The sequence below is a fragment of the Phascolarctos cinereus genome, unplaced genomic scaffold (genome assembly GCF_003287225.1).
Source record: "Phascolarctos cinereus isolate Bilbo 61053 unplaced genomic scaffold, phaCin_HiC Scaffold_3;HRSCAF=262, whole genome shotgun sequence".
Classification (NCBI taxonomy): domain Eukaryota; kingdom Metazoa; phylum Chordata; class Mammalia; order Diprotodontia; family Phascolarctidae; genus Phascolarctos; species Phascolarctos cinereus.
The window spans coordinates 144,895,059-145,000,765 of record NW_027555736.1 but is presented as its reverse complement, the minus strand read 5'-3'; the positions used below and the strand labels follow the sequence as shown (position 1 = coordinate 145,000,765).

Sequence of the window (105,707 nt, the reverse complement as noted above, 5' to 3'; positions counted from 1 at the left end):
TGAGGGCAGAGACTGGTTTTCAGTTTTCTGTCATTCCCAGGCCCTAACACAGTGCCTTGCATGCTGTAAGCACTTAAAAAATGCTTGTTGAATTGAATTGCATTTGTTATACCTCCTGTTCTCCAGCAATTCATCTTAACCAGAATCAAAAGAACAAAAATGTACAGTGACTTACCAGACTAGAACTTTCCGGAAGAATGGGCCGGCAAGGATTATTTTCCTTTCTGTATGTAGGAACATTAACAGGCCTTTGACAGTGACACATCAGATAGCTCTTCCACCAGGCCTTCTGTTTGCAGTATTACACTGTTAAGTCTTTGAGATTCCTATTCAAATCCCAATGGAGCCCCATATTTGATGTGTGACTGTGAACAAGTTATTTAACCTCTCAAAGCCTTAGTTTCCTCATCTGTAAAAAGGGCATAATACGTATTTTGCACCTACTTCTCAGGGCTGTCATGCAATATATATGTGTTATTAATTGTAGACCTGACCTAACAACACGGGTTCGGAGATCCAGGACGATATATCTAATGGAAGATACAGACACAGGCAAAACAGAGCTTTTGCAAATTAACATAGTGTAGGGCACTGAGCCAGGTGAGGTGATGGAACCAAGGATAAAGAGAGACAATGTAGCAATAGTGCATAAAAGTTCTTGGCTCTTGACTCAGAGAACCTGGTGTCAAATCCAGGGGTGATCATTCTCCTTGTGTTGTACATGTTGCACATCTTTCTACATTCACCCTTGATCTATCCCTTCTCATATTTTGCAACAGATTGCCCCCTCTATCACCCCCACTTTCTAATCTTCAGTATCTCCCTATCAACTGGCACCTTCAACTACTGTATACAAATGTGACCATCCTTTTAAAAAAATGTGAAAATGATATAGGACACATGCTAAACAACATTGAACTTGCAAGCTCATGTAGCCTTGGGCACTGGACTAAGTGCCTCTTTCACATGACCCCACAGTCCTAGCTAACTATCATCCTATGTGTTGCCTCCCTTTCTCTGCTAAATTCCTCCAGAAAGTCATTCACATTTAGTGCCTCTACCTCCTGTCCTCTTCCTGTCTTCTAAACATTTTGCAATCTGGCTTCTGATCTCATCATTCAACTGAAATTGCCCTCTTCAAATTTACTTATGATCTCTTAATTGTCAAATCCAGTGGCCTTTTGGCAACACTGTTTCTTCTTGATTTCTCTGCAGTATTTTTCGTTGTGGACCATTGTCTCATTCTAGAAACCCTCTTCTCTCTAGGTTTTTACAATATTGCTCTCTCCTGGTTCTACTTGTATCAGTCCTTTGCTGGTTCTTCATCTGTGTCACACTCACTAAAGGTCATTATCCCCCAAGGTTCTGTCCTGGATCCTCTCCTCATTTCTCTCTATACTGTCCCATGTGGTAATCTCATCAGCCCCAATTCTTATCTCTATGCAGTTGATTCCCATATCTATATATCCAGCCTTCACCTCTCTCCTGAACTAAAGTTACAGATCTCTCACTGCCTCTTGGATGCATTAAACTTGATGCCCTATAGGCATCTCAAACTCAACAAGTCCAAAATACAACCCATTATCTTCTTCCTCTACCCTAACTTCAAGGTCATTATCAAGAACATCACTATCCTCCTAATCACCTAGGCTTGAAACTTCAATGTCATCCCCCCTACCACACACCCACCACCTTGATATTTCTACCAAGGATACCATCTATGGGGAAAGTGTTAGACTTGGAGTGAGAAAGGTCTGTTGTTGAAATCACACCTATCAAAAACATACTAGAGGCTGGAGCCAAGATGGTGGAATAAAAGCAGTGACTTGCTTGAGCTCTCCCCCAAACCCCTCCAAATACCTGTAAAAAATGGCTCTAAACAAATTCTAGACAACTCTGAGATACCACATCACACCTATCAGATTGGCCAACATGACAAAACAGCAAAATGATAAATGTTGGAGAGGATGTGGAAAAATTGGAACACTAATACATTGTTGGTGGAGCTGCGAAATGATCCAACCATTTTGGAGAACAATTTGGAACTATGCCCAAAGGGCTACAAAAATGTGCATACCCTTTGATCCAGCAATAGCACTTCTAGGGCTATATCCCAAAGAGATCAAACAAATGGGAAAAGGACCCACATGTACAAAAATATTCATAGCACCTCTTTTTGTGGTGGCAAAGAATTGGAAATTGAGAGGATGCCCATCAATTGGGGAATGGCTGAGCAAGTTGTGGTATATGAATGTAATGGAATACTATTGTGCTATAAGAAATGATGAACAGGCTGACTTCAGAAAAACCTGGAAAGACTTATATGGTCTGGTGCTGAGTAAAGTAAGCAGAACCAAGAGGACTCTGTACACAATAACAGCCACATTACTCAATGACTAAGAATGTTAAACTGAACCCTTCTCAGCATTACGAGGATCTAAGACATCTCCAGAGGCCTCGGGATGGAAAATGCTGTCCACATCCAAAGAAAGAACTATGGAAGTCGAATCGGTATCACTTATTTTTACCTTCTGTTGAGTTTTGTTTCATCTTTCTGATGGTTCCTTGTATTGGTTTTAATTTCTACTTACAACTTCACTAATGTGAAAATATGTTTAATGGGTATGTAAATGTAAAGCCTATGTCAGATTGTGTGCCGTCTTGGGGAGGGGGGGGGGGAGGAAAAGGGAGAAAAATTTTCAACTCAAAAGCATATGGAAAAAAATTTTAAAAATAAAAATTTTAAAAAAAATTCTAGAGTAGAAGAACCCACAAAAAGACAGAAAGAAACAAATTTCCAGCCCAAGATGGTTGATTGGAAAGATCTATTGTGCTGGGCTGGGAGAGGAACACAGTTAAGCATGGGCTATGTAGGCAAAGAGGAGGCCTCAGCAAACCTGAAGCAGGCCTCAGGAGACTGAATCACGGGAAGCTGTGGCAATTTCCAGACTTCTCAATCCACAAACACCAAAGATAACTTAGAAGATCAGTAGGAAAAGTCTGTGACTACAATGAGAGAGAAGCTAGGTACCAGCCCCAGTTCTGGCAAAGCCCTGGGGTGGCAGCTACTTTGGAGCTTCCAGCCCACAGACCAAGGGGGAATCAAGTGGCTGATCAGAGGGGGATTGCAGGGATCTCTTTGCTGGTGCTAAGGCAGGATTCTCTTGCTTTGCCCATGCTTGGAACTGAGTCAAAGTCCTGGGTGGTGATCCTGGGGCAAGAAGGGGTGCTGGCGTGGTGGCGCTTGTGATGGCAGCGGAGAGAGAATCCCCCTCACAGTTCCAAGGCAGAAAAGAATGCTTGTGGTCAATCATAGACCAAAGCCTAGGCCAGGAGAGGAGTAAACACCTTGCCTCTGATCATACCACCTTGGAAAAACTGAAAACTTATAGGTCCCTAGAAGTATCTCTAAAATAGCTGCACAAAACCCCCAAAAACTCCCATTCTCCACTTTGGAAGCAGACCCCTACCTTAACAAAGAGTTTAAAACTCGAGTAATTGGCTGGGATTGTGAGCAAACTGTGCAAAAAAAAAGGCAGACCATAGAATCTTTCTTTGGTGACAAAGAAGATCAAAACATACAACCAGAAGAAGACAACAAAGTCAAAGCTCCTACATACAAAGCCTCCAAGGCCATGGAAAAGCTAAAAAAGGATTTTTAGAAGCAAGTAAGAGAAGTAGAGCAAAAACTGGGAAGAGAAATGAGAGTGACGCAAGAAAATCAGGAAAAACTAGTCAACAGTTTGTTAAAGGAGACCCAAAAAAATATTGAAGAAAACACACCTTAAAAAAAATAGCCTAACCCAAATGGCAAAAGAGGTCCAAAAAGCCAATGAGGAGAAAAAAGCCTTCAAAAGTAGAATTGGCCAAATGGAAAAGGAAGTCCAAAAGTTCACTGAAGAAAATACTTACTTAAAAATTAGAATGGAGCAAATGGAAGCTAGTGACTTTATGAGAAATCAAGACATTGTAAAAACAAAACCAAAAGAATGAAAAAATAGAAGAAAATGTAAAATATCTCATTGGAAAAACAACTGACCTGGAAAATAGATACAGGAGGGATAGTTTAAAAATTATTGGACTATCTGAAAGCTATAATTAAAAAAAAAGATCCTAGATATCATCTTTCAAGAAATTATCAAGGAAAACTGCCCTGATATTCTAGAACCAGAGAGCAAAATAGAAATTGAAAGAATCCACTGATCATCTCCTGAAAGAGATCCCCAAAGGAAAACTCCTAGGAATATTGTAGCCAAGTTCCAGAGTTTCCAGGTCAAGGAGAAAATAATGCAAGCAGCCAGAAAGAAATAACTCAAGTATTGTGGAAACACAATCAGGATAACACAGGATTTAGCAGCTTCTACATTAAGGGACCAGAGGGATTTGATACTCTGGAGGGCAAAGGAGAAAGGATTACAACCAAGAATCACCTACCCAGCAAAACTGAGTATAATCCTTCAGGGGGAAAAATGGATATTCAGTGAAATAGAGGACTTTCAAGCATTCTTGATGAAAAGACCAGAGCTGAATAGAAAATTCGACTTTCAAATACAAGACTGAAGAGAAGCATGAAGAGGTAAACAAGGAAGAGATATCATAAGGGACTTATTAAAGTTGAACTGTTTACACAACTGTTAACTCTCTTCACACATGCTCATATTTCATTCTTAGAAGGATAGTGGGGGCACGTGATAATGACTTTATAAAGAAGACCAAGAAGAATGTGTCAGATAAAAGTAGAAAGAGAGCTTAGAAGTACCCATGGACAAAAGAGAAGACAGAACAAGTGAATGGTTAATGGTGTCAAATACTGCCAAGAGATCAAGAACAGGGACTGAACAAAACAAAGGATTTAGCAATAAAGAGACCATTGGTTACCTTGCAGATAGCAATTTCAGTCTAGTGGTAGGGACAGAAGTCAGATTGCAAAGGGCTGAATAGTGGCAGATGAGAAAGTAGAGATGGAGGGTACATAGCTTTATTTGAGCAGTGTGGCTAGGAAAGGGAGGAGAAATACAGAGTGATAGTCGAAGGGATAGCAGAAAAAAATTAGAGCTTCTAAGAATGAAATATGAGCATGTGTGAAGAGAGTTAGAAAAGACTTCTTTCCTGTGGCTGTACTTTTTACATAGTTGCAATCTGTGTATCTTATCATTCCAAGTTTTACTTTTTAATTGTATTGCTTTGTAAAACTTTTGATACTGTCCATGAACATATTATTTCAATGGCAATAGAAGACACTGTTTCATTCTTACCAGTCAATTTACCATTTCCCAACTTGGTTGGGAAACCCTCTTAAGTTTCACTCTTTTTCTAGGTAGGAACTAATTTTCACTAGGATAGCCACACGTTTATAAAGTTTCCCATATGACAAAGACATGGATATGCAAGGGAGCTTTCAGAAGCAACTAGTTTGTAGTGGTCCACAAAGTTTGTCTGAAGTCAGACTGAAACAGTGAAAAGAGAACTGTAGTAGGACTCATGGGATCAAGTCCTGGCTCCTGGCTCTTCCACTATTTAGCTGTGTGACCATAAGAAAATCATTTAATATTTCTGGCCCTCAAGTTTCCTATCTGTCAAATGGGGATAATAAACCACTATACAAATCATTATCACTAATATGCACATTATACATATGACAATAGCTTATATTTACATATGACTTTAAGATTTACAAATCATTTTATTAGCATGTCTATAAACATATCCATAAAGATCTCAAAGTGAATAATTACATACCAAGGGAGGGAAACATGGGAACCCTAAGAGGGCCTGTAATTAATGTTATTATAAATTCTGCCCCATGTCCTGAGCTGTTCCAGCTCAGGCACCATAGGTTGGTTTTTGTTTCTTTTTGGTTTTTGATTGGAACTAGATAGGTGACTATCTCCCGCTATTTCATTTTATTTTTCAAAAAACAAGTATTTATTTTCTCTTCCTCCTTACTTTGATGTTTCCTTCCCCAATTTCCACTTTTCCTTCAGGTTCTGCCTCACCCTCACTTTCATTCTGGGCTCTTCCCCCAACCCTGCTTTCTGGTAGAGTAGGAGTTCCTTGTGGGCTGTTTTATTTTTGTGGTTTTATTCCCATAGTTGTAAGCGCTTTGTAAGTGCTCGGGCTATTTCCTTTAAAAAAAAAAAAGAAAGAAAGAAAGAAAAAATAATGTTTGTTGATTGCTTGATTTCTCCCCAGATTCTGCCCTGTCCTGGGATGTATCCTCTTCACTTCGGGGTCTCCCTACCCCCTACCAGCTGCTGCGCAGCGTACAGGGGTTCCCTCCTCCCGCCGCCCGGGGGCGCTGTCACTCTGGGCCGCGCGGGGCCAGGGCGCCGGGTGCCCTTCTTGGCCCGGCAGCGGCGGCAGTGTCTGCGGCGAGGCCGGCGGCGGGCGGGTCCGCGAGGAACCGGAAGTGCGGGAACCGCCACCGCCGGGAGCCGCGTTCGCCAGTGTTCCCCGCCCGCCCTCCGGCAGCTGAGGAGCCGCTCGGCGGTGGGACAGTCGCCGCAGCCGGGACTGAAGTCTAGGGAGGGCGGGGCGCGGCATGAAGCGGCGGCGGCCCACTCTGTAGGGCGCGTCGGGACCGGCCGGCCGGGCGGGGCTGAGGGGAAGGTGCAGTATCCGCCCCCACCCTCCAACTCCCGCGGGCTCGGGACGGGGCGCAGCGGCTGGGGGCCCACGACCCTCAACGCCTCCTCCCGAGCCTCCTTCCCTGTCCTCGGGCCTGCCCCTCCACGCTCCCTTCCCCTGCCCACCTTTCCCCACACCGGCCCTCCACCCCTCGATAACCTCTCACTCCGGAGCGCTAACAGTCACTCCCCCATTAACGTCCAGTCCCCTCCCCCCACTCCTCTTGGGTCACTCCTCTTCCCCGGCTCGGCCCTTCCTGTCCCACCTCCCGCCCAATGAGAGCGCTCCAATCGCCCGCCCCGGCTGCTCCACCGAGGGCTCTAGGGGCTGGTGCTGGGAGACACCCCTCAATCTCTCCCCCTCCCTGGCTTCCTAGGCCGTAGCTCCCTGCACCTCCCGACCTGCGCCTTCTCCTCGTTCCCTTCCACCTTCTCCCGTGGGGACTCTGGCGTGCATCCCCAAGTGAGTCCGAGATGAGGTTTGCTGTTGGTAGCCCCTTTAGAGATGTCAATTTGGTGGCCCATTCCTAAAAACTGAAGAAACTAGACAACAATGACTTTTTTCCCCTATAGACCGATCTGACGTCTTTGTGTGGGGCTGTTATGGTATTTTTAAGATCTTTGCCAGCCCCAGGGTCACTTATTAACCCCTGCATCTCTTCCTACCTCCGTTGTAACTTTCTTGCTAGTCTGCAGATATCCTGGTGTTAAATGCATGGACAAATTTAGAGTAATAGTTATTACTTTCCCGTCTCTCACGAACTCCAGAGTTTCAACACCAATCCTAACAAATGACTTTTCCAACAAATAACTAGAAGCAGAGGAGTCCTTAAACTGGTAGCACATTCCCCTCCCTCTATTGATCTTAACTCCTAAAACATATCACATTTTCCATGTCTAACAATACTGCTGTTTTCTGGCGTTCCTTTCTGCAGTCGTAGCCCCCCCAAAGGGGGCTTTATTATTGATTAGCCTGATGAACCTTATCCGTTTCTAAGTAACAGCTGATATCATTACCCAAAAGACAGGGAAATGGAAGCACAGAGAAATAACGTCTTATAGCCATCTTTTTCATTAGAGGATTAGTAATATATCACAGAATAATGATGCTGTCTTACATTTGTACATTTTTCTAGAAGTTTTAATGAACATCAATAAAAGTACTTTGAAATTGTGATATACAAATGTAAGGCATTTACATTACTTTCCTATAAATAGAATACCATTTAAACTACATTGTGAAATAGACATTTTATTTAATAAGAAAAGGAACAACTGCAGCTTGCTGCATCCTGGTGGATAAAAATTCTAGGAATAACACCAGGAGAAAAGAAGAGTGTTTTACATAAAGAACCTTCATACTGCTGGACTATAAGAGAAACTTTGTCTTGACCACATGTACGTTATTTACTTATTCAGTGACCAGGGCTGATAGGTGAAAGAAGGAAATATCCTGGTGAGAAGTGAGCAGTAGGATCAGGAGGAATATGTGTTTACAGTAACAGCTCTTCAAAGAGAGCCTTTTGAATGTGAAGATATGAAGAGATAAAATTAGGTACCTGGAAATGTCCTTAAGTGGTACAGTAGGTGGGCAGTGTGATTAGCTGTATGAGCTGTAGTATTGGCTTTTACGTTTTTAAAAATGTTGCTGACCTAAAGCAGTCTAGGAAGTAATGAAAGTATGTTAGAGAATTTATTTTAAGAATAAGATAACAGAGCTTGACAATTTCATTTGGGCAGAAGAAATGTTAATAAGAAGCTGGAAAATTGGAGAAAAGCTGATGACATCAGAAATGGTAAGATAGCCATGGGCTGTATGGATGATGCTCTTCTGCCACAGAGAATTTACTAGCTGTGAGGCTGTGAACAAGTCAATTAGCCTCAGAGCCTCAGTTTTCTCCTCTGTGAAATATAATACTTGCCTCACAGAGGTATGAGGAAAGGGCTTTGTAAATCTTAAGGCACCATATAAATGTGAGTTATTACTCTGCAAAGAGAGGCAGCATGGATAAAGAACTGGCTGGGAAACCAGATATGCTTAGATTCCAGTTTCACCTCTGACAAATCTGGCTGTGTGACCCTGGACAAGCACTCTCAGTGCTCTAAGCAATTCTTTAGGTTGCAGGGAAGGAGCTGATCTGTAATAGAAGGAGTTTATTCATCTGAGTTCTCTACCCTTGGAATCACCAGTCTGGTACCCATACATATTATTATAGAGCTGGGACAGTGCAATTACATTTACTTTGCCATGACATTATGCCTTATTCCCATATTTCATATCATTGCTTTGAGAATGAACATCCATATTGTTAGCTTTGATCTTTGGCTTTAGCTCAAGCCAAGAAGAAAGAGTTTGAGGGGTGAATTCTTCTTTACTTGTATCCTATTCCATTTAGAACTGAACTGAAGTTACTACCACAATTCACAGAAAGTAGGCCACCTCTGTTAGATGGATAAGCCACTTCTGTAATACATTTGTCAGTTACACTCCAGGGGTAGATTATAACTATGTTTACATTTATAGATCAAAAACCCCCAAACCCAAATACCTGCAACTAAGTGATAGTGCTAAATTAGCTTTGTATGTTGAGTTGCTGTTTATGTAGTTTCTTTTCTTTTTTTCTTTTTTTTTTTTTGTAAAAACAATATACATTTATGGCCACTATATATTATCAGTGAGTGCTAATTGTTTATGATGTTAATTCTTTTTTCTATTGGTATTACTCTGCAAATTTAATTTAGGATTAAGTATTAGAATTGGTAACTTTAGTTATGGATTTGTGAAAGAAGTAGAGAACTTTGCAGTTTACTATAAATAAGTTAGGGTGCTGTGGTGTGAAGTTCATTTTCAAATAGAAAAAAATGCCCTTCAGATTTATATAATGAATTTTTTTGTCATAAAATATTGTTTTGCATCTGTGTGATATTGTTTGAAGGAAGTGTGTTTCCTTTTAATTTGATGATGAGTATAACTTATGCAGTTGATGTTGGCCTTAGAGAAGTTCCCATAAAACACATTAAAAAATTCCAGTTGCTTCATTTCCTTCTTTCTTTTACTCTAGCATAAATGCTAAATGAGAACAGAATTCTACAGGTAAATTGTGAACTAGCCAGTTAAACTTTTTGTCACCAGGGTTTCTTCTGAAAATGTGAAAAAAAAAAATAATCTTTTCTAATGTATATGTTTTGTGGCAAATTACCAGTATTAAATTGATGTTAGCAAAGTGCTTGAGAACCTGGGATAAAAGCTCCATATAAGTAACAGCATTTTCTTCTGTCTCAGTTGGTGGTGGTGATTTGGCTTAATTCTAGTCGTTAAATTTGCCAAATGTATTCCTCCTCTTCCCCTTTAATGCCAAAGCACTTAACAGCCTTTGCACATTCAGCTTCACCACTGATTTGAAGCCAGCTCTGGGATGAAGACTAGCAGCCAATAGGCATGTGGCCCACTTTCTTCTGGTGTGAGAGAGGAGTTAGAATTTTAGCAGTGCATGTCAGGGAAACCCTTATAGAAAGTTCCCAACTTTCTCAAATGAATGTGTAGAACAGACCTTACTTTGATTTTTAAAATAAATATTAAATCTATCCTTTAAAGTGAACAAAGAGGAAGAGAAGCTATTCATCTTATTATTCATTTCAACTATGGTGAAAGTAGCATCTTTTTTTTTGACTGATTCCTTTTCATTCCTGTTAGATTCTCATTTTGACCAATACAACAGAAGGGAAGCCTCATAAACTACTACTTGTGGCTTTCTTTTCCAGGAAAATGCAACATGGCAGCAGCAATGGAAACTGAACAGCTGGGTGTTGAAATCTTTGAAACTGCAGAGTGTGAGGAGAATGTTGATTCACAAGAACAGCCTAAATTGGAGCCATTTTATGTTGAGAGATATTCCTGGAGTCAGCTTAAGAAACTGCTTGCAGATACCAGGAAATATCATGGCTACATGATGGCTAAGGCACCACATGACTTTATGTTTGTAAAGAAGAATGATCCAGATGGGCCTCATTCGGACAGGGTCTATTACCTTGGTGAGTTCAGTTACAGGTTTTCTAATTCAGCTGTAGAGAACTTTAAACCATATTTGTACTTCATGGTTCTCTCGAAAATGAAAAAAAAACTTTTTTAGATGAGACGAATTGTAACTTTAGTGGGTTTCCTCCCCTCCCCCTTTTCTCATGGCCCAAATTTGCTTTGAATTTGAAACTTTAAAATTACAAATAGACAAGGATGATCATTTCATATGAAAACTTTCATGTAGTTTTAAAATAAATGAAATGACCAGAAACTACTCCTTCCCAATGCTAAGCAAGTATTCATTTCCCTGGAGATGAATTGTTAGATTGTTCTCACTCCTTACCATTAGTTACTAATTTACCTTTTCCTAGCCTGACTCTCTTCTTGGTTTCATCTCCCTAAATTCACAAGAAGAAGACATTAAATTTAAGATCCACCCTGTGTAAACATTCAATTTTCAACTGTTTCTCCAAGGGAATAGTTATACAGAGAAACATAGATCATTAAAAGCAATCCCTTCATTAAAGAAAATTTGGTGGCATTTTAATCTTGATATATCTTACTAAGAGATTTAATATCATATCATATTTACATAAGCCCCCTTCATTTGAACAACAACGAAAAAGAAACATTTGAAACATACTCAGGTTTTGTCTTTGTATACATAATTTTGCTTTTAAACCTCTTATTAGAAAGCCAGCCCAGGAGTCAAGAAAAACTAGGATCAGGGCCTGTCTCTAACATACATGGCCATTTAACTCTGAATGAGTCTTTTAACCTGTCAGTTCCCCAGACAACTTTCTGTAGACTGTAAGTTGCAGAATAGTTACCAGTCTGTATTGGTAAAGGAGAGGAAATTCTTCTATTTGTGTTCCCAACACATTGAAATCACGGTAGAAAAAATTAGTCATTTTTGGCCCCACAAGTAGTATGGGACAGAGCCAGGTCCTTTGACCTATTCCAGTACTCGTTCCACTATACCATACTGCAACCTAATTAATTATTCTTGAAATTAGAGCCTAGCTCCATGGTCAGAATTGTCCCCTCTCTGTAGTCTTTGCTCACTAAGAAAGAAGAGTTCAGGCAAACAGATTTTCTGAACCTTTGATGGATTGGGTCAAAAGGCATCATGGAAAATTGAATTTTGAGCAGGTTTATAATTAAATTATGAAAGACTAAGTAAGATATGTGTGTGTATATATATGCATATGTATATACACACACACACACATACATACATACATATATACATGAAGTGATTCAAAAAAGTGTCCTCATTTGGCAAAATAATGAAGGATTAAAAGTTTTCCAAAATAGGCAAGAATATCAAGGAGCCTTGAACTACCAGACTTTAAAGCATATTACAAAGTGATTCTCATAAAAATATCTGATGCTGTGCAGAGAGAGAGAGAGACACATATATCACTGGAACACAGTAGAGATCCCAGACATTGAACCAAATATATATGAAAGATTAGTATTTGATAAGCCCAGGGAAATACAAATTGAGATAATCACTATTTAGTCCATATATTGGTAAAACTGTTAGGGAATAGATTTAAACAAATTTTTTCCCCAACTTTGTTTATTGTGAATTCAACAAATATCAAACAAGAACATTTCCATATACAAAGAGAATTTTTAAAAGTTTGTATGTGAAACTATAATTCTTAATTATATATATATAGCTTGTTTTTAAAATGTATGTTAAATTTAACAAAGTAGTCTGTTGCCATATTTTTCTCTAATGCCTACAGAATTTCCTTCTGCTTATTAATATATATATACTTTAAGGGTTTCATTAACACTGTTTTCTTTATTCTCTCTCTTTTTTTTTTTTCATTTCTCACTTCTCCCTGATTCCCTTCAATAACTACCCCCTTCCCTTATCTCCCACAATAAATGCCCTCTGTTGTAATAAATTAGAATAATCGAGCCAACCAGATTCACACATTGGTCATGTCTGGAAATATGTCTCATTCTACACCTACAGTCCATCACCTCTCTGCCGAGAGATGGGAAATGTGATGCTTCATCATTTATGTCTTTTGAATCATTGGTCATAGTTCTGAAGTTTTCTTAAGTTGTTTTACAAGAAACAATATAATAGAAAAATAATAGATTGGTGAAAACATTTATGATGAATGTAACTGATTAAAACTTGACATCTAAGTTTTCTAGGGAACTGCTAAAAATATCCAAAGACATTCAGCTCCCAAAACAAAAATAATTATGTGGTAAAGACTTTAAAAAAGAGGGAACTCAGATTGCTAATTATCGCTTGAAAAAATACTTAATCTTACTAATTATCAAATAGTTTCAAGTTAAAACAACTTTGAAGTACCAACTCACTTCCACCAAATTGAAAGGAAGGAAATAAGCATTTATTAAGCACTTCTATGTGCCATCTTCTTTTGTTGACAGTTGTTAGGCACTCCCATAAAAAGTGCTAGCAAGAGATTGTATATGTCTTATAGACAGCTGCCATTTTTAGTGATTGTTTCCTTGTATAAATAAACTTTATTGTTGTCTTTTTTATAGTTTCTCTGTTTGCAGGAAGAAGACTGTTTAATGAGAAATTCCTTTTTTTTCTTATAGCCATGTCTGGTGAGAACAGAGAAAACACACTGTTTTACTCAGAAATTCCCAAAACCATCAACAAAGCAGCAGTTTTAATGCTGTCTTGGAAGCCACTCTTAGATCTTTTTCAGGTAGGAATTTTAAAGTGTCTTTGATATGTGATGTTTATATCTCTTCACATACAGTAAATAAATTGTTTTGGATCAAGGGTTCTTAACTTAGTTTCCATGAACTTGGTTTTGTTGGGTTTTAATATTTTAATAACTGTATATTAACATAATTGGTTTCCTTTGTAATGTTACATATTTTATTTGAAAATTTATTCATCATTTAAAAGCACTATTCTGAGGGTTCCATCGGCTTCACCAGATTATCAAAGGTATAGACAAAAAAGTTAAGAACCCCTGATTTAAATATTGAAATTATAAAATTCCTTTGTTTGCAGCATATTATAAGGGTTTTAAAATTTTCATAGTTTCGTGTGGCTGGTCTTTTCATTCCTGTCAAATGTAATTATAGAAAAAGCCTTTTAATTAATAAGCATTTTATACTATGAAGTGGCTTTTCTTCTTAGTGCCTCATTTTTTTCCTAAAAATTTTCAGTCATATAGTGCTCAGTAATCTTTGTAGATTACCTCAAAGTTTTTAAAGGTCTTCCTTTGTAGACATGCTGTTGTTTTACACCTTAATTACACTGTATTTCTTCCCCAAAAGTTGGTATTCTTAGTAATGTTAGTGCCATTTTTGCTTCTAACTAGTATTGTGTGCCTTTAAATTTCTGCAAAATTGAAAGCATTGTTTGTCTTGGAGGGAGCAGGGACAAAGTGACAGTATGTTGTAATAAATAAAGAGCTAATAGCTGCTTCAGAGTCATGGGTTAAAGTCCTGACTCTGACACATACTAGCTGTGAGGCTCCGGAAGAGTCATTTAATATTTCAGTGTTCCCAGCAACTTCCCAGTAATATAATTGCAGGAGAAGTTGGTGATCTGTGTTAGTGGAGGGAATTTCCTTATTGGGAGTGTCCCATACTAATAAAATCACAGGTCCCCCAATTATTTTTATACATATACACACATACTTGAGGATGTCTGAAGGATATTCTCTGTGTGCCTGTGTGTGCCTGTTTTTAAGCATGCAACCATCTCTTTAAAGTTCTCATTTCTTTTCTTCTCCTAAAGTAAGTTGTTGTATGAATAGAAGGGAAAGCAAAAAGTAACACAAACAAGGAAAGAGCCTACCTGTCATTATATGTCAGTACCTGGTATTGAGAATTAGCTAAAATATAGTGATGTTTTGAAAAACTCATTTAAAATTTATTAATTAGGCTCTCTGCTTATATTCTTCCATTATTAAACATAATTTTTTGCTTTCACTGTAGCTGACAGCGAATGTCAGTAAATGATTATTGATCGTATGTTTAAATTTCCTATCTCTGAAAGTGTTCTTTCCCCCTAACGTTTTCCTGGAACACAGTGTGGACCTCTCCTTTGCCCCCACCATATTTTGCTTTGTGCATATGTGTAATTGACTTGATACATGTGATTTTCTTCGAAGTAACATGTAAGATCCTTAAGGACAAAAGATTTTTTTTTCATCTTTGTATCCCTAGTGCCCAGCACAGTGCCTCTCCTACATGTAATAGGCGCTGAATAAACAACTGCTAAATTTATTTTTTTGAAGATAATAGACTTGGTTTATTTTTATATGATGTTTAACCATTTTTTTCTTGGCAGTGGGGCTTATTCTTTCACATAAATGAGTACATGTTTTTGAAAAATAAATAGAAGAACTTGGATCATTGTCGCATATAGTAATTAACAAATTAAGTCAGAATTCTAGGTATAATTTTATTGTATAGGTAATTATTATTAGCTTTAAAAAAACTTTCGGTTATAAATTTAGATATGTAAATATTAACTGTTCAGCAAAGATTTATAAAGTGCCTACTTACGTATAAGCTATTTGCCAAGCTCTAGAAATATAAAGCAGATAAAAGATACAGTTCTGGATTCAAGGAGTTAACAATTCAATATCAAGAAAATTCATGAGGTTTGCAGTTCACACAAATGATCACATGCTTGCCAGTCAGTCCACTGATTACAACGAAGTTGGTGAGACAGCAAAAGATAAGATTTAAGAGTAAAGGTGTAAAAGACCCTCTTTATATGAACTTTGTTAGCCTCTTCCTTAGCATAATATCAGTTTGGAGTTTTTGTTTTTTTTAAATATTAAGCCCATGTATCCAGCATATGGTGGATATTCAATAAATAATTTACTGGGAAAATGTGCATATTTTAAAATTAGCATTAATACCTTGATGAATTTTTTTTACCCTGTTTTATATACGTACCTGTAAGTAGCATATGTGCCAAAATATTTCTGAGTATAGATAAAAACCTTGTATATCTTCATCATTATTAGCACATTTATTGAGTGACTAGTTTGTACAAGATATTGCATTAAACTCTGGGGCAGATACAAAAATAAAATTTAATCTTTACTACAAGGAGCTTACATTGGAATAGAGAAGATAAAATATGTATGTATATATATATATATATATATATATGTGTGTGTGTGTGAAAAACTGCATAGTAGTATGGTTAGTGCTAAATTATATAGACAAACACTACAGGAGTTAGTTCATGTAAGAAAGGTGACACTTTGAGCTAGAGGGATCACAGAAATTTTCATGGAAAAGGACAGACTTGAACTAAGCCTTAAGTGATGGGTAGGACTTGGCTAGAGAAGAAGGAGAGCATTTCTGGTGGGAACACTGGTGAAGGCAAAAACCTAGAGGTAGAAAGGAATAGGTTATATGCAAGGATAGTAAGATTAATGTGGGTGGAGCAGAATATTTCTTTTAAGGGAAGATGAGATAATAAGGTTTGGATTAGTAGGTTGGGACTAAATTGTGGAAGAGAATGAATGCCAGGCTAAGGAATTTGGACTTTATCTTTGCTCTATTACACAGATGTAACTGCCAAATGAGGAAGTATCCTTTACTACATATCCATTTAAGAGAGATCTTGGTAAAAGATAATTCTAAGGTAGGAATCTGTGTGTGTAGGGGCACTCAGATTTGTTCCTCACAAGTAAGAAATTTGGAGGTGCTAACACATCTTTATTTTTGAAATCCACATTGTTATAAGCATCAAGAAGAAAATTTAAAAGTAGGTAGTACTCCTATTTTTTTTTTCATTAGGCAACCCTGGACTATGGAATGTATTCTCGAGAAGAAGAGTTATTAAGAGAAAGAAAACGCATTGGAACAATTGGAATTGCTTCTTATGATTATCACCAGGAAAGTGGAACATTTTTGTTCCAAGCTGGTAGCGGAATTTACCATGTAAAAGATGGAGGCCCACATGGATTTACTGTAAGTTTAAATATGCTCATTATTAAAGCTTTGGGTTTTGTGGTTGTTGTTTTTAGCTCTGAGAGAATTAAGAAAGTAATTTCCTTATTCCTTTTTTATTATTTTTCTGAAATGTAATGAAATTTAATTTTTTAAAAACCCTCTTCTGCCTTGCCAACAAGAAATTCAGATTCTTAAGTACTTCAGTGAAGTACTTAAGTGCTTCATTGATTTCAAATCAATTAAAATAAACAAGAGGAAGAATATTGGTATTTTGTTTTTCAAGTTTATGAATTAACATAAGAAATCTTTCCTGCAAAAAATATAGTTATTCTGTTGAAAAAAAAAATTTGTTATCTCTCATGTACAATATGTCTATTTGAGGTATTCAGGGAAATACAAAAACAAATAAAACATAAAAGAGATACAACCTACTGGAAGAGATAAGAGATGTATATAGGAAAATAGAATACAAACTAGAATATGAGTGCATGTAACAGTAGTTAGAAAGCTTTGAAATCAGTTCCATTTGTTAAGCATCTAGAACAGGCAGGGTGCCATGTTAATTGCTGGGAATACAAAGTAAGTAAAACATTTCTTACCTTTTGCTGGAGAAATACAACATGTACTTGGATAAGTAAATACAAGTTAATTTGAAAAGGGAAGAACATTAACAACTGAGGAAATGAAGAAAGGAGGTAACATTTGTGCGTGTTACTATGTTGATTTGGCTAAAATTTTAATTTTACATATTTTTCATAACTAAATGGTTTAAATGTATACTTTCTTTCACCATAGTATCTATCTTTTAGATGTATAACATCGATCTTTAAAAATGAAAATTCTGTACTGTGAAAAATACATGTATTGTTAAATAAAAAGGAAGCATTTTGAAATCTAAATAATTATTTAAACATCAATAGAAAAAAATCTTACCTTTTCTTGGCACCCTTCTTCTCTTTCTACCTAATCTCCCCTAGCAATTTTCCTTGCTCCCATAGTTTCAACTATTATCTATAAACAAATCATTCCAAAATTTATATCTCCAATGCTGACCTTTCTTCCAAGCTTCAGACCTATCTGCTAATTGCCTGTGTCTCTGTATCCTCAGCACAGTGATTGGCACATAGTAGGCACTTAACAAATGCTTATTGATGACCTACCAAACATCATTCAGTCCCTGGGGAACTTGGAGGTTTTTGAAAGTTGAGGTGCCATAATCAGACCTGTATACCAGAAAGATTGGTGTGGTAATAATATGTGGGATGGATTAGAGGGGGAAAGAGATTTGAGATGTGGAGACCATTTAGTATTCTGTTGCAGTAATCCAGGCATGGGAAAAAAGGGATGAATATGAAGGAGATTGCAGGGATAGAATTACAGAGCTTGGCTGCTGGTTTGAAATAAAGAGAAAAGGGAAGATCAAAAGATAAATCTAATAAAAAATGCTAACCACCTCTAGAGAAAAAACTGATAGAGTCTGAATGCAGAGCAAAGAATAATTTTTTTGACTTTAATTATTTTTCTTAGGTTGGTTTTTTTTTTGGTCTGTGTTTTCTTTCACAACATGACTAATATGGAAATATGTTTAGCAAGACTACACATGTAAAATTTATATCAAATTTCTTGCCTTCTCAAGGAGGAAGGAGGACAGGAGAGAATTTGGAACTCAGAATTTAAAAGAAGAATGTTAAAAATTATTTTTACATGTAACTGGGAAAATATTTAATTTTTAAAAATAAATCTAAAATTGTAAAACATGGGCATACCTCAGACTTTACAGTTTCATGGAAATGCGCCACCAGGCTGTTTTGAGGAAATCAAATACTTTGCAAACTTTAAAATGCTAAACATACATAAGTTATTATCTTAAAATTCTACTGTCTTTTCAGAATCTCTTATCCCTTTACATGTCATTCTTTATTATACATACTAAATCCTCTTTTTTCCTCTACTACAAATTTTTGTCATATAACCTTATCTAGGCCTTCACTGATACTCAGTAATCTACTCTGCTCATCAGTTCCCTATATTATTGTTCCTGGCTTTTCCTTTCTCTTCCTAGTTGTAACTCCTTCCTCCCCCCAGTTAGTGTGGATGACTTAGCTTCTTCACTGAGAAAACTGAGGCCATCCAGAGGGAGTGCCTTCAACTCTTCTTCCTTACCCAAAACTTATCAACAGCATCATCTTCATTACCTAATGTATCCTTCCTTCTGATCACATAAATTATCCTTTTAATCCCATCTCCTTCTACTTCTTTTTAGGACCTTACTCCAGCAACCATTGCCCTTCCAATGATTCCTTCCTAAATATCTACAATTGTGCTCAAATCTGTCCAGTCAAAAAACAAAAAGATAAAAAACTTTTCCTTATTTTTTTAAACTATCTAAATGGCACAGTTGATAGATTACTGGACTTACAGTCAGGAAGATCCCAGTTCACATCTGGCTTCAGACACTTACTAGTGCTATGACTTTGGACAAGTCACTTAACATCTCTCTTCCTCAGTTTCCTCAGCTATAAAATGGAGATAATAATAGCACCTAAATTCCCAGGACTGTTTTGAGGATAAAATGAGATATTTGCAGTGTTTTGCAAACCTTAAAGCACTATGTAAGTGCCAGCTGTTATTACATTACAGTTATGATCCCATTTCTCTCTTTCCCAGTATTGCCAGATTTTTGAAAAAATAAGTTGAAAAAAATAATCTCTTTGATATCTCTACATTCTTAACACCTATTCTCTCTTCAGCCCATTATAATCTGGCTACTTCCCTTCCCACTGTACTTGAACTGCCCCCAAATCTACCACAATTTCAGACTAGTAGTGGAATTTATCATGTAAAAGATAGAGAGATCTTTTATTCATTCTTCTTCCTTGGCAACTCTGTGGCATTTGAGACTACATCTTGATGCTTTGTCCTCCCTTAACTTCAGAGATGCCACATTCTCTTGATTCTCCTGAATTCTCTCTGAATTCCTTCACTGGCTTGTCTTCCCCATCGCTTAATGTAGATAGATGTTCTTTCCCCAAGGTTCTTTCTGTAGACTTTCACTTCTCTCTATGTACATTTTTGCCTGTGTCATTTACTCCCATAACTTTAACTACCATCACTATCCAGATGATACATATATTTATATTTTTAGCTCTGAGCTCCAGACCTAAATTTGCAACTGCATATGGGACTCCTCTGACTATCCCAGTAGCACTTCAAATTCAGCATATCCAAAATTGAGTTTTTTCTTTTTTCTAAAATGTAATCTTTCATCTGACTTCACTACTTTTCTGTGTGACTCCAGAATTCATTCAGTTTTCTAATAGGTTTTTCTACCTTCATCATTTCTGCCCTGCAGTCATTCCTTCATAATGCTTCTAGATGTATTATTTACTTTTGTTTATATGTGGTCATGCCCATCCTCTGCTCAGAAATTTTAAATGGCTCTTCATTATGTGTGAGGAAAGTTCAAGTTGTTTTGCCTGACATTTAAGGCATTTCACAATTTGGTTACACTCTTGCTTTCCAGCTTTATTTCATATTATTATATTATCCTCTAACCAAACTGAAGTAGTCTTGGTCTTCTGAAGATACTTCCTTGTTTTCCACCTCCAGTTCTTTACTCACACTATTCTTTAAGCTGATCTCACCTTCAACTGTTGAATTTTTGTCCGCTCCTTAAAGCCTACTTCAAATGCCACCACCCTCCAAGAAGCCTTCCCTGATTTTCCCTTTGGTAATAACACTTGATTCACATAGTACTTGTTTTATTTTCTTAACCTCTCTGATATACTTATCATGTATTATTTTCTACTATAGTTATATCTGTAAATTTTGTATCTCATTTTTAAACTGTTAGCTTCATAAGGGCAGAGGCTTATCTAAACTTATGTAGCTTCTCTTTTCCTTCGGTTTCTTATACTTAGAATAGCATTCTGCATGTGCTTAAGAAAAGGTTTGTTGAGTTGAGTTTTAGAGGTTGTGTAGAGGAGCAAATTTTGGGGTTCTGAATGAGGTCTGTTTCATATGTTTAATAGATAAATCTCAAGTGATTTTAAAAGATCCTGGTTTAGCCAAAATTAGAAGTACTTATCTTTCAAACTTCTTGAAGTCTTTATTATTCTTATCAAGTTATATCTGTGTAATCATTTTATTTAGTGATAGGGTTGATTCTTTTTATGTAATTATACGGTTAATCTATTTTAATGAATTTGCAGGAATTCTATTTTAGTCATGTATTAATGAACAAACTTTTTTGGTTGAATTTACTTTGTAATGTTGAATAAAAACTAATTAATGACTAGTCAAGTATACTTCATATGTAGCTTTACAGTTTACTTCATGTATCATTTTACTCTGCAGTAACAGAATTTATAGTATAGTATTGGTCTAAGAAGTCTTTCCTGTTTGGTGAAATGAAAACTAAGGGTTCTGTCAATACCTCTAGCTCTCTAGCTCAACAACCAATTTTTTTTCCTTGCAAGTTCAGGAATTAAAATAGGAGAATACAATAGGAGTCTATTTATCTGAGTTATCCCACTGAACATTTTAGATAGAGGTAGCCTTCATCTTATAGTTAGGGTAGAACCAAATGAAATGTCTATATATTGGCCTGCCTCTTGCCCACAAAGATTTAAGAATATTTTATGTTTGCTTTTCTAGCAACAACCCTTAAGACCCAATTTAGTGGAGACCAGTTGCCCTAACATAAGGATGGATCCAAAACTGTGCCCTGCTGATCCAAACTGGATTGCTTTCATCCATAGCAATGACATCTGGATAGCGAACATTGTAACTAGGGAAGAAAGGAGGCTCACCTATGTGCACAATGGTAATGCGCATCTAGTAGACTACATTGTTGGGAAGTATTTTAAAAATCCAGTTTGTTTTTATATTTTGAAGTGGGAATGTCCTTTTATATGAAGGAAAGCTGGGTGGTGCCATTGTGTAATAATGTTCATTATCACCTTTTCATGCATTCAGTAACAGCTCTGATAAGACGAGGCATTCAACCTGGCAAGGAACTGCCAAAATTGCTACAATACAAATTTCATTAAAATGATCATTTAAGTGACAAATTTTATTAAAGTAACAAATTCACTTTTTATATTTATTTTACTTTCCCTTTAGAAATCAGTTTTTAAAAAACTTACATTTCTAGATTCTGATCATTTTTATCCCATTTTGAGAAAGAACTGTTTTTGTTTTGAATATTTTAAAATGTTTATAGAAGGAAAATATACCTTTTGTTTTTAAAACTGAGAGCATTATGGAAGTACTTAATAAACATAAAATTATTACACATTAAGAACCTTCAGAATATTATTCACTACATCAGATATTCTCTGGAGAAATTTTAATACAAGTGAAAGAAGATGAAAGTAATATTTCCCTTTTTGTAATTATAACATTCTAAACAATAATCAACAAAAACATTCAAATAAACAAAAAAATTTAAATGATAGTCAAAACACAAATTTCCTGTTTTTTCATAAAATTTTTTTTATATTTTGCTTTTGAAAACTGTAGATTAGCTTCAAGGAAATAATATCAAAAATTTCCAGCTTGCTTCCATATCCTCTTCCGATTACTTTTGTTTCTGTTTTTTATTATTTTGTTGCTGCTATTCTTATTTGTACGTAGTTGTAATTAGTTTATGTATTGTTCTGATTCTTCATTCTTCACTTTGCATAATTTCTTATTAGTCTTTCCATATTTCTTTTTATTCTTCTTGTTCATTTTTATGGTGCAATAATATCCCATTAAATTTATATTCTATAATTTATTCATCTGTTCCTCAGTCATTGGATATGTGGGCTATTTCCAATTTTTATTACAGTAAATAGTTACTTTTTTTTGAACTGAGAGAATTGTCCCCTCTTTTTTCTTTAAGATAAACTCCTAGTAGTAGTGAAATCAGTGGGCCAAAGGATGTGCTCATTTTTGTAATTCTTTTGAATATTTCCATATTGTTTTAGAAAAATATTCCACTATTCATAACTCCATCAGCAGTGTAACAATGTTCTTGTTTCTCCACATCTTTGCCAATCTTGAAGTTTATCATTTTAAGTAATTTTTGCCAATTTAGTAGTTACTAGGTTGTAGCTCAGAATTTTAATTTATATTTTACTAAGCTTAACAATTTTTAAGAGGTCATTGACAATTTCATTGAATTGAGTTTGTATATTCTTCTATCAACAACTGTCTATTAATATCTTTGACCATTTATCCATTAAGGAATGGACTCTACTTGTATAAAATTTTTATCTACGTCCTAAAGATTTTAGATGGCAAATTTTTGTCAGATATATTTTCTGCAAATAATTTTTCTTCATTCTGTTTATTTTGAACGTATTAGTTTTGTTGTACATTTTTATACAATCAAGTCTATCCATTTATCTCATAATTTGTTCTCTTCAGTAGATAAGAATTTTTTCCTCTCCCTAATTGCAATATATCATTCCATTTTCTTCTTTTTGATTTTAAAATATTTACATTTGCATAATTTGTTTCACCACTCCCCCCACCCCCAAATAGATTACTCAAGGACAAGCCACATAGTGAAGAAAATTAAAATTTATAGGTTTTTTTGTTTTCTTGGCTTTTTGTTCTTAAGACTTAGTTTTTAATGAGTATTTGCTTTGATTTGGGGAGGGGGTAGGTGTGGACCTGTGATTTCATTAGTGTAGAGAACTCCTGGTGTGGGAACTCATTGCACCAATGTAGGTTGGCAATTTGTGTGCAATTTACAATCTTAGAGAGTTGCCTGGGTCCCTGACAGGGTTAAGTGGCTTGCCCAGAGTCAGTGCAGCTAGTGTGTATTGAGAGCATAGCTTGAACCCAGTCTTCCTAACTGCTTGGAGAGCAGTTTATTCACTGGGTAATAATGTTGTCTTTCTGCTTTGCATGAGAGATTCTAATGAATAATATTGTAATAAATGTCAAAAGTCTGACATATACTACGGAATCAGCCTCAGCACATGTCTCTTCAAGGGGCAAGACCTCTCTGATCAAAGTAGAAAGCTTTTTTATTTAAACAGTTAGCTTTAAGAATAGAAACACCATTCAACTAAGTCAAGAAACATAGATTCTAATCCCAGTTCTGTCATTTTCTGTGTGACCTTAGATAACGTACTAAACTTATCGTTTCCTCATCTGTCAAATAAGAATAACGTCTTCCTCACCTACTTCATAGGAATACTGTGATGATCAGAGGCAATAAAATAATTGAAAACTTTTTAAAAAGAAAAATCTTAAAATCCTACACAAATATAAGGTATTATTATGTTTCTTCAGTTTTCAAATTGTTCATTCTTCACCATGGATGTAGATCTTTGGCTATGATTTAAATGGTAATATATTTTTGAAGTATTGTTGAGTATTAAGAGATACTATTAATATATTACTAGTAATTGTGTTATTATCATTTGTCATAGTATTTTGTTTTGGCAATGTATTTTATCACCCTAACTTAGTTCATCAGGACTTGTTTTCTAGGCAGCATATTGCTATGTGCCTAGTCCTGTAGGAGATCCCAGAGAAGTAGAAGTCACCTTTCCTGTCTTTCATAGCCTGTCATCTTATTGAAGAGAAAAGACTAAGAGACATAAAACAGTTTCCAGAACAGTTATAACTCTGGAGAAACAAGTTCACTGAACTAGAAATCAGAACTAGGTTATAGTCCACATGGGGCCAATTTGTGTGACTATGGGCACGTCACTTAACCTCACTCTAACCTCAGTTTGCTCATTTTCAAATTAGAATTGAAATATGTTATGCCTATCATACAGTGTTATTGTTTTGTTCTCATTACCAGACTTGAAGTCACTTTGAGAAGTGTAAAGTGCTATGCATGTACAAGTGTGTATCACATAAAGTGCTACATTGTATGGGTCAGGCTCTTAATTGTTATTGGAGTTTTAAAAAGGTAGAAATCAGTATAAGCTGGAGTAGTGAGAAAGGGCTATATGAAGGAGGTAGGACTTGAGAAATGTTTAAGATTTAGATAAGGTAAGAGAGATGAAGGTATTTCAGGCAGAAAGGGCAGCATGGGTAAAAATACAGAAGTAGGAGTAAATGTGGTATACAGTGAGGAAACTGCTCTGATTAGACAAGACTTCCTATTGAGAAAGAGTAAAAAAGTTAGGAGGCCAAGAACATCAACCTATGTGGAATGGATGACTAATCCAGATTTGATATAAGGTCTTGGATAGAGTAGTGACAAGAGAAATGGGATATATTTATTTATGAGAGTGAATTGATAGTTCTTGGTTTTGAATAACAAGGGATGAGACTGGTGGTTGAGAAAATGGTTAAGTGGTTACCAATCCATGCAAAAAGAGGGAGAAAAAGAATGAGACAGGAATAAATATGGCCAAAAAGAGGTATTTGGGTGTTTTGATTCTCTTCTCCTCTTCCCCAAGGTAGATGAAGTAATAAAATAATTTGAGGAAGTTGAAATTCTTTCAGGATATGCTCAGTAAATATTAATTGATGTGGCTACTGTTGATATGGTAATAAATTAGAGTGGTCTAGTGGGGAGCCTTGGACTAATTCATTTACACTTTGAAGTCATTGGTTTGCCTGCAATAGGCATTCTGATTTTGACCTTTCTGATGGTTCCAAGGAAAAATTGATTTTACCATTAAAGATCTCTTGCATTTGTTTAGTGTATCATTTACAGGCTATTAGATACTTAGTTACAATTCTAACAATCAGATTTTACTCAGTCTCTCTCTGAATAACATTTGTTGAACCTCTACAATTTAAAGAACCCTGACTTAGATGTTGTGGAAGGATATAAGGGAATTGTAAAGCATATTCTCTTCCCTTAGAGAATTTACTGTCCACTTAAGGAAGCAGACATAAGCACAAAATCAATAAGCATTTATTAAGGCACCTACTTGTGCCAGACGCTGTGGATATATATAAAGACAAAAACATGAAACAGCTCTTCCCAATCTCAAGCTTACATTCTGTTGGAGCTGGGAGCAGGGGGAGGAGAGGAAAACACGTACAAGTATATACAGAGTAAATATATGCAGACTAAACAAAGGCAGTTAAACATAAGATAATGAGGGATGTAACTAATAGCATAGGATGTTAGTAAACAAATCCTGTTCAAAGGTAATACTCTTAACTATTTCTTAAAAGCCATTAGGTATTCTAAGGGGTAAAAGTGAATAGGGAATGTGTCCTAGGCATGGGAATGGCCAGTGTAAGAATGAGAGCTGGAGTGTAACACTGGAAGAACCAAGTACAGTTTGACTCAACAAAGTATGAGAAAAAAGGAACAGTGTATATAATGATATGATATACTATGTATACTATATACACACTTCTGAAACTTAGTGACTGTGAGCTCAGGCAAGTCTTTTAACCTCTCTGAGCCTCAATTTTCTCAATGTCAAATGTAGATACTTTTATTATCTGCTTCATAGGCTTGTTACAAGGAAAGTGCCCTTAAAAACTTGAAAGTGCTTTGTAAATCTTAGTTGATGGTCACAATTATTATTTCTGTGTATACTGGTTCACCATAAATGTTATCTGTGCTCTTCTTAGTTTAAATCTTAGTTTAAAAAAATGCAGAATGAAATAGTTATACTGCTTTCTGGCTTCAGACATTTGAAGCTATTTGTGATGATGATACGTTTTATGTTTATTCAGAGCTTGCTAACATGGAAGAGGACCCAAGATCAGCTGGGGTGGCGACCTTTGTCCTTCAGGAAGAATTTGATAGATATTCTGGTTATTGGTGGTGTCCAGAGGCTGAACCAAGTAAGTGTATTAAATCTAGCCTGTTAACTGGATAACAGAAAAATAACTTTAAGACTCATCTACTGCAGTGCTATTCAGTACTATGCCCAGATTCTAAGTCTTAGATAGTGATAATAAAGATTTCAGAGTGATAAAAATCAGGACTGGCCTTCTCTAGGCAAAATATTAATTAGATGAAATAGAACAAATTCCATTGCATTAAACCCTAAGTCATTGTTTTCCAGTCATTGCATTCGGACAATTTCATGTCATGTGAAAACATTTTTTATCATATCTCATTGTCCTAAGTTTCCTCATGACACCTTGCTAGTTTTCATATAGAAGGTAGTAGCAACCATGATAGAGAAAAGAGGATGACATGTGTGTATATATACATCCACACACACATATGCAAATATGTAGAAATGACTTTGAGGTAAAGGGTGAGGTTGGATTGGTCTGAGTTAAATGGGAGTGGACAAAGGCCTTCTGTCTCATGTGTGTTAGGGAATTCATGAGTGTACAGCTGACTTTAAAAGGTTGGACAAATAATGCTACTTTAATGGACTGTGCTTCTCTTGTTGTACTAGAATCTTGTTTTATAAAATATTTCTTGAGATAAGTAGGCCATTAGCTGGGGTTTGGCAGTCTTTTTTGTTGTAGAGATTATTCAAAGATTCTCAGAGTTTGAAGGGATCTTAGAGGTCATCTAGTCCAATCTACACATAAACTGTAATCCTCTCTACCGCATCCCTAAGAAGGGGTCAGTCAGCCTGTGCTTGAAGATTTCCAGTGAAGAGGAACCTGCCACTTCCTCCCTCCACATCTCCTGTACTTGGGGACAGCTCAAATTGTAAAGTTTTTCCTTACATTGAGCCAAAATTTGTTTCTTTCCGATTTCTATCTATTGCTCCTAATTCTGCCCTGTGAGACCAGTTAGCACATGTCTAACATCTCTTCCATGTGACAGTCTTTCATAATTTTGAAGATCATTCTTATGACCCTCTTAAGTAGTCTTCTAGATCTAAACACCTCTATTTGCTTCAGCTTATCCTTATATAGCATTATCACCATCCATCACTCCATGCTGATCATCTTCTTCTGGATATACTATACCTTATCAGTATCCTTCCTCAAATCTTGCACTCAGAACTGAATGCAATACTTGAGAGATTCTTTGAGCCAGAGTACAGTGGGACTATTACCTACCTCATTCTGGACACTGTGCCTTTATTAATGAAGTCTCAGATCATTTTTGTATTTTTTTTTTGGTTGACATACCATTGTTAGCTCATATTAAGCTAGCATTCCACTTGTAATTACATTTGTTATGGGACTTGACATTCATGAAAAGTTTGAAAGCCATAAAACATTTTAAGTATCTTTAACAGTTTATTTTTAACAGAGTATATCTATATCTATATCTATATCTCAACAGTGTATAAGAAAACTCAGCCCTAAGTACATCAGAAATGTTTATTCTTTGTTTACCTTGAAAATGTACATAATGAAATTATTTAAACTTGCTTAGAACAAACTCATACCACTATAGCAAAAATCATTACATTTGTCATATTGATAGTGTATCAGTAGTGACAACTTCATATATAAAAATATTTTTACTAGTTGTGTAATATTAACACTAGGAGAATTTTTTTGGTTTTTTAAATTGTTCTGAATTCAAAAGTAACAAATTGCTTTTAAGCTCCCAGTGGAGGAAAAGTTCTTCGAATTCTATATGAAGAAAATGATGAATCAGAAGTGGAAATTATTCATGTTACATCCCCAATGTTAGAGACCAGAAGGACAGATTCATTCAGATATCCCAAAACAGGTAAGGCCTGTTGCTGGCATTTATTTTCACACAATTTCCCTTTCTGTATCAGCTATTCTAATTATCTGAACCTTCAATACTTATCTTTTATTACCAAGTCTTTAGTAAAGATAGGTTTAGTTTACGTTAGTAAATTTAGTACATGTTGAATTCATGGATAATTTTCAATTCTCTTCCATTATTTTCACCTGTAACACTTTATTGTCATACTAGTTGCTTTATTTCACATATAATGATGGGTTAGCTATTAGCGGCAGTTGGGAAGTGGAATACTTGCCTGTATTGTGAAGAAAACTATTCATAGAAGCTTACCAACTACATGACCCTGGGCAAGTCACTTGTTTGTGTTTTTCTGTATCTGTAAAATGGGATTGTTGAGGGTAAAATGAAATAATATTTGTGAAGCACTTTGCAGACCTTAAAATGCTATATAAATGCTAGAAGATATTATTATCATCTTATTAAATTACTACATTTGATCTGTTGTTTCACTTTTATATTGTTTTCAAGGTTTTAATTATAAAAATGGATACACATTTGCTAGCCCCTTCTTTTTGCAGCCATCAGCATACTAATATATGATGATGTTTTGCCCCAGAAAGGACCTGTGATATATAATAGTGCCATTTTTTTTCAATATTCATTGATAGCATTGACTTCACTAAAATGTACAGTGCATTGAAGTGGTACATATGTCTAGTTTGGGAAATATTGGTTATATATGAATTTGGATGCAACTCATTTTTATTGTCTTTTTGAAAAGGCACAGCAAATCCGAAAGTCACTTTTAAGATGTCAGAAGTAATGATTGATGCTGAAGGAAGGGTAGGTATTAAATTATAAGTTTATTATCTAAATTCATTTGACATTTAATTGAATCTTGTTGTGTTGGAAATCACACAGGGAGACGAGTCTGCTATGAAATAGCATAATGTTTATTTAAGAGGGAAAAATAGCAGTTTCCCCAGAATATATGCATATAGGCAATCAGCTTTGGGATTCTAATGAGGGACTACAGCTCTATTCCTTTTATGCAATTTCAAAAAGACTAAATACTTATACTGTTCTAGAAATAATGATTCGAAAAATAATCATTACATTATGTTTCTTGTACTAAAAATAGAGACTAGCTTGTCTTTCTATGATTTCTGTTCTTGGACAACAGGATATGAGTGGGACTTTTGATGTTAATGATGTTTCAGCAACTTGGCATTGATACATATAGTAATACTTTGTCAAAACTTAGCAGTTTTTCTTGAATAGTTTCTAAAAAATATCCTATAGTCTTTTAGGTGTAGTTATTGTGATTTTATAATTCTTGTGATTCCTTACAACCCTTATACTAAGTAACATTGTAGGTTAATTTATTAGGACTGTTGAACAAATCTGTGGACTTTTTGAAGAACAGGCTATTGTTTCATACTGATTTAATTTCCTATTTTTCAAAGTACAGGCAGTTTTCATCTTAACAGCGTCAGGATGTATAGAGAGAAATCATCATCACCTGTCATTACTGCTCTGCCTTAGTTTTTTCCTGTACGCTAGTATAAAATATAACACCTTATTTTCTGGATGTTAACTGGAGATTGTCCCTCTGTAGGTGGCAAAGTCTATTTTTATACTTTAAAGATCTATAATTTCACTGATATGTTGACCATTGCAGATTGCAACCCCTCCATAACTTAATAGAGCATTTCTAGGGCTGAAAAATTCCTCACCTACTAGGTTGTTGATGACCCTTTCTGAAATGAGCAGGTCCTTTGACATGAGATATGTAGGCTACTACTTAGCCAGAACTTGAAACCTTTCCAGTTAAGCAGGCCCTGTTAGAGCTTGTGCTGTTCTAGCATAGCCTTTGAGAACCCAATATCACCTCTACAAGAGGAGGAGTCGAAAGAAAATGTTAATGGAAGAGCAAAGTCACATGATGATTTAACACAGCAAATAGACCATGGAGAGCCCGTGTACTACACTGGTATTCTTGTGATGTCAGGGAAAAATGAACAAGACCTTTCGTTGGGTGGACCCTCTCAGGTGGACCCTCTCTGGTGAACTTAAGGAAGGATATGAACAGAAGGCAGCCATGGAGGGATTGCAGTCTTCATAATTGGAAGGAATACTCAAATCCATGAGATCACAGGTCCATTTGAGTATAACCACAAATTCCTTTTGTACTGCTTCATGACCTTGGGGTAATCCATGTATTTTGCAAAATTTTGTTTTTGTTTGAAATACATCAGGGTAATTTAGTGAAAAAGTAATGTTTATTTTTACCAGTATTTAAAAGGAAAAGGAGTATAATGGCAGAGAAAAAACACAACAAATGTTAAAAATATGTTTTGGAGCAAAATACAAGGGAATATTACTTAAAATTCACATATGCAAATGTTTCTGGTTTTCTCTTGATGCATCAATGTATAGGCTTAGAAAAGACATTTTAGACCAGTGTTTCTTAGCCTGAAGTCTGTGAACTTTTAAAACAAACAATATGTGTGTATGTGTGTGTGTGTGTGTGTTTGTGTTTGTGTTTTACCATTATCACTCAATCTTAGTTGTTGAATTTTTTTTCTAGAAACCAGTGTAAAATATAGCACATTATTTTCTGGTTATTAACTAGTCATTGTCTACCACTATATTTCAAAATAATTTATTTCTTTCATATATATTTTATTTTTCCATGTATTTTATTTTTTGCATTTAAAAACATTATTCTGAGAAGGGGTCCACAGGCTTTACCTGACTGCCAAAGGGATCCACGACACAAGAACTCTCGTTTTAGTGTAGGTTGATTCTCTGGCTAGATCTTTGGGTAGGCATTAAAGGCGTTTTTGTGAGTTACTAACAGGTTAGTACTAGCTCTCTTTACTGGTATCCTGCATAGTCTTCACTCCCCTTACCCCTTTAGTTACCTAAGAATGAAATATATCATAGGAGATGATCACAATAATCCTTCATGTTTATGTAATGCTTTACAGCTTATAAAGTACTTTCTTCATAGTAAACCAGTGAGGTAAATAGTCTAAACAGTGTTATCCTCAGTTTACAGATGAGGAAACTGAGGTACAGAGAGATCAGATGACTTGCTAGTCATCCAATTAAGTGTTAGAAGCTGGACTCAACCCAGCACTTCTGACTGAATCCAGTGTTCTTTCTATAACACAACTAATTAAATACTTTCATTTGTTGATGATTGAGTCCTCTATAACTCAATTGCTATTGATTTTAACAGATTGCAGATGTGGTGGATAAGGAACTAGTACAACCCTTTGAGGTTCTATTTGAAGGAGTTGAGTATATTGCCCGAGCTGGATGGACTCCAGAGGGAAAATAGTGCGTATGTTATCTACTCTTTACATCGGGTTTAGGATCAGTAGCTTTAGAAACATCTATAATTCTAGATTCATCTTTCACTGTGAATATGCTTTTTTTTTGAAAAAGTATCTGCCTACAGAAATATTAATGTTGTAATACAAAGACGAACTGACTTATTGATTGGGAAACAGAATAGAGAATAAATAAAACTGCATTTTAATTCTATTACAACCTTAAATACTGTTTACTCGGATTAGATTTACCAGATATGAATTTGAAACTGTCTTTTTTCTCAAGATAATTTTTAGGCATTCACTTTTAATACATTTCTTATAGGTATATATGTCAGTATTTTAAAATTAATGTAAAGGCAAAGTTTCCATCTAAATTATGGTAGATAGGGGCTGCATGCAGTTTGTGTAACATGTTGACTTTAAAATGAAAAATAATTTGAAAGATTCCATATGACTTTGGGAATTTAAAGAAAGAAATGTTTAGGTTATCTATTAAATGTTCTTAATTTTTATAAAAAGGATAAAGTATCTTAATTGTTTTTGATAAGCATATTAAATCAACTAGTTCTGCAATTCTCTTTTTAATTTGCCATTGAAAAACATTTTCTCAATTCCTGGCAACTAGTTTTTAGATTAATATTGTATTGTTAAAACTAAGTCTCACTTATTTTCTAATCAGTTTTTCTTTTTTCACATAAATAGTGCTTGGTCCATCCTACTAGATCGTTCTCAAACCCGACTACAGATAGTGTTAATATCCCCTGTATTATTTATCCCAGTAGAAGATGATGCAATGGAACGACAGAAACTAATAGATTCAGTGCCTGATTCTGTGACACCACTCATTATTTATGAAGAAACAACAGACATCTGGATAAATGTAAGACTTTTTTCTAGAGTTGGTGATTAAATATTTCCATAATATGGCAACGAACATTGATTTTCATATAGTCAACTGTCATAATGGATTTAAAGAAAAAAAGTCTGAAAGAAAAAATTAATTATTTCCCTGGTTTTTAACATTTCAGAAGCATTTTAGTTCACTCTTTCTTGATTGCCTCAAGGAAAGTTTGTCATGGTTCACCAGAAGTAAAACTTCCAGTTTTCTTTAATTTAAGATTATGTGCTTTCTTCTCCTTCTAGAAAGTAAGAGTTTCTCATTTAAAATAAACAACCTTCATTTTTAGCATATGTAGGTTAAAACACTAAGGCATACTGCATTATTCTTTGGCATAATAAGAATACTAAAAACAGAGTTCCAGAATTAAGCAGTTATGTAGATAGAAAGCTGATGCCATTGAAATGGCATCTCCCTGGTTGCTTATTTACAGTAGTTCCTGGAAACATCAGGTATTGGTCTACAGTTACATGTTCTCCAGCAGAGTCAGCTTTGCTGAAATGACCTTAAGAGAATATTCTCTAAAGCTCTGTACTGTGCATTTTCAAGATGAGAGAACTGTAGCAAACACAGTATCTAGATAAATTTGGAAGGGTTTTTTTTTCCATTTTTAAATTCTCCCAGAAGTAGTTTAAGCAAAAAATTTATCCATTTTATATACATATGTATTTTTTAAATAAAGTTAAAAGGGAATGTTAAAATGTTGAATTTTAAAAGGAATTTAAAAACAAAATTATGTAGATCCTGTGTTTGCTATAGTTTCTCTCAGTCTCTCTGTGTCTCAATTTCATCATCTGTAAAAAGTGGATGTTGGACTAGAATGATCTCTAAGGTCCTCACTAACTTTCTGTCTGTGATGCTATGATTTTCCACAATCCAAATAATCGTAGTGATATTATAAACTGTATTTTATCATATTCATGTATTTTGGTTCATCTGAGCTAAAACTTTTCTTTCTATCTTCAGCAAATATATTCTTAGCAATAAGAATTTTAAACCTTTCTCTTACTATTTCTTAAGTAAATGTGCATCAAAAAAATTTATAAATTACCTCAGGTGATATGTTATGGTGGTATTGGGGTGGTGAATCAAATGAAGATTGTATTTTTTCCTCCATCTAAAAATACAAATTCATCTCAAAGTAGGTAAGAAATCTGTCAAGTTAAGATGAAGTTTGAAAGCTATAGGCAAAGACTGTAGTTGTTGCAATATATACTTTGGTGGTAGTAATTTTTTTATACTTGAAGATATATTAATAGTTATTTTTGTTTTATTTAGTATATCAAATTATTTTATTTTGTGTATAGAAAGATATTTAAGTGGTATATATAGTAAATTCAACTTTTTATTTCACAGATCCACGATATCTTTTATGTTTTCCCCCAAAGTCATGAAGATGAAATAGAGTTTATTTTTGCCTCAGAATGCAAAACAGGTTTCCGACATCTGTATAAAATCACATCCAGTTTAAAGGAGAGCAAGTATAAACGATCCAGTGGAGGACTACCTGCTCCAAGTAAGGAAGCTGGTTTTTGAGAGGTTACAATGTGTTTTTTATAAGATATATAGTGATGCCAACACTTGCTCTGTTAAATTTGTTTTACTCAGAATTTTAAAAGTATATCCTCTCCTCTCCTTTTTGGTGGTAACTTAAATAGAAATCTCACAAATGGGAAGCAGCATGATATAGTGGAAAGAGTCAGGAGACCTGAGTTTATTATGATTCTTCCAGTGACTCACTGTAAATCATTTAACTTTTCTGGGCCTCAGTTTTCACCTCTGTAAAATAATAATAATAATAATAATAATAATAATAATAATAATAATAAATAGTATCTTCCCTGAGTGCCTAATATGTTATCATGAGGTTCAAATGAGATGATGTATATAAAAGCACTGTGGGGAAAAGTACAAGGCACTGTGTAAATTAAAAATGGTATTACTAATGGTGGCAGAACAGCATTTAAAATCTGTACGTGTCTTTCATACTTGATACATTATTATAGCTTATTTTCAGTTGATATAATTTGAAATATTTATTATGATGTCCACTTGATGTAATTTGTCTTAATGTTAAGTGGGAGTTTAGTATCCAAGAAATACTAAGAAACAGGAAATAGAGAACTGTGAATAGGCCATTAAGAGAGGAACGAATAATAAAAATTATGAAAAAAATTGTACCTATCTCCTCCCTAACTGCCCTCCCTTTCCCTTCAAAAATAGCATCTCATCATGAAAGAATCACTAGAAATTTTTTTCAGACTTTTAAAGCAGAAATCATCACAACATAAACAGCTATATAAATTGTTCGCAGTTATAGAATATGGTTCTGATACCCAAACTTGATGAGCAGGCATGAAAATATTAACTATTCTTATAGTAATAATAATAATAACTCAACAATCATTGTGTTGAGGTCCATAAAGTGCTTTAAGATTTACAGTGTACTTTCTTAATAACAGCTATATAAGGTAGACAATGGAAATTTTATTCCCATTTTTTATTTCTTTTTTGGTTGAATTTGTGATTTCACCAGTATAAGAAATTCCTGGTGAGTAAATTTCCCCCTACCAATGCAGATTGGCAGCTGCTCTGCAACTTATAGCCTTGGAGAGTTATGTAGAATTGCCTGGAGCACCGGAGAGTGTGACTTGCCCTAGGTCACCTTGTCATTGGGTATCAAGAGGCAAGACTTGAATCCAGGTCATCCTGACTCTGTTTTCTCTCTCTACTATACTGCACTAATTTGCTGTCCATTTTATAGATGAATATATTCAACTCTGAAAATTTAAGTGCTTTGTTGAGTAAATGTTAGAGTTAGGCTTGAACTTGCATGCAGTCTTCTGCCTCTAAGAACAGTGTTCTTTCTGCTGCATTATTCTGTCTTCATGTTGAATTTCACTTAGGAATATTTTCTTTACTTCATGATAATAACAATTAGAAATCAATACGTGATTTGATTAGTCTGGGTATTCCTTCCATGAATGCAAATCACAATCATTCTTTGTCTTATTAAAAGGTATTCTGAGTTGTTATGGTTGAATAATTCTTTATCCTTTGCCCAACTTTTTGACAAGCCTTTCCAAACTTAGCTAATCTTGTTCTTAAGACATACATTCTATTGCCAGGCCTATATTCAAAGTTTTTCCAGGTTTATAGGACCTACCAGAATTTACTCTCTCCTGGCATAGCTTGGAAAATGCTGAGACATCTTCACATCACAGTTAATCTTAGAGGCCCTTCCATTAATCCATCACTGTAGTGCCATGTTCCTCATGAAGCCTTCCCTGACCGTTTCCCCTTTGTGTCCAATGAGGGAAATATAGTCCCTCCCCTCAGTGGATCTCCCCTTCCAACTTCTCTCAGTCTCCCTTGTACCATTCTTATTGTCAGACATGTTCTTCCCCATGAGGTTGTAAATTTCTTAAGGGTCAGGTCTGTCTTTTCTATTATGTTTTCTATGTGTTTTATGTATACCTATTATGTACACATGCATATATACAAAAACATATGTGGATGTGTGTATATACACACACATACACATACACACACACATAAACACACATATATATGTACATGTTGTTTCCTTGCAACAGATTCCAAGTTCCTTTAGGGTATATTGTTTTGTAACTGTAATCTGTTGCACCATTTTATACTTAGTCAGTGCTTAATTAATTGAATATTTTGTATTATAGATTGCATATTTTATCTATCCCCCTAGATTGAAGTTCCACAAGGGCAGGATTCTTGTCTTATTTTTCTCTTTATCCCCCATAGAACCTAGTACAGTGCCTTGTGCATAGTAAGTTTTCATTAAATATCATTTGAGTTGAATGTATGGCTCATATAACACATTAGAAAAAATATTAACCTACTCTGCCACATGTACAGAAAAAATATTTAGAATTATGTGATTATCCCTGCAAACATCAAAAAGGCCTTCAGAAAAATTCATCTTCTCTTCTTGAGACTCTGGATCCAGTGAAATAATCATCAATGAGAGTGTTCTTCTTTAGGTAAAGATCATCAACCCATCCACATTTTCTTACCCTTTGCGTTTCTTTCCATGTCTTGATTATAATCATTTTTTTAAAGGTAGGTCTGGAGGCTTTCTTAATATAAAAGGTTTGAAACCATAGTTCATGGAAAAGGAATAGAGTTTGGGCCAGTCATAGTGGAATGTACCTGTAGTCTCTGATGCTAGGGAAGCAATATGGATCTCTTGAATGTGGTGATTCTAAGATTCAGTAGGGCTAACGGCAGTTGGGTGTCTACACTAAGTCCAGCACTTGTATGGGGAGCCCCCTTAGGAGTAGTCCCTCCAGCTTAAGGAGGGACAAACTGGTGGAGATGAGCAAGATGGAGCAGGTTAAAGTTTTCATGCTTATCAGTATTGGGATCTGGAATGTAAGTGACTGCTGCACTTTCAGTCAAAGCAAGTTGTAGAGAGCTCTAAAAGCTAACAAGGAGTTTATATTTTTTCCTAGAGGCAATAGGAGGTTAACTGGAGTTGGTTGAGTAGGGGAGTCACATGGTCAGATCTGCACTTAAGGAAAATTACTTTGACAGCAGGAAGGACTGGATTGCATAGAGGCTGAGTCAGGAAGATGAATTAGGAGACTGTTGCAATAATCATTCAGGCAAGAGATGATGAGGGCTTGAACTAAGGTAGTAACTGTGGGAGTGCAGAGAAGGGATGGGATACGTTATTGTAAAGGCAGAAGCAGCAAGATTTGGCAACTTGACTGGATATATGGGATGAGGGAGAGGGAGGAGTCAAGGATAATGCCAAGGTTATGAACCTGAGTAATTTTAAGGACAGTGGCTCCTTCAACAGAAATAGGAAAGATTAGAAGAGGGGAGAGTTTTGAGGGAAAGATAATCAGTTCTGTTTTGGACATTTTGAGTTTAAGACATTCAGTTTGAAATATTTAGTAGTCATTTAGTGATGTGGGACTGAAGCACAAGGGGAGAGAATGGGCCTGGATATATAGATCTAGGAGTCATCTGCATAGAGATGATAATTAAACCCATAATAATTGCTGAGAATGCAAAGAAAGATTATGGAGAAAGAAAAGAAAAGGACTTAGGACAGAACATAGGGGAACACCCACAGTTAGAGGACCTCAAGTGGAAGATGAGCCAGCAAGAGATTGTGAAGAAGGAGCAGTTAAACTGGTAAGACGCTAACCAGGAAAGGGTAGTGTTACTAAACCCCATAGGTGGGAGAGTGATCATAAATGTCAAATGCAACAGCTAGGTTGAGAAAGGTCAAGACTGAGTAAAGACCATCCAATTTGAGGGTTAAGAGAGCATTGGTAACTTTGGGGAAAAGTAGTTTCAGCTGAATGATTAAATGAGAGGCCAGATTACAAAGATTTAAGGGCAAATGAGAGGAAAGGAGGTGAAAGCAATGAGTGTAGACAGCTTTTTCAAGAAGTTTGACTGAGAAAGGGAGGCCCTAGCCTTAAGGGAAATAGGGAAAGGCTTCTTGTAGAAGATGGAATTTTAGCTGGGACTTAAAGGATGTTAGGAGGTAGAGATGAAGAGGGAGAAAGTTTCAGGTCTGGGACAAAGCTAGTGAAAATTCACACCCAGCAGATGGAGTATCATGTTCAAGTTTATTTTCTTCCATTTATCCAATATATATCTTATTTGTACATAGTATACATGTTGTCTCGCCATTAGACTGGGAGCTCCTTGAAAGCAGGGACTGTTTTTTTGCCTTTCTTTGTATCCCCAGCACTCAGCACAGTTATCAGACACACTAGAAGATGCTTAATAAATGCTTGTTGATGTACTGAACAGCCATTTCAGAGCTAGAAGCTGAAATGTCAGTTTTGGAATGTTAGTAGACCAATTTATCTGGAAATATAGAGATTTTAAGGGTAGCAATATATAAAATAATTATGAAAAAGTAGGTTTGAACATCTTAAGTAAAGATAACAATAAAAGGCAGCAAAACTCAGATTAAAAACAATGGATAGTGTTAGAATCAAGTCATTAAAGATAAAGCACAGGTCCTTTTCTGTTCATCAGTAAACTACAAAAATGTAAAAGGGCATATACTATAACTGAATCACTCTATTAGTTTGCTTTTCTTAACTGTTTGGGGGAAATATACTTAACAGGAGGTTTGTTTGGGTTTTCATGGGGAAGCGTCTGTTGTATTAAAAGTGTATCAATAAAAGTACATAAAGGAGTAGGTCAGAGCCATATTGTTAGTGGCTTTTGAATACCCAGATTAGTTGTTTACATATTTTTTTAGAGATAATTGGTAAGTCACTGAAGATTTTTGGGTGAAGTAGTGACATGATCAGGCAGACATTTTTTGAAACATAATAGTTTCTTAATCTGGGGTCTTTGAACTTGGTTTTTAAAAATTTTTTTATAACTGGTATTTCAATATAATTGGCTTCCTTTTCAATTCCACACTTTATTTACTCCAAAAAAGATTAGGAAACAGCTTTAGGAAAGATTATTTTAGTATCTGTGGACAGAATGGGACTGATTCAAAAGGTTTTGTAGAAGTACGACTTCTCAAAAGAAATATGCTCAAAAAAAAGAAAAATGCTCAAAGGAAATAAGGGCATTTCGAGGGGTTGGGGCTAAAGGGGAGCATTATGAGTTCGTTTAATTTGAGTTGCTTATGGGTCATTCCTATAGAAATCCAGCAATGTAGCATTATAGTTCACAGAAAGATTAAGATTGGCATGTAGATTTGGGAGTCTTTTGCAAGGAGATGATAATTGAAAGCATGGAAGCTACTGAGATCACCATGGGAAAAAGTGTTGTGCTGAAAAACCCAAAACTGAGCCTCTTTTCTATAAGAAGTGGTTAGCCAGGTCAGAAGAAAACCAGGATAGATCGGTGTCATAGAACCTAGAGGAAAAAGAGTATATTTAGGAGGAGGGACTGTTTGATAGTATCAAAACGGACACAGGGAGGGAAAAAAAGGACCATGAGGATTGAGAAAGATCTGTATGTTTAGTAATTGAGAGCTCATTGGCAGCCTTTGAAAGAGCAGTTTCACTAGAATGATAATCAAAAATAAACCAGGAGACTGAAGAGACTGAGAATAGCTCTTTCTCAGAGTTTAGAATGAAGGAAAGGGTCAAGTGAAGGGGGTTTTTTTGAATAGGGAAGGGGAAAGGAATAAGCATTTCTATAGTGCCTACTACATGCTAGGCACTGTGCTAAGAGATTTACAAATATTTCATTTGATATATAGTAATAATAAAAATAATAGAGTTTAAAATTATGGAGGTGGAATAGTTTGGTGTGACAATGATGATGATGATGATGTCAAAGATGTGACCTTCCTTGATAATGACTAAGGTAGGATGGAAATGAAGGTCCTGGGAATTGGTAAAAATTTTATATTTTGAGGACCAGTAGTTAAATTAATATTTATAGACTGTTTGAAAACTGTGATTCTTGGTTCCCCATTTCCTGCTAGTTTTCTTTTATATTATTGCAGAAATGAAAGGCAGTTCACACAGAACTAAAGACCATTTTGTATTTTTCTTTGTTTTAAGGGTGGTCATGGCCAAAGAATTTATCTAATGGCCAGCGTATTGACAGTTGTACAGACTCTGTGTACTTGTTAGTCCTCAGACTCAGACAGCTAAGGTTTTATTGATGGGACTATACTCAAGCCTTTTTGGCATGGTAGAAACTACTGAAGCTTGTGTTTCACTGGTATCTTAATAGAGATCCCAGGGTTTTACCTCCACACAGCAATGAGGCAATGAAGGTTTTGTTGTGAAATATTCTATTGCATAATTAATGTCATTAACTGATTCTACAGATACACATATTGTGGAGAGGGAAAAAGTCAATTAGTTCAAAGGAAATCATAAGTGGAAGATCATTCAAATGGTTTTATTAATGGTCAGGGTTTGATACATCATAGCAGAGTTTGGTTATAATTTATTTGTGATGTTCATGTCTTTAAAAAGATTTTTTTATTCACATTCTCTCCCTTCTACTCCCTCCTCTTCCACCCCAGTTGAAAAAGTTTGAAAAATAAAACTCCTGTTAAAGATACTTAGTCAAACAAAATGAATTCCCACATTGGCCATGACCAAAAAGAAAAGTCACAATACATAGTCTCATTCTGTGATCACCTCTCAATTTGGAATTCAGTACCATGTTTCATCTTGAGTCCTCCAGAATTACAATTGGTAAGAGAACCTAAGGTAAAAGTTGTTTGTCTTTGCAGTATTACTGTTATCATATAAGCTATTCTCCTTGTTCTGCTCACCTTCATCATTTCTTTCTTTCAAGGCAGTTGGGGGTTAAATGATTTGCCCAGGGTCACACAACTACTAAGTGTTGCATTTGAGGCTGCTTTTGAACTCAGGTCCTCCTGACTCCAGGGCCAGTGCTCTATCCGTGCATCACCTAGCTGCCTCACCCCTCCCCCGCCTCGTCATTTCTTACAGCATAATGGTGTTCCATCATATAATATACCATAACTTGTTCAGCCATTCCACAGTCGATGCGTACTCCTTTGCCACCGGAAAGAAATGCTATATCTAATTTTGTACATATGGTCCTTTTCCTTCTTTCTTTGGTATCTTTGAGGTATAGGTCTAGGAGTGGTATTGCTTGGTCAAAGGGTATGCACAGTTTAGTAGCTTTGGAGGCATAGTTCCAAATTGCTTTCCAGAATGGCCGTACCAGTTCATAGCTCCACTAATAGTGTATCAATCACTTTTCTTTTTTGTCAGTATTGATAATCTAAGAGTATTGAGGTAGAACCTCAGAATTAATTTGTATTTCTCTATTTTTATAATTCTATAGATTTCTTCATATGACATTCATTTTATTATATTTTCATAGGCAATTTTCAGAGGAAGAGATCCAAATTATTAATATAGCTTGAACCTCTTCCTGGTAGCATGGATCTCTTCCTCTGAAAATTACTAATCCCTATCCTTTGAACATTTATCAACTGAGGAGTGACTTACTCTTATACATTTGAAGTTGTTCCCTATATATCTTAAAAATTAAACCATTATCAGAGAAATATACTGCAAATTTTTTCCCCATTTACCTGCTTCTCTTCTAGTATTAGCTAGATTGAATTTCTTGTGCAAAATCTTTTTAATTTTATGTAATCAAAATTGTCCATTTTATCTTCTTTGATCCTCTGTATTTATTTGTTCTTCATGAGCTCTTTCCCTATCTTTATTTTTGATAGGTAATTTCTTCCTTACTCATATTTAACTGAATCTCCATGTTCATTTGGAGATGAAGGGTAAAGAAGCCTTTAGGAATACCTACTCTCCTGATCCTATGGATTTCACACTCTGGTAGAGCACAGCTATGAAATTTGAAGAGGCTTACCTGCTGGGGAAGTTTGGGCACATCTTCATAAAAACCATAGTATGTCATAGTATGTAGGTGGCACATTGGTGGGCCTATAGTGAGGAAGACCTGAATTTAAATCTGGCTTCAGACACCTGCTAGTTATGTGACCTTGGACAAGTTATAACCTTTGTTTGCCTCAGTTTCCTCAACTGTAAAATAGCACTTACCTCCCAGGGTTGTTGTGAGGATCAAATGAGATACTTTTTCCTTCATGATCTCCTGAAAGATACTGTCCAGGCTCTTTTTTTCATCATGATTTTCAGGTAGACCAATAATTTTTAAATTGTCTCTCCTGAATCGATTTTCCAGGTCAGTTGTTTTACCGATGAGGTAGAGTCATTAGTTTCCATTTGTCCAATTCTAGTTTTTAACAAATTGTTTTCTTCTGTTAGTTTTTGTACTTCCTTTAGTTGGCCAGTGTGTTTTTAGGGACTTGTTTTCTTCCACATAATTTTTCTAATTGACTGATCATATTTTTAAGGACTCTTCTACCTCTCTCATTTGACTTTTAAAATCCTTCTTGAGCTCTTCTAAGAAGGCTTTTTGGGCTTCAGACCAGTTCATAGTTCCTTTTGACGTTGCAGATGTGGGTTTGTTGACAGTGTTGTCCTCTTCAGAATTTCTGTCTTGATCTTTACTCTTCTCATAATATGAATCTATGGTACATTTCTTTTTACTCATGGCTTCTTTATTTCCTGGCCTTTAAAGAGATTGAGCTCTCCTGTTGGGGAACAGAGGGCACTGACCCAAGCTTCTTGTGTTGGGAGCCTAGGTCTTGGTCACTGGCTTTGCGTGCTGAGGCCTCTTATGTTGGCAATTGGAGGCTGTAGGGTTTTGACAGGTTACCTCGTGTTGGGCTGGAATCAGCAAGGCGGGAACTTTCAGGCAATTCTAGGTTGCCTGCTTTTCCTTTCCTTTAGCTTTCTTCAGCTTCTTTTAGATGGGTGGTACAGGGTGTTTATCTGCCTGGGGCCCTTTGCAGTGCTGCCTCCCTGTTTCTGCTAATGCACTGGGAGATTCCTTTGCGGTAGAGTGCTGAGGCACCTGGTGATTTTCTGAGCTGGCCTCCACCAATTCCCCCCCACACACCCTTACTGATGCACTGGGAGGTCCAGGTGTTGGTGTTTGCCTGCTCTACCACCTGGGCTCCAGTATTTCTTCACAGTTGGAGGCTGCAGGGCTCCGACAGCTCACCTGGTGTTGGGCTGGAACCAGCAAGGCCAGGGCTTTAGGAAGACTTTAGGTTGCTTTCTTCAGCTCCTTTCAGATGAATGCCACAGGGTACTTATCCACCTGGGGCCCCTTGTAGTTCTGCCTCCCTTATTTTTGCTGAGGCACTGGGAGACCTGTTTGCTGGGCTGCTGCACTGCTGCTCCCCGTCTTTCTTCTAGTTCAGCTGTTCCAGGGTTTTTTTCTGGGGTGATATTTTCTGGGTTTTCAGAGGTTGATAGGGGAGAGTGAGGGCAACTTTTTACTCCGCCATCTTGGCTCCCAGAAGCCAAATGAGATACTTTTTGTAAAGTGTTTGGCACAGTGCCTGGCACATAATAAGCATTATTATATAGATACTAGCTATTATTATTATTATTATTATTGGTTTAAGATGTCACCTTTTATGTCTAAGTCACATACGCATTTGGAACTTGGCTTGGTTTATAGTGTGAGATGTTTGTGTCTATGCCTTGTTTCTACAATTGCCACTTTTCTCAACAGTTTTTATAGAATAATGAATTCTTGCCTCCATAGCTAGGAATCTTTGGGTTTATCAAACACTAGGCTACTGTGCTAGTTTGTTTTCTGTATATTTACCTAATCCGTTCCCCTGATCAACCCCTCTATTTATTTCTTTTGTTGTTCTTTTTGTTTTTGGCAAGGCATTTGGGGTCAAGTGACTTGCACTAGTAAGTGTCAGGTCTGAGACCGTATTTGAACTCAGGTCCTCCTGATTCCAGAGCCGGTGTTCTATCCAATATACCACCTAGCTGCCCTCCCTCCCCTATTTATTTCTTAACTAGCACCTAATTGTTTTGATGATCATAGTTTTATAATATAGTTTGAGATATGGTATTACTAGGTACCCTTCCTTCCTACTTTTTTTTCATTGATTCCCTTAACTTTCTTGTTTTTTTTGTCTTCCAGATGAATTTTGTTATTATTTTTCTAGCTCAATAAAATAATCCTTTGGTAATTTGATTGGTATAGCATTGAATAGGTAAATTTCTTTAGATAGTATTGTCATTTTTATTATATTGGCTTAACCTACCCACAAACAATCAGTTTTTACTTCAAAATAACATAATTTTGGGCAGTTTTGTGAGGGGTATATTTCTAGAATCCTACTAGATTTTCAAATTAACTATGTATTTATCTTTAGGTGATTTCAAGTGTCCAGTCAAGGAAGAAGTAGCAATTACAAGTGGTGAATGGGAAGTGCTTGGCCGACACGGATCTAATGTAAGTTCTTTTGGTTTGGTCAATATCTACTGTGTCATGCTATAAAATGAATATACAAATTAAAATGATTCCCGGTCTTAGATCAGATGTTATGGAGAGCTTGAAGTGAAGGGGAAGAGAAACAGAAATTTGCCTTTTATCTGACTCATTAGAATGATTTAATAAGTGTCAACATTTCATTGTCTGTTCTTCATAGTAGTTTGAATTTTACTTTGTCATACTTGTAATTACAATGTTGCAGTGCTACTTGGATCAGGAGTTATCCAAAGGATTACTGGCTTCATAGGATCCTGAAGAGCCATCATATCATTAATGTGTAACATATACAGTTAGCTTGATGTGTGCTACTAGCATTTAGAACAGGACTGAATGTGACTGCCACAAATTGATATGGGGCTTATTAAAGGATTATGTGTACTAGCTACCGTAAATGTTGCCTTTTACTCTTCGAGGTAAATATATAGAGAGAATGAAGAACAGGAGCCAGACTAGTTTGTGTGGATAAAGAATCATAAACAGTCAAGTGGGGAATAGTCTTAAACTTTAATTCCTGGTTAAAGTCTAGTATTTTCTAGTGCCGTTACAATACACTTTTTTTTTTAAATGTTCAGGCTCTCAGCGCCCTTGCTATTAGCTGTTACTTTGTATCACTTGAGAAAGTTTTTGTACAGAGTTCTAATGCCACAGGGCAAAGAACAAGTAGTAGTGGGATATATCTGATTATTTTGTGACAAAGAAGAATAATCAGATTTTCAGTCTATCAAAGGAATTCCCAAAATTTTCTTCATGCAGATCTGAAGATTAGCCCAGGGCTGCCAATCTATGGTAATAATGCCACCTGGATAATTGGTAGTGTCATTTTGCCACTTACTGTTCTGCATTCCATTTTTCTCTCTGTTTTCTCCTTTTATACTACTTTTATTTTTCTTCTCCTTTTTTCATTCCCCCTACATATATGTGTCTTAGACCTACAAATGAATTGTAATGTCATTATATTAGCTGGTGGCCCTCAAGATCCAGCTTCTTGTTCCCATCCCAGGTTTCTAATGTCATAGAATCGTAGATCTAGAACTAAAAGGGTTCTCAGAGACCATTTAGTCTAAACCTTCATTTTACAGATGAAGAAACTGAGCCACAAGGAGATTAAATGACTTATCTAAGGTCACGTCAGGTAGTAAATATCAGAGGCAGGATCTGAACACAGTTCCTCCGACTCCAAAGCTCACTGCATCATGCTATCGTTAAGGGAAATGTTGGTTAAATCTTTGACATTTTTGAGTTAAATCACAAATAAATTTGGGCTTCTGGAAGGAAGAATAATAATTCACATTTACATAGAATTTTGCGATTTTTGTGAAACGCTTTCTTTACAACAATCATTGGAGGTATATACTGGAAGTGTTATTATTCCTACTTTACAGAGAAGAAACTAAGACTCAGAGATATTCAGTGGTGATCTTATGCTTAATAAATGACTGTATCCAGTTCATCACACTCCATGCTACATCTTTCCATTCTGTCATGCTGCTCTTTCTGCATGTGGGCAGAGAATTGACTAATCATGTTCAATTTTGGACAGTCTGATTCCCAGCTGCTTTTTGAAGACTATCTTTATAAAGAACAGTAAATCCTAACATTTTACAGGGATTAGCAAAAACCTAGGAAGTCCCTTGTGTCTGTGTCTTGCCCTAACCCACTGTCTTCCTCCATGTAGGTTTCATGTATACCCATGTTACACCCCAGTGCAGCTTATTTATTTCCTCATTCATCCAGGAAAAAGAAAAAAATTCTTTCATAGTAGAAAACACTTAAGGTTTTTTTTTTTGGTGAGACATTCAGGGTTAAGTGACTTTCCCAGGGTCACACAGCTAGTTAAATGTCAAATGTCTGAGGCCAGATTTGAACTCAGGTCCTCCTGACTCCAATGCCAGAGCTCTATCCACTGCACCATTAAGCTGCCCCTTTGCACTTAACTTTTTAAAATGAGACATTTTTTTAAATCTAATTTTAAAGATATCACTAGGCCATCTGAAAAAGTCACTTTGAGTTTTAGCAAATATTTCATAAATTATTACTTTTAGAAAATAGATCAAGTTTGTATCTACAATAGTAGAAAATGTACAAAGGGATAACTGAAAGAAAATATTTTTTTCAGGATCTTAATATAATTTAAGAATGTCTAGTTTCTGTTACTGTGAGATTCTGTATGCTTTTTGAGTAAAGGAAACCTTTCTACTGTACCTTCTTTCACTTATTTACAAGCTACACTATGGTTGTAACTATAATTCTGAATTCAGATGCTCCAAGAGAATTTGAAATAACATTTTTCATATGTGGAGGTAACAAGAGAGAGAGCATATATGGTAATTAGAAGAAGGGCCTTGTGGTCTGATGACTTGGGTTCAAGTCTTATCTATGATACTTCCTAGTTGAGTGATTTTTCAGCAAGTCATAGCTTTTCAGTGCTCCCAGTAACTCTTTAAGATAGTAAGTTGTAGATGAGGTACCACTCTGCATTGTAAAGAGTATTTCCACTAAAGTACACTCATGAAATCACAGATCTGGACCCAAAAGAGAAAAAAAGAAAGGAGGAGAAGAAAAGAAAAGGCATAATGGGAAGAATAATCCTAACTAGCTGGGAAACTGCCCAGAACCTTTGGTCATAGAAAATAAAGTGCCAATTAAAAGAATCCACATAATGCCTCCAGGAAAAGGGGAAAAAAACCCTATGATGCAAATTCCAAGATGCAGTTAACTTGAACCAGTTCCATTGACAGCAGATTCTGCAAGCTATCATTAGAAAGTCCTTTAAATATTAAGGAAAGGAAATTCACGTAACGTAGACATAGTTCCAAATTGCTCTCTAGAATGGTTGGATCAGTTCATAACTCCACCAGCAGTGCATTAAGTGTCCCAGTTTTCCCTCATCCCCTCCAACATTTATCATTTTCCTTTTTTGTTATATTGACCAATATATTGATAGGTATGAGGTGGCACCTCAGAATTGATTTAATTTGCATTTCTCTAATCAATAGTGATTTAGAGCATTTTTTCATATTACCATAGATAGTTTTGATTTCTTTATCTGAAAACTACCTGTTCGTATCCTTTGACCATTTATCAATTGGAGAATGACTTGTATTTTTATAAATTTGACTCACTTCTCTACATATTTGAGAAATGAGGCCATTATCAGAGATATTTATTGCAAAAAATTTCTCCCCAGTTTTTTGCTTTCCTTATAATTTTGGTTGCATTGGTTTTGTTTGTGTAAAACTTTAGTTTTATATAATCAAAATTATCTATTTTACATGTGGTAATGCCAAGAGATTTCTTTCCAAATGTACACAAGAAGACAAGCAGAATTCAAAGAGAAATGATAATGGATAAACAAGCCTGAAACATCAAGACCTAATAAGATCAGAGTTAAAACAAGGTCACTCGTTGTTTGCACTTTTATTTGACGTAGTGCTCAAAATGAAAAAGAAGAAAGACTTTGAATGTAATAAGCATAAGCAAAGAAGAGGTAAAATTATCTCTGTTTGTAGATAATCTGGTCTACTTGGAGAAACCCAGAGGATTCATGAAAAAAAATAGTCCATAGCTAGTAGGTTTAGTAAAGTGTTAGAATAGAAAGTAAATTCATAAAATTAGTGGATATTCTGTGTATGTTACTAAAAAAAAACTAGAGGAGACATAAGAGCATTTAAAGATGTGTTGAATATATGAGAATTAGCCTACCAAGATATATCTTACATATATATATGATAAAATAATTTTTACATAATAAAATATATAAATTTTATATATAAATAAAATAACATAGCATAATAAAATATACAAAGTAAAAGAGCACCTTAAACAAGTTGAAAGAGATTTTATATTCTTGGCTAGTCTCACATAGTGAAAATCTATAGATTTAGTATTGTACCAATCAGATCATCAAAGGAATATTTTATAGAATCAAAATAATAACAGTTAATTTGGAGTAATCAAAGGTCAAGAATATCAGGAAAGATAAATTTAAAAAAGGAAAGAGGCTGTTGTTGTCACTACCAGATCTCAAATGATACTATAAAGTAATAATTGCCAAAAGTAATTGGTACTAGATTAAAAATAGGAAAGTAGATCGGTAGAATTGACCAGCTAAGCCAGCTCTGGAAACAAACATGTGCAGCAATTAGCCCTAAAATAAAACAAGGTCCTGGGGAAGGGATTGCTTCCTCAACAAGAACTGTGAAGAAACTGAGAAGCAGTTTGGTAGATTTAGATTTACATCAACATTTTATTATACCTTGTACCACAGTGACTTCCAAACCAGTAAATGACTTCTATGTTAAAAAAGTCAAAGTTTTGTCATGGGGTTTTTTTTAGTAGAATAGAATGAAATGTTTTATCTTTTACCATTATAATTGGTGAAAGAATTTGTAACCGGAAAAGAGATTTTTAAAAAATCATCAAAGACAAAAGATGTAATCTAAATTATTTAAAATTTAAAACACACAAAAAAATAAAATCATTCCAGGAAGAATCAGAAAAAAATACATGTAATGGGAAGGAAAATCTTTGAATTAAATAACTCTGGTAAGTCTGTGGTCCAGTTTCTATATGAAATTGACACACATAATGATTGAGCTATTCCTCAATAGGGAAATAATTAGAGAAATATGTACACTTTTCAAAAGAAACGCAAACTATGACTAACTACCTAAAAATTATTCAGAATCACTAAGGAGTAGAGAAATGTAAATTAAAACAAACCAGAGGTACCACCTTAGTTTCATTCATTAGGCAAACAAAGACTAAAAGATAGAGGGTGGGGGGGGAAGGGGAAGAATTTATTTAAAGGGCAGTGAGAAGGTAAGCAAGATTCGTTGCTGGTAGAACTGTGAATTGTTTCAACCATTGTGGGGAAAAAAGTATAACTACAAAAACAGTTACCAATTTTTCATGCCCTTTGATCCAGAGTTCCCTGGTACTATGTATATCTAAAGAAACAGGAAAAAACAAGTAGTTTGTACACTAATGTTCATATGAAGCACCATTACTTGTGATAACAAAAAGCTGAAAACAAAATATGTGCTGATTGGGAAATGGCAGAACAAATTATGATATATGAGTCTAATGGAATATTACCATACAATAAATATGAAGAAGCCAGAGAAATAATGAGATTTGTGTGAAGTGATGCAGCTTGAAGAAAGCTGAGCCAAAATTCCAATGTACACAATGAGTACAACAGAAAGAAAGTCAACATAGAAAGACATAAAAATTCTGATCAGCTGTGACTGTAAGTGTTAGCTATTGTACTGCCAAAAGTTAAAAGCCACGTCTTTGTTTTCTGTTATTAATCAAAATGTTTTCTAAAAGGGTTTGTTGAAGGGGCAGCTAGGTGGCACAGTGGGTCCTGAAGTCAGGAGGATCTGAGTTCAAATCCAGCCTCAGACCAAACACTTGACACTTACTAGCTGTGTGACCTTGGGCAAGTCACTTAACCCCAGTTGCCTAAAAAAAGGGGGGTGGGGTTTGTTGGAAAGTATCTTGTGTCAGAACAGTATATATGTCATGAAATTTATTTTAAAAAATAAAATCAGACTTTTTTATACCTGCTCCAAATGTGGTGGTGGTGTATTTCTTTTAATTTTCTTAATAAAAATACATTCCCTGATCAGGCAGGAAGCTGCCAACTCTTAACACATCCTACTGTTTTATTTCCTTATTAACAGGAGTTGGTTTTCTCTTATATCACAGATTCAAACTAAACGTATTAGTAATGGTAAAAAGACAGAGTAATTCTATTTGGTAAATCCAAAGACTCAGCTTCTGGGATAAGAACTCAACTATTTAACAAAAACTGCTGGGAAAACTGGAAAATAGTATGGCAGAAACTAGGCATAGACCAACATCTTACACCCTATGCCAAGATAAAATCAAAATGGATTCATGATTTAGATTTAGATATAAAGCCAGCTACTACTAGGAGAGCAAGGAATAGTTTACCCATCAGATCTATGGAAAAGGGAAAAATTTTTGACCAAACAAGAGATAGAGAACATTATGAAATGCAAAATGGATGACTTTTATTACATTAAATTGAAAAGCTTTTGCATAGACAAAGCCAATGCAACCAAGATTAGAAAGGAAGCAGAAAGCTGGGAAACATTTTTACAACCAGTGTCTCTAAAATATATAGAGAATTGAGTCGAATTTATAAGAATACAAGTCATTCCCCAATTGATAAATAGTCAAAGGATGTGAACTGGCAGTTTTCAGAGAAAGAAATTAAAGATATCTATATTCATACTAAAAATTCTCTAAATCACTATTGATTAGAGAAATGCAAATCAAAACAGCTCTGAGGTGCCACATCACACTTGTCATATCGTCTAACATGACAAAACAGGAAAATGGTAAATATTGGAGAAGATGTGGGAAAATTGGAATGCTAATGCATTGTTGATGGAGTTGTAAACTGATCCAACCATTCTGGAGAGCAATTTGGGACTATGTCCAAATGGCTATAAAACTGTGCATACCCTTTGACCCAGCAATACAACTTATAGATCTGTATCCCAAAGAGATCATAAAAATGGGGAAAGGACTCACATGTACAAAAATATTTATGGCAGCTCTTTTTGTGGTGGCAAAGAATTAGAAATTGAGGAGATGCCCATCAATTGGAGAATGGCTGAACAAGTTGTGGTATATGAATGTAATGGAATACTATTGTGCTGTAAGAAATGATGAGCAGGCAGACCAGAAAAAACTGGAAAGACTTAAATAAACTGATGCTGAGTGAAATGAGCAGAACCAGGAGAATGTACACAGTAACAGCCACACTGTGTGATGACTGACTTTCATAGACCTAGCTCTTCTCAGCAATGCAAGGATCTAAGGTCTCATGATGGAAAACACTATCCACATCCAGAGAAAGAGCTATGGAGTCTGAATGCAGATGGAAGCGTACTATTTGCTCTCCTTTTCATTCTTCTTTCTCGTGCTTTCTCCCGTTGCTTCTAATTCTTCTTTACATCATGACTAATGTGAAAAAAAATTTTAAAACAAGCAAAAGAAGACAATAGTTTATGTTCCAAAAGGGGGAAAATGCTAAACACAAGTCAAAGAGTAACCAAATGGATGAGATTAAACTGGACTGTAAAACTTAGTTTGAGATACATTATTTGTTCACTTTATAAAATCAAAATGAACATTGGCTTGACTTTTTTGGTTTTGACAGATCCAAGTTGATGAAGTACAGAAGCTGGTGTATTTTGAAGGCACCAAAGACTCCCCTTTAGAGCATCACTTGTATGTGGTGAGCTATGATAATCCTGGAGAGGTGACAAGATTGACAGATCGTGGCTACTCACATTCCTGCTGTATTAGCCAGGTATTAACTCCTGTCTGAATGGTTCATAAAGACCCTGTCCATATTTGGAAGTAAGTAAAATTGGATTGTGTAGCAATTTAACTCTTAGGCACATTAAACTTAACATTAACTTCTCTCTGAAGGTATATATTATAGGATCTTAAAAAGTTAAACCATTATTGTGTCCCCTGCCATAGCATAGTGTAGGTCAAACAGAATTTGTCTAATTCATATTTTAAAATCTCTTTTTATGATACCATGGGATAAAAAAAAAACACAAGAAAATGATTGTCTCTTTTCCCTTTTTTCAGCATTGTGATTTATTTATAAGTAAATACAGTAACCAGAAGAATCCACACTGTGTGTCCCTTTACAAGCTCTCAGGTCCTCAAGATGACCCAGAACGCAGAACGAAGGAATTTTGGGCCACTATTTTGGATTCAGCAGGTACTCGATTTGTTTAAATTTGACATTGAACAAGAATAGTGAATTGACTTACTATACCTGTATTATGTGACTATACCCTGTTGGGCTGATTTTTTTTTTGTCACTGTCACCACTCAGTTTTTTCTCTGAGCTGCTAGGCTTTTAATTAGTTCCACCTTCCCCAGAGAATCTGTTAAATGAGATTAGATGGCCACCACCTACATTTAGCAGAAGTGGATCTGAGAAGCCTTTTTGAAAATAACATTAGAAAAGTTATGATAGATTCGAGGAAGCTCCCTGTGCTTATAAATAGGTGTATCATTTCCTAGATGAGCAAAAGGAGAGGAAAATGTGTGCTGACCTAAACACTGCCTTTTCTTCCAATAAGGCTTTCTGGACAGGGAGGTTGCTTCTTTGGGGAAAAGATGTAGCAAGTGATTACTTTCAATGCATGCAGAACTTCTTTGTGACTGCTGGGTCATAATGCCTGAAGACTCTGTATCCATGTAAATGATTCAATGTCCTAAGAACAAAATATAATCTTATTTTAACACCCTTTGAACATGCACTGTTCTAAAATTCTTTTTCTGTTATTTTTACGTGTGTGTGTGTGTGTGTGTGTGTGTGTGTGTGTGTGTGTAGAAATTTTGGTGCAACTCCAAGTTACTAGTGTACTTAATCCACATAGAAGAATTCATAGCAATACAATTTAATTTCTACTTAGATTATAATGCAAAGAAACTTATTTTTGCCTCTTTAGGTGGAGATGAAGGCTAGATGTATATAGCCTTAGTGAACCAAATACAATTTTGAAATATTCCATTTGGTCATTCAGTGGTGGAAATAGCAAAAGTAGTGCTGGCTTGACCATCAAAGTAAGCTACACTGAACTTGATACAGTGTATTGTTCACTTCTGGTCCAATTCACAGTTGCTTTGTGTGTAGATACTTGACTTTAAATGCCTTTCTTCTGTGCTTCCAGAATCATACAAAATATATTTCCCCTCCTGATGTGGGTCTTTTGATATGTTCATTAGAATCTTTCTAAGATGAATGCTCTTGCTTCATTTTCAGCCTACCAGTTAAAGAGAGTGGGCAGTTATTTGTGTGAGTGTGTGTGTGTGTGTGTGTGTGTGTGTGTGTGTGTGTGTTTACGTGTGAACAGGTTTCTTCTTGTCCCGAAGGAAGATAAGATTTCAGTGTCCTGTATAAATACCCTTTGAAGTTAAGGTTGTGTTTTATTTGTCCACAGGTCCTCTTCCTGACTACACACCACCAGAAATATTCTCATTTGAAAGTACTACAGGATTCACGTTGTATGGAATGATGTATAAACCTCATGATCTACAGCCTGGGAAGAAATATCCCACTGTGCTGTTCATCTATGGTGGTCCTCAGGTAGGGATGTCACTTTCAGTAGTCAAGTTGAGTAAGCTAGGATTTTGTCTGTATGTCTAGTGTCTTGAATCCTCTTAGATTTGAATGCGTTAATATGTGCTTAATAAATATGATGGATAAGTGAGTTGAAGTTTAAGAGATGTGATTTTGTCAATTTATTCATTATTAACTAGGCCTTAGATGTGTGCATGTAACCAGAATTGCAGAAAATTGATTTATAAACGAATGTATCAGTGTATTAATTTACCATGAAAACTATGACTACCAAATGGACTAGAGTATTTGTGTCAGTCAGCAAGCATGATCTCATCTCAATAGGGAAATTTGTTTATAAAATTGATCAAAATTAGAAGATTTTTTTATATAATATAGGGTTAGAGCAAAGGAATTTGGATGTTGTTAAAAGATATTTTCAGCAAGTTCAGTAGCCCCATGAAATTATCCTCCCACTCTAAGGAAATACCTGCCAAATAGCTTGGAATATTTAGATGAGCCAGTTAAAAAGTACACACTTTCTCTCAGTTCTAGATGAACAACAACCAATTCTCAGTCTTAAATTCTTTGTCTCGATTCTCTGTTGTTGTTTGAAGATTATGTTAACACCACCCACATTCCACAGCATTAAAGTAAGAGTGAAAGCAAGTATCAGTGTGTAGCAGTAATATCTGGCTTGTAGGTATTAGATTTGTTTTAAATGTTTGTTCTCTCTTGTGCATACTCTATTTTTTCCAGCTCCTTTCCTTCAGTAAAAATAATATTTGCCACAAAAATTTTCATAGGGACAGAGGAGAAGAACGTAGTTATTGTATCTACGCTTAAGTATAGATTTGTGATCTCATCATGAGAGTTTTCCCCTCCACTGGTACAAATCATAGCCTAATAGTGCCTTTTCATTCTGCCCTTGCCTATGTCCTTCCAGAAATCCTCTATAGAGAATCTGTCATTGTGCTAGAGGCTGTCAGCCAGGTTTTCTAATATTTCACGAATATCTATGCAGTATTTATACTGTTCACCCTTTTAATTTCTCACTTTTGTGTGTAATAAAACCAACTCTGCTAATTCTTTTGTTTTGCCCTTCTGATGAGAACCTATAAGTTATCTTCCCATTTAGCTACCATTTCTTCTTTTTTTTTTGGCTTTGTTTATAGTGGGAATGGGAGATAGATATGGTTCATTTCCTCCTATGGTATATCACCTTGTTGATCATTGGATACTTATTTCATATTAAGAGTAATAGCAGCTAAATATTTATAGATGGTCTAAAGCCTGTGCAGTTTTTAGCACTTTATCCCCCCACCCCAAATCCTATTTTTTATAATCCCTCAGTTGTCTTCACTGTGGAAGTGGAATGGGATTGCATAGGTTTAAGTGATATTTTACATTTTTAATTTATATTGTATATTTATTATATTATATCATCTTTTTCTGTATTATCTATTTCATAATTTATATTATATTTCATGAGTCACCAGGGTCAAAAAAATTATCTTTTAGTGGCCAACCTGCTGGTGATGAGCTTGTCCTTCCTTAGCAAGGTTGGTCTTTAGGCAGCAGGCACAATCTGTTGCTGGCAGTATACTCAGAACTTTCCTAACCTGGTTGAGTTTGCCTCTAATCTGTGATGAGGCATCAAAGTAAGCCTTTCATGGAGGTATCATATCCAAATTTGGCAGGGGTAGGGGGAGGAGATTGACTGTATTATTTCAGGGTTTTACAACACTATCCTTTTTTCATTTGAGGAAAAAATTATATTTTCTTTTTTCCAATATATTTTATTTTAAACTTAAATGCAAAATAAGAGAAGAGAAACAAATGTAATACTAAAATAAAATAATACAATAAGAAAAGAAAAAAAAGCAATGCCATGTGCACAGTAGAACATAAGAGAGGATCCAAAATATACAGCAATAAATTTCCATTTCAAGAAAGCCTATATAATAAGTACCACCCATTGTGTTGAGAGCTGTCCATCTTTTCTTTGCTTCTTTGTAAGTTTTCTTTTGTTCTCTGCTGTGAACTTTTTACTTTGTTCTTTTTTCCCCCCTCTCCCCTCCCTGGGCTACAATTAAATGTGGACATACACACGCACACACACATGCACATGCACACGCAAGTACATACATACACATATAGACATATACACGCAAACATATACATATATACATACATATACCCATACATACATACACTTACATATACATATACTTAGATATCTATAATTATACTCGTATGTAGACATACATTCATATACACCTATGTAAGATCAGACTATGTTCATTTGTCTTCTGTTTTTCTTAGGGTGGATAACCTCTTCCTTCTTAAGTCCAAGTCTTTCCATGTTTTTCCAAGTCCACCAACTCATCATTTCCTACAACACAGCAATATTCCAACCTTATACTGTTTAGTTGTTTTAAATAGGCCTAAACAGCATTGATGAATGTTGATGAACACTACACATAGTGTATTTTCCCTATTTTTCTCTTTTAATTAAATGTATTTTAGCCTTAACTTTGTCTGAGATCATGATTACCATCCCTGCTCCTTTTTCTCTAATGAATTCTACTGATCTTTATTTTGTTTGTGCATATCTCTTATTTCCTAACCATCCTGACTCCTCTACTTTACTTCTACCCACTATCTTGCCCTCCTATTATTTAATCTACCCCCCTCCAAGGATCCCTCTCTTATCCTCTCATTTCCATTAATCTAAACATCCTTCTATACCCACCCCCCTTTAATCAATTCCTTCACCCTCTCCTCCAAAGATCCCTCCCCTGTCCTTTCCCCCTTCGCTATCCTCATAGTGTTTTATTTCTTTCTGAATTTAGAAGACATTTATGCTCTTCTAGATATATATGTATTATTCCCTCTTGAAGACATTCCTGATGAAAGTAGGTTTACAGAACTACCAGCCCTCCTCCCCCATCTAATTCCTCTGTGTTGGTTCTTCCTCTTATACCTCATTTGTATAAGATAATTACTGTTTTTAGCTGTTACTAAATGGTTTTACTTTTTAAAATCATATCATACTCAGGTCTACCCCAATCTTTTTTTTACAAACTACCCAATTACTAGTAACAATCAGACACATATTTGATATTTCCTCATAAAAAATGGGACCAGTCTGTCCTTATTGAGTCCCTTATAATTAGTCTTTGGTGTGTACCTTATATTTCTCTTGGCTCTTGTATGTCAAAGTTCAGGGTTTTATTCTTTACTTTTAACAAAATCCTCCTGACAATTCAGTAAATGTCCATTTTTTTCATTCAGGATTATGCTTACCTTTCTAGGTATGATATTCTTGGCCAGAACCCCAGTTCTTTTGCTCTTTGATCTATAGTGTTCCAAGACCTGTGGTCTTTTTGTGTTGCTGCTGCTAGGTCTTGTGCGATTTTTGATTGCGGCACCACCATATTTAAATTGTTTTTTTCTTGTTGCTTGTAATATTTTATCTTTGAGCTGAGGGTTTTGAAATTTAACTATGATATTCCTGTGGGTTTTCCTCATAGGATCTCTTCTGGGTGGTGATTGGAGGATTTTTTTCTATTTCTCCTTTCCCCTCTTGTTCTAATGCTTCAGAACAATTTTCTCTAATTATTTTTATTTAATTATTTCTTCTAATTATTATTATATCAAGATTTTTTTTCTTATCATAGCTTTTAGGTAGTATGATTATTCTTAGGTTTTTTCTTCTTGAGCTATTCTTCAGATCGGTTGTTTTTCTTATGAGATGTTTCACATTCTTTTCTATTTTTTCATTCTTTATATTTTGTTTTATTATTTCTTGGTCTCTTATGACTTTGCTGGCTTCCCTTTGCCCAATTCTGATTTTCAAGGAGTCATTTTCTTCCTTAAGATTCTAGATCTGCTTTTCTAATTGGTTGACTTTCTTTTCATAATCTTCTTGTTTTTCTTGGATTCTTCTTCTTCTCCTTCTTTTAGTTGTTCCTCAATCTCTCTCATTTGGTTTTTAAAGTCTTTTAAGTTCTTCTATGAATTCTTTTTGGGCAGGTGACCATTTGATGTTACTCTTTAGGGTAGAAAAGGATTTCTTTGCTTCAGTATCCTCTGAAGACAAATCTCAGTCTTCTCTATTCCCATAGTAACTTTCTGTGGTTGAATTCTCTCTCCTTTGCTTGCTCATTTTTTTTTATTTGTAGCAGCTTGTTTTTTGTAATCACCTCTACCCCTGGGATGTGAGGGATGGTGTCTCTGGCTTCAGATCCTTCAGTTCTCCTCTCTGGTGTGGAACCGAAACCAAGACCTCCGGCCTCCAATAAGTGCTCACAGCCAGCAATTTCTCACCCCACTGCTTCTGCACTCACCAGGCATGTGCTGGTTCCTTCTCCCCCAGAGCCGTATCTCAGCAGCATTCCTTGCAGTCTGGCATTCCTTGTCAGCAAAGGTTCCTTCAATCTTCCCTGGCACAGATGTCCAACTACCCTCACTGACTTGGGAGTAAAAGTTCCTGTGGCTGGGGTTGAGGCTGCCTCCTAGCCCAGCTAGTCCCAGGGTTTGCCTCTTGTTTAAGTGGAACTAGCCTGGAGGTGTTTATTCTTCGTAGGGACCAAACTATATCCTGGGATTTTTCTTCAGATCTTCTCCAATTGTCCCTGGAGGAAAACTGTTCTCTACCCCTACTCTTATTTGTTTTTACCACTCTTTGTTCACTTTGAGGCTCTATTTTATTTTGTTTGTGGGGGAAATCTGGAGAGCTTGGGATTTTTCTGATGTACTCTGCCATCTTCCTAGAATCCTCTTTGAAAAATTAGGTTTTCTTTACTCATTTATTTGTACATTTTGTAATGTCCATTTGATAGTTAATCCATATTTCTTCACAAATTTTTATATCTTACTAAATTATCTATCCCTTTCATAATTTTTTAACTTTTCACTTGTTTATCTTGTCTCCCCAAGCCAGTAAATGAGCTCCTCAAGGGCAAAGACTATTTTTAATGTTTCTTTGTATCACCTCTAATACCACCTGTTTTATATGCAGGAGGCTTTCAATAAATGTTTATTATTGATTATTTCTAGTGCCACTTCTTAATTACTTCCTGGCTCCTCTATGAGGTTATATTTATTTCAGTCACTTTCCTTCTGGTTGATATTTACCAGAACTTTGTTTCTAATGAATTCTCTAATGCCCTTCTTCATTCTTTGAGCCTCCTGAACTTTTTGTCCATACAATATAGCATTCATATCACTACATGCTACTCCTGTTCTAGGGAAGTACTAACACACATTTTACTCTCATAGACTTTTGTCACTTTGAAGTGTGAAACAGAGAAGCAGTTAAATTATTTTCCTTTCCTGAAATTGAATGAATAAAAAAGGCATTTATTAAGTGCTTACTATGTTCCAAGAACAATGTAAATGCTGCCTTTAAGGAGCTTATGTTTTAAGAGGGAAAGATAACACCTATAAATTAGGAGGGTGGTGGCCAGGGAGAGGGGTGTTTTGGACAGAGAAGTCAGAGAGAATGGTGATTGTTGCCATAGAGCAAATGATTGACACGCCCTTTACAGCAATGGTAGTATTGATATTATTACTGTTCTCAGAACTAGAGTTTGAGGTGTTGGGGGGGAAAGGCTATGTATATAGCAGCATGGCATGAAGAAAGTCAGAAAGTGGTGTGGTAGACCTAAATCCAAAATATGATAATGTGAATATTCCCAATCCAGAGCCAAAAGATGGGAGTTTAAATTCCAGTAGAAAGTGGAAGCTATAGCTACAGACAACATGGCATAGAGAGAGCCAGGAAACTGACATGGTCACATATCAATTCACAATTGCTCTTAAATATGTGAAATAATTCTCACTGCTATTGGAAAACTTTAAGGCAAAAAATAGAAACCTTAACTATCAGCATTCATTTTAATGATATTTAATTTTTTCCCCAAGTACTATGTAATCTTTAAAAAAAAGTTTGTTTCATTAATGCCTTTTGTTTTACATCATAACCATTTCCAGTTATAAAACCCTCCCCCAAGAATACTCTTTTATAACCACAAAGACAATTAAGTATATTTAACCAATGTAGTAACTGTATCTGATGGAATATACCACTACCACCATTCTCCTTTAAGGAGGGAAATACATTTTATCATCGCTTCTCAAGGAGGAATACTTGGTATTACAGTTACTCAGAGTTTGATATCTTTTGTGGGGGGTTCTTTTTGGTTTACATTGTTGTAGCTATTGTGTATATCATTCTTGTTTCTTCTTCACTCTATATCAGATCATACAAATTTTCCCGTGTTTCTGTGAATGTGTCATATTGGTTGTTTCTAATGGCGCAATAATATAGCATTACATTCATGTGCAATGTTGTAATGATGTAAAGGGCAGCTAGGTGGTACAGCAGATAGAGTGTTGGGCCTGAAGTCAGGAAGACCTTAGTTCAAATCTGACCTCAGACACTAGTTATATGATCCTAGGCAAGTTACTTAACCCTGTTTGCCTCAATTTCCGCATCTGTAAAATTAGGAAATTCCTAGAATAGGAGATGGCAAACCACTCCAATATCTTTGCCAGGAAAACCACGAATAGGGTCACAAAGAATTGGACACGACTGAAAATGACTAAACACCACCACATTGCTATACTACAATTTGATCAGCCATTCCCCAATTGGTGTCAGCTACTTTGTTCCCTTATTTTGCTACCACACAAAGTGTTTCTCTGAATATTTTGATATATATGCATATAGAGCCTTTCTCTTTGGGATATATGCTTAGGAGTGGAGTTACAGGGCCGAAAGGTATGGACAGTTTAGTGACTTTTACTGCATATTCCAAGTTGTTTTCCAGAATAGTTGGACCACTTCATAGCTCCATTAATAAATGTATATTATTGTGCCTGTCTTCTCACATCCACTCCACCACTGATTATTTCTATCTTTAATCATCTCTGCTGACTTGATGGGTGTGAGGTGAAACCTCAGAGTTGTTTCAATTTATAATTCTATTATTAATGATTTGGAAAATTTTTTTGTATGGTTTTGGTAGTTTGCAGTTTTTCCTTTGACAGCTCTTTGTTCATATCCTTTAACTACCTACCTATTGGAGAATGATCCTTGGTCATATATTTATGCTAATTCCTTATATGTCTGGGATATGAGACTTTTATCAGAGATATTTGACTTATAGATTTTTTTCCCCCACCTAACAGTTTCTCTCCTTGTTTTTAATTTACTTTAAAAAATTACTCAATCAGGGGCAGCTAGGTGGCGCAGTGGAGAGAGCACCGGCCCTGAAGTCAGGAGGACCTGAGTTCAAATCCAGTCTCAGACCAAACACTTGACACTTACTAGCTGTGTGACCCTGGGCAAGTCACTTAACCCCAATTGTCTAAAAAAAAAAGTACTTAATCACATGGCAAAATAGTATCAACAGCAATTTAAGCAATTTAATTATTTGAGTAGTCATACTTGCTTCATTCTTTTGCATATATAAATTATTTTATAGAATTTGACTGATGTTATATTTCTTTCTCAGGTGCAGCTGGTGAATAATCGGTTTAAAGGAGTCAAATATTTCCGCTTGAATACGTTGGCATCTCTGGGTTATGTAGTTGTGGTAATAGACAACAGGGGATCTTGTCATCGAGGGCTTAAATTTGAAGGTGCCTTCAAATATAAAATGGTGTGTGTGCAAGAAAATATTTGCCTATTAAACATCTTGATGCATTGTGTGGCATTGGTCGGTGTAAAACCCTGAGAGTAAAAGAGAGAGAGAGTAGGAAGCTGGTGATTAATAATATTAAACATATTAATTCATTTCTTCTTGTTTGAAACCTTAGAGATATAAGACAGAGCTACTTAACCTAATTTGTAGAAGTATCCCTGACTTCTGATTTTCAGAGTTTGAGACTGAAAGTAACATTGCCAGTTTGCAGCTTCCTATATAATGCCAAGAAGAATGTTTGAGCTTTGTTCTGTCCACTGCAAAGAGGGAGGGAGACCAGCTGATCAATGTCTCCTTGTGATAAGCTTTTTTCTCTCTACAGGAAGCTTAAAATGCTACCTTTTAGAGATGCTCCCATGTTATACCTGCTGCATTTGGGAAACAAGAAACTGATGTTCCTTTTGCACAGTAAGACAGTTACAATATTTGCCAGTGTATTCAACATGCTGAGTAGGACATGGTGACTTTTTCTTAAGGCCACTTCTTTGACCTTATGTTGTACTCTCATGTAATACTTTTTTCTAGCTTAGAAAAATAAATTTTATGTCCTGGCATACCATATCTCTCTGCAAGCATTATGTTTAATGAGAGGGATAGAGATTAGGGAAACAGGAAGGTAGTGCCTCAATTATGACTCCCTTTTCTTACTTTTCAAAATAATAGAGGTATTAGCCTAGAGAAGAAGTCTAAAGGGTGACTTATTTCCTATCTTTGAGTATATGGAGGCTTGTCACAAGGAAGACTTTGACCAACAGATCTCCCTCTTCACAGAGGAAGAAGAAAAGAAAATCAGATAGCTGTGACAAGGAAAGTACTTTACAAGTATACAAAAAAAGTACTGTACGATTATGGGGATAATTAAATACTAGCAGAGTCTTCTTAAAGGAAGTTATAAAATTGCCACGTATAAGGAAGTTTTTCAAATTGATACCATTGCCTCCCATTTAGCTGATCACAGAATTTAAGAACTAGAATAGACCACAGAAGTCATGTAGTCTGATGCCCTCATTTTATAGTTGACGAGATTAATAATGATACTATGATTCTAAAAAAAAAGGGACAGATTCCATTTTTAAAACAAATAGATTTTAATAAGCAGTGCTGTAACACTTCTAATTAAGCACTAACAATGAAATGTACTCCTTTTCTTTCAGGGTCAAATAGAAATTGAAGACCAGGTAGAAGGACTTCAGTACCTAGCATCTCAGTATGACTTCATTGATTTAGATCGTGTGGGCATCCATGGCTGGTCCTATGGAGGATACCTCTCTTTGATGGCATTAATGCAGAGGTCAGATATCTTCAGGGTATGTGAATTCTTATAGACTTGTTTTTGAGACACAAATCAAAATATCTTTATGGCTTAGGGATAGAACATAGGGCAGAATTCTTCTAAATGAAGAATGGCATTTAATTTTTTTCCCTAGGTACTATGTAATCTTAAAAGAAGAAGTTTGTGTTTCATTAATGCCTTTTGTTTTTCATCATAGCCATTTCCAGCTATAACACACTTCCCCAAGAATACTCTCTTATAACCACAGAGACAAGTATATCTAACCAATGTAGTGACTGTATCTGATGGAATATATCACATAATTAAATGCCTTTTTTTTGTTTTAGAGACTCAGAAAAGCTATAAAATATCAGAGGTTTATATATGTTAACTTTCCATAAGGTATATAGCCATGCGATTTGTCAACTTTTGGCAACCAATTATTATTAGAAAATTTTGACCACAAAGGCTTAAAAAAAATTAATGACAACAAGTTTTTAAAATAGCATGACCTATAGAAATCAGATATCATGCATAATGATGTAGTTAATAACAGCAGAATATTTTTATTCAGCCATCAATATAAATTCAAATGACTAGCATGATTTTCACTGGCTACTGCCTATGGACAGGGTCAATAAGATATTTAAGTATAAAAGTTTATGTGGCATCCATAAAATTAAATGATTTAATATTTAAATATAGCTTTTTGTTGTTTTAAGCCAGCAGAGCTACAAGGGACTTTAAAAAAAAATCATAGCAAGAGCCATGGAACTGAAAGCAATCTACCAAGATTACACAACTGTCAAGTGGTAAAGTGAGGATTTGAACTCATGTTCTCTGATTCCAAATTTTCCTTTACTCGATAATGCTGCATTCCATACACAAAGCTTATGTATGCAAGATACTTTCAGCATATGCACTCTTAATTTTTCCAGTAGTAGAGATAGATTTGCAATAAACCATCCACAGTTTCTTTTTCAGTCACTCTTTTGACTAAAGAATATGCATTTGTAAAATGATTGATCCAAGAGAAGAATGTATTGTGTGCCTGAAAAACATTGAAACTAACTGGTCACCCATGACTGGAAATAACATTTACAACATGACTATCCAAGCTAACGAGACCTAAGATCCATTATGTACAACAGGAGAATAATTTTAGCCTATACGTTTGCAGTTGCAAGTATTCACTGTTAATCCTTTCCTGGCCTACATTTAATTGTGATTGTTGGTTTGTATAGGTTGCCATTGCTGGAGCTCCAGTTACTCTGTGGATTTTCTATGATACGGGATATACAGAACGTTATATGGGTCACCCTGACCAGAACGAACAGGGCTATTACCTAGGATCTGTGGCCATGCAAGCAGAGAAGTTCCCTTCTGAGTAAGTATAGTCTTTTAATCAATAAGCAAAATTTAGAAATTAAATTTTTATTTTAGGGCCAGTTTTTAATAATTTGATGGAAATCCCCCCTTGGGCAGGGGGGAGGGAGGGAAGAAAAAAAAATTAACTAAAAGTGCCCAGCAGAGAACAAAAGAAAAACTAGAAGAAAGTACAGAAAAGCTGGGTAGCTTTGAAAAAAATGTATAGTATTTATTACATAGGTTTTTTTGAAATGGAAATTTATTGTTTTATATTGAATCCTCTCTTATGTTATGCTGTGTACATGGAAATGTTTTTTTCTTGTTTTGTATTTAAGTTTAAAATGAATAAAAAATTATTTTAAAAAGGAAATACCAGTCTTAAATGGTCAGCGTTAGCAAAGTGATTTTATAGGTCCTAAGATAGTAGTTTTTACTTACTTGAATAATCATTTGCATAATTATAATCCTGTTTGTGTAATTTCTTTTCTTCTACCTATGATTAAAGAAATTAAAGACAAAATTCTACTAAAATGAAACAAAAAAGATGTTAAAAGGTTTTTATACAATATTGTATAAGTGCCCTGTTCCTAGAAAAGGGTATGACTGATAATCTGTCTGGTTTCACAGCCAGTTTCTCTAAAGGAAATTGTACAGACCCACCCTCTTTTTCATTCTTGATTTTTTTCCCCCTAAGACAAGGAAGCAAGTTAACATAATGTGATTTTGAAGTTAAATTGTTAGAATTTGATCATGATGCATGAGGAAGTTGACAGTAATTAAACAGAGCTATATATTAAATTATGTGGCTCTCTTAAGTATTCCAGCATATCACTCTATGTTTTATCTTTTCCAGACCCAATCGTTTACTGCTATTGCATGGGTTCTTGGATGAAAATGTTCACTTTGCACATACCAGTATATTACTGAGTTTTTTAGTAAGGGCTGGGAAGCCATATGATTTACAGGTAAGTTCCCGTGCACCATCTAAATTAAGATATAACAATATCATATGATTGTCAGTTTTCCTGGTTAAGAATTCTGTGCTACACTTTGGCCTTATGAGCTCAAGATTTTTAAATAAGACATGATGTGAAAAGTAAATGATGTTTCCTTGCATTATAATAAGAGTAAAAGGTTATGTTTTTAGCTCTGGCCTCCTACTACTTACAAGAACCAAAAAGATAGACATGGTTAAATGCTTTTAATTTAACAAAAATTGAAACTTGGTTAAGGTTGTGCTGAGAAACTTGACTATCTAGTTCCACAGCTCAGTGTTTTTATACTCAGTTTCATTCCTTGTAAACACAGAAATGGCAGTAGGAAGTCAATTTACTGTTCTTTTCCTTTTTTTCTCTTAGTTGGTTGAGGAAATGATACTTGATTTCATGGTTGAAAAGGCAATCTTTTGATATCATAATCTTTTAGTTCTTTCTTCACTACTTCACCATTAACATTGATTTGTATAGTCCAGGAGTCAGAAGGTTATCTCTTCTCAAATAAACAAGTTTTCATTATTTAAAACCCACTTCTGGGCAGTGAGAGAAATAAGTTTCCTTCTTATATATCCTTATTCCAGCACTTACACATATTCACATGTGCCCTGAGCATATCTGCTTTTTTATTCCATTTGTTGAATTGTCATGGGCGTTTGTGTTTAAGGAAATACTCTGAATTATCTGATTGCAGATAAGTAGGTGAATTTTCTCTTAACTTAATGATAAAGGAAGTTGGAAGAAGAGGGGATGTGTCAGAAAACTGGATGAGATGAAAAGCCTTTTTTATGGACCTCTAATGACTATGTGTATATGTGTGCATGTAAGGCTACTCTTCTTTCATATTGTTAATCTTGTTAGACATCTGTTAGGGAGATTAAAAGAGATTTATAGTTATTAACTGCTTGTCCTTTGTATTTTGTGATATTAATTTTTATTTTTAGATCTATCCTCAGGAGAGACACAGCATAAGAGTCCCTGAATCTGGAGAACATTATGAACTGCATCTTTTGCACTATCTTCAAGAAAATCTTGGTTCACGAATTGCTGCTCTGAAAGTGATATAATTGTAACTTTTGTGGAACTCTGGTACATGGCTGCTTAACCAAATGAGGAGGTTTAATCTGTAGAAAATAACTGATCATCACATTTTGGTGCCTGCTACATAACATCCACTTCTGAAAGTAAATTTGGTGCCATACAAGAATCTACAGTACATGAATAGCAACCTCATACCTTAACTCACACAAAGAATCGAACGATGTAAATTTCCATGGGACACAGCAATACCATGAAAATTACTGAGAGAAGCTAAAACATTTGCAGCACATATCAACACCATCATATTTCCACCTTTTAAAAGCATTGTAAGCCTCATGGATTTAATTGGTGTATTTTTATATTTGAGTTTGTTACATTATGGTAATTAATATTAGGTGATTGGTTCACTACAATTCCTGAATCTCTGGCTAATGACAAATTTGATAGCACTTAAGTGTAATTGAATAGCTTATGCTTCATTGCTTGGGGTGTGTCCAGCATGTTAAGAACTAATCACTATTAAACCTATGACTTAACCAATTGTTAATGATTTTAAGGAATAATTCCTAGTGGCCTCCTAAAGACACTCATTTTGGTTTATTCAAGTTCTTCCCAGTTTTTCAGTGAGTTTCAGCTGTGTCTAGTAAAAAAAAATACTAATTTTTCTTTGATGATGTGACAAGATGGATTTTACCTGATTTACTTTTACATAAAGGAGAGTAACTGTATTTGTAGCATGGTTTTAACTAATCTTATGATATTAATAATTATATGCAGATTAATTTTAAATTGAATGACAATAACTTAAATATTTGCAGGCTATTTTTTCCTTTAGGAAAAGAAAAGTATATATTCACTTTTGTTCTTCAGAAAATATGTTGGTACCCAATTTTCCATAGACCATTTCCTTATATTGAAATGTTCTAGATTTGGCAGAGACAAGGGGAGGTGGGGGGAAGATGGAAGGGAAACATAGGGAGGTCAGAGTGGGGCTATGGATCTTTTTAAGTCCAAAGTGTTAGTGCCACTTGGCTGAGAAAAGTCATGAAAAAAAATTGAGAAATGAGATTTTAACTTGTAGAATATTAACTAGGAAAACAGAAGTAAAATAATCATCCCCAAGCCAGTGTAATCCTAAACTGACTGTATCTAGGAGAATTCTTTTTAAATTTTTTGGAAGCAAATATTTACATTCCCTCCTTTTTAAGTGGTTCAGTGAGCACAAAGAGCTTTTTGAAAATGGCAACTTTAAAGTAGAAATTTAAATTTCCAACAGATTTATTTACCATAAGTTGACCCCCTTAGTGATGCATTATTCTCTTCATTGTTCAAAATCTGTATATAATTTCCTATTTTAAGTTTCCCTAAAATAAACTCTCATAGTGAAATTATTCTGGTTTACCCCTAACATTTGAATGTTCAAGGGTTTTCATATGCTTTCAGGTACTGATTGGGTTCCCACTGGAGTGTTGGGTAGAAGGGCAGAATTTTCTTGATACTAGCTGGGTAAGAGCTTAGCAGGAAGGAAAACTTAACTTTAAAAACCTACCCAGCCCTGCTAATCATAGGCATTGATGTTTTCTTTGGAAGAAGTTGCTGTACTTATGAACAAGAGTCCCCAGAGAGAATATGGGAGCTTCTTTTGCTTATCACATACTGACTGTAGATTTTTGTCTACCGAGCATATGCTTATCACAAACAAAGCCTTTTTCTTTGTGGCCGATTTTCACCTTATGACAAGAGGGGGTAGGAAATGAGTGAAGCCAGAAGTGATAATGTACCAGTGTTGGTTATTCATTTGGGAAAATTCTTTCCATATTTTGACTGTAGTGTATATACACACCTGTCTCTCTCTGTGTGTATATTTATCATATATACATATATCACATATATGTGTATATATATGTACAACTTACATGTTTAATATCCTCCCCCACCTAGATTTGTTTATATTCTTTTGATTTGGGTAACTTCACACCCCTCAAAACCCAAGAAAATATTTCCCCCTGTGACTTGAGTTTTACTTGATGAGGGAGATGCATGGTTCTGTACCAGTAGTTTCCAAGGATCTGTGATCATTGCACATAGTGTACAGAGCAGAATGGGTATCCAGTAGTACCACAAGCCAGTGGACAAGTATTCATTTTAAATCTCTTACTTTGTAAGGCTGTCTCTTTACAATGGCACCTCTTGCTTTGCCAAAAGAAAAAAAAGCAAAATACTCAAATGCTGCTGCATACTGTTCTAGTGAAACACATGGTTCCTTTTTAGTTCTTCCCTTTTCCCTATCCCAATAAATAAAGAAATTGGAAGTTCTCATTACAGCTTCTAAGCACTGTTTCCCTTCTTTACCAGTGAAGAAATGCTGTCATTTGGCAGCCATACTATGAACATGACTGATTTTTTTTTTCAGAAAGGATACTTGATTGGATTTGCTGTTGCTAAAGGAAGTGGAGACTCGTGCTTACAAAGTTAGCAAGCAATGGAAAGCTCTACCAAGATTCACTGGTAACATTAACTATGAGGAAAGCAACTCATCAAGTGGAAGTTTAAAACAAGGAGCACATTTGGTGAGAGCCAAAAAGCACTGAGGTTAAAAAGCGACCTGGGTTATTCATTGTCTTGATAAATTCCCATGGCCATTACTGAGTATAGTTATTTGAAATAACTCTGAAGACTCTAATGGGTGAAATTTATACTATGCTGACTTAGAAGAGATAGGGATGTGTAAGCAGGAAATCCTCTCCCCACAGTTAAGTATTGACCACCTTTTCTCACTACAAGAGATATGTATGAAGAACAGCTAGCAGACAGCTTCCTCCTCTCTTCCAAGGCCTCAGTTTGAAATTTTTTCCCACAGGCAACAAAAGGGAGTGAATCCTGGTCCTACCACCACCATACCAGCTTCCTGACCTTTTTAAGAACTATATTTAATTGTTGCATGTTGCCAGTGTTGAGATTTTTCTTTTTGTTTTAGATTTTGTTCCATTTTCTACTTCTCTTTATATAATATCTTTTTTCATGTTTTGGAATTATTCTCCTAATAAAACTCTTAAGTTCCAAGAAATATGTAGAAAAGGCAAACTTTAAATACACAACGTACATATGTAATATATAATATATATATATACAGTCTTATTTCACCTATTTGAGCACTTTTTTCTTTAATAAAAAAGTACCTAAATGTGGAGAAGGAAATGGCAAACCACTCCAATATCTTTGCCAAGAAAATCCCAAATGGGGTCACGAAGAGTCTGACTGAAAAACAACTGAACAAAAATGTTTTTTCCCTACTCCAAATTATATGCTAAGGATGCTTATTAATGAAGTTGTACTAATCAGCATGTGAAGTTGTTAAATATTATTAAAGTCATTCTGCCAATTAAAATGTGTTTTACCTGGTAATAGGAACATTAGGGAATTGATAATTCACAAGACTGGCTGCTAATAGCACAAAATTGGTTGCTCATGATCTAGAAGCCCATCTACCTGACCTATTAACTTAGAAAACAGAGCCAGGACTAGTTCTGATGGAAATCTGAAGGATAGCTAGCCCTTCTCGTGAGATAAAGGGGGAGTATCAGTGTCATAACAAAGATATAAGAAGAACCTTCCTCCACCCCAACTCCCAGCCTAGGATATTGGGATAATATAATACAAAATGCCTTCCCAGTTTCCTTCTGGTTCCCTGAGTGTCAGTACACACGCATACAATTTCCAAACTGATCGGTTCTACAGACCTTCAGAATAAAAAGAAACAGTAGTGTTTTGGTTAGGTTTTTTTTCCCTTTTCTTTTGTGGTTGCTCAGCACAATTAGAGTTCAGGTGTTTAATTTTAGAATGTAAAGTGCCTGCTGTTTTAAGCATTGACTTGTACTAACAGAATTGCATGTCTCCCTCCAGTAAGTTTCCCTATTTCTAGCTACATGGCTTTTAATCATGTAAAGTGGAAACATTAGTTTTGTTGTGTTTTATTATAGATCCTTTTGTTGGAATAAAGATGCTGCTAAAATAAATTGAATTAAATGTTTCTCCCCTACCCCATTTTAAACATTCTCTTTGATTTAAGGATGAAATTAAATCTCTAATTCAGCCTTCAAAAGTAACATTTCAAGGTTAGCAGAAGAGGGGAAAGAGGCCATTTTGTGAAGAATTACACAGGTTTTTAAGTATTAAAATTAGTCAAATCTCTACATTAATTAATGTGTGACGCCTAGAGGGAGATGTACGGTGTTGCTTTCAAGCTGCAAATTGTTGCTTTCAAGTTTCAAATTTTTCTCAGTAACCACCAGCTGGTGCTGCTGAGCAAGGAAAGATATTGCTTTGGAAATCAGCAGGCACAAGATGTATTTGTAGAAAGCATCTTGATGCAATGGTAAGAGCCCTGGATTTGGAACCAGAGGAACTGGGTTGGACTCATAGCCCTGCAACTTAATGCCTTTGCAACCTTGAGCAAGGCACTTAACCTCTTTAGACCTTAGTTTCCTCATCAGTAAAATTCAAGGGTTAGACTATGATTTCATCTATTCCCATCCACTCCTGTGGCTTCAGTTATCACCTTTATGCACTTGATTGACAAATCTACCCAGCCCCAACTTCTGTTAGCTATTCACTCTCAAGGACACTCTAATGGAGATCTCCACCAGGATATTACAGGCACCCATGTCCCATGTCAATATGTCCCAAGTTGAACTCATCTTGAAAAAACCTGTTTCCCTTCCTAATTTTTGTTTATGCTAAAAGTAGTCATCCAGTAACCCAGCCTCATGTAACTTGTCATCTTTGACTCCCCTCTCTTTTGAACTCAGAGTAATCTGCCAAGTTTTGTTCGTTCTGCCTCCACAATATCTCTTTTTTTCCAGGGTCACACAGCTAGTAAGTGTCAAGTGTTTGGTCTGAGACCGGATTTGAACTCAGGTCCTCCTGACTCGAAGGCTGGTGCTCTATCCACTGTGCCACCTAGCTGCCTCCTGCCTCCACAATATCTCAACTATCTTCTCCTTTCTGTTGCTGCTATGTTTACCCTACTTAAGGTTGTCATTTCTTCTTTCCTTTACTATTTCATTATCCTCTTAATCAGTCTTAACTAGTCTCCACTCTCCAGACAATCTGCTGCCCAGATTATCTTTATCACGTACTACTATGTTGGCCTCAAAACTTCCAGGTGTCCACATTGTCTACTGAATTAAAAACAGTCCTAATCCTGGCTTCCAAGGCCCTCCACAAGCTAGTTCAAGCCTATCTTTTCTGGTTTACCTCATATCTTTCTATACTCTGCTTTCCAAGCAATCAAAACTACTCTTTATTCTCCATGCTTGTGTCTTTTATCTTTGCTTTTTCTTGTGCTTTGAATAGACTCTTGCCTTTCATCTGTTGAAATCCTTTTCTTCTTGGTCCAGTTCCTCCCAGATCACATCCTCACACTTCAGCGTGAAAGTAATTCTTCCCTCAAATTCCTAGATCCTTTGCACTTCATGTACAGTCATTTATGTACTTGTATTGAAGTAATTCTCATCTTGTCTCTGTCTCCCATTAGATTATAAACTCTTTGGGAGTAGATTCTGTGTCATCTTTCTTTATATCCACAGTGCCTTGGTTATAGTCATGCTTAAATAAATGTTTGTTGAATTGAGTTAGCAAGAATTAAGTCCCCATCACCAAGATTCTACCTTTGGTAGAAATAGAGGGTCAGAATAGAATCATCATGAAAGGGAAGCTCACCCTCCTGGTCCTAGGAGTGCTGAACCCTATTGAACCATCACTAGCAAAGAATAAATCTCAGTTTAGTATTAAAGAGGGATATTAGTCCCATGTGCTCAAGAGAGTTCATCTTACTCTAAAACTCTGGTTGATAGAAATTTGCTAATGTTTGTTCTATTAGAATGCCATGGCTTTCTCCTCTGAGACTACTATAAACCTAGGGCTCACAGTTTGATAGAGGAGGCAGATAAAATGCTAAGATAGCTGAGGTAGATATGTTTGACTAAGATATTTCAGTAATAACTTGAGGAGAGGCAATGTGGTATAGTATAGAGAGCTGGTCTGAAAGCCAGGAAGTCCTGCCTCTGACATCCTGGCTAAATGATCCCAGGTAAGTCATTTAACCTCTCAGTGCTCTGGACAACCCCCCATGGGTCATGACACAGCTCAGATAGAAACTGGGGCCACTAAATTGTACATAAGGATCCCTGAAGTCACATATTGATTTAGAAAAGCACATATTAACATTATTTATGTTCTATTGTGTTTTTATTTATTTTGTCAAGTATTCCCACATTTACATCTTAATCTGGTTTGGAATTTACTAAGGAATATTGAGAAGTGTTTGACAGACATCTCTGCTCTCCAGCTGTGTTGCAAAAAAGGTGCTGACCTGTATTAGTAGAGGGAATTTCCTCACCTGGGACTTTACTGTATTATTGAAGTTAGAAGTCTAGTCTCTATTCATCTCCTCAGGAATAACCCTCCTTCTTATTTGATCCCTTAAACCAGGGATTAAGGATTTCAAATCAAAGGATTTCAAAGTTGAGAGGGACCTCAGAATCCAACCCATACCTGAACAAGAATTCCATCTACAAAATATGAGAAATGTGTTCTTTTAGCCTTTGCTTTGCTTGAAGACATCAGTGAGGAGGAAGCTGCTGCCTCCTGAGGCAGCCCGTTCCACTTTTGGATAGCTCTCATTATTAAGACAGGTTTTTTGTTTTGTTTCTGACAGGAAGCCTGAATTTCTCTCTTTGCAACTTCGACCCAGTATTCCCAGTTCTTCTTTCTGGAATCATACAGAATGCGTATAATCCCTCTTCCAAATGACATATCTTCAGATCCTTGAAGATATAGCTATCATGTTTCTTCTGAGTTGTCTATTTCCCAGGCTATTGCTCTCCAGAGTGTCAATGCCCTTTGTAAAACATGGTACCTAAAAATGAATGTAATACAATTAAATGTGGTCTACCTGGTACCTGCACTCATAACAATTACCTTTTTCCTACAAGTCCAAGGTCACAACTTTTTGGACAACTATATTACACTCAGTGATTTTCAGTTTTAAGTCCGCTTAAACCCATGGATCTTTTTCAAACTAATTACTGTCTTACAATACCTTCCCTCATCTTGCATTGGGAAACTGATTGAATTAACAGGCATTTATTTCCTTCCACCCAAGCTCTACCACCAGCCCTCTCATAGAAAAAGGAAAGAAAAAATCCTTGTAACAAATATGCACAGGAAAACAAAACAAATTCCCATATTGGCCATCTCACTTATATATGTATATATGTGTATATATACATACACATATATACATACATCTATACATATATAATTAGAATCATGATTGGTCATTGAATTGATTAGAGTTCTTGAGTCTTTCAAAAAAATTTTTTTACAATTTTATTATACTAAAAGTTGTTTTCCTGGTTCTAACCACTTCATCCTATATCAGTTCATAAAGTTTTCACAAGTCTCTGAAACTATCCTCTTCATCATTTCTGACAGTGCAATAATATTCCATTGTATTCCTATACCATAATTTGTTCAGCCATTCTCCAATTAATGGGTACCCTCTTATTTTCTAAAAGTTTGCTACTACCAAAGAAAGTTTCTGAAAATATTTTTGTACAGGGAATTTTTTCCCTATTTCTTTGATTTCTTTGGGATAGAACTAGTAGTGGTATCACTAGGTCAAAGGATACGCACAGTTTGGTAACCTTGGGGACATACTTCTAAATTGCTTTCCAGAATGGCTATAATAGTTTGTAACTCCACCAAGAGTACATCGATCACTTTTCCTTTTTGTCAGCTTTGCCAATCTGAAGAGTGTATAGTGGACCTTCAGAATAACTTTAATGTCCATTTTGCTAATTATCACTGATTTGGAGAATTTTCTCATATGACTCGAAATGGCTTGGATTTCTTCCCTTGATAATTGCTTTTTCATATCTCTTAACCATTTGTCATTTAGAGAATGGCTCTTGCTCACAAAGTTGAATCAATTCCTTACATATTTGGAAATGCAATCCCTCTCAGTGAAACCTGCTATAAAGATTTTTCCCCAGTTATTTCTCTTCTAATCTAAATTGGATTGAATTTGTGCAAACCATTTTAAATTTTGTATAATCAAAATTGCCCATTTTATCTTTTGTTATATTTTCTGACCCTTGTTTGATCATGATCTCTTTTCTTATAAATCTGAGAGGTAATTTCTTCCTTACTGTTCTAATTTGTTTATGATGTCACTTTTTGTGCCTAGGTCATGTATCCATTTAAAAATTATCTTGGTATATGGTATGAAATGTTGGTTTGTACCTACTTTCTGCCAGACTTTTTCCCAGTTTTCCCAGGAGTTTTTACTGAATAGTAAATTCTTACCCCATTAGATCTGGTCTTTTGGTTTACTGAATGCTAGGCTACTTGGTTCACTTCTTTCTATATGTTATATGCCTACCCTCTCTAGTTTTGAACTGGTAGCAAATTGTTTTATTATTATTTGGTATTATAGTTTGAGGTTAGATACTACTAAGACTTCTTTCCCACTTCTTTTCATTACTTCCCTCAAGATTCTTGAATACCTTTTGTTCCATCAGATGAATTTCATTTTTTTCCCTAGTTTTATTAAGTTAACCTCTGGTAGTTTCATGGTGATTGCACTGAATAAATAAATTAATTTAAGCAATACTGTCATTTTTATTTTATTGGCTTGGACTACCCATGAGTAATTAATAGTTCTCCAGTGTTATTTAAGTCTGTATTTATTCCTGTAGAAAATGTTTTATAGGGGCAGCTAGGTGGCACAGTGGATAGAGCTCCCACCTTGGAGTCAGGAGGACCTGAGCTCAAATGTGGCCTCAGACGCTTGACACTTCCAGCTGTGTGACCCTGGGCAAGTCACTTAACTCCAATTGCCTCGCCAAAAAAAAAAATGTTTTATAATTGTAACCATATACTTACTGTGTGTATCTTGGTGGGTATTCTCCCAAGTATTTTATATATTCTGTAGTCATTTTATATGGAACCTCTCTTTCATATCTCTTTGCTGAAGTTATTGTTTTAATTAATTTTTAGTTGGCTTTCTAGTGTTCTCTAGGTATACCATCATATCATCTGAAAAAAGTAATAATTTTATTCCTACATTTATTTCCTCAATTTCTTTTTCTTATTGCATTGCCATAGCTAGCATTTCCAGAACTGTCAAGTAGTATTGGTCACAATGGACATCCTTGCTTTTCCTCTGATCTTACTAGGAAGATCTCTCATTTATTTTCATTACATATAATATAGCCTCTTGGTTTTAGATATGTACTACTTACCATATAAAGAAAAGTACATTCATTCTTATGTTATTTAGTGTTTTTCGTACAGAAATAGGTGTTACATAGGGTGTTCCAAAAGTCTTAGTGTGGTTTTAAGCTATTAAAATTTAATATTTAATATTGTACCCTAAGCTTTTTTTTGCATCTATTGATATCATATTACTTTTATTCTTGTTATTAATATAGCCAATTAAGTGTATGATTTTCCTAATATTGAACCAACCCTGCATTCCTGGTATAAATCCAACTTGATGATATTATATAATCTTTGTGATATGTTGGTATGGTCTTTCTGTTAATATTTTACTTAAAATTTTTACATCAATATTTGTGAGGAATATTGGTCTATAGTTTTCTTTCTCTATTTGGACTCTCTGATTTAAGTATTAAGATAGTATTTATACCATCGAAGAAATTTATTTGACAGGGTCACTTCTTTTTGTGTTTTTGCACACCATTCATATAACGTTGGAACTAATTGTTCTTTGGATGTTTGATAGAATTTTACTATAAATCTATCTCATCCTAGCCTTTTTTTCTTTAGAAATTCATTTATGGCTTGTTCAATTTCTTTTTTTCTGAAATTGAGTTGTTTAAATTCTGCATTTCTTGTTCTTTTAATCTGGATATTTTATGTTTCTATAAATTTTTTTGTCACTTTCATTTTAAGCCAATTTTATTGCACATAGTTGGGCAGATACTCTTTATTAATATCCTTTATTTATTTTTTGTGAATGCTTTTTCATTTTGATCCTGATGATTTGGCTTTCTTCTTCTTTTTACTTAAATTAGCTAATGGCTTAATTTTCCCCCCAAAAAAATCTAGCTCCTAGTTTCATTAATTCACTAGGGTTTATTGCTTTCAATTTTTATTTTTTTATTTTTGAAGATTAATTTTTTTATTTAGTTGCTTTTTTAATTTGTTGATTTTCGAGGTCTTTTTAGGTGCTTTCATAATTTATTGATTTTTTTTCTCTCTTTTGTTAATAAAAAGTGTTTAGAAATATAAATTTTCACCTGAGGACTGTTTTCACTGCATCCCCAAATTTTTGGTATGTTTCCTTATTGTCATTATAAATTTAATTATGAATTAATGAAATTATTGTTTCTATGATCTGTTTTTTGACCTACCAGTTCTTTAGAATTAAGTTATTTCATATCAGGTTAATTTTTTATCCTTTCTTCAATGATCCTTTGTTTACAATTTTTATTGCACTGTGGTCAGTAAAGGATTTAATATCTCTTCTTTTATGCATTTGTTTGTAACATGCTTATTACTTAGTCAGTTTTTGTAAAGATGCCATGCACAGCTGAGAAATATGTGTACTCCTTTCTATTCTTATTCAATAACTGCCAAAGAACTAATGTATCTAACTTATCAGAAAATCTGTTCAGGTCCTTAACTTATTTCTTGTTTATTTTTTAGTTAGATTTATCTAGTTGTGAAGGGGGTATGTTGAAGTCACCTACTCTTACAGTTTTACTGTTTTTCCCTGTAACTCATGTAACATGTCCCTTTACATATTAGGTGCCATGCCATTTGGGGAGGGGAGGCAGTGTATGTAGGTATAGGTGCAGGTATAGATGCATATACATATGGGTGTGGGAGTGGGTGTGTGTGTGCATAGTATTGAAATTCATTGTCTATGGTATTTTTCAGCAAAATGTAGTTTCCCTCTTTTTTAGTCATGTCTGCTTTTGTTGTTGCTTTGTCTGAGATCATGATTGTTATTCTACTTTTTGGGGGTTTTTTGTTTATCTGTTTGTTTTTACTTCAGCTGGAGTATAATTGGTTTTTCTCTAGCTCTTTATTTAAATTTTAGGGGAATCTTTATGTTTCAAGTGAATTTCTTGTAAATAGCACATTATTGGATTCTGCTTTCTAATCCTTTCTGTTATTTTCTTCCATTCTATGGGTGAGCTCATCTCATACACATTCAGTTATGATAATTAATTGTTTATTTTGTTCCATCCTAATCTCTTGCACTTTTTCTTCTCTTTATTCTTTATATAGAAGAATAAAGTCATGGGACAGGAGCGTAAGCAGCACCAATGCTCTTTGCTGAATACAGCCAGCTTCTGCTCCCCTGTCTTTTTTCTCTTTTCCTCACCTAGATCCCAATCAGAAGTTCTTACCCTTTCTTTTTTCCCATTTATTTTCACAACATTTCCCTTCCAAGATTTAAGTTTGTTTGTCTCATCACTAGGATTAGTAAAAAGCAATAATTCCGTTTCCTCCTCCGTTTCCTATCTCCCTCCTGTTTCCTTAAGTTGAATATATTTCTACAGCAAACTTTGCATGTATGTGCGTGTGTGTGTGTGTGTGTGTGTGTGTGTGTGTGTTCTACCTTCCTTTGACCAATTTATATGAAAGTGAGGTTCAGATATTGACCACTCCCCACTTTGTTTTTATAGACTTCTACTTGTGCACCTTTTTATGTGAGATAAATTTACCCATCCTTTCTCCCCTTTTCTTCCCTAATGTATTATTTTTCCCCTCCCTTTTTCCTTCCAGTATTATCAAGATATAACAAAATCACTCTCAGGCCCCCTGTCTTATATAACTCTCTCTATGACCCCTGACAACATTAGCATTCTGAGGGAATACAAGTATGTTACTTGTATCACCGCCTCCCTCTCCCATTAGAATGTAAATGCTTCTTGTAAACTCCCATCTGATCACTCTCTTATATTTGCCTTTTTTATGTTTCTCTTGACTCCTATGTTTATGTTTCAGAGTTTTGACTCAGCTTTGGACTTTTCATCATGAATGCTTAGAAGTCTTCTTTTTCATTAAAGGCAAAATGTTTCCCCTTGTACGATTATATTCAGTTTTGATGAATAAGTTAGTCTTGATTATAAACCTATATCTTTTGTCTTTTAGTGTTATACTCCTTGTTCTTCACTCCTTTGTAGTGGTACCTGCTAAAACTTCTGTAATCCAGACTATGTCTTTGAAGTATTTGAACTTTTTCTTTCCAGCTTCCTGTAGTGTTTTTTCTTTGGCCTAGAAGCTCTGATTTTGAGCTATGACATTCCTGGAAGTTTTCATGCAAGGATTTCTTTCAGAGGTGATTAGTATTCTATTTTTACTTTTGTCCTCTTATTTTTAATAGGTGTGAGCAGTTTTCTTTCATGATTTCTTGAAATACAGACTTGCTATCCAGGCCCCCCTTTTTTTAAATCATGGGTTATAAATAAATAGCTTAATAATTCTTAAATTATCTCAATCTATTTTACAAATCAGTTGTTTTTTACATGTTTTTATGGTTTTTATACTTTATATTTTCTTTTTTTTTTAATCTTTTGACTTTGTTTAATAAATATTTCTTGCTGTTTCATGGAGCTAGGTAATATAGTAGAAAGAGTACTGGACCTAGAATCAGGAAAACTTGAGTTCAAATCTGGTCTTAGACACTTAGACACTGTGTGTCCCTGGGCAAGTCCCTTAACCTCTATCTTCCTTAGTTTTCTCATCTTTAAAATGGAATTATAATAGCACTTACTTGCCAGGGTTGTTGTGAAGGTAAAATAAGATATTTACAAAGCACTTGAAAACCTTACAGAACTATATAATTTTTTTTCCTTTTTCTTTGTCTGCTAGGTAGAACAGTGAATAGAGCACTAGACCTTCAGTCAGGAAGACCTGAGTTCCCATATGACCTCAGACACTTATTAGCTGTATGACCCTGGATAAGTCACTTGAACTCTGTCTGCCTCAGTTTCCTCATCTGTAAAATGGGGATAATAATTCCATGTGCCTTCCAGGGCTGTTGTGATAATAAAATGAATTAATATTTGTGAAATGCTTTGCAAACTTTAAAGCACTATATGAATGTTAGCTATCATTATTATTACCACTAACACTATTGTATTTACTCTATTGTAATTTTCAAGGAATATGTTATTTGGGTAAAGTTTGGGCCATCTGGTACTAAGCTGTTAATTATATTTCCATATCTTTACTCCATAACTGTCACTTCTTTTACAATTCTTTCATTTCATTTATAATATCTTAAACTCTTTAAAAAAACCTCTTAATTTCTTCTAGCAATTCTAATTGTCTTGTGACCAAGTTGTGTTTTTCTGTTTGTAGGTGTTTTGTAATATTCTCCACTTCTAGGTTTGTGTCTTGAGTATCTCTGGTGTTACAAGAACTCTGCTTTTTTTGTTTGTTCACTCATTCTTCCAGTCTTCTTAGATTGGGATTTTATGTTAGAGGCAAGTTATATTTATTTCTTGTGGGACCACGTTGGCATTGTGGTCCTGGCCTGTCTTATCTGAGTTCATGCCACTGTTTTCTCTAGGTATTAAGTACTTTGTTCATTAGGGATCCCAGGGGCAGTTTAGGCCAGGATGTTGTAAATTTTCAATGGGCCATGTACAGTTAGCTCAAGGACATGGTCTAATCACTTCCCCCCTGAACTTCCCAGGCTTCAGACCCCAGTTTTCGTCTAGACAACACAGCTCTAGGCTTTTCTGTGGGTGGAGCTCCAGTAGTCAATTACTAGGCCCAGATTCTATCAGTTATGAGATTCGGCCTATGTTCTAGCCTGTGGAGATCTTTTGGGATCCTGATTCTGTCAATCTAGTGTGTTATCTGTTCTTACTAGTTTTGTGTCATCTTTGACTTTTATAAGGATTCCATCTGTGCCTTTCTCCAAGGCAGTGATTAAAATATTTAACAGCACAGGTCAAGCACAGATTCAGGGGGCACTTCATTGGCAATGTTCTAAGTTGATATTGAGCTATTAAAAATGCTCTTAGGGGCCAACTGTTCAACCAGACCTAGTCCATGTGTGTCCATTTTTTATACAAGAAGAGGTATTTTACCAAATACTTTGCTAAATCTAGGTATATACTACATTCATAGCATTTCTATGATGCACTTTATTAATTCTTTCAAAAGAATTAAAGTTAGCCTGGCATGCATGACCTGTTCTTGAGGTAGCCATGCCGTCTTTATGTGATCACAGCTTCCTTTTCTAGATGTTCACTAACCACCTCCATTAATAACATATTCTAGAGTTTTGTCAGGAATAGAAGTCAAGCTCAATGATGTATAGTTTGCCAACGATTTTCTTCCATTTCCGAAAATTGAGACAGTTGCCCTTCCATCTTCTTCAGTCCTGTGGTACTTATGTTCTGGGTAGTCTTTTCAAATATCACTGACAATGGTATAACAATCACATCCTTCTCCAATTGTTTCAGTACCTTAGGATATCCGGACCAAGAGACTTAAACCCAGAAAGAGATATTAAACGTTCTCTGTTTCCTTTTTAGGCATTTCTATGACAAGAACAGTGGGCTTATGAACTAGCCTACCACAGCCCATAAGAAAGACAACTTTAAGTTGTCTTAAGCAAGTTAAGTGACTTGCCCTTGGTCACACAGTTAATAACAATAACAATAGTAGCTAGCATTTATATAGGACCTACTATGTGTGGGGCACAGTGCTAAGTGCTTTACAAATATCCCATTTTTATCCTTATGACAACCCTGCTGTTATTATCCTCATTTTACAATTGAGGAAAGTGAGGCAAACTGAAATTAAGTGACTTGCCCAGAGTCATAAAGCTAGTATGTATCTGAAACTATATTTGAACTGAGGTCTTCCTGACTCCAGGTCCAGTGCTCTATCCACCTACTATATCACCTAGCTACCTCAGTAAGTTAATAAGTGGCAGAGCAAAGACTCAATCAAGTCTTCTTACTCTAAATTCAGTGTCCTTTCCAAAACTCATTTATTCCACCATAGTCTAAGCCTTTGCCATCTCATGCTTGGATCACTAATAGCATCCTACCTAAGTTCATTTGACTTTAGACTCTCAGTCTTTCAGTTTACTCTGTACACTGCTTCCAAACTATTCTTTAAACACAAATTCACCCAGTCACTCCCACATTTGAAAACCTTCAATGGTATTATTTTCTACCTCATTGAATCCCAACCCCTTTGCCTGATTTCCAAGATTCCTGTGTTATCTGTCCCCATTACACTTATACTCTACTTTACTTTTCACTGTTCCTGGTATATTCCAAGCCTTTCCTATACACACTTCATTCTTGCTTCTGTCTCTTTGTTCATGAGTGCTTACAACTAAGCAGCTTAGCCTAGCAAAAGCAGCAGGGCTCCTTGAAGGAGAGACAGGAGGTGACAGGTGCCAGATGAGTCAAACTACCACCACCTTGACCACCAGCTCCTCTCAGATCTCGGGGGAGACAGCCCAAAAGCCCTAGGAATAGCAAGGTCCTCCATACCACTAGTTCTACTTGCAGCCTGGCCCTACAGTCGTCATCAAAGGAATAACCCCTGTGGAAAATGATGTATCTGTTGCCACCATCAAAACAAAACACCTACTAATTGCCAGAGATGGGCAGGTAAGCCCAAGAGTCTGTGGAATATCACTGCATCCCACCCCAGGTCACTGACCCTGCTTCTGGCCCTGTCCTCATAGCTGTCATTCAAATGGGCAACCCCTGTGGAAATGGAGCCAACCATCTTCACCAACTGCTCACCACTCACTACCCACACAGCAGGCAAGTCACCCTGCTCAATCATCAATGCACCCTGTGCCAACCATGTCAAACTACTGCAGCCACTTGTCTGCCAACCTTCCCTCACCCCCTAATGCAGGTAGTCCAGTACTCTGACCAGAGCCCTGGCTTCTGCTTATTTCATCACTGGCCCTGCTGCCACCCCAGCTCCTGTACCCATCATCCAGAGAAGCAACCGTATGGAGATGTGGCTTGGTAACCTCATGCTCTGCAGTTACAGCACCAAAGACCTGGAAAAGAGAATTCTTCCTGCCAGTCCTTTGCACTGCAGAAACTGGGAAATCACATTAAATAAGATGCATGACCTTCTACTTTACCTCTACACCTGAGGACCAGGGGGACTTTCCTTTGGATGTGCAGCAGGGACTTCTTGCTTTAGAATGGGAGCTTCTTGAAAGCAGCATTGTTTTGCTAGTCTGTTTTTGTTCTCGGCCTTTAACGTAGTGCTTCACACATAGGGACTGGGAAAGTAATGGAATGAAAATAAGGCTGTGTGCTTGCTCCCATGCTTTTTAACATGATGTTTTCAGCCATGTTGTCAAGTGCTTTCATTGAGAATGAATATGGCATCAAGGTCAGCTACCACACTGATGGTAAATTCTTCAACTTGAAAAGGCTACAAGCCAAGGCCAGAGTGGAGGGAGTGTTGGTGCATGATTTTCTGTTTGCTGATGATTGTACACTCAATGCAGCCTCTGAAGTTGAGATGCAACAAAGTATGGATTGATTCTCTGCTGCTTGTGCTAATTTTGACCTGCCAATTAACACCAAAAAAACACAGGTGTTCCATCAGCCACCACCACACCATCCATATGTGGAACCATGGGTTACAGCAAATGGAGAAGTTCTGAGTGCTTTGGATAAGTAGTGTACTTTCTAGGGATGTACACATTGATAATGAGGTTGATGCACGCATTGCCAGAGCTAGCTCGGTGTTTGGGAGGCTCCGAAGGAAATTATGGGAGAGAAGAGGTATTACACTGACTACCAAACTGAAGGTCTACAGAGCCATTGTGCTGACCTTATTATTGTATGTCTGTGAAACCTGGACAGCATACCAGTGCCATGCCAGGAAATCGAATTGCTTCCATTGAATTGTCTTAAGAAGATTCTGAAGATCACCTGGCAAGATAAGATACCGGACACTGAGATTATTTCTTGAACTAAACTGTTAAGCATTCAAACTCTGCTTCAGAGACCCAATTGTCTTGTTAGAACGCAAAATGTATGCTTGCCAAAAAAAAAAAAAAGCTATTTTATGGAGAACTCACACAGGGCAAGCATTCACATGGTGGTCAGAAGAAGTAATACAAGGACACTCAACATCTCTCTCAAGAACTTTGGAATTGATTGACATGTGTGACATGGGAGACACTGGGACAGGAACTCTCAGCATGGCGTTCTCGCATAAGAAGGTGCTGTGCTCTGTAAGCAAAGCAGAATTGAGGTAGCTCAAGAGAAGCGCAAGATGCACAAATTTAGAGAGTCCACCCCAAAGGTTGACAAGGATGATTTGTGCCCGACCTGTGTTAGAACATTCCAAGCTCGTATTGGTCTGATCAGCCATAGTCAGACACACTAAAACTTGACTCTAGCATAGCAATGTCATTTTGGTCCTCTTTGAAAAAGAAGGACTACAGCAACTCACATAGTAAGCACCCATGTACCCATGTGTACATGCATGCATTTCCTAGGTAGCAAAGAACTAAGTTTTAATCCTGCTTCAGTCATGAACCTGTGTGACCTTGGATAGGCACTTAACCTTTCTAGCCTCAGTTACCTCTTCTATAAAATAAGGAGCTTGGATTGTATGATCTCTGGGGCAGTTTACAGCTCCAGCCTTCTAGGCTGTATCAGACAAAGATGTTTTCTCTACCATGCCCTCTAATATTCTACCTTTTCAAATCCCACCTTCAAGGATCAGCTCAAGTACTATATCTCCTCCATGAAGCCTTCCCTGACTACTCCAGCCTTTTACATTTTCCCCAAACAAAAACAAACTGCAACTGTTTTTCACAATTCAGCTATTCAGTATTTTGTTTTGCATGTCTTATTTCTCCAACCATATTTTAAATTTCTTAAGGACATTTTGTCCTTATCTTTTGACAATGCCTGGCTATTAATAGGAATTGTTTAATCATTGGAAGTAAAATTTTAAAAGGTGAATTACTATCTGCTTTACCCCTACACCATGGGGCCTTTCCTTTGGACTTGCAGTAGAAATCTCTCCTCATTTTAGAATGTGAGCTCCTTGAGCACAGAAGTAAATGGCTCCTAAATACTTTTTTAATCAAATTGGCTTAAGGAGCGGGAAGTAACCCATTTGACACCTCCGTCCCCTTTGCACATTTTAAGCCATCCTCCTCCAGGGCCTCCGAAGGCTCATGGTTGGGAGTGATGAGGGAGGCTCATTAAGAGGTACTTACCCTCAACTCCAGCCTGATGCTAGGAGGCTGACAGCTGCCTCCTTAGAGTCACAGTGACTCTGGAAAACGGATCCATGGATCAGATCACCTATTTGTCAAAGAGAAAACTGAATTTCACTGGTCATTAAGCAGTTAGAACTTCATTCTTGATACAGTCAAGCATGGAGTTTATTTGTGTTTAACTGTTCTCTGTCTTCATTTGAGGCATTAAATCAGTCATAGCAATGGGGATAGCCAGTGAGTAATGTTTCTCTAACTCCTAGGACAGTGACTTCACAAAGGTTCTCTGGGAGTTAGCTACCAGAGAGGAAAGAGCCATAAACATATTTTTTAAATGAAGTTTAATTTATGCCTTTTGGTTTTAGAGGATAGTTGTTTCTGGATATATCCTCAACCCCACTGACTCCTTCGAACCTTCCCTTGTACAAACAAGAGTAGTTAAAGCCAGCTGACAGTAACTGAATCTGACCAAGTATACAACTTTCCACATCAATAGTTCCCTACCTCTCTAATGAATGGAAGGAAGTACATTTCCTCATCTTCTTCTAGAAGCCACTAAGTGGTTCAGTGGCTAGAGTGCTGGGCCTGGAGTCAGGAAGAATGAGTTCAAACACAACCTCAGACACTTACCAGCTGTGTGACCTTGGACAAGTCATTTGGCCTCTGTATACTTCAGTTTACTCTACTGTAATATGGGGATAACATTAGCACCTATCTCATGGGCTTGTGAGCATCAAGTGAGATATTCTTGAAGTGCTTAGCACAGCACCTGGCCCATGGGAAATGCTATACAAATGCTTATTCTCTTCTCTCTGGGGTTGATATTATAATTACATTATAATTACACAGCCTTTAGCTTCATTTTAGCATTCTTTTTGTTTATATAATTGTTTTTGTGTATACTGCTTTTCAGGTTCTGCTTTACCTCATTCTGTATTGTCATAGAAGCCTTACCAAAGCACTCTGAATTCCTTATATTCCTAATTTCTTATTGCACAGTATTATTCCATTGCATTCACATATACTAATTTGTTTAGCTATTCCCCACCTGAGACTGTTTCCAAGGGAAGAGGAAGAAATAAGCACTTAAATGATGCAAATTCAAGAGTTTGAGGATGTTGCCCTCATTCACACCCTCCCTCCCCCAGTACTTATCCTTCCTGTTCATCTGGTTACAGAAAATCTAAGCTATATTCTTTTGACCTTACCACTTACATTCTTGCCAATTAAAATACAAATACTTCTGAGAAAGGTAATATTTTAAGCTCTTCTTGGTCACTTGCACTGTAATATGAATGGATTTATCAGATAATTTCCCAAGTGCAGGTTTTGATGGAGAAAAGGAAGAGAACTTGAGGATGCCTGTGGGGTAGATTGGGGCAACTGAGGCAGCAAGATGACAAAGAACAATCTAGAGCACAGAAGATATGAGAGCCATAACCCATTTCTAATCCTCGTCTTTATTCTAAGTCCCATATATATATGTCAGTTCTCATTCCCTGGGGAAAATATATTTTTTCTTCAACACCAACCATTAAGTGGAGCCTAGGATAAACTACTGAGAGGTTTTTCTAGCAAATTTCAGGATTGGTTTTTGCCTTCCATCCTCTCCCAGGAAAAAGCTAAGGACTAAAGAAGGATTGGGCTATCTGGGAGGAAAAGAGAGAAAGCTATAGGCATAGCCTGTATAAGGATTAAGGTGTAGGAGAGATGTGGGCATTGCTTGTGCTTTTGTAAGAATTTTTAAAACTTGTTTTTTTCCTTGGGAATAAAGAGGATATAAGTTCTAAGTTTCCCAAGGGAGAAAAACCTTAATATGTTTTTGCCAAGACATCAAAGCTGTCAGATATCCATCTCCTCTCACCCCCAACCTCATCCCAGGGCCAGGTATTCAAAGAAACAACATAGAACATAAGGTCCTTGAGAAAGCCTAGCAGTACCAAATCTCAAACTATACTAACAAAGCAAAAATTAGCAAAACTATTTGGTTCTAGTTTTTTTTAAAAAATGGGTTTATTAGTGAAACAGATTAGATACACAACAGAAGCAGTATGATATTCTATAAACCTGAAGGCCTCAACTTTTGGGATAAAGTCTCTATTTGGCAAAAACTTCTGGGAAAATTGGAAAGCAGTCTGGCAGTAATTATAGACCAATATCTCACACCATATACCAGCATAAGCTCCAAATAGATACATGACTTGGACATAAAAGATATCATAAATTAGAGGAGTAAGAAAGAAATTACTTTTCAGATTTGTTAATTGGGGAAGAATTCATGACCAAACATGGGATAGAGAAGATGACAGAAGATATAATGAACAGTTTTAATTATATGAAATTGAAAAGCTTTTGCACAAAACCAGTGCAGCTAAAAAAGTAGAAGGTAAATGAGTGGAGAAAAAATCTTTACAGTGGGTTTCTTATTTCCAAGATATAAAAGGACCTAATTCAACTTAATAAGAATAAAAGCTATTCCCCAGTTGAAAAATGGTGAAAGGATATGAATAGACAGTTATTGAAGGAAGAATTTCCAAATCATAATTACAGAAATGAAAATTAAAGTACCTCACACCCATCATCAGATTAGCAAACAAAAAAATTGGAGTAGCTGTGGGAAAACAGGCACATTAATATGACTGTTGGTAGAGCTATGAATTGGTCCAGTTTTCTGGAAAGCCATTTAGAAACATGCCCCAAAAGTAACTAAATTGTGATTACCCTTTGACCAAGAGATGCCACTACTAGACCTATCCCCCAAAGGGAACAAAGAAAGAGGCAAACACCTCATATATACAAAAATGTATCAGCTGTCTTTATGGTGGCAAAGACCTAGATATTAAGGGAGTGCCCATCCACTGTGGAATGGCTGAACAAATTATGGAATAGTATTATGAAATTACAGAATATTATTGAGCTGTAAGAAATTACTAAATAGTTTCAAAGAAACCTGGGATGACTTATATGAGCTGATGCAGAGTGAAGTGAGCAGAACTAGTAAAAAAAAACTATATAATAACATTTTAAAGAAAATTTCAAAAGATGTAATAACTCAATGAAATGACCAACCACAATTCCAGAGGACTAATGATGAAGGATGCTACCTACATAGTAAGAAAGGTGATGTATCCAAGGTATAGAGTAAGATAGATGGCTTATATTTGGGCACAGAAAATGCAGGAATTTGTTTTACTTGATGATCTATTTTTGTTAAAAAAAGGATTTGTTTTTTCTCTTTATCTTTTTATCCAATGGATAAATAAGTAGGAAAGAGAGATGATAAGGTAGAAGAAACAAACAGTAGTTGAATTTACTATATATTTAAAAGAAGAGTAAGTTGTACATAATAGAGACCCACAATTTCATGTACAATACTCTTTTGATTATATATACATATGCATATGGAAAAGTTCATTTTATTTGGTGTTAAGTTCAAAATAAAAAATAATGTAAAGTCCTCAAAGGTGGAGTCTGTTTTTCCTTTTGTCTTTGTATCCCCGAGGCTATTATGGCATCTTGTATAGGTGCTTAATAAGTGATCATTGAATTGGCTTTGAATGTCTGGTAGAAATAGGGTTGAATGTGCCCTTTACCCAGTCTGTACAATGCAATTCAGTACTTCCTTTCTAGATCCTATCAGGCCCTGATTTTCCTGTTTGTTTGAGGTGGTGGTGTGGGACTCTGATTAAAATACATGTCAATCTTTCAGCACAGTTTAGTTCTGATACATCATAGGCACTTATGCTTGTATCTTATTCTTCTACTACACTGTAACTCCCATGAGGGCAAACTTCATGTATTCCTCTGCAATGTTCTGAACACAATATACACTTTGTTGAAGGAGTAAATTGTAAGTAGATTGGTGGTTTGAGGATACAGTTTTATCCTGTACCTTCAGGATAAAGTTCACATCTCCAGACTGCCTCTTTAGTGGGTAATCTGCATAGTTCTGGTGCCAGTGGCCAGGGGAAGACTGGAAGTTGAACTGAATTTACTTACTCCAACCCAAATAATTAGGCTCGTGGGAGTTCCCAATAAGTAGGAAGCAAAGAAGTAAGAAGATTCCACGAGAAACTCTTTACTGTTCTTACTACATCTAGCTGTGGTCTTACTCACAAAAGAGCTAAAATATCTGTGAGGCAATGGTCTAGCTCAAAAGAGCTTTGGAAAAGAATCCATCCAACAGCTGCAGTTTAGCCAAAAAATAGATCATTGAAGCAGTTGAGTGGCAGAGATGGAGCAGAAAATGCTCTTTGGTAAATAGCAAGAACAGTTGCAAAGGCAAATTTTTGAACCCTAGCAGCATAAATTATTCCCTCTCCCATCCTAATAGTAATTTGTGGGAGAGTGAGGCCTTATATGGATCTGCAAAAGGGATATTTTTCCTGTTACATTGCTACTTTGTTTAATTAAATACTTTGCTTTGAATTAATGTGCTTTGTGATTTGGTAAAAGGAGAACAAAAGATGGGTGCTTGTGACCTGGACTTTTGAATAGCCGCCAGTCCAGAAAGTTTTTGAACTTGGCTTTCAAGGAACTAAGTGCAGCAGGGGGCCTGGACTACAGGATTTAAAATATGAATGAAATAAGCAAAGTTTTGATGGTATGGGTGAAAGGCCTGCCAGAAAGATGAGTGAAGTGCCGCCACAGAGGGCACTGGAAAGAAGTGGATACAACTTTTAAAGGGGCGTCGTGGAACTAAAGACAAACCATAGTTCTGAGGATAAACTTTGTTGTCGAGCTAACATCAGCGTTTCAGGCTCTGGTCAGCCTGTGTGGCTTGAGTCAGAATGTCCTATTTGAGTCAGAGTGGCCACCAAGACAAAAATAGTCTACCTTTTTTTTCCAAGTGGACCTGAATGGGGAACTACAGGGCCTTGGAAGACTGGAATACTTATGAACACAGTCAAAACATAAAATTGGTGGGAGTACAGGTGAGGGTGAGCACGGGAGCTGGAAGAGAAGGAGAGACAATTGGTGATAGTGGTGGAAAGAAGTTAAACACAAATCAAAGTATGTCTGGAAGAAAGGAACCTTGGGGGATTAAGATGTGCATATTCTATTGTCTGATAGAATATAAGCTTCTTGAGGGCAAGGATTTTTTCATTTTGATCTTTATCCCCAATGCATAGTATATAATGATAATAATTTTTGATTGATATGATGAAACAGTCATTCAAGAGGAATTCATTTTTATCTATTTTTGTTTCATCAAAGTCATCCCCTTCATTTTACAAGCAAAGGAAACTCAGGAGTAGGGAATAGTACCAGAGTCAAAATCACAGGGTCACTGATTTATAGCTGGAAGGGACATCAGAAGCCATCAGCTGCAACCCCTTTCATTTCACAGATGGGGCCACTAAGAGCTAGGGAACTAAAATGACTTGCCCTAGATCACACAGGGAGTAAGCATCAGAGGCAAGCTTTGAACTCAAATTCTCTCACAGCTAATCTAGCATTCTTTCCACTATACCACTTCTAACTACCTTTCCCCCTGCCCCCAAACAGTGGGGTTAAGTGACTTGCCCAGGGTCACACAGCTAGTAAGTGTCAAAGTGTCTGAGGCCAAATTTGAACTCAGGTCCTCCTGATTCCAGGGCTGGTGCTCTATTCACTTCGCCACCTAGCTGCCCCTCTAACTACCTTTTTAAAAAGAGTTGGGTAACTGTTCTCAAGTGCTCCTTGGCTCTGCATCATGATGCAATTGTCCCTAGGCTGTATACCAATGGGGGTCTAAATTCTGGCAAATCTTACCAAGCTGGAAAGGCTTCAAACATAGGCTGGGGTATAGTTGGACTGCTTAACCTCAGAGACAACCTAAGATCACATGACCAAGGCTGGCCATTGAGTGATTATGACCATAATAACTGATGAACACTTTCTACCAAGGAGTAGAGGATAAAATGAAATAATGTTCAAAGCATTTTGTGAACCATAAAGTGCTATATAAATGCTACCTTTGTTTTCCCATCTGTATGAATAGAGAAAATATCCATATGAGCAAACTCACAGATCCTTGAAGTATAACAAGCATTGTTTTTTATTATAGTGTTTTTCACTGCAAATGTACAATATATCACCTTCATTCTGGACCAAATACGTTTTTTTCTGAGCTAGTCTGGGAACTGAACTACAGGAGAAAGTGTGTTCTGAGTTTTTTCGTAGATTTTAGGGACTGCCTACATAAGACAGGATCCCTTCCTTTAAAGTGCTTACACCCTCATCAGGGTGACAAGATTACCATACACATGAAACCATTAGAGACCAAAACAAGAGAGTGTGAGGCAGACAATGAATGTGGAGTTCAGAAAAGGAACGAAGGAAAGAAATCAATGCCAGGTAGAGTACTCAAGCAAAGCTTCATGGAGGAGTTGACAAAAGTCAAGCCTTGAAGGACAGGGAAAAGTTGGATTGATTTTAGATAACAGTAGCTGACTGTACAGTACAACTTTCCTCCTTATTACCTCTACCCCAACCACTGAACTCAGTATATTAGGGATCTGAGAAAAGGTCTTGATTCATCCCAACCCCCATAAAAGACTCTTGGAGAAATACTCTTTATTTATATATACTTATGTACGTTATGTGTTGTTCCTTCTAATAGAATGTAAGCTTGTTGAGGGAAGATACCATTTCATTTTTGTCTATATCCCCAGAGCTTAGCCCAGTGCCTCAGACATAAATAGGTGTTTAATAATTGGGTATGGGTTGGACTAGTTAGCCGCTGAGGACTATTCTGACTCTCAATTCTGTGATTCTGTGATTAATTGAAGTAGGCCTTGGGTAGACCTTGTGAGCCTGACCTCTGTGCCTCAGTTTCCCCACTTGCTCAAAAAAGTGTCCTCTGCCTTTGCAGTTCAAATGATAGCTTCTGAGACACCTGACTCCAATGTAAAGGCCCTCTCTTCAAGGAACCGAGCCTCCTTTTCCTCGGGAGAAAGCTGGGCCTTAGGCTAATCCAGGAAGGTTAGTCCTAAAGGCAGAGACATCGAGATAGAGAAAGACAAGAGAATGGGGTTTTGTGTGCACGTCTATGTGTGGTTTGTTTTTTGGCCGAAGCTAGTGCGGCGGAGGGGAGGGGGGGTGCTTGTTGAGGGACGGGGTGGGGCCTTTTTTTGGAGGGGGGGCATTGCTGGCCAGGGTGGAGTGGGGGTGGCGGGGGGCGGAAGAGAGGTTGCTGCTGGCACAAGCTCAGGCGTGTCTGGCGGACAGCTCAAGTGGGACTTGGGGCCGGCTGAGCCTCGCAAGGAACCCCAGCTCGGATTCTCGCCAAGATGGCGATAGAGGGGAGGGAGAGGCAACGGCAGCGGCCCCGGCCCCGACTCCGGCCCCCGAGGCCGCGCCCCCGGAGCTGCGGCTCCCTGGGCCAGTGACACTGTGTGCCCCTTCCCCGGCAGGCAGCGGCCGCGGCGCCCGGGGCTCCCTCCCATGGCGCAGGGAGACGCCCGTCGCAGCCTCTGGGTGCTCTCGCTGACCTTCTGCGCGCTGTCCGTGCACGGTAAGGAGTCCGAGGGCCGGCAGGACAGGGAGGGGGGAAGGGGACTGTGTGTGCCTGTGTGCTCGTGTGTGTGTGCCCGTGTGTGTGTGTGTGTGTGTGTGTGTGTGTGTGTGTGCGCGCGCGCGCGCGCTCCTTGGCGCCCGCTCGCCTGTGCCCCAGCGTGTGCCTGTGTCCCCAGGGTGTGCGCGGGTCTGTGCAGGAGATGCGTGGCTGTGTTTGGGGTGGGAGTGTGCCAGTGTTGTTTATGGTGCATGCTCACGTTTGTGGTGCGAGATTGGGTGGGGTGAGGTGCTGTGGGGTTGTCAGGTTTGGGGGGGAAGATCTTGCGGTTTATGAGGGTGTAGGGAGTTCTTCGACTTTGGGGTGTCCGTGGTGGGGGGCGTGTGTGGCGGGAGTAGGTTCAGGGGTACAGACTGAAGATTGGAGGTGGCTGCCGTGGAGGGACTGTGGGGCTGCTGGGTTATGGGGTACGGTGAAAATGACGCATATCTTATTCCAGTGCAGGCAATCTCTTGAAGGTTTGGGGAGAGATAGTGTCCCGAGCTCAAAATTATTGCTCAGAGGCAAGCAGTTGGGAGGGGGAAAGAGTAGTGAAACTGTGTCCAGATTTTGGGCAGAGAGAGGACGGGAAAGAGGGGAAGGCAGAGAGAGAGAGAGAGAGAGAGAGAGAGAGTGTGTGTGTGTGTGTGTGTGTGTGTGTGTGTGTGTGTGTAAAACCCTGCTGTGGGTGTGAGGTACACACATACACACCCACACACCCCTCCCTCCCACTGAGTATTGTGGAATAGACCTTCCCCTCCCACTCCCATCCTACTCCCGCGCCAACGGAGCTAGAGGACCGAAGCGTGTCAGAACAGTCCGAAGGAGGAAGTTTTGGGGGCCACCAGGGCCCCTAAGGGGGCAGCTGAGCTAGGACTCATTTCCGTTATCCCTGATCCGGGTTCTGCCGTGACCGTGCAATCTTGTGCCTAGTTACTGTCCTTTAGTTTGGGGGTTGGGGGTGTCCAGGCTGAGCCGCCGGAGGAGGGAAGGAGTTGAGCGGGCTGGCTTTGTTTGCTCCTTACTTGAGGGGGGCGGGGAGCGATGTGTATGGAAGAGGGCCGAGAGTGGGGGGGAAGAAGGGGCTCTCTCCAGCTGCCTTGGCTTTCCAGCTGGATTCAGAGTCCCCTAGCCACAGACCATGTGGTGCTGTTGGGAGGTGGGGCAGTAGAGGGAGGAATAGGGGCTTGCTAGAGCATAAGAACCTTTCAGACCTAGTGATCCTTTGGAAAGTTCACACATGTCCCTCTAATCCTTCCCCTCCACACACACACACACACACACACACACACACACACACACACACCCTCACCCCAGTGTAACTTTGACCATTACTAGGGGTTCAGGGAAGAGCAGCAGATCCCTTACTATTAGCCTTTTAGCCTCCCCAGCCTGACTGATGGGGTCTATTGTACCAAAAAAAAAAAGGCTTTGAGCAGAAGGGTGGTAGAAGGAGAGGCTGATGAAAAGTGGGGCATCAGAGGGCATATGACTTGCCACATATACTCTGCTCCCCCAATCGAAACCTGTAGAAGCAAACCTGCCCTCTTTCGAGATGTGGGCGCACAACTTGTCCTATTTTCCCTTTCCACCACCCTAACCTGGGTCATTTAAAACCCAGTGGAGATTACTCTTAGAATCGTAGGAACATAAATTGAGAGTCAAAAGAGATTGTAGAAGACATCTGGTCCACACACTTCATTCTACAGATGATAAAACTGAGTTCCAAAAAAGTGAAATGGTTTGCTCGAGATCATCCCATAAGAAATGGAGGCTCTAACATTAGAATTCAGGTCCTTGCACTTCCAAACTCAGCACCCTTTCCCCAGAACTCCCATCTATGCGTCACTTTCCCATTCAAAAACCTTCAATGGTTTTCCATTACTCACAGCATAAAGTCCAAAGTCCTTTGAATGTCACCTCCCGTATTTAATAGCTCAATGACCATGGGCCAGTTGTGTATCTTCTCTGGGTCTCAGTTTCCTGATCTAAGAAATAGTGACAGCAGTACCTACCTCACAAGATTGTTGACAGAATTAAATGGGATGATGCATGTAAAATGCTTTGCAAACTTTAAAGCGCCATATAAATAAATACAGCTGCTACCACTGCTGCTACTCAGCCTGGCGTTTGAGACTTTCTATAAATCTGCCTCCTCCTTCAGACTTATCTCCTCCTGCTGCCTCTACATAAATCCAGCTAAATTCAGCAAACATTTATTAGGTGCAAACTATGTGCAAGGCATTGTGCTAAAGGTAAGGGTGGCAAAGACAAATATACACACACACACACACACACACATATTGCAAGTTCTTGCCCTCAAAGAGTTTACGTTTTACTGGGAGAATATACAGAGCTATATATTATTATATTAGCTATATAGAGCTAACAGACTCTAATCAAGCTGTATAACGATCCGAGATATCTTCTGACTATTTCTGCTCATGTGTGCCTTGCAGATGATGTACCCCATCTAAAATGTCTGTTACCTAGCTTGTCTCAATTCCCAGCATGATACTACTCTCCTCAACTAAATTAAACTAAGCCCTACACCTTGTTTTCTTTGCCTTTTCTTAGAATCCCACCCCCATCCACAGTTTTTACTCTTCCCTATCCTTCAAAGCCCACCTCAAAATAGCATCCTCCAGGAAGCCTTGGGATCTCTCTGCTGCTAGTGATCTTCCCCTCATAGACCTTTGGAAGTACTTGGATTGTACCTCTCATGAACATCTTATGTATTATTTTATATTTGTGTCATGTCTTCCTGTTCCAGGAATTCTTAACCTGGGATCCATGAACTTGTTATTTTTAATATTTTGATAACTGTATTTTTATATAATTGGTTTCCTTTTAATTCCTACCTACTTTGTTTTATGTGTTTGAAAACATGATTCTGAGAAGAGTTCTTCAGGAGTCACCAGGCTGCCGAAGAGGCCTATTACACAAATAAGGTTGAGTCCCTATACTAGACTTTAAGCTCTAAGAGGGGAAGGTGCGCGTTCTTATATGTCTTCTAGGGACTATCATAATGCTGTGAATACAGTAGGTACTTAATAAATGTTTGTTTCTGTTTCTTGGGATTTTATTCTGTGCCAAGTATTTGGTTGGGTTGAATGGAACAGTTTTTGGAGTATCTCGTTTGGGACCATGGTTCATGGGTTGAGATTGGTGTTGGGATGAGTCTTTATGAATCAGGATCACTTCCAGGAGAAGCTGGTTTAAGTAGGGGTCAGTGCCAGGGGGTGTCTCTTAATGAATAGCCTTTGTTCCCATATGTAGTTTTTAAAAAATTATTTTTATTCCAAATTTAAACACCAAATTATAATAGGCATTTCCTTTTGCGTAGTAGAATAATAACCAGGAAAAGAGGTTGCACATGAAATTGCAGATCTCTGTATTATGTGTGGTTTCATCTCTTGACCCTTCAGTCCTGGAACTGCTGGCTGTGAAGAGCTGGGCATTAACAGGATAGGAAGAATTCTTAGAGAATCTGTCTCTGGGCAGGGAGTGCACTGATCCTGCCTGCAGGTGTGGATCCTTCTCTCACTAGGGCTATACCCTTCCCTACTTCATCACAGTCATTACTTGTCTAGAAATAGATGGGAGGGGAATGTACTTCAGAAGAGTGTGTGTGTGTGTGTGTGTGTGTGTGTGTGTGTGTGTGTGTGTGTGTGTGTGTGTTGGGAGAGATAGGGGGGAGACATAAGCATGGACCACTGCACTGGAATGATTTCAAACTCAGTGTACTTTGTACTCTGTCCTGATGCCCTCTTACTCACTTGAAGCTCAAACATAAACCTTCAAAACACCCTTAGCTAGCGTAACTTGGGAGTTTAGAGGAGATAGAGAAGGTGGGTCAGTGGATAGGATATGAACAGGATGTCTTGAGTCATGTTCATCATCCCTGTGACCCAGTATCTTGGATCTGTCCACTTCTCACCTCCAAGTCTTTGAATAGGTAGTCCCATATACCTAGAATGTAGTCTCCCCTTTCCTTGGCTTCCTTCAGAGCACAGCCCAGGAGCCGAGTTCTAGATGAGGACTTTACTGCTCCACCTGCTTGTTAATAGTCTCTTTCTCTTGAAAGAATTTGAATTAATTTTGTGTATGCTTACTTATGAACAGGTTGTATCTTCTCCTTTCCTTCCCCTACCAACTTCTCATGAGAACTCCTTAAGGACAGGGCAGTGTCTTGCATATATTAAACCTTTTATAAATGTTTGTTACATAGAATGCCCATGCTAATTCTACTTATTAAGGGCTAAGAAACACGGTTGTTATCTCTAACACCAACCTCAGAGTTTGGGGACATCTCTCAGATATCTATAGCTTCCCTCAATAACAGATCAGACATTCAGGCATTGCTGACATAATTCACTTGAACGTTGGCAGAACAATTTCTCTGCAAGAGCCCTGTGAGATGTAGATTGTAAAAGCATCTCATTTTACAGAAGAGGAAACTGAGTCTCGGAGAAATATGACATACATTCATATAAACTAGTTATGAGCTGCTATACCAACATGACTCTTCACTCCAAGTCTAGAGTGCTTTCTACCATACCAAATAGCCTTTCCAGGAATTTAGCTAAATCATTCTTGACCCATCCATCTTTAATATAGACCATCCATCTCTTAACAGTTGATGTCTATTTCATCCATATATTTACTATATAATACTTTAGTTCTTCTGGTTTATCCAAAACTTGCCTCTTTCTGCCTTCAAAGCAGCTTATCCACCCAATGATTCTAGGACTTGGTGAAATAATTTCTATGTGCCCTTCATGAAAGGGGATAACACTGAACAGTTAATGCAGTTTGAGGAGGCCCAGTTTTTGTAGTCTGCCCTTCATGCCTTTGATAATTTTAGTTGCCCTTCTGTGGACCTCCTCCAGCTCTGTTACATTTGTATTTGAGGTGAGGAGAGCCAGATTTGCACATGGTAATCCAGATGTGGAGCAGATGGGTCTTCCAGGAAGGCCTGGGGTGAGAGGCGGAGGTTCTCAAGGGTTGGCTAGGGGCCCATGTGTTTTGGGGGCAAGATCAAACTGATACCCCAGTCTGCCACAGCCAGAGTATGGTGGGGGAGGGACATCCTCCCCTCCCTTTCTAAGAAAGAGAAAGGAGAAGGAGAAGGGTAGGAGGCAGAGACGGCTTCAATTCCAAATATCCAAATTGTTGGACAATCATTAATAAAGCTTCATCTTGCATTTCTTCCTTAAGGGATCTGGACCTCACTTTCTAAGAATTCATTGAAGATGAGGGAACAAACCTGGTCTCTAGAGGAACAATGGCACTTGAGGTGATTCTTGTAAAGTACTTAGCACAGTGCCTCCTACTTTGTAGGCACTTTTCTTGTTCCCTTCTCCCCTTGAGGTATCAACAGGGTAGGAGAGTTATGAGAGAATAGATTTAGAGCTAGAAAGGACCTCAGAGGTCATGTAATCCAATCACCCCATTTTACAGATGAGGAAACTGAAACTCAGGTTGAGAGGTCTTCCCAAGGTCTCATGAGTAAAATATAGTAGAATCTCCTGACTTCAGATCTAGCAGTCTTGCCATTGTGTCATATTGCCTCTTGGATCAGGTGATCTTGAAATTCCCTTCCATCTTTCACTGTGGTCAGTAGGGTCCCTCTCTGTAGATACTGACAAGCTGGGATATTCAGATGTGGGTGACCAGGATCTTAACTGGATCTGGGAGAAGGGATTTGTGGGGATAGAGACATGATAACTCTGTTCAAGTATTTGAAGGGTTATCAGTTGAATTAAATGAACATTTTTAGTGAAATTTTATTGTTTTGTGGACTGAATTCCACCTTGGTTTTTTTTGAAATTTTGTATTGATGTCTTGTTTTTCTGTTGCCTTTATTTCCATATATTTCCTTCTCTCTCCACTTCTCAAAGAGTCATCCCTTATAACAAAGAACAAAAAAGAGAGGGGGAACAAAATCTCAGCATGATGAACCAACCATATCAACCAAATCTGACAGCCTATGTGATATTTCACACCCATCATCCCCACCTCTGCAAATAAGGGAGGGAGGTACATTTTGTCTTCTTTTGGGTCAAGCTCAACAAGCATCTTTTATAGTGCCTACTGTGTATCAGGAAAAAGGTGATATGGCAGAGTGGATAGAATAGTGGAGTTAGAGTTCGGAAGCCCCAGGTTCAAACCTCTCCTCTGGAATTTACTTGACCTGTGGTCATGGGTAAATCCTTTCACTTCTTTGAACCTCAGACAATTCTCTGAGGCTGCAGAACATTGATCAATGCCATCTATTTTGGTGAAGTGAATTCCCACCTGGATGGAGAAAGCCACAAGTCATTTGGAGGGAGTAGATTTATTCTGACTAGCTTTGGAGGGTTGAACTATGGATCTGGGCAGTATGGTACAATAGGAAGAGCACTAGCTCTAGAGTCAGAAGACTTAGGGCCAAATCTCCCCCTTATGGACAAGTCATTTAACCTCCCTAGACCTCAGTTTCTTCATTGGGGAAAGGAGTGGGTTGGCTCCAAATTTGTGGTCCTTACTGGGAGACAGACTTCAGTTCTGTATGAGAAAGAACTTTCCGATAATTGGAACCACTTAACAATTGAATCAGTAACTTAAGAATCACCTCCCTGTGTTCAGATAGGCTGCGTGACCAGTTAGTGGGAACATCCTGCATTGGACGGGTGATTGGATCAGATTCTATCCACGGTTCCTCAGAGCTCTGATCAGTCTCTGTGTATGTTGCTTTCTCAGCCTTTCTCTGTATAAATCTTCCTGTCTCTGCCTATTTGTCTCTGTCTCCCACTCTGTCTCTCTTGGTGTTTGCTCCCCTGTCTCTCTGGGTTTTGTATATCTGTCTCTGTCTCTGTCTATGCCTGCCTCTCTCCATATCTCTTTCTTTCACATTTCTGGAAATTGGAGACATCCTGGATTTCTGTCTCTCTCTCTTCTTCCCACTCTATTCTTGCTTAGTCTACCGTTCCAGTCCCTGGAGTGTTGGAGTGATGGGAGGGGGAAGAAAAGGGGGGGGGAATACCCCCATATCCCAAGAAGTAGTTCCTTTCTCCCCTTCCAGCTGTTGAGGGGGGAGGGGAGGAGAGAAAAGTATATGGTGCAGTGTGTGTGTGTGTGTGTGTGTGTGTGTGTGTGTGTGTGTGAGTGTCTCTAGGAGACAATGGCTCTGTTTCCCCTCTTCCCCCACCCAGCTCCCCTCAAAAGGGCCAGGGGAAAGGAGAATGGCTACGTGGGGAATTTTCCAGGAACAGCCGTCTGCAGAAAATAAGTTTAAAATCTGGTTGGGCCCCTAGATGGAGAAGCTTCAGAGGAGAGAAACTCGTTAGACTGCAAATGTCAAGGCATTAATTTTTATGGCATTTTCTAAGCTTAACTAATTAGGTATCTTGAAATACTGGAAAGACCCTCCTGTCCCCCGTTTGCCCAACAACTCCCTGTTCTTTAGATTTCATTGAAAAATGCAGCTTGGAGGATCCTCCTTGGTAAGGGGAAAGGCTGGAGCCCCGCTAATCCTGCTGAGCTGCAGCAGAGCTGGCTCTGTGCTTTGGGCTGTTAATCTCTTTCTGTTCGAGTTCCATTTAGCCACATAAAATCTCATTTCTCCTGTAAGTGGGCAAAATATGCTGTTAGAAAAGGAAGATCAAGAGTTACCCTGGAGGCTTTCAAGCAGAGAAACTCTGCGTCTCAGCCAGAGATCTCACCCTGCAAATTGAAAGATGATGGGGGGGGGGGGAGTTGGGGAGGAAATGAGGTTAAACTGTATCAATCAATTAACAAATCAATCAGTAAGTGTTAATTGAATACCTACTATGTGCTGAGTCTTACATTCCTAACCAAGTGGGATGCCAAAGGGCATGTCCTTTTATATAGACCTGATCTCAAGGACATGATAGGATAGGATAGGATTTTGAACCTTAACAATCATCTTGTTTTACAGAAGAGGAAACTGAGGTCCAGAGAAGAGACTTGAGCAAGGTCACACAGGTAGTGAGTCGTGTGTAGTTGTAGGATAAGGCACCAACACTAAAAATGATTGGAACTTGTAGCTGCAGGAGGGATAAAGGTTAGATATGAAAAGGAACTTCTGAGAAGTCCTGGGAGCATCCCTCCCATCCCAACACCCCCTCCCACCAATCTATAGTCTATAATTGGGTTTCCATGTTCTCTGCAGCAGGGGTGATACTCATCGAGGTGGGGAAGCTCTGACATCTGCTGTGCCATGAATATTCAGATACTGAATTAGATCCCTGATCAGCAGGGGCTCCTAGAGCTCCCCTTGCCGTGGCAAAAACACAGACTGCTGATATATCCAGCAGCTGCTCTTACTCCAACTGCTCCCATTGTTTGTCCATCTTGGCAGGGGATTTTCCAATCCAGGGACAGGCTCTGGGGAGGGGAGAGGGGGGAGAAGGGGGAGGGTTGTAGGATCCTTGGATTGTGTTGCATGTGGTTTTTCTCCCTTGAAATCCAAACCAACTGCACAGCCTCTAGAGTAGACAGGAAGCCTTTGGACTGAGAGCCCAGCCAAGCCAAGCCCTCCAACCCCAATCTCTCCCTCTTCCCCCTCCACCAGGCCACACACACACACACACACACACACACACACACACACACACACACACACACACACACACACACACGCGCGCTGCTGGACGCTCTTTGTTTTATCTTTTGTGAAAAGGATTCCCAAATGCCCTTTATAGGCCAGTTACCTTCAAAGAGTTAAAAAACACCCAAAATTCAGGGAAGGGAAAGGGTAAGACCCAGGAGGTGTTCTTGATAGTAATGGGTCCTACAATCTCTTACCTTTTTCATCTTCTTATATCATGTAACAGACGTTCCTCAAGAAGATTATATTCTGCTGGGGGTTGCAACATGTACACAGAAAAGCAAATACAAGATAAGGGAGTGGTGAGGAAGGGTCTGGGATCAGGCATCTTTTACAAGAAGCATTTCCAGATCCCCATTAACGCATGGGCCTTCTCTCTGTTGGTTATCTCCAATTTATCTGTCTATGTCTTGTTTGTTTAATTGTCTTTATGTGCTCCCCACCCCTCAATTAGCCTGGGAGCTAGCTCACTGTGAGTGGGGCCTGTCTTTTGCCTTTCTGTCTCCTGGGCTTAGCACAGGTGCCTGGCACCTGGTAGGTGCTTAATAAATGCTTGCAGACTGACTAACTGATTGATGGGCACCTGGGCTGAGTTCTTGAAGGAAAATAAGGCTTCTAAGAGGCAGAAGTGAGGAGGTACTGCATTTCAGGTTGGGGGATTGGAGTTTGGGTAAGGGTGGCCTATGTGAAAACCCAGAGAGAGGGCCAAGAATGTCAAGGTAGAAGAGTTAGTGAGCCAATCTGGATAAAAAGTAGAGTTGGGGAAAGGCAAGAGAATAAGCTTTTATATAGCACCTAGTGTGTGCCAGACACCATGCTAAGTGCTTTTACAAATATTATCTCATTTGACCTTCACAACAACCCTGTGAGGCAGGCATTATTATTATCTCCATTTTACAGTTGGGGAAACCAAGGCAGTCAGAGGCTAAATGATTTGCCCAGAGTCACACAGTGTTCCTGGCTACAGGCCCAGCACTCTATCCTCTGCACCACCAAAATAAAATAAAATAAAACAAGTCTGGAAAGATAGATTGTGGCCAGATGGTAGAGGACTTTAAATCTCAGACTGAAGAGTTTGTATTTTTATCCTATGGGCAATAGGTAACCACTGAAGGGATTTGAACAGGGAGGTGACATGGATAAATCTGTTGCTTAGGAAGGTTATTTTGGTAACTGTGGAGACCACAACAGGTTCCAAAGGATTGAAAATGAGTATCACATAGAGGGCAATTGAGAGGCACATGGTAAGCATGAGCAGGCTGCCAAAAATAACAAGTGAAGCATTTAGAAAAATGATGGGAACAAAGGACTACATCAGGGAAATGTATGATAGAAAAAGAAGGTGGGCTGGTCAAGTCATAAGGATATGGGGTGATAAGGGAACAGCCTACTTTGGTGTCTTCTCAATGTCAGGAGACACTGGGAAAGGCCCCCAACACTCTAGGTGAACCTTCTGGGGCAAACCTACAGGAAGCCTTGGACAAGAGGTATACAAGGATGCATGGGCTGTGATCTGCATCCTTGGAGAGAGCATCCCAGTTAAAGAGAGGACTGATGCCCTTTACTATCTGAGGGAGTTAGAATTGGAGTTAGTGTTAACTACTTAGATATTTTGAAATGCTGGAAAGACCCTCTCTCTTCCTCAGGAAGAAAAATTTCCCTTCCTGAAATCTCACTGAAAAAAAAAAGCAACATACCTTCAATTAAGAAATGGCTAAACAAACTTCGGTATATGAATGGGGTGGAATTTTACTCAGCTGTGAGAAATGACAGAAATGATGAGTACAGAGAAACACAGAAGGACTTACACAAACTGATGCAGAAGGAAATGAGCAGAGTCAAGAAAGCACCCTACACAATGACTAGAAGAGTGTAAATGGAAAGAATCACCACCCCAAAAAAAGAAAAATGAATGTTTGAAAATGACAAAGAATAAGCACGTCCCCAAAGAAGAGATATAAGAAGAGATCTGTCTTGCATATACTGTCAGACTTTTTAAAAATGTGTTGATTGGCTTTGCTGATTTTTTCCCTTTTCTTCCATTTTTATTTTTTTTCTTTAAAAAATTCTTTGTTATATGAGACCATTTTCTGGAATGGAAAGAAGAAGAGAGATACAGGGGATGTAAAAACTAAAAATATTGATGAAATGTATTCTTTTAAAAAAAACCACACAACAAAATAGAGGTCATTTTATTGATGTGGGGAACTCACAGAAATGAACTTCCTCAAATGCTATCCACATCCAGAGAAAGAACTATGGAGTCTGAATGCAGATCAAAGCATACTATTTTCTCTTTTTTGTTTTTTATTTCTTCTTTCTCATGGTTTTTCCCTTTTGTTCTGATTCTTCTTTTACAACATGGCTAATGTGGAAATATGTTTAATGTGATTGTACATATATAACCTATATCAGATTGCTTACTGTCTTGGGGAGAGAAGTAAGGGAGGGAGGGAGAAAAATTTGGAACTCAAAATTTTACAGAAATGAATGTTGAAAGCTATCTTTACATGTAATTGGGGGGAAATACTATTAAGGAAAAAAAGAACTTAATTTCCTCTATCATTGCAGATCAGCATGCTTTCTAGGTAGCTCAGTGGATAGAGTATGGAACTTTAGAGTCAGAAAGACCTGAGTTCAAGATCCACCCTCAGGCACTTACTAGCTATGTAACCTTGGACAAGTCACTTAACCTCTGTCTGCCTCAGTTTTCTCAACTGTAAAATGGGAAGAATAATAGCACCTGTTCCCCAGGATGATTGTGAGACTCAGATGAGATCTTTGCAAACCTTAAAGTGCTATAGAAATACTATCTATTATTATATTTATGATTATTCTACAACTTACAGTTTGAGAGCAAGAGTTCTTAACCTGGGGTCTGTAAACTTTTTTCTAAACTATTTTCATAACTGCATGTCAATATAATTTGTGTTGTTGTTCAGTCATGTCTGACTCTTCATGACCCCATTTGGTGTTTTTTTGGCAAAGATACTGAAATGGTTTACCATTTCCTTCTCCAGCTCATTTGACAGATGAGGAGACTGAGGCAACAGAGTTTAAGTCACTTTCCCAGGGTCACACAGGTATCCAAGGCCAGATTTGAATTCAGGGAGATCAAGGCCCAGCACTCTATCCATTGCACCACCTAGCTTCCCTGTCAATATAATTACTTTCCTTTACATTTCTATGTATATTATTTTATTCATTTAAAAACTTTATTCTGAGAAGGGGCGCATAAGCTTCATCAGACTGACAGAAGGGTTCCTGACACCAAAAAGATTAAGAACCCTGGTAGAGAGTTCCCTGAATGTCTTGAGAGGTTACATGAGGTCACAAAGCCAGTGAATATCAAAGGTCTGAACCTGAGTCTTGACTCTGAGGCCACGTCTCTGCGCACTATGCTTTGATGCCTCTCAGATAACTATAATACATAAAATGATGTGGTAAGTGCATTAGAGAGGAACAAAATTAAGTACTGAGGTCCCTGAGTGAAAAGGTCGCTGGCTGCTGTTGTTAAGATAATAAGTACAGACCGGTCTTTTTTTTTTTTTTTTTGCCTTGACCCTCAATTTGGATGCTCCTTTCCCCAGGGGATAGAAGGGAAAATTTTCTAACAACTAAGCTAACCACAAGTGGTCTGGGCCACTGCTAGGGACAGTTGTGTGCCCTTTTACAGGAGGTCTTCAAGCTTAGAGGATGACTATTCTTGGTGGTAGTAATTGGAAATGGTGAATGGAAGTGGTAAACATCGTATTGCTGATTATTCTTATTCAGATATAGGTTTGACTAGATGACCCCTGAATCTGGAATTCAGGAATCTTTTGATTCAATTTTCTCAGATTCCCTTTCCTAGCATTTCTCCACGAAAGGGAGAATCCCTGAGTCTCCCTCCCATTGTAGACTCTGATTTGGCCCTGGATGTGTGGAATATTGGGGAGGGAAGCCTGTGTGTGCAATGCAGAGGGGACTGGGGGATTGGAGACTTTGGGAGATGGGACTCATATTCCCATTATACATATTGAAAAGTCACTCTTCTTGCCCCTGCAGGAGAGCAGCTGTTGTCACAGGAGACATCCTTGGAGTTGGGCTGTGGTGTGGGACCGCTGTATGTGACCCTGGGGCCTGAGCAGGCAGTGGTACTGAATTGTAACCCTGCACCTGCCCCTTCTGGGCCCCCAGCTCAAGTGACCTGGCACAAGGACGGGAGCCTAATACAAGAGAAAAAACACCTGCGTCTGCTGCCCAATGGTTCCCTGTGGGTGTCCCAGGCAGCCCCCCAGGAGAGTGGCAATGGAGGGGTCCTTGAAGCCCCAGGGGACAATGAAGGCAACTATTCCTGCTTGGCCCACAGTCCCCTCGGAGTGGTGGCCAGCCAGGTGGCTGTGATTAGGTTCTCCAGTAAGTGTTTGTGTCTGGCTAGTTTGGTACTGAGCAGAGGTGGGGCCCCAGAGGGCCTGAAATGTGGAATTCCTGGTCAGTAGTAGGATGGGGGTAAGATGAAAACTGGGAAAAGTATGATCCTTCCTAGAGGCAGAGAGATGGGCCAAATGACTTGTCCTTTCCCCAAAACTTTATCCCTTCCGCTCCAAGAATTCTGTGACTTGCTTTTCCTTCCCGTTCTTTTGTTTCTGTCTCTTTCTTCCTTTCTCCTTGCTCCCCTCCTTCCCTCACCTCCACCAAAAAAAGCACTGTCACAGTTTTCTCTACATCCGGAACCTCAGACCGTGGAAGAGAATGGGACAGCTCGCTTTGAGTGCCGAATTGAAGGGCTGCCAGCCCCTGTCATAACCTGGGAGAAGGACCAGATGGCAGTGCCGTCTGAGCCAAGGTGAGTGTCCATGAAGGGGCCAGGGTTAGGGGGAAGCTGGGAAGCAGGTAGCTCCAGGATATTAGTTGGATTTTTAAAATTTCTAATTTTAGACTCTGGATTTAACCATAACAAGTAGTCACTGTCCCTGATACTGTTACTAGACCTTGAGACAGCAGATGTTGTTTTTTCGGTTACTTCAGAGGAGAGCCACTTAGTAAAATGAGAGCATGCATCCTGACAGGGGCAAAATGACCCACGTCCTAAGGAGAACCTTTGGAGAAGTGTCTTGTTGACCTTCCACCTAGGCTAGTGGGGAGGGGGATAGCAGTGGTAAGATTTCCCAGGCACTCTTCCAGTATGGTCTGGCCTTCTAGAGACAGGCCCAGACAACAACAGAGTTCCCACCTTGCTCAATACTAGTGTATGTCATGTGACTATAAAATCAAAGTTTGAGCTTCTTAGCCTCTGACCAGCAACTCAACTGATGAACTTCCTAGAAGAGAGAAAGACCTATTTACTCCTCTAAGTCAGGTTAACCCAACCATGACCCCTTCCTTGGGCAAAATTATGAAACATGTCTTCAGTGTCCCTACCTCCAGAAGCTCTAAGATGCCCTATCACCTTCCATGGTCCCATACCCTATGCTGCCTATCACCCAGGACCCCCACTGAT

At 37.3% G+C, this 105,707-nt stretch overlaps 2 protein-coding genes across 7 annotated transcripts in view; both read left to right on the top strand.

Annotated features, from left to right (window-relative positions):
- The first annotated feature begins 6,520 nt into the window (after positions 1-6,520).
- Positions 6,521-69,798, top strand: DPP8 (dipeptidyl peptidase 8). Of its 5 annotated transcripts, XR_002323785.2 has the most exons (21): positions 6,521-6,609; positions 10,389-10,658; positions 13,243-13,355; positions 16,432-16,605; positions 21,244-21,412; positions 26,248-26,358; positions 28,043-28,171; positions 28,935-28,996; positions 31,401-31,501; positions 32,200-32,377; positions 33,752-33,911; positions 44,148-44,227; positions 51,465-51,617; positions 51,908-52,043; positions 53,275-53,420; positions 60,920-61,066; positions 62,263-62,415; positions 63,626-63,768; positions 64,603-64,714; positions 65,686-66,108; positions 68,196-69,798. XR_002323785.2 is itself a non-coding variant. In XM_020983091.2 (20 exons), the coding sequence occupies exons 2-20, from the start codon at positions 10,400-10,402 to the stop codon at positions 65,806-65,808; spliced, it is 2,649 nt and encodes an 882-aa protein (XP_020838750.1). In that variant the 5' UTR covers positions 6,521-6,609; positions 10,389-10,399; the 3' UTR covers positions 65,809-69,798. The 5 variants fall into 5 exon arrangements, 3 of the variants coding, with proteins under 3 accessions (XP_020838750.1, XP_078007340.1, XP_020838760.1); XM_020983091.2 differs by having other exon boundaries at positions 65,686-69,798; XM_020983101.2 differs by lacking the exon at positions 6,521-6,609 and adding an exon at positions 7,004-7,089 and having other exon boundaries at positions 65,686-69,798.
- A 21,445-nt stretch (positions 69,799-91,243) lies between these two features.
- Positions 91,244-105,707, top strand: part of IGDCC4 (immunoglobulin superfamily DCC subclass member 4) — a 44,351-nt gene continuing 29,887 nt past the window's right edge. For both annotated transcript variants that reach the window (XM_020983187.2, XM_020983180.2), the window contains exons 1-3: positions 91,244-91,572; positions 104,273-104,623; positions 104,912-105,053. In XM_020983187.2, the coding sequence (XP_020838846.1) occupies positions 91,503-91,572; positions 104,273-104,623; positions 104,912-105,053 (563 nt within the window). In that variant the 5' untranslated portion in view covers positions 91,244-91,502. The remainder of the gene's footprint in view (positions 91,573-104,272; positions 104,624-104,911; positions 105,054-105,707) is intronic.

Excerpts from the sequence above, each read along its gene's own strand:
- DPP8 (XM_020983091.2), top strand. The coding sequence starts at position 10,400 with ATGGCAGCAGCAATGGAAACTGAACAGCTGGGTGTTGAAATCTTTGAA. Across the intron at positions 10,659-13,242 it reads GGACAGGGTCTATTACCTTG|CCATGTCTGGTGAGAACAGA; the intron begins GTGAGTTCAGTT and ends TTTTTCTTATAG. Across the intron at positions 44,228-51,464 it reads TTGGCCGACACGGATCTAAT|ATCCAAGTTGATGAAGTACA; the intron begins GTAAGTTCTTTT and ends TGGTTTTGACAG.